At 31.6% G+C, this 144,179-nt stretch overlaps 6 protein-coding genes and 1 long non-coding RNA gene across 9 annotated transcripts; 6 read left to right on the top strand and 1 right to left on the bottom strand.

The window, feature by feature from the left end:
• Positions 1–254: 254 nt before the first annotated feature.
• On the top strand, positions 255–1,597 carry LOC143062379 (acetylcholine receptor subunit alpha-type unc-38-like). Its single transcript, XM_076234087.1, has one exon. It carries the CDS (start codon positions 362–364, stop codon positions 1,517–1,519), a length of 1,158 nt encoding a protein of 385 aa, XP_076090202.1. The 5' UTR covers positions 255–361; the 3' UTR covers positions 1,520–1,597.
• A 6,106-nt stretch (positions 1,598–7,703) lies between these two features.
• LOC143062378 (uncharacterized) lies at positions 7,704–12,027 on the top strand. The gene is made up of 3 exons (XR_012974721.1): positions 7,704–7,862; positions 11,230–11,337; positions 11,911–12,027. It is a non-coding gene; the product is annotated as an uncharacterized LOC143062378 (long non-coding RNA).
• A 9,434-nt stretch (positions 12,028–21,461) lies between these two features.
• Positions 21,462–23,604, top strand: LOC143062377 (uncharacterized). The gene is made up of 3 exons (XM_076234086.1): positions 21,462–21,554; positions 21,912–22,046; positions 22,669–23,604. The coding sequence occupies exons 2-3, from the start codon at positions 21,969–21,971 to the stop codon at positions 22,951–22,953; spliced, it is 363 nt and encodes a 120-aa protein (XP_076090201.1). The 5' UTR covers positions 21,462–21,554; positions 21,912–21,968; the 3' UTR covers positions 22,954–23,604.
• Positions 23,605–33,908: 10,304 nt separating this feature from the next.
• LOC143062376 (temptin-like) lies at positions 33,909–41,623 on the top strand. Its single transcript, XM_076234085.1, has 4 exons — positions 33,909–33,953; positions 39,104–39,298; positions 40,548–40,698; positions 41,506–41,623. The coding sequence occupies exons 2-4, from the start codon at positions 39,104–39,106 to the stop codon at positions 41,580–41,582; spliced, it is 423 nt and encodes a 140-aa protein (XP_076090200.1). The 5' UTR covers positions 33,909–33,953; the 3' UTR covers positions 41,583–41,623.
• Positions 41,624–47,740: 6,117 nt separating this feature from the next.
• LOC143064199 (endoglucanase A-like) lies at positions 47,741–61,143 on the top strand. Its single transcript, XM_076236853.1, has 12 exons — positions 47,741–47,857; positions 48,028–48,208; positions 52,675–52,951; positions 53,852–54,034; positions 55,424–55,611; positions 55,926–56,085; positions 56,634–56,745; positions 57,220–57,370; positions 57,761–57,905; positions 59,788–59,959; positions 60,534–60,670; positions 61,022–61,143. The coding sequence occupies exons 2-12, from the start codon at positions 48,029–48,031 to the stop codon at positions 61,078–61,080; spliced, it is 1,764 nt and encodes a 587-aa protein (XP_076092968.1). The 5' UTR covers positions 47,741–47,857; position 48,028; the 3' UTR covers positions 61,081–61,143.
• Positions 61,144–76,366: 15,223 nt separating this feature from the next.
• On the bottom strand, positions 76,367–106,967 carry LOC143064197 (uncharacterized). 3 transcript variants are annotated; one of them, XM_076236851.1, is made up of 22 exons: positions 106,914–106,967; positions 106,303–106,320; positions 102,986–103,077; positions 99,925–99,998; positions 99,349–99,446; positions 97,379–97,540; positions 96,734–96,836; positions 89,463–89,583; positions 88,908–88,970; positions 87,087–87,216; positions 86,273–86,342; positions 85,452–85,522; positions 84,687–84,778; positions 83,690–83,828; positions 82,860–83,021; positions 82,398–82,474; positions 81,271–81,381; positions 80,155–80,355; positions 79,374–79,495; positions 78,573–78,706; positions 77,491–77,627; positions 76,367–76,612 (listed from the first exon to the last, which is right to left on the bottom strand). In XM_076236851.1, the coding sequence occupies exons 3-21, from the start codon at positions 103,073–103,075 to the stop codon at positions 77,587–77,589; spliced, it is 2,061 nt and encodes a 686-aa protein (XP_076092966.1). In that variant the 5' UTR covers positions 103,076–103,077; positions 106,303–106,320; positions 106,914–106,967; the 3' UTR covers positions 76,367–76,612; positions 77,491–77,586. The 3 variants fall into 3 exon arrangements, with proteins under 3 accessions (XP_076092966.1, XP_076092964.1, XP_076092965.1); XM_076236849.1 differs by lacking the exon at positions 77,491–77,627; XM_076236850.1 differs by lacking the exons at positions 77,491–77,627; positions 106,914–106,967 and having other exon boundaries at positions 106,292–106,310.
• Positions 106,968–107,002: 35 nt separating this feature from the next.
• On the top strand, positions 107,003–127,522 carry LOC143064196 (EEIG family member 2-like). Its single transcript, XM_076236848.1, has 8 exons — positions 107,003–107,429; positions 113,804–113,924; positions 122,724–122,914; positions 124,030–124,169; positions 125,253–125,406; positions 125,848–125,896; positions 126,674–126,791; positions 127,284–127,522. Exons 1-8 carry the CDS (start codon positions 107,281–107,283, stop codon positions 127,334–127,336), a joined length of 975 nt encoding a protein of 324 aa, XP_076092963.1. The 5' UTR covers positions 107,003–107,280; the 3' UTR covers positions 127,337–127,522.
• The last annotated feature ends 16,657 nt before the right edge of the window (positions 127,523–144,179 follow it).

The following is a 144,179-nucleotide window of genomic DNA, read 5'->3' as shown; positions in this document are numbered from 1 at the left end:
TTTCGAGTGTTTCTCCTAAGAATTATCATGCATTTTTAGTGTCTGGTGCACATGGCAGTCGGCATTCAAGCAACACCAATCTGTGTCCACACTTGTTGATCAAATTAAATTCATATTGTGATTATTCCATTTAATAATTAGATTTCATCAAAGTTAAACCTTTTCTCAAACAATATAACTGAACTAAATAAGTACTTATATTAATAGTTGTAAGCCGTAATGTAAGTATTCTAAAACTATTATTTGTAGAAAAAGCATTAAGGTAATTTAATTTGAAATGAGTCATAATAAGAGTGGTAACAATTAAATACTTTTAGGAAGTGATAGTAACTGAAGTTCATTATTAAGTGGCTGTTTCAAAATGAAACTGTTTTTTCTTTTCGTTTCTATGTTGTTTTGCCTTGTGCATGGTCAAACAATTTCTGATGTTAATACGTTGTTCAAAGATTTGATGACAGATTATTCAAAAGGAGTGATGCCTACCCCACCTACAGAGACATTAAACATAAGTATTGAGGTTTACATTGTATCAATCAATTACTTTCGAGAAGTTGAAGAAAGTATTTCTGTCACCTGCTCATTTATAGTCGATTGGACTGACACTAGACTTGCGTGGAATCCGTCAACATATAATAATGTTAATGTGTTACTTATTGATATGGAAAACATTTGGGTACCTAATATAGTGTTACTTAATAGAGTTGACAAAATAGAACCGATAGGAAATGGAGTAAAATTCTCTGGAGCTCTTACTAGCACTGGTAGAGTATACTACGCTCCTGGACTCGTCGCTGATGTAAAATGTGTTACAGATATTTCTAAATTTCCATTTGACAGTCAAACATGTACTCTTCACATATTTCCATGGGGAACAAATCTGCCGTACGCTATTTTCAAGAACTTATTCAATAGTACTTGTAATTTAGATTACTTCTCTGTGAACTCAGATTGGACATTAGAAGAGTGCAGTCTACGAATAGATAATTCAAATATATATACGGAATTATTTGTCACATTGAAAATCAAACGTTCGTCATTGTATTTTGCCATTATGGTAGTCTTTCCAACGTTGCTGCTTGGTTTTTTGAACCCACTGGTATTTATTCTTCCAGTTGAAACGGGTAACCGTATAGGCTTATCTGTAACACTGCTTCTGTCATATGCAATTTTTCTCACACTCGCTTCAGCATCCGTACCGGCAACATCTAATCCAATGTGTACTTTACTTATCATAATGGTTGTCATTATAACCATCAGTGGGGTTATTGTTTATGGTACAGTTATAACTATAAAATACCATCATACAGAGAGTATGGACGCAATTTGGTCTCCCTTCATTAAATTAGCCAGAGTGAGAGTAAGGAGAAAGTTAACCTCGATAGAACCAATTGATCCTAAAAAGGAAATATCAGTTACAAAGAAAGATGTCATTGATTTATTGGACTTTCTGTTTTTCTATGGATCCTATATAATTCTGCTTGCTGTTGGAATTGGATACTTTATACACGTTTTGATTTAATGTGTTTTTTTAAATTTTTATTTGTAAAGAGACAAATGTAAGTAAAAATGTCTTTGGAAATAAAATTTAAAAAAAATACGTTTCGTTGCAGACTGCATTAGTACACGAATTTTCACAACTGTATACTACATAATAATGATCGAAGAATAAAAGAGAGGATAACGGGACATTAAAACTCATAGGTCAAAAATAAATGAACAAGGCCAAGGCTAAAAAAAGACGAACAGACAAACAACAGTACACAAAAACACAACATTGAAAACTAAAGACCGAGCAACATGAACCTCACCAACATTTGGCATATAGATATTTCAGTTGAATGTCACCTGCATTCACAGAGTACATACATTACATGAATTGTTCAAATTTCAAAAATCAAGCAAAACTTGTCATTATTTTATTTTCGTTTTCAATGCTTAAGAAATTCGACTTTGAACCAAACACCCTTGTATAATTCAAAAATTCTAAAGTTCACACAAAGTTATTTTCTACAACAGAGACTGCGTATTGGTATATGAAACTAAAATGTGCACAATTACAAATTAGAAATTATTTACCAAAGGTTAGACATTTAAATAAATATTTTGTCTTGTATTCATAGTTTGTTTTTACAGTCTTACTTATATTAATTTAATTTGAAAATAGTAAAAGAAAGGAGAGGTTGAGTCAATAACAACCTTATAAGATGAAAATCAATCTCGCCTCTACTGTCAAATTATTAATGTTTTACGTATAAATACTGAAATACTAGTAGTCCTTCTAAATCCTTCTTTCACTTGGTTTATATTAGAAGGATTTAGAAGGACTACTAGTTTTTCAGTATCAGATTGATTTGGAAACATAGGATTATCTATTGCCATGTCATTAAAAAATTATACGTAAAACATAGATATGTGTGTGTTCAACTCAGTTATTTTATTGTTGTTGTTACTTTTGTTTATGTCACAAGTATAATGTTACTTACATGACAAATAATGATTAGTATTATAATAATAATTTCAATAGTAGATACGAACAGGAGTACTCAAGCTGATATCGTTGCTGCTCCAGCAAGAAACTTTATTTATTTATCTTTTCTATAGTCATTGGTCTCCTGTACGGCCAAACAATATCAATATGAAATTGAAAAATTGTCTAAAAGAAATAAGTCAAAATACTTTTCAATTATAAAAATCATAACATGCACTTAAATGTTTCACTTCGGCATACCAAGCGGCATATTTTTTTAATAGTGAACAAAAAGGTAAAACATGTTACACAAAGGAGCAAGTAATCAGTATGCCAGAGTTTCTTATTTTCATAGAATCACGGCCGACACTCGGCTAACCGAGAGATTGGTCGGTTAATCTATATTGAGTATGCGGCTATATCGGCGGTTGGTCTGTTAATCGGGTTGACTAAAGTCTGTTAATCAGGTGTTATCGAGAAAATCATTGAAAGTTCAGCATGTTTCATTGTATAACTTTCTTCATATATTTTCATCATAAAAAGTATTCATGTCTAACAAAACAGTTCAATGTACTGAATTCAGTGGTGTAATTATTATTTTTCTAGCTTCGATGTACGATCTATAAAATGAAAAGGCGGGTTACTCATCAATAAATTTATACACATTTTACAAACATAAAATGTACACAAAATGACACATTGGTTAAATTTACTTGCATTTAATATTTTGAACATCGAAAAAAGAAAGGCATTATGTTTGTTAACCATATTAATACCATAGTGTGAAAAATCTACACGAAAATCTGTATTTTGGTGACATAAATCAATCTTTATTTAAAACCTGGTCTGTTAATGGGTCGGATGTGTAATTCCGGTCTGTTAATTGGTCTGTTAAGAGTTATGAATGGCAATAAAAGTATAATTTTATTGCTATATTGGATGTTATCGGATCAAAGGATTAGGCTTACGACGAGCGGCTAAAATGTACGAAAACAACATATGAGCAATGAAACACAACATATACGGAAACAACACATGAAATTGAAAATTGAAAAAAATGGTTTCAAAAAGTGTAATATTAAAGTAATATTAATTTCATCCAAGAATGGTCGCATATATCATGATGATTCTGTTTAATTGTCATGAATGACACAAATTTGTCATCTACATTGGTAACCAGTATATAAATCAGAGATAATAAAATTAACGGTACCAATTTTCTTGCACTAGATGCGCATTTCGACAATACATGTCTCTTCAGTGATGCTCGTGGCCAAAATATTTGAAATCCAAAGCTTATGTATAGGATGAAGAGCTATAATCCAAAAGGTCCAAAAATTATAGCCAAATCCGTGAAAGGAATCAGAGCTTTGCATGAGGGAGATACATTCCTTAATTTATAATAATTTCTATCATTTTGTAACAGAAAATTTTAATATCACAAATAATCCGTATTTTCATGCCAGTACCGAAGTACTGGCTACTGGGCTGGTGATACCCTCGGGGACTAATAGTCCACCAGCAGAGGCATCGACCCAGTGGTAGTAATAAAATTAACGGTACCAAGATAATCAGTAAGTAAAATATATTGGGATGACAAAATATGAAAAATAAAGAAAGAATAATGAGTTAGATATATAAATGTAGAAAAAAATTACATAACAATTTAAAGAATACAGAAATAAACAATACCCCCAATCCGGACCCTCATTGTATACACGAGAATCTTGATGGAAACGCAGAATATAAAATAATATATAAGGACAGTAGAGAGTGATACATTGCTAAAAACGAGAGAAAAATAATACTTAATTAAGAATACACACATGAAATACCGTTGGCTGTTGAAAAAGTAACGGACTGCGATGTACTTATAATGGTGACAAATTCTAGAAGTTTACATGATGAAAATTATGGTGGCAGGTTAATGCCATTTTGCGTTTTAGCGCTTCAGCGTTTTTGCCTTACATATTCTTTCTGGCGAAAAAGCGAAATTGCGAAGTCGAAAATGCGAAAACGCAAAACCGATTTCTCGTTTTCGACTTCGCGATTTCGCGTTTTCGCCCTATAGAATATGAAAGGTGAAATCGCGAAAACGCGAAATTGACTTCACCGGCCACCATAGACAACTGTAGTTCTCCTCTAGATCTGCACTTATGTAGAAAGGAACTAAACGGATTAAAATGAATTGAAACTTAAAATAACCAAATGTAGCTGCATTCGCTCCTTTCCGTTTACTTCTTCAGAGTGATTTGTAAACAACATATGATTAAGTAATAGAAGAAAAGAACCAACTGGATGATGCTGACGAATTAGGGCTTAACGTCCAGTGACAAATATCATGTTCATATGTGAACGAGAACACGTTATATGTACCCTGTGTTGTATTAGAAAGACACTTTCAGTCGGAATTGAGAACGTGCTACTTCGAACAGACACAAAAATTAAGGCTGATTGAAAACGTCAATAAAAATTTCATGCATATTCCAGAGACCAATCCATATCACGCTATATTGAAGTGACACACCCTTCAATACAATGCAAAGAAAGTCAAAATAAAAATGCTCTTTCTAGGATACTGTATTGTCATTTTTGTTTACTCAGGAACCGTCTCATTCGTAAATTTTTCAAGGGGAAAATATAAAGGTAGCAAAATTATTGTCGTGGCTAAATAACTCTTAACTGACACAATTTCAATTGTTTAACCCATTAACAGACTTTATTCTCATAATTTTCACTAAAACGTGGTATTATTCACATTATTTTACAATTATGAAATATTTACTAATGTCAATTTATTTTTTAGAACCACAGTACTATTTCTTGTCCTTAAAATGATATCTAAATTTGTTTGTTTCGCCTTTTATTAAAAAAATTGCTATGCGTATAAGCATAAATACTACATACTTGCGCGAAGCCTTTAAGTTTTACTGAAAACTGCGCAGACTAAGAAATGTTTTTACAAGTGCAAAATGTTCTATGATAGACATCATTTTGTCAGACACTTTTCTTTTTTTGATTTGGTTCTTATAACATGCCAAAAATCTGTATATTTAATAGAGTTTAACATTAAATTAAGCGTTTTACTCTTAACAGACGTATAACCAACCCGATTAACAGACCAATCGCCCATATCGCCGCATACTCAATATAGATTAACCGACTAATCTCTCGGTTAGCCGAGTGTCGGCCGTGAGAATGGTGTTGGTCTAACTCCCTTCGTATAATTTATCATAAAATCGTTGTATTTTAAACACGTTTCAATTTCATTTTGGGAATGGTGGTATATAGGGTTCAAAACCAGAAGTTCTTTGGGGTTAATGGTTTATACTACTACGCGAGTAAACAGTTTCACAATTTTTTTTTCATTGTGGGTGGATACTTTTTGTGAGTGGGCAATATAAAGTTCTTAATTCAGACTTGTGCATTAGAAAAATGGAGAAAAATATAGATAATTCAAGAGAATATACCCCATCATATGTAAAATTGAAGAAAAAAAACAGCGTTCACCATTTTTTTATACAATGATTTTTGTTTTTCCTATAACGCTTTTGATAAACCCAATTTCCGTTCCGTTTTAAGTTGCCGGGATCATCATCTTTGGCATAAGATCACATTTCATAGCATCAACGTTGTCGTCCTACCATACGCTTACAAAATTGGTTTTTTTTGTTTTTTTTTTGTAAGCATTTTTTTTATGTTGATATTTATATATTTGATAAGGCAATGCTAAATCGTATAGGTTTTTTAAAAGTCCACATTCATAAGAATTTGAATAAAACACTTATAAAATGACAATTAATAATCAATTGTGTGTATATTATTAGTATAGTACGTCAATAATACCTTACAGGAAAAAAATAATAAACTGATGACATAGAGTTATGTCTCGCCTGTCCATATAAAATTCAGAAAAAAAGACAAGCTCCTGGATTGGGACCGACACATTTAGAACATGGTGGGGTTAAACATGCTTGCGAGCGCCCAATCCTCCACCAACCGTGGTCACTGGTACAAAGTGTAACTGTTTGCTTGATTTACACGAAACTCGCTTCAATAGTTATTCCGTTTAGTACGATACTGCTGGAATATTTCCATTGGATTAACTATCAATTTCAGCTTGTTTGCCCGAACCCATCATTTATTGTTATATTTTTTTTTTAAACTTTGTACTTGCATATTTCTTTTTAGCCAATAATAAAAAAGGTATCACTTATATTATAACGACTAAATAGGTGGCACACAAATAATCATATGGGTTAGGAGAACATGTTTTATAAAAGTTGATGAGGGTAAACAATATTTCATATGATCACGTTAGTATACATAGTTATGACTATCGTAAACCAAAAGTTTATTTCTTCAAATTTATGTACAGAGAAGGGGCGGGGTTTAGTGATTGCAATAAAATATTGATAGGAAATTGATATTTGAACTGAATATGAAAAAGAGGATATGGTATGATTGCAAATGAGACAACTCTCCACAAGAAACCAAATGGTACAGAAATTAACAAGTATAGGTCACCATACGGCCTTCAACAATGAGCAAAGCCCATACCGCATGGTCAGCAATAGAAGGCCCCGAAATGCCAAATGTACAACAATTCAAACAAGAAAACTAATGGACTAATTTATGTACAAAAAATGAACGAAAAAAAATATGTTACACAGCAACAAACGACAACCACTGAATTACAGGCTCCTGACTTGGGAAAGGCACAGTCATATATACAGAATATGGCGGGTTAAACATGTTAGCAAGATTCAAACCCTCCCCCTAAACTGGAACAGTGGCGTAACAGTACAACATAGGAACGAATTATAAAAAAGGCTTAAGTCATCAGATGAATAAAAATACAAATAATACACAGAGAGGATCTTGTCGGGTACTTAATATATATCCCAACAAAAAAGACATTATTTACAAATCTGAGAGTACAAACAAACAAACAAAAAACATAAAAACACACAAAAAAAACAACAACAACAAAAGCTTAAACTATACTACTACGCTTTTGATTAATTTATACAAACAACGTGTGTATCGGCAATGGTATCATGCCTGATCAGTAGAACTTTCATATACAACAAACAGTCCTTTGTGAGAGAACGTCACTATCAGCTCTACTTAACGACCCCTTTAGCGACGTTTCACTTTTCGTAAATTCGTCGATGTTAAAAGTCGAAAAATGTCTCTCAGCGAAAGTTTCAATAATCCAAGAAATCAGAGAACAATAAGCTCCATTTTTCGAGAACTGCATGCGGATGTTGATCTGTCTGATGGTGACTATGATTCTAATTGTAGTGTTGGGGTTGTAATTAACAGCAGTGAAGATGAGTTTTGTTATTCAAGTGATTTTTCAGAAGAAGCAGAAGACTTTGAAGAATTATGTGTAAGTAAAAGAGGGACGAAAGATACCAGAGGGACAGTCAAACTAATAAATCGAAAATTAACTGACAACACCATGGCTAAAAATGAAAAAAAAGACAAACAGACAAACAATAGTACACATGACACAACATAGAAAACTAAAGAATAAGCAACACGAACCCCTAATTTATACTTCCCCTACATTCTATTTGCTTATACAGTGAAAATGGACTTTACATTCGCTCATCTTCATACCCATATGCTTTTAAATAATATATTCATTGTTAGCATAAACGTAATAAGACTACTCATTTCTGGAAGGTTTTGTTGATCATATGTTAATTACATTAATAGTTATTGAAAAACTAGTTATTATCGTGATACACTGGACTGCACACAGGACAGTGGTATTAACTAAGACTGTGATAATGACTGAGTCGTAATCGATGTCATTATCGCTGTCACAGTCCTGTGGGCAGTCCATGTATCACGATAATAGCCAGTTCCTTAATAACTATTATGTTTATTTCATTCAAGAACCATGTTTTTTGTTTTATAAATTCTCATAAATTCAAATGTTCAGAGCAAACTCGAGTTAATGGTACGATTTCTATACCAAAATGTGAAGACCAGTCGTAGTAATACATGTAGCTACTAGTATATGTCACTGCCATTCATTTAAGTGCAATTTGTTAGTATATGAATACTGAATAAAGTTTTTTTTCTAATTTTATCATTTCAAAACACATGCGGTAACCAATTCAACAACTTAAATATAAAATTGAAAAAAAAGAAAATGTTTTATTAAAGGGACACCTCCCTAAACAGAGAAACACGCCCCATCGGTCATTAACAGAGATTTTAACGACCGGTATAAAGAATATCATGTGGCCCTTTTTATCTCAAAAGAGATGATTAACCGAAATGAAATAATAGTTATATTACAGGGCCTTTTACAGCTGACTATATGGTGTTAGTTATTCTCATTGTTGCAGACATTTTATTGCTTTTTGATTATCTTGATCTCTGAAGGAGAGCTGTCTTATAGGCAATTATATCATATCTTCTCAGTTTTGAATGTACTGATTTTGTCATGGATGGATTTCCCCCCTTTTTTTATATATTAAACTTGATTTGTTTCGGGTTTTCTCTGTAGAAAGTCTTTAATTATTTACAAAGACAAATCTAAATTTTCATATTTTTAACCTTTATTAACAAAAGTAAACATTATACCTAGATTAACACACATGTCCTATTTTTTTAACGAATAGCCTTTTCTTTCGGACCCTTTATTGTTAGGGTCATTAGAATTCGTACAATGATTTCTAACAGAGGACTATCTCGGTCATTTAAAAAAAATATCGAAATTTGAAAAATTTATTGAAAAGTTACTTATTCAAACAACCCTCTACATAAGCAAATCAAAACAAACAGTACTTTAATAACAACATATTAAGACACATTTTTGATCGGTGGTACAATATTTTGTCTGCCCTGTTACCATTTTCAAAAGAAATTTTGGGTTATTAAGAAAAGGTTTAGATAAAATGTTAAGCTTGTTTTACGTAGCCAATTAGATAGTTTTCAAGAGAATAAACTTCTATATATATTCATTCTGCAAAATAATAAATTATTTGCCAATTTTCCAGGTTGTACTGAAAAATGCCTCTAAAAATTAGTTTTCAAAGGTTGTAAAAATTACCACCAATAATGAAAGTCTAAGATTGCAAATTATATTGTTCGGAATTTTTTCACCCTTTCAAATAAACCCAACATCAAGTAAATCCCTCATAAGTTCATTTACTATTCTCTTTATTTCGTTGGTAACAGGAACGTACGTTTCTGATATATCACTATATAATTACATTAGATGTATGTTTCATTATAATACTTTATTCTGAATGGCTAACTGCACATCAGTGTTATTCCTTAATCAATTGCATCACTCAATAAAACTTATTATTCATGATAACACGTGGTCCCACAATAAAGTGCACATGTGAATTAAATAAATCGTGTTTTCATGATCATAGCTAAAAAATGTAATCATAAGTATTGAATGCTTCTTTTTGTAACTTCATAGGGTTGTAAAAGCGTTGACCATGTGCACATTTTTAAAATGAAGCGCTTCCGCTCTTCATACAAAATGTAATTCGGTCAATGCTTTTACACCCCAATAAAGTTACAAAAAGAAGCATTCAATTCTTAAATAAAAGTCTATCCTGTTACCGATACCAGTATTGTACCTGCAAATGCTTAATTGGGAAGATTAAGACGTTATAACCTTAAGATGAGTTCAAACAACGAAATATTTCATTCGTTTTGCACCTATATGTTAAGATAAAAAGTTTAACGACGTTTTTGTCTTCAATTGTCTATCCTGTTACTGTAACCATAGCAACCATAGTAACAGGATATACATAATAGGATAGACTAATTTCTTTTTTTTTTTGATTGCTGTTGTGAAATAATTACTCCCTGTGGTGAAGTGATTATGGTTCTCTATTGTGAATTTGGTTTCCAACACGTTATTGCACTTTTTACAAGCATACTGTTGGTGTAATTAATCAAAATTGTTGGTAACAGCATAGACATAAAAAAAAGTACACTTTATTTTTTCACTTAATGTCTTGAAATTTCTTTTCTGTACACTTTCGTTGAAGAAACGAGGCGTTTTAAATGTAAAGATTACTTTGCACTGTTGAAATCAACACTGACTAATTCAATATTCATAGGAAGAATAATTTAACGGCTGGTTTAAGAAGCGGTAACAGGATGGACATGAACCTCCCGTACGCTGATTGAATTTAGTTTGTAGATAATATGTTACATACAATGATAAAGAAGCTACGATTTTTCGTTAGAGTAATAATTAACGTTCTTAAAAAGTTCTTTTGCAGATATCAAGGCGATCAGAAAATCGGAAAAAATCATTTGAAATGTGTTTTTCTGACAAATACCCCCAAAATCGGACTTAAATGCAGTTTAATCTTATCTAAATAGATGTAAGGTGTGTTTATTATTAATGTTCTGAATCACAAATCCGACAAGCTTTCATTTAAACCATTACAAATGAAATTTCCATTAGAAACAAAAAATTAAGCATGGGTGTACTGAAAATTCGACATTTTTTTTAAAATGACCCATCTGATTTACCGAACTTATTTAGAGCACAGTTAAAAAAAACTCGGCCAACACTGTGATTGTAAGACAAACTTAGTTTACGAATCTCTCTCGTCAAAATTAATTTACTTTACCATTATATGGTAAAACACATATGACATTAACTCGGGTTACAATATTCCAGCTAGTCTCATACTGGATGCGCACGAAATATTTGCCACTGGATATTATGGAATCTATTAGCAACCAAAGTTTTACTGTTTTAGGTCGTTGGAAGTCAGATGCCCATTGAAAAGATTGATAGTAAAACAAATTTAGAGCAGTTGAATACCAACAAGATCTTCACTAAACCTGTCACCAAGAACAGCAAGAAGGTAAATGTTGGTAGTTTATATACACATACTTTTTTTTTTATAATTTGTTATTTTTGACATTTATTTTATTTTTCACACTGCATAACGTTTTCGTTGTGTATAGATACTTTAATCATATTATTTCTTCAAACCAAAAAAAATAGATACTTTAATCATATTATTTCTTCAAACCAAAAAAAATAGATACTTTAATTATATTATTTCTTCAAACCAAAAAAAAGTTATCAAGTCGCTATACTTAATGTCAAGTTATAATGTAAAATGTTGCAGGCGCATGTGCCGTAACTATTTTGACACAATTCCTGCTGTTTCTGGATAAACAAAAACATAATCCAGCCTACTACGAAATGTTCTGCATTTTTGAAAGATCTGATAAATTTAGACTTTTCTTCCTCTCTAAATTCAGTGTACACTTTTTAGCTCAATTTTGCCGTTTTCGTTTATTTCTGAGGAATTCATTTTTATTTTAAATCCTATTTTAAAGCTACATACTTATTTCGCTATTACACTTAATAAAAACTAGTTGGAGCTTACAAGCACATGCGGTTTACTATTATCATTTGTTTCTTACAGGAGGCATGTGAAGAAGCCATGACAACAACTGAGATTAACAGACTAGTACACGAAGAAATGGTACGAGCTAATCTAATAGAAGAGCCATTTCTGGAAAAAAAACTGAAACAAAATAAGGTAAAATGTTTTAATTTTTTATTGGTTTTTAGATTTAAGCTTATCTTGGATTTCAGATTGAAGGTTTACACCCATTATAATATCGTCTTTGCAGAATTAGTACCAATTGTTCTGCCATTGATATTTACATTTTGCTACTCAGGGTATTTTTTTTTAAGTTAAGGTATTAAATCCTTTCTATTTAGATTGTGGAGTCACTTATTGGTCCTTGTGGACAATAATTGTAGGAACAGGCATATCTGCCAACATTCACTATTTTTGGGGGACTTCCCCCATGAAATCTCCCAAATGGAAATTTTGCAAGAACAATTTATTTAGAATTTTAAACAAAACAGTTAATTTTACAATTGCTTTAGAATTTTTAGTATGAAAAAGCCAAAAAAAAAAAAACAACCCGCACACTTCTAAAATGCATTTAAATGCCCCCTTCAAAGGTTTTTTAAAACTATAAGAGCAATCTTGCATGCAAAACTTCCAAGGGCATTTTGAAAAGTTGGCAGGTATGAACAGGGATTAAATGTACCTATAATTCATATCAGTTCACCAAAAAGTTGACAAAAATATTATTTTATTTTAAATATACTTGTAAACTAAATAAAATTGAGAATGGAAATGGGAAATGTGTCAAAGAGACAACAACCCGACCAAATAAAAAACAACAGCAGAGGGTCACCAACAGGTCTTCAATGTAGCGAGAAATTCTCGCACCCGGAGGCGTCCATCAGCTGGCCCCTTAACAAATATATACTAGTCCAGTGATAATGAACGCCATACTAATTTCCAAATTGAACACAAGAAACTAAAATTAAAATAATACAAGACTAACAAAGGCCAGAGGCTCCTGACTTGGGACAGGCGCAAAAATGCGGCGGGGTTAAACATGTTTGTGAGATTTCAACCCTCCCCCTATACCTCTAACCAATGTAGTAAAGTAAACGCATAACAATACGCACATTAAAATTCAGTTCAAGAGAAATCCGAGTCCTGACTTGTGACAGGCGCAAAAATGCGGCGGAGTTGAACATGTTTATGAGATCTCAACCCTCCCCCTGTTACTATAGCCAATGTAGAAAAGTAAATGCATAACAATACACACATTAAAATTCAGTTCAAGAGAAGTCCGAGTCTGATGTCAGAAGATGTAACCAAAGAAAATAAACAAAATGACAATAATACACAATCCTTCCCGTTAGGGGTGTAGTATCATACTTCATAACATATATGAGAAGAACATAACCCGTGTCATGTTAACAACTGGTTTTTAAATAAATGTGTTTAGTTCCGATGCAAAGACCCTATAAGTGAATCAATATTAACGCCAAAATATGCAATCTTTAATGACCTGACAACAGTATCGTAACTGTATCCCTTCTTAATAAGTCTATTTAAAGGTTTTGTTAGCTTCTAAGGTTAATACTGACATTTTTGTGCTTTATAAAGAATATACTTTAAAAAATTGGATGTGAAAAACCTAAACGTATAAGAAGTCTACATGTTGAGCTATTTTTACGAATGATGTCCTTATACCGATGATAAAATTTAGTAAATGTTTTGACTAGTTTATGATATCGAAAACCCTGCTGTAATAATTTTTCGGTAATACATAAATTTCTCTCGTTAAAATCTAAAACATTGTTACATACACGAGCGAATCGTACAAGTTGAGATATATAAACACCGTAAGATGGTGACAATGGAACGTCACCATCTAAAAATGGATAATTAACGATAGGAAATGAAAAATCATTTCTTATATCATAAATTTTAGTATTAAGCTTTCCGTTAATGATATAGATATCAAGACCGAGGGAAGGACAGTTGTCATTGTTAGTATTAACTTTATTTAAAGTAAGTTACATTTCTTTAGTATACATACTGAAGTCGTCATTATTGAGAGCCAAAATATCATCCAAATATCTAAAAGTATTATTAAATTTGTGTATCAGATGTTGTTTCGATGGGTCTTTGCTGATTTTTATCATACATTTTAACTCATAGCAATACAAAAACAGGTCCGCAATAAGTGGTGCACAGTTAGTTCCCATTGGAATTCCGATAACCTGACGATATACGGAATCTCTAAAGCGAACAAAAATGTTATCTAGTAAAAACTCAAGGGCAGATATAGTATCAAAGCATGTCCAATTGACATATTTTTTTGTTTATTGCTACTAAAAAATGACCTAAAAGAGTTTGAACATATATATTCACATTCTGACTTTTTAAAAATGCCCATTTAATTAGGTCTGTGAATTTTTTCTTAATGAAAATGTGAGGTAATATGGTATATAAGGTAGAAAAATCAAAATTTGAACAGATTCAAAATCACTAATATATATAAGCATGCAATTTATCAAGTACTTCCAACGAGTTCTTGACACTCCAAAGTAGTAATTATTCCACTATTTTCGAAGGCCTTATTTGAACAATTTATTATCAGTTTTTGATTATACCAAGTGTACTGGTAAGAAGAATAGACAATTTAGTAGTGGAACAATAAATCTATATTTGTAAGGTGTTTTGTGTAGCTTCGGAAGTCAATACATATAAAAAAAGAAGATGTGGTATGATTGCCATTGAGACAACTGTCCACAAGAGACCAAAATGACACAGACATTAACAACTATAGGTCACCGTACGGCCTTCAACAATGAACAAAGCCCATACCGCATAGTAAGCTATAAAAGGCCCCGATATGACAATGTAAAACAATTCAACCGAGAAAACTAATGGCCTTATTTATATAAAAAAAAGAACGATAAACAAATATGTAACACATAAACAAACGACAACCACTGAATTACAGGCTCCTGACTTGGGACAGGCACATACTTAAATAATGTGGCGGGGTTAAACGTGTAAGCGGGATCCCAACCCTTCCCCTAACCTGGGACAGTAGTATAACAGTCCAACATAAGAACGAACTATAAAAACCAGTTGAAAAAGGCTTAACTCATCAGACGGACGAAAATGCAAGTGGACGTGGCCGGGTTCTTGTACATCCCGACAACAAAAAGACACTAGGAACAGATCTGAGAGTACTCGCAGTTATCTGACAGACTAGTTCAAAGCCACTAACAACTAATACAAAAAAATCATGCATCTAAGACTAAACTATCAATCCGTACACATCCAAAGTTCAATGGATTTAGTATAACATACTAGTTATATTTAGTTTGATTTTAATTTACTGATAACAAAATCAATATTTATACCAAAAAAAGCAATATTCAATGATCTTATTACAGTGTTGGGACTTTCATTGTATTTGGTTCTGCTTGTAAAGCGGTAGCTTCATTGTACTTAGAATATGGATGAACAAAATATCAAATCAATGATCTTATTACATGTGAATAAACATGTATTTGAGGCCATAAATAAGTCATTCTAAAGATGTGTAAGAACTTTAATGATTTTATTTTGTTTTAATCAATCTTTCAAAAATTCTACATCGAAGATATGGATTGAGTACCCATCTTTGTAATTTACGCCATATTGGTTCTTTTTACCGGAAGTGTTAATTTTGTATTTAAACATATAAAGCTGACTAGAATTAGTGGTTTTGAGGATGACTTCAAGCCAAAATTTTATTGACCAGCTAAAAAAATCATTTTATATACATTTTGAAAAAAGTTGAATATTAAAATGAAAAATATCAATATTTCTATGTTCGCCATATTAGATATCACCGGAAGTAAGGGTTTTAAAGACAAATGTCTTATACATTTTATTCATTAGAAGGACATAAAAAAGGTTACTGCACAATATGATGATAGTAGCAATACTTTAAAACACATTTCAATTACACTCCCTAAAAATAAGCTTATTCTACTACTATATCCGCCATGTTGGATTTTACCGGAAGTAGGGTTTTTGAAGACATCTTATCTATATCATATATCCACAAGCAGTTCAAAACAAAGGTTTGTAATAAATATTATGATAGTAGCATGTTTATAACACCTTTTCACATACTAGCCTTCGATATTGGGCTAATTTAAGTGTGATGTCCGCCATTTTGAATTTTACAGGAAGTGAGACATTTTTTTTCAAATGCCTCCCTATCTGAAATAAAAGAGAATTGGTTGAGGAAGGTCTATGCCAAATGTCATGATTGTAGCAGGATGTGCACAATTTTTCACAAAGCCGCCGTACTAACAGTGTTGGGACTTTCATTGTATTTGGTTCTGCTTGTAAAGCGGTAGCTTCATTGTACTTAGAATATGGATGAACAAAATATCAAACAGTGAAATAAATCAATAAATATCTCTGTATAAGTGACTGAATATAAAAGGAACATATTTTTGTTGTTTTTGAAATCATGGAAATGACAGCTTTCAAAGGAGTAGGTCCGGTAAGGGCCGATTTTGGCCCCAAATTTCAGTTTCATCTAATGAGATATTTAGGACACTTTTTAAACACTTAAGTGTCTATTTCAATTGATTCGATTAGTTTATGTAAAAGATTTTAACTGATTGAGTCATTAAAAACGCTCCGATTGAAGCTTAAATATGAAAAATCTATCAAATATGCCAAAAAACGTCACTTTTCAGATGGTTTTCGTCAAAAATGAAAGTGGCCGCATCCGTGTTCATCCTCAACCTTTATATATATTACGTATTATCATCAAATACAACTAACATTTCAATATTATGAATGAACACGAATGCGGCCACTTTTATTTAAGACGGAAACCGTCTAAAATTTAACTAAAATGCTATTATAGTGAAGATTTCAGTAATTAAGCATGACTTTATGATGCTAGTACACGATATATGTACATTGTATTGTCAAAAACAGCACATATTTATGTAGCAGAAGCATTCTACTTTCCAAAAAATAGCTAAAAGATTACATTTTCACAATTTTGCAAAACTGCTTAATTTATGGGCCAAAAAGCGGTCTTACTGAACCTACTCCTTTTAAGTCCATACTTTTATACATGTAATTTAAAAGATGCTAGTCCATTTGATATTTAACACGACGTATTTCTGCCCACGGCGACGTCACTGACAGTACGACGTCGACAATGGACAAGTAAAATAGTACGGTCGTCAAGGTCTGTTTTTAAAAATAAATTCCTGTACAGATCATTATTATTCGTGTAACTTCCAGTGGATATGAATTGATTTGCCCATGATCACTGATACTAGTAACGTGTCGTATTTTTTCTGTGTCTAAAACAAAGCTTGCAAAGCTTGCAATCCCTGACATAACCTTCCATCTTGTCGTAAAAACTTTGTTAGATAGTATGCTGATTTTAGACGTTATTTTTTCTAAGAAATAAATTATTCCTTGCATGTATGCATTGCTACTTTGTCGTATCTTTCATTCAACACATTTCGTCGTTATTAAAATTGTAAGGGCGAAACACAGTAACCTGACAGTAAGTGACAGGTTTAGATGTACAGCGGACTATTAGTCAGTTTTATGAGTCGGTTTCACAAAAAAACTTACGACTAAGATTGATCGTAAGTCATGAAAAATTCAGTGTACTTACGATCCATCTAAGTCGAACGTTGTTTTGTGAAACGGCCTCCAGAATGTTTGCAATTTTGAAATTTGCCTGAAAGTTAGAAGCTTAAGTAATGGTAGGCGGTTACTTTGATTACTAGCAACCGATCATGTACTTTGTTGAGTTTTGAATGTGTGACTGGCTTGAACAAACAGGTTTCAAAAGGACTGTGCCGAGTGTGGCTTGGATAATTTCTGCGTTTGGACAATCAATATAGTTTTTTGGAGTTAAGGGGGTAGGCCTTGGTAACACCAAATTCTTCCTCTCGTTTAATTTTTCTTACAGTAACATCATTAAAAAGGTAGGGGTTCATGCATCATCTGCCAAAGTCTTAATGAAATTCACCGTTTCATTCTATGTTAAGGCTGGGACTACGTACCCCACAAAACGGTTGAAAACACTACTTGGTAAAATCATTGAGTGTTTTTGCACATGTTGTCATTAGAAATACCCCTGACTGTTAAACTGCATAGAGGAAACATGTTTCAAAGTAAATCTGAAATATCATAGTAATACAAATAGCCTGAATGCAACAAAATGGTTTTTAATAAATGATACAGAAAAAAGTCTGGCAAGCTCAGATAACACTTTTATTTTCAAATTTGGCCAGAAAAAAACCTTGTCATTTTATTCCTGCAAAAAATTGTTTAAACATTTATTGGTTATTGAACTTGAAAATCACAAACTTTTATCGAATTTGATGGTTTGAAATTTTCAAAATCTTTAAATGCAACAAGGCACAAGAAAAAAGTAGAGTTTTGAGACAAAATTCATTTCCCCTTTCAAAACCTCCTACAGGCTGCCTTTGTATTCTTTTTTATGTGTAATAGACAAAGATGTACTGTCCCACTAATAATTGTAATAAATTGTATAAGGAAAAACAGTAATATTCAGTATGGGACGAGTATCTTTGGGGAGAGTTGATATAATTTTTTATCACAATTATTTGTTGGTTTCTCTTCCTAGACTACAAAATGCCCCTGAACATTAGGCAGCAACCTTTTTCTTTCAATTTTAGCATTACATATAGTGGCAGCTGAGGGTGAAACAAACAATTTTTTTTTTTCTCAGAATCAAAAACAAATTATTTTTTTCTCCAAAAACTGGAAACAAACTTTTTTTTCCCCAAAAAACCCATAGCCCCATCCCCCCCACCCCCCCCCCCCCCAGAAAATCAAATTGTTGCTGCCTTATCAATAGCAGACGCTATCAGAATTCATTGTTTTGACAGTCTGTCACTATCTAAGTACTATCTTTGTGTTAATGTAGATTATCTATTAGCATAAGCTTGTACTAGGATTGATGTTCAGATCATATCTTCTAGAATAGACTAGTACCTTTTAAATTTGAAAAAATACCAAAACCAAACACAAACAGTATTAAAGTACAAACTGTTTCTGTTAATGTGGGGTTTACTATCCATACCCGTACGAAAAATCACGTTATTTTCGTATGGGTATGGATAGTAAACCCCACATTGATAGAAACAAGTGCCTGTGGTACAAACTTTGCAATTCTAGAATTTTTACCGTTATTCGTCAAGAAGGTACCGCCATTACCACCCTCCTTAAGGTGTGAGTTGTAGAATGATGGAATTACTCAATCTCACGAATCTATAGAATGAACTTACGTACATGCTGAATATTCCACATCAGGCATATATTACCTTAGCTGTATTTGGCAACACTTTTAGGAATTTTGGATCACAATGCTCTTCAACTTCGTACTTTATTTGGCTTTTTTCTTTTCTTTTTTTTTAAAAACTTTTTTGGATTGGATTCGTGCTTCACTGATGCGTCTTTTGTAGACGAAACGCACGTCTGGCGTATATATAGAATTTAGTCCTGGTATCTATGATGAGTTTATTCATTCCATATTCACCGAATATTTATCATCTGAACTAATAATTTTAATTTCCAAAAATTTTAGTTCTCATAGCTGAAAAATTTGTTTAAACATGTTTGTTTTCGCTCAAGTATCCGAGCGTGACAATGAATTCTTCTTTGTGCAAATTGTATGCTCCTTTGCTTCATATAATCTGCAGAATAGTCTGGTAACAGCGCTGTTGTTTCCTTAACTTAGATGATTTTAAGATCCATGGGTCAAGGCACCATGAATATAGATAATAGTTTGATCATATGAATATGTATAAAGACAACTGCTCAGCCATTACATTTCATATACAACTAATATGCTTCCGCCCACGGCTACGTCACTGATAATACAACTTCGACAATGAATCTCCTTTTTTATAAGTAGGCTACAATAGTACTGTGACGTTTTTGACAGATAACAGTGCCTAAATTTTTATTGATATTGTCTACATAGTTTTGGCTAAAGTTCTTCCAACCCTACTTTGTATTATTTTATTAAAGCAGTAAATGTGTGTATTTTATTTCATTATTACCTATTCGTGGTTTAATCGTTTTAATATTGTATGTTCCAGAACGATAGAAAACGTGTGTTTTCTTACGGAAAGCTTTTGATTAATTGTACGTTACTTTCACTTTCGTTTTTACCGGAAGTCACGAGTATTATTATAAATATAGTGACAATAGAAATCGCATAATTTGTAGACTGTCCTGAACATGTTGAAGTTATATTTTTGTATGTTTTTCAAAATAGGGATAAATGTTAGAGTATTTTATGTAAGGTTTATGTAGAATAGAGTTTTATTCTGATTATTGTAATAATTTCTTATGAACCGTATTTTTGCACCGACGTTGCGCATCATTTCACAGTAATAGGGCTGTAATGACGTCATTTGATCAGACGTTTAGTGCAAAGATATGTACCTTATAAGGAAGTTTCCTCATTAGGTCTTTGATTTCACCCATATTTGGAATTTCTCTCACGCGAAATAACAACACTAGCGTAAGATTCATAGTATTTTACGTCAGTTCCAGCTTGTCCCTACCGCCGGCTAGCAGCTTTATTTACGTGTCTCATAAATTTCAAGGTACAGTTTTTCTAAAGCAGCAGTTTAAGTTCCAGAATATTGCAATATATATGCAAGCAGTTCATTTAATTGTTCCAGTTTCAAGTTTTTAACGGATGCAGAAATTTAATAGTTTTCTTGTTTTCTAAATATTATAATTTTTGAGAATAAAGTTTGATAATGAATTTCAACTTTGAATAGGAGAAAGGTGCGTAAAGTCGGCAAAAGTGTCCGTTGGTTTTAAATATTCAGGTTGCTGTTAATATATTTTTATGATATAGAAAGAGACTTATTTATTTGTGTAGTATTTTACATGTATTTATTTGGAGAGTTGCTGATAGAATCTGTGTTTCTTGAATGTTGATTTTCGGTGAAGCTGTTTTAGAGTATTATTATCTGTTTGTCTAGTCTATACTTAATATTGTTAATTGCTGATTGTTGTTTTAAGAGATTTATTTCTGTTAATCCGTGTTCCAGTTGTTTTAAATATAATGTCTGGTGAATAAAAGTTATTATACACTTGAAACGATTTTGTGTTTGCATTCAGAGCATCAACGTAAAGGCGGATCTGCTACCTTATTACATTACATATAAAAGTAAAATCCGTCTCACACACACACACACATAAAAAGGAGACTGCGCTGACCTAGAAACTATATTTGTGTGATATGCAGTATGCAGTAGCAGTATTAGTAATTATTTCATGTATTCTGAGCCTTCATATTTCCTGTTAAATTCTTTTGGTTCGTTGTTGGTGTCTGTCTGGTCTGGTGGTTGGTTTGGTTGGTTAGAAAGGTTCTCATCGGTTTGCGAACACGTTACAGTACAATCTCAACAACTTTCAACAAAATCCTTATCGTGTCGTCAGCTATACAAATCACCTACACAAACATAAAAAAATGTATCGAACATAAAAAAAAACGCCATTTAGATGGACTTTAATGATTTTAAGACAATTTCATTATTTGTATTCTAAAGGTTGTAGTCAAACCAAAAGTGCCAAATAACAAACCGAATTTGAAAGTAACAAGGATCAATGTCAGACCAGTACAACCCACTCTGTCAGACCCCAAGGTAAGGTTTATGTTACAGAATCTTAAACTATTGCATTTTTATAGACAAAACTAGCTTTTCTTGCCAAAAAATGTTTGAAGACCTATTGGTGACCTTATGCTGTTGTCTGTTCTATGGTAGGGTTGTTGTCACTTTGACACATTCCCCATTTCCATTCTCAAGTACCATTATTTTGTTTAAAATTGAGAATTGAGAATTTGTAATTAGCCAAATGAATTCGAATTGACGGCCATAAGACTTTGGATAGATCAAAGAGAAGGAACATGCATTATTAATAGTTGAATGAATATGAAAGAAAAAAAGGGCAACAAAATACAACAAAACAAAATGATGTAATATTGTTTATTTCTATTGAAGATACCAGTAATCAACAGTACTAAGTCAGCTAAATTACATGAGGATAAACGAGTTGCTATGATGTTCAACAATTTTCTGGCAGATCCCAGAATTGAACAAATGATAGTCTACGACACTATTGACTTAGGAATAGTGGTAAATATCTTTATCTCTTTAATTTAGTCAGATATTTGTAATAATAAACCAATTTTTTGAGACGTTTCGGCCTTTGACATTCTTCAGTTCTTTATTTTAGAGTTCTTTATTTTCTCTCAAGTGGTTGAATTGTGAGCTATTTCTTTTAATCTTTATAGTTTATTATGTTACATTTTAGGTATTAATCATGAGCGATAAACGAAGATTTAACAATATATGAAAGTACTTTCTTCAATGTCATTTATAAGTCATATACTAATCGAAATATCTGAAATTTAGAGTGTTGATTGATATCTGATAAAGATTGTTTCAACACATAAGGGATTAGTGGCTCTCTAGTTAGGTTAAATGAAGAACCTATATATTACACGCTGATAAATATGCCTTTTTGTTCATGCACCTGGAAGATGAAGGATGTTGCTAAATCTCATCATTTACATTATTGCATAAAGAATTAAAATACTGGAGTCGATTTCACAAAAAAAACCTTACGACTAAGATTTATCGCTAGCACATGTATACTGATTTGTTTTTGTGAAATCGACTCCTGAACTGTAAATATCCATTTTACTTGCTTAGTTATGTACTACAGGTACAGAGATATAAAATATTCTATTTTCAGTCCGAACAAGTAGTTCTACCACCAGCACATGCTCTGCCACCAGCACGTCCTCTGCCACCACTACGTCCTCTGCCACCACTACGTCCTCTGCCACCAGCACGTCCTCTGCCACCAACACGTCCTCTGCCACAAGCACGACCTCTGCCACATCCTATTAGAACCGCATTGCAGGAGCCAAGAGGAAATATATTCCGTTTAATTAGAAAGCATGCCAGAAGATTTGGACGCTTCGTGACAGATCGGTTCAATTCCATTTCATGCACATCAGGTTCTTGCACTTCATGAAGCTTTAAGATTTTAAAAAGACAATTTTGTCTATCATACAACTTTGCATTTATATATATTCATGTATGTCACATGGTCGTATATCATCACTTGGCATCCATCAGAAGATTATTATAGTCACGACCAAACTACAAACGAACTTATATATTCTGGGATCTCATGGCAAGCCTTCGTGTTGATGGTTATCTATTACACACTGAAGGTGTTGTTCTTCAAATGATTCATTGTATTGACATTGTGTATAATAAATTCATGGGAATGTAAATTGATTAATACGTATGAAAGATATCGCCTTCTGGTGATTTTTTACTCTCATTAGGGCAATGTGTATCAATATTAACCTACCACAAGGTAAGAACTGCCACCCGTAAAATAGAAGCACGAAATTCTCGTACCATGACATTTTGGCGTTACGGAAGAAATTATCAGTGATGTCGCGATGTGAGAATCTATTCTCTACGATTTTTAACGTGCATTAATCAATACGTACCAAAATGGTTTTTGCTACATATTGATTATTGCACGTCATCAGTCATGTTATTCAAAGTTCACAATGAACTAGTAACCACGACATTATAAGGCTTGGGCTAGCCATGATTTCCCAGATTGTTTATAATTGTTTAAAATTTCTTGTTACTTTAATAAGAATGATAATCATGTCATACAACAATATTTTTATATGAAATTAGAGTATTCTGAATACGTATACTTCATTATTTGTATAGATACATTTATAAAGTAAGAACAAGTGTGTGCATTATTTCATAAATACATTTATATATGTATGCATTGTTTTACAGGATGTTGAATATGGTTTATTGGGCACAATAGATTTCTTTTCATATTATTAGATTTCTTTAAAACACTTGCGATTGATTTAACTAGGTATAAAATAGTTTAAGAATTTCAGAATAATAATAGGATACTTAAAGTTAAAGAAAAAAAACTTGTATCAGAATGCCTTTCCTTCTGAAATAGCAGACAAATCTTCAGCATGAATAATTCTTCCAACAAGGTGCGAGGTAACCGTTCATTTTCTTTAACGCGATGATTCTCGGACGTTTTCATCTAGATATCGTCAGTTGTAAACGGAGACATCCGAAACTAAAAAAATATTATTACAGTAAATAACAGTATGGAAACAGTAACATATGGAAATTGACTGCTATATGCCAGTCTTCACGGATTTAGATATCAGCAACTCTTTGATCCGTCCACTATTCGAACCACAGAATTGTTAATACTTTGAAGATTTGATTTTTTATTCCGGAGTATAAATGTCGTACTTACCAGTATTTATATTTGTCACTTCCAAGATAACTTTAAAGCTTTCATTTTGTAATTTATCCTTTTTCCATTGTGCATTCATAATTTATCATTTTTCCATTGTGCATTCATAATTTATCATTTTTCCATTGTGCATTCATAATTTATCATTTTTCCATTGTGCATTCATAATCTAGTCCATTATATGCCTATGGTTATACCACACAATGTTGGATGCTTTAATAGAAGATAATAGAAACTGGATCTTATCATACATGCCTGTTGTTTAACATTTGTACAGTGGGAGGAGGAAGAAAGGGAGGATATATAAAGGATATTTTTAGGGATAGAATGAACTGGGGTTTATTATTGAAAATCATCGGAAAATTTTTAGAGGCTGTTGATTATGGGTTTTCAGCAGTATTATTGGTCTGGTACTCTCCAAACCAACTGGTTAAGGTAAAGTTAGGGAACCCTTGAGATGAAAGCGACAGTTTATGGCATGCTATCGATTGATTGATTGATTGAGCGATCTATTTATTGATTGATTGATTGATTTAGCGATTGGTTGATTGAGCGATTGGTTGATTGAGCGATAGATTGATTGGTTGATTGATGACAATATACATATATAAGTGGATAGATATATCGATTGTTTGATTTCATCATTTATTGATTGATTGGTTGATTGATAGCTGACTGGCTGGATAGATAAATATAAAGATTAATTGATTGATTGGTATTTGGAAAAACAAATATACAAACGAAGATACTTTGATTGATTGATTGGTTGGTTGATTCCCTGATTGATAGATGGATGGATGAATAAGTATATTGATTAGTTATTAGATTGATTGGTCGGTTGATTGATTGATCGATTGATTGATAAATAGATAAATCGGTTGGTTGGTTAGTTGATTTACTGATTGATGGATAGATGGATCTATAAATATATATATTTATATACAGCACAAACAACATTTTCTAAAAGACCAAAAAAAGTGAAGAAGTATATTTAAACAAAACGCATTTGACTAACAGGTCGAACAACTGATGTTCTTTAACCCTGCTGACTGCCATTGGCGATTGCCAAATAAAATTGATCACAAGAAGTAACAAAAGGGATCTTAATATAAATTTAATACTAAACAGAAAACAATTAACTTGTGGCCACGATGTTATGCCACAAACATTAACACCTTATTTTGTTTTATGATATTTACATGAGCAATTTTTACTTAAATTTTAATTTTACACTTGTACATTATTAACATATCATATTCTACACTATTTATTGACATATACTTTTTTGTTTGTTTTAATAACATGTGTTTATATAATGAGAGTATAATGTACCAATGAGACAGTTTATCTACTAAAGACCATGGTGGATCTATAAACTATAGGGCATTATACCGCCTTTAACTATGAAGTTTTGATTTTTAATTTTTTATAACTTTTATTTATGATATTTACATGAGCAATTTTTACTTTATTTTTACATTAATTAGATAGTATATTCCTATACATTATTTTTTACATGTTTGTTTTGTTTTCTGAATCACATGTGTTTATATAGAGAGGGTATGTGCCAATGAGACAGTGTATATACCAAAGACTATGGGGGATCTATTATACAACTTGAGGGCAATGTGCGCTTTAACACTGAAGTTTTTATTTGTTTATTTGTTTTAATAATTTATTTTTAATATGGTATATGTATTTTATACTTTTGTACATATCTTTTTTATGATATTTACATGAGCAATTTTTACTTTTACTTCATTTTAACTTGAAACTTTTACATTTATTTGATAGTATATTTTTTTACATCATTTTCTACATTTACTTTTTTGTTTTGTAAATTACATGTGTTTATATAGAGAGAGTATGTGGCAACGAGACAGTGCATCTACCAAAGACCATGGGGGATCTATTATACAACTATGGGGAACTGTACGGCCTTTAACACTGAAGTTTTGATAATTTTTTTTATGTTTTTCATAACTTTTTAATGTGATATATGTATGTTATATTTTTGTGCAATATATGTTTTTGTTAAATATTTTTACAAGAGCAAATTTTACTTTATTTTTACTTTACACTATCACATTGATTAGATATATTTTTTGCATTTACTTTTTTGTTTTGTGATTTACATGTGTTTATATAGAGAGGGTATGTGCCAATGAGACAATGTATCTACCTAAGACCATGAGGGATCTTTTATACAACTTTAGGGCAATGTACGGCCTTTAACAATGAAGTTATTCATTTTTTTTTTCATAATTATTTTAATATAAAATATGTAATTTTTACTTTTGTGCATTTTTTTTTTATGATATTTACATGAGCAATTTTTACTTTATTTTTACTTTACACTATCTATATTTTATACATTTACATGTATTTTGTGAATGACAAGTTTTTATATAGAGAGAATATCTGCCAATGAGACAGTGTATCTACCAAAGACCATGGCGGATCTATTATACAACTATGCGGCCTTTGACAATAGAGTATTATTTTTTTTTATTCTTTGTATCTTTTTTAATATAATATATTTAATTTATACTTTTGTGCATATTTTTTTTTTATGATATTTACTTTTTACTTAATTTCTAATTTATTTTTACTTTACACTTTCACAATAATTTGATAGTATATTTTTAAACATAATTTATTTACATTTGCTTTTTTTTGTTTTGTGAATTACATGTGTTAATAGAGAGAGGAACAGAGTATGTGCCAATGAGACAGTGTACCTACCAAAGATCATGTAGCTATTAAACAATTATATGGTTCTGTACGGCCTTTTAAAATGAAGTTTTATTTTTTTTATTTTTTATATAATTTTTTAAATATAATAAACGTATGTTATACTTTTTTGTTCATATTTTTTTACGATATTTACATGAGCAATTTTTTTTTGTATACTTTTTTGTTTTTTAAACTTTTAAATTAATTAGATAGTATATTCCTATACATTATTTTTTACATTTACTTGTTTGGTTTGTGAGTTACATGTTTTTATGCAGAGAGAGTATGTGCTAATGAGACAGTATGTCTACGAAAGACCACGAGGGAGCTATAAAACAACTTTAGAGTTATGCACGGTCTTTGACAATGAATTTTTTTTTAATTATTTTTCATATGATATTTTATACTTTTGTACAATATATATATATATATTTTTGATAATTTTTACATGAGCAATTTTTACATTATTTTTAACTTTACACTTTAACTTTATTAGATAGTATACTTTTTACATTTACTTTTTTGTTTCATGAATCACATGTGTTCATATATAGAGAGTATGTGCCAATGAGACAATGTATCTACCAAAGACCATGGGGGATCTATTATACAACTATAGGGCACTGTACGGCCTTTAACAATGAAGTATTTTTTTATTTATTTTTTTATAACTTTTTTAATATAATTTATGTGTTTTATACTCTTGTGAAATATAATTTTTATACGCCCGTCAAAATTTTGACGGGATGTATTATGGTATACAAATGTCCGGTGTCCGTCCGTCTGTCTGTCTGTCTGTCCGGCGTAAACATGTCGCACCGTAACTTGAGAACGACTTATCCAAATTTCATGAAACTTAATATAGTTGTTTCTTATGATATTCAAATGATCTGTATACTTTTTGGTGAAAATAAGATTAAAACTTTTTGAGTTACGGCACTTTGTAACTAAAACAGGGGTGTGTTTTTTTCACATGTCGCACCGTATCTCAAAAACGATTCTTGATTATGGCTTAAAACTTTAAACACTTCTTAGTTATATTAATCTTAATATCTGTATACTTTTTGGTGATGATTCAAAATTTCATTTTTGAGTTATTGAGTATTTTGTAAAAAAGGGGGAGGGTTTTTAACCGGATTTTTGTGACAAAAATGTCGGTTATTGATTTGGGGATGTACGGCGGGCGGTCGGGCGGGCGGGCGGGCGGGCGGCAATCAAATGTTGTCCGTGCATTAACTCATGAACCGTTCACCCAAAGCTTTTAAAATTTTAATATGTTATTACTGACAACTATACAAAGGTCAAGTTCAATAATGGCGATTTTGACTTTTACCGTTCAGGAGTTATGGTTCTTGAAAGATTGAAAAATGGAGTTGTCCGTGCATTTACGCATGAACTGTTCTACCAAAGCTTCCCAAATTTTAATATGTTGTTACTAATGAAAGAATGGAGGTCAAGTTCAATAATGACGAATTTGACTTTTACCGTTCAGGAGTTATGGTTCTTGAAAGATTGAAAAATGGAGTTTCCAGTCGTGTCCGTGCATTTATGCATGAACTGTTCTACCAAAGCTTCCGAAATTTTAATATGCTGTTACTGATGACAAAATGGAGGTCAAGTTCAATAATGACGATTTTGACTTTTACCGTTCAGGAGTTATGGTTCTTGAAAGATTGAAAAATGGTTTTTCCCGTCGTGTCCGTGCATTTTCTCATGAACCATTCAACCAAAGCTTTTGAAATTTTAATATGTTGTTACTGATGACAAAATAGAGGTCAAGTTCAATAATGACGATTTTGACTTTTACCGTTCAGGAGTTATGGTTCTTGAAAGATCGTAAAATGGCGTTTCCATTCAGGTTGTTGCATTTACTCATGAACCATTCAATCTAAGCTTTTCAAATTTTAATATGTTGATACTGATGACAAAATGGAGGTCAAATTTGATATTGACGATTTTCACTTTCACCATTCATCAGTAATGGTTTTTGTGATATAGCCAGGACACAAATAAATGTTAATAAATCCGGTTTGCTGTCGTTGTGACAGCCTCTTGTTTTTACATGTCGCGCCATATCTCAAAAACGATTTATGATTATTGCTTAAAACTTTACACATGTCTTTGTTATATTAATCTAAAGATCTGTATACTTTTTGGTGATGATTCAAAATTTCATTTTTAAGTTATAGAGTATTTTGTAAAAAAGGGGGAGTTTTTTTTTACATGTTGTGCTGTATCTCAAAAACAATTTATGATTATTGCTTAAAACTTTACACACTTCTTTGTTATATTAATCTTAAGATCTGTAAACTTTTTGGTGATGATTCATAATTTTATTTTGGAGAAACAGGGGAGGTTTTTTTTACATGTCGCGCTGTATCTCAAAAATAATTTATTATTATTGCTTAAAACTTTACACACTTTTTTGTTATATTAATCTAAAGATCTGTATACTTTTTGGTTTTGATTCAAAATTTTATTTTAGTGATATTTAGTTTTTTGTAAAAAAAAGGGGGTGGGGGGTTTCACATGTCCCGCCGTGTCTCAAAAACAATATATGGTTATTGCTTAAAACTTTCTCAGAAACTTTTATGATTATTGCATAAAACTTCCACACAAGACGTAGGGCGTATCATGCGCTCATGGCGCAGCTGTTTATTTTTATGATTTTTACATATTAAAGTAATTTTTATCAATTATTTATTCTTAATTTACATTCACATTATTTAAATATGATATTCATTTACATATACTTTGCAAAGAGAAAATCCCTCTCAAAATGGACAAAATACATCCCAGCCTGTTACTATAGAGATATTAATTGAGTATTTTTACAATCATGCAATGCACTAACAAAGTTAAAACTTTTGTTGCACTCCCTTGTTATCTCTATATTGTTTAAGTAAAGGTTGTCATCTCTTTGCAAAGAAAAAAAATTCGAAAATGGAGGGATACTGTATATGTGTAATTATTGCGATATTTGCCAGTTTAAATCAAAATACTTTTTCGTCCCGAGCATATTCCCTTTGTTGTGTTTCTCCTGTTTGAGCTATATATGCTTTGAAAGTTAAATAATTCGAGATATAAGTGTCGCATATCTTTTAGTAATTTTCGAAACAATCAATAGTGGACGGGATAATGAGTTGCTGATAGAAAATCGACACAAGCAAATAGAAAAGGAGAATCCAATGATACAGGCAACGTTGTCCAAGACATTTTGATTTACAAATATTCATTTTTCAGTTTTATAAAATGAAGATAGATTTTATATTAAACTCGATTGCGCAGCATTGCTAATTTTGAAAATTCGGACGTTTTCGACGACTATTGCGATATAAATAGGCTTGTGTTGAAAGATGATGCCCTAAAATAAAAGAGTTCTTCTTTGCGTCTCAAATGAAAAAGAACAGTTGTGATGCCTTGTTGAAAAGAATTTCGCTGTTAAATTATAAATGTTATTTTTAAGAAGAAATAGAAAATTCAAACTTGATAGCAATACAAGCTGCCGATACATTTCTGTTCATTATATCTCAAGTAATTATGCATGTTTACCCCAAAAAGTAACTAAACAACAAAAAAAGGAATGGAACGTAAGGTTTTCTCACAAAATCTCCAATATTGAAAGTTCAAAGATACAGCAGCTGTCATAGAAAACGACAGTATTCATTCAAATTTTGATTTTCGTAATCCGAAATTGAAAAAAAAAATCTAAATACTAATTTGAAATTGATATTGTATACTTTGAAATTTCAATACAATTTCATTTGAAATCAAATCAAAATATTGTGTCCTAAGTCCTTATATACAAAATCAGTGAAGCATGCGTATTAGATAAAAAGATAAATAAACCACTTTCCTCGGTTTCTGTAAAAACTCATGAAGCAAAATCTATTTCGGTCTGAACACATCTATTTCAGTCTGAACAATCACTCGAGACGATTGCTTCATGGATAATAAGTTGATTTTCTATCAAATATCTATAAAGGTATATTATGAAATAATGCACACATTTGAAGGGTTTCAAATTAGTATGTCAACGATACATATCAGATAATGTTTTGAGTATTTATTACTGTTTTAAGGAGGAGGTTTGGTTGCTGCCTTTTAATAGTTTTAAAATATTTAAATACAGCTTTAGGCAAAGTAAAATTTACTAAGGCGTTAAAAACACTAGAGGTTATCCAATTGAACATTTAAGATTTTATAATTTACATCAATCACGTTTTTACTTATTGTTAACATTAATCGTTGAAATATTAGAAGAATTGTGATACACGTATATCTAATGATTTATTTTAACAGCTGATAATTTATACTCCTAAATTCAATTCGAAAGGCTGTATACCTCATTATACCTTATCCTTTACTGAGTTAATTATATATGTATCATACTTTCAAATTTCAGTGTTTTGTAATTTGATGATTTCCATATCATCGTCTTAAAGTGTTGTTTTAAATAGTCTGAGAGATCATGTATGATAATATTTACATTTTGTTATCACCTTATTTTTATGTTTCTTTATAAAAAAAAGTTCTAATTATATACATCAAAATTGGAAAATATCAAACAGGTTTTTTTAAACGTTGGTCATTCATAATAATCTCTTTAAAACTTTCTCTTGGTATTCATCTTTGGCAAAGAAGTAAAACATATTGTGTGAGATACCAAAAACTAACCAGTGTTTAAATAGCTGATCATTTATACTCTTAAATTCATTTCATTTTGTATCGTTTTTCAAAATGTTGATTATATTTTAATTTCATATTCATAGTTTGTATTTCAATTTCCTCTTTTTGGTAATTTGCATTTCACAGTATTAAATTGTTGCTATAGATAGAGATCATGTCTGAAACCAATTAAAAAAATCTTTCACGTCAATATTTTTCTGTATATAAAATATTATTTATTAAGTTCTTATTATGTACACATCTGTCTGTATTATGTTTTATAACTGATTTTTTTTAACTTGCTCCACGAACTCTGTCAAATAATAAATATACAGAAATGCATTAAAAGTGTATTGTTTTTCTATAGACTCGTGATCATATACATTGTCTCCGTCCGTGTACATTTACGACAAACATTTTTTTATTTTAAAATGAAAAATAGATTTTGCAAATGGCTCTGCCACTTTGAAAGTAAATTGGTTTGAAAAATGTAGCAAAAATCTTTTGAAGTCACTTTATAAAAATCATTTTTTTAGTGAGATTTGAAATTTGTAATTTTCATGAGATTACATTTTTTGATTTCACGAGAATATTAAAAAAAATGATAAGTGGGTGTTAATAAACAGTTTGCATAATAGGCGGAAAACAAACTGACAATGATGAAAACGTCGAAAAGAAAAGCAACGATACACAAGACACAACACAGAAAACAAAAAACTTACAAACCCAACTAAAAAAACGAGGATCTCACTTATTCCTGAAGGATAGGCAGATCCTTCTCCACGTTTGGCACACGTCGTGTTGCTCGAATAAGTATTCAGTCAGTGATTAGTCTCATATTCGAGAAGAAAACGGGACTGTGGTAACAACAATTTGATCATATTCGTCTAACTGTGAAACAAAATTTTCATTACGATCAACCAAAATTTGGGAAAGTTGGTCTTGATTTAGAATGCAACATGGCCGTCACTTCGAGATATTGATTTACTTTGATATCTAAAAAAAAACTAAACTTGATGGGGTTTAACGACCATGACTGGCTATGCACAGTCGGTTCAAAGATAAGATATCATAGACTTATCATAGTAGGAAAATGTTTGTTTTGCTTCACATTCCGCATCAGACACTAAGATAGTGAGAAGGTCAAATCAAATATAAAATGGGACAACATTGAAAACAAAAAGGTTTTAAAAGCTGCAATAGAGGTGAAATAAACAAAAGAGATTTTCAAACTAATAAGCGGAAAACAAACTGACAATGGCATGGCAAATGAAAACGTCGAAAAGAAAAGCAACGATACACAAGACACACACAGAAAACAAAAGACTTACGAACCCAACTTAAAAAAACGAGGATCTCACTTATTCCTGAAGAATAGGCAGATCCTGCTCCACGTTTGGCACACGTCGTGTTGCTCGTATAACTATTCAGTCCGTGATTAGTCCCATATTTGAGAAGAAAACGGGACTGTGGTAACAACATTTGATCATATTCGTCTAACTGTGAAACAAATATTTCATTACGATCAACCAACTCTTGATTGGGTAAAATGTTTGAAGTGAAAGGATAATTACAACTTTACAATTTAGAACTACTTGTAAACATCAATCGTCCATCAAGGAAATGATAATAGGAAATGAAAGCTCTTGAATATTGTATCAACTTGGAGATGTATACTTCATATACAGGGGCTTGCGGAATGTTGCTACATAGAAATGGGAAGGGTATTTGAAATCATCTCTCTTTTCGTAAAATTTTGTTCTCAATCGACACTCATTGTCGAGATATGAGCCAGGCGTAACGTAACTGGATCTGTTGTATTTTTTTATTTCAAGTTTGGTTGGATAGATGCATTCAGCATTATCACTAAACTTTGAATTACCTAATGAGATGACATCATCTTTATAAAGGAATGTGAAGTAAGGGGATAATTATTCCTCCTTTTCGTTCTTCCTCAGACACTACCGTATGCACACGGAAAATATAATGTAAAATGCACAAGGAAGCACTGCATTTTACACATGAAAATAGTTGAAAGACCCATTTTTCACTAGTCTTCAACGTTTACACATGATGTCTGTAAGATCTGTATTGTCCTTAACTAAGCTAAAGAATAACTACACAATGACGTTATGTTCAATTATATGTTATGCATACATTACAAAGAGATGTTTGCTGTTTTTTGTTGTTGTTTATATACTTAATCATTTGAAAAAAAAACTTACGTAATTAGTTTCCAAATTAAATTAATATTAGTTTACCTGACAGTTTAGTTTTCTATTACACTCCATACAAGTGCACACAAGGTAAGTAGTAACGATTTCATATTGTGCATGCGACTTTTGTGTTATTTTGCACCTTATAATTTCGAAAGTGAACTGTAAAATGGAAAAGGGTACGCACAACACAAAACGATAATAATTAGCATAATGCTGAATTTTTAAGCTTTTAAACCTGAGGAGTGGTAAGCATATTTTGGAGGTATATCGATTTTTTTAAATGAAATAATGTATGCATTTTGTACGCTTCAAGATTCAGAATCTAATATTTGAAGCATTTAAACGGCCTGACATACAAACCAATAGACAACTTTCGAGTTCGGTGCAGTCCATCAAAAACTTTGTTTTTAGTGGACATCTTTCGTGCGTTTAGGGGCGTCTTCACCTCCGTTCCAATGTTGAGCAAGTGGTTGGATGATGCTATATTGTACGAAGTATTGGCTAATTGAATTCTCATAATTGACCATCATCACTGCTGTCATTAGGGAATTGTGATTAAGTATCTATGGAACTAACATTATTTCTAGTTTATCCTTCACAATGACGATCACTAAGACGCTTGATGAACATTAATAGTGCAAAGATACAGGCGATCCCCTCTTTCTGGTAAATGACGTTATAAAGGCGCGCATAATGGACGATTTTTTCCGGTGAAGGACAAACCCGAAGTGGTCTTTTGAAATTTGATGCGTTATTTGCCATTTTGTTTTATTTATTTCCGCGAGTCTAGTATTCCCTTCAGAACAATGTAGAACTATTTTTAAATCTAGGCCGAGAATTATTAAATTGACCAAGACCACAATTATTGCCCTAGTATTTAAAATGTATTTATTTTCAGATGTTTTACGGCTAATATAAGTTATTTAAAGATGTTATGTCATTAGCTCTTCAAAAAGCAAGGACAATATTTTTAATGATCAGAAGTGATTTGGTCAAGTCGAAAAAACATAGCAACATTGATGCTGTCAAATATAATGCAAATTAATATAGATCTATTTCAGATTTCAGTAATATTCTATAGATTTTGAAATCAACACCGCGTGTGCGGTCGACTACAATATTTTAGTATTGACAAACACTGTTATTTCCCTGTCTATGTTGGTGATTCTTTCTGCGCAAAAAAAGTAAAATCACAAAAATACTGAACCCAGCGGATAATTAAAAAGGGAAAATCCATAATCAAATTGTAAAACTAAAAACACAAACACATCTAACGAATGAAAAACTACGGCCATGTTCCTGACTTGGTACTGACATTTTCTTGTGTGGTAAATTTGGACTATCATATTAGTGAGAGGTTAAGCTAGCTATAAAGCAAGGTTTAATCCACAATTTTCTTCAGTTTTGGTCAATTCTAAAAGATTGTAGCCGACCTGACAAACGGTGTTCAAATTCAAGAACTCAGTATTGATCAGATAGCTAAAGTGAGCGTACCCAAAATTGCACCTATTATGACAGTTTATTTGAGATACGTTTATTTCTGCTCCAGACAAAAGTGTCCATTTTGTGTTTGCTATGTAGGTATCACCTCAACTAACCTTTCCTCATCATGCCGGCCCTGATACATATTTTTACTATTTTACACGACTTTTAGCTGCTGTTCTTGCTGTGGCCCTGCTGTTCCATCCGAGTGATTTTGCTATGTCTTTATATTTTGTTTCAATGTGGTTTTATGACGCCCAACTTTCCTTTTTCTTCCATGTCAGTGCAACCTTATTAGTACATGGCCAATCCATCTCCAAAGCCCTTCTATCAATCACCACTTAGCTCCTTTGTTCACGCTCTAATGTGGAGGTGTTCCGTTGATAGTGTATTGGGTGATCTTATATTCTTATTTACCAATTTTAATATGAATCCATACTGAAGCATAGAAAAATGGGTTTGAATTTACCTCCAAACAATCCATGAATCTGAAATGTACAGTACCCAAATTACTGAAATTCACATCTGAAAAAAGCGAGCAACGGAAGTTTGGTTCGTAAAGTTTACGCATGAGACGATTCCGCAGATTTTAATTTTCCCCGTGAATGCTTCTTTATCTGTTTATTTATACTTTAAACGTTTTTGAATATTTGAATGTATTTTTTGCTAAATAGTTCTGGTACTTGGTGCAATTTGGCTACTGTGACGTAAGTGGTATTTTTCGATAACAAATCATATTTTGTAAACAGTAAGTGACTGTTAGTGTAAATATACACATTTCAGTAATATTTCATGCGTATAACAAAAACGTTGTAATTACTAGGCTGTTGAAACCATCGGGAACAAAACGTCCACCGGCAATGACTTCTACAAAAAGGTTGTCAATTTAATAAAAAGAAATATACCACCATTACCATTCTACACAAAATATCCCATTTCTGAACCATTTAGAGCCGAAATGTAAGTTGCGATGCGATATCACTTAATTAGACTACATAAATATGTTGAATTTGACATATGTTATATTTGACGACAGGTGCCAGCAGGATCTGCTTACCCTTCCGGAGCATCTGAGATCACCCCCGGTTTTGTGGGTTTTCCATATTTTGTCTTGTGGACTATTATTTGTCTGTTTGTCTTTTTGTGTTTTTAGCCACGGCATTGTCAGTTTATTTTCAATATATGAGTTTGACTGTCTCTCTGGTATCTTTCGACCTCCTTTGTTAACACATAGCTCCTCTTCTTGCAAAATTAGATCTGCTCCGAGGCCATCTTATCCACATTGATAACTTTTCATCAGACATCTAAAAGTATTTTTGTGGCTATTTTACCAGTTCTTTTAAGGTTTTAATTAGATGAGAGAAATTTGAATCCGTAGAGCAAATCTATAAAACACTTTTCAAAATAAAAATTATGATATCTTACAAATTACTGATTTCTTAATGAGACATTTTATTCTGTACGTTAAACATAGATACCTGGTCCGCTATTTTAGACTGTAGTGTATGTATAAATTGTATATAAATATTTGATTAATTTTCACTTCCTTTTCTTTTTATGTTTTGTATTTATTTACTGGTGTTATTATTTATTATTCATGTTTGACATTTCTTTTACTTTAGCCTTTTGTGAATAAAAGTACATTGTCAATTTATATCTAGTATCTAATTAATTTACTTATATCATTAAACCACACAAATGACATAATAGTCATACAAATTTGTTTCAACGCTTGGTGATGCCGTGTACCGCAAGTCATTTTCACTAGGTAATTATAAAATAAACAAGAAGTTATTCGGTGTGACATGTAATTACCAACAAAATTGCTCAGAAATACAAAAAAAAAAAAATGATAATGATGAAAAAACTTTTTCGTGACTTAAATTTAAATAAATAAACGTGTCCTTGCTAACACATGACTATTTGTCTTGCGCTGTGACCGACGCGCTAGACCATTCGACCACCTAGGCTCTACAAAAATCTAGCTTTCGATGGCCGTGTGTAATCTTTCCTAGTCAGCTTTAATATCGCGTCGAAACACAGTACATGATATATAAAACATGACGATAGAATTTTCACCGATCAGCTTAACTGTTTATTGTAAAAGAGGGACGAAAGATACCAAAGGGACAGTCAAACTCATACATCGGAAATAAACTGACAACGCCATGACTAAAAATGAGAAAGACAAAAAAGACAAACAATAGTACACATGACACAACATAGAAAACTGAAGAATAAACAACACGAACCCCACCAAAAAACTAGGGGTGATATCAGGTGCTCCGGAAGGGTAAGCAGATCCTGCTCCACATGTGGAACCCGTGGTGTTGCTTATGTGATAACAAATCCGGTAAATAGTTTAATTCGGTAGGTCACATTCATGAAAGGGAAGGGGATTGTAGTTACGACGTAAGGAACATATCCGATATCATTTGTGAAACGGTTATTCCATAACGGTCAACCAACTCGTGATGTCGTCCGTAAAATTTATGAAGCGATGATTTCAACTTCACCATTTGGAACTCTTGGTTTAATAGCTTCCTTGTGAGCAGCAACCCTCTATCAAAAAAATCATAATAGGACATGCAAGCACGGGAATATCGTATCAATTGGGAGATATATACCCAGTATGCAGGTGCTGCTGGAATGTTGCTACTTATAAATGGAAAGTTCACAATTGGAAAGCTGAAATCATCTCTTTTGTCGTAAAGTTTTGTTTTCAACCGACCCTCATTGTTAGTTTTTAGATGTAGGTCAAGATATGAGGCCGACTTAACTGTATCTGTAGTATCCTTTATCTCTAGTTCGATGGGATAGATGCGTTCTACATAGTCATCAAATTTTGAAAGGATCCTTCAAATTAATGAGAGACGCAGTCACAGAAATAATTATATTATGAGTACATCTGAACCAGTGACGACTCTGAGACAGATTTTATCCATCGGATCCCAAGTGAATGTGATATAAGCATGAACCACATTCTGCATATACCATTCGTCTAAATAACAGCCTGACAACGTAAGATTTGTAAATTTTCGGGAACAAATTGTTTGTTCTTCCCTGGCCCTTATATATATATAAAATGACTGAATACTAATAATAGAGCGAGAAATATTACGGGGCGATGAATCATAGAATTATGATAGAGTACACTACAAAATATAATTAAACAAATCTAAAGGGTAAGAACATGACAAAAAAATAATGAAATGAACAAATGTAACTAATATCCCTTATTAGTATGATTTTGATGTAAAATAATTCAAATCAATCTTTTCCGAAAGCAAATTTATAGATCAAACATTGTTGGTCTTATGTTAAGACGAGTTGTATATACAGAATTTACAGAGCCATGTATCACTATCACTGCTGGTGATCCGATGAATCATATGTTATAGAGTTGTCACTGAAGTCCGAAATATGACAGTTGTTGTCCATTCGTTTTTTATGTGTTTTGTCATTTGATTTTGCCATGTGATTAGGGACTTTCCGATTTGATTTTCCTCTGAGTTCAGTATTTTTGTGATTTTACTTTTTACTACTTCAAATGGGTCGTCCAAAGTATACTGTCCGTTCATTCAGATATAGTCCTGAAATGTAAAATCTGTACAAACAAATCATCGGAATGATCACCACGAAAAATACTTTTTCGTAGAATTCAGAATTATTTTTTTATGAGCGGGATAAAAGAATAATTTGCTTTTTATATTTTCTTGTTCTACAAAAACTTAAAAGGTGTTATGTATTTTCAGATGACGTTTGTAGTCCAAATATTGACGCTTTGTATTGTAATTGTTAATGTATACTGTCATGAAGAATATCAGAAAAGAATACCTAATGGAAATCGTGTTCCAAATCCATGTACTGAAATTCAGAAGAGTATTTGGAAAGCAGTAGGACATTTTAACAACACTCATGGAGGTGTAGAAATAAGTTCCTTTGGAAAGGTATCTTTCATCTAAAGAAAATTATTATTTAATTCTTTTTACATACAAATGTCTCTAATTACCGTTATAACTTACCGTTTCTATTATTGTTCTTTTTGTGTTGTCAGTTATTCTGTATGGATTATCCTCGTCCAGAATATCTTAGCAAATATTAAATACCTAAAATAATGCAGTATACAAGTAACAATATGTATTGACTCCTAACTGATTTTTACAATTTTCTGTACCGCTACAGAATGTTGTATTGTACAAATGTATAGATTTTTTTCGATAACAGCTGTCATAAATAATGCATGAACAAGTGATTTAACAGTGTATCTTAGTGGACAGTATAAAATAAAATTCAAGTTTTTGTTACCATCTTCTGCGATGGTTCACTTCACCCAAAAGAAAACAGCACCTTAGGTAAAATATTTTTCGTGGTTCAGGTAGCAAGCAAGCAAGCTAACCAAAGATATTAACTTTACCTTTACACTCAAACCAATGTGCTGTAACATCCAGAAAAGACCACCGGCTGCACCTACATAACAAGTGTTATTTTTTTTTTCAAGCGCTGGATTTTTGCTTCTGTTAGTAAACTGCTAGTCCCAAAGATATGGACGTCTTGCGGTATATTGAGAAATTTATCGTAAAATATTAACTATTGGTTGTCAAGTATTGCGGATCGCATCGTGAAAGATCTTGTATCGGATAGTACAATTAAATGTAGTTCTACTTCAAAATCTGTGAAAAAAATTTGCTGTATCGGTCAAAAAGATCCAACTTCCTTCGTAATGCTGTGCGCTTAGTTTTAAAGAAAATCAGTTCGTTTAAAGAAAACACTAACGGAGACAAACTACCCTATCATAATAATGAAGAAAAAAAAATCATGATTTGTATTTATGATGACCATATTCCAATGTATCATGACATATTTGAAACTTTATCTTTAGTGTTTTAGATATTCCAGTAAAAAAAGTATATTATAACTTGAAGCACTCTTATCATCCTCTGTCTTAAACTAGTAATATAAGATAAAATTGATAAATACTTTGATTTTTTTGTTTTTATATTGTACCATGACCCTGAGTTAGATATCCAAAATTAAAAACTTCAATATTTTCAAAGGAGTAAATCAAAAAAGAGCTCTAGTAATAGTTTGTCTTACTCAGCTATTCACGTTCACATTTGAAAATTTTTAATCTGAATTTTGAACTTCAGATTTTAATTCATGAAAGATTCCATAGAATATAGAGAGAATTTATTTCAGGATTTTAAGAATTCTAACAAGACATGGACAATTGAATTATGCAATCTTGATTCGGATGGTGATGGTAAAACAAATGGAGAAGAGCTAGGAGATCCAAGCTGTGTTTGGACGCCAGGAAAAGAACCCAAAGTACCAGCAAAAAATCATCCAGGTACAAATATTTTTTATACTGCTATTTTTAAAATTTTTTTTTGAACATATGGTATAGTAAACAGCTTAAAAAAATATGTGGTATGATTTCAAATCAGACAAATCCCCACCAGAGACATAAAAGTTAATGACGCCTATACGTCACCGTACGATCTTTAAAAAGAGCAAAATTTATACCACATTATCAGTTATTAAAGGACCCCATAATGAAAAATGTAAACCAATTCAAACGAGAAAACTAACAACCTGATTTATGTACAAAGCAATGAACAAAAAAACACAATATGATATACAACAAACGACTAAGAAGCCTGATATATGTACACACAATTGAACGAAGATAACATATGATATACAGCAACAAACGACTGACAGCCTGATCAATATATATACAAAACAATGACCAAAGAACAAATATAATGTTTAGCAACAAACGACTAATAGCCTGATTTATGTACAAAACAATGAACGAAGAATAGATATGATATACAGCAACAAACGACAGCCACTGAATTACAGGATAAAAATCAGTAAAGATCTGGGAGTTCACACAGGCAATGACAGTTAGTTTCAAACCATAAACACCTGATAAAAAATCATGTATCTGATACTTTAAATGAAAAATGAACATAGAGAGAAAACGTATCATTATGTTTGAATTAAAACAAAAAACTGTTACATTATCATGGAATCAGTTTCAGTTATATTTCAGTTACAAAAAAAAATGTTGTTTTAATACATGACTCTATTATATTTAATGATTTATCAGTTTAAGTTTATAACATTATCATTCGTGTCTTCATTGTAGGTATTTGTGAACCGGTTGACAGCGTGAGATGCAAACGACAGAACCAAGGATTTAATCAGTGTCCGCAGTTAAACTGAATATGTAGTCTTTGTTGCTTATTAAAATTATTTGTTCAAAGCATTTTCTTTCAGGAAAATTCCCGTGCTTGATATTGAAATTCTTCGCCGAATTTATTCCCTTAAATTTATATAATCTTCAAACTAAATATTCTTGCCTTGGATTATTTTAAATTGTTGTGTTATAACTTCAATTTCAAACTAAATGTTTTTAAAATATCAAGGGCGAAGTGAGACGCTTCGGACCAGACCAGTTATTTATGATAATGCATGTGACATGTTTTATCTATGTGTGTTCATTTAAAAGCCATGGTATATTGAATAAAATAATTTTAAACTTAAAGGCAGCGGACTGGTGGTATTATATGTCAATGAGAGAGATTTCCAACGATAGAAAATCCAAAAAACAGTCATCTTTTGATAAGTTAAGACATAACTCCCTTAAATGTTATATATTTCAATATACCTTGCAAATTTAAAAAGTTCATTTTTTTCACCTTCAAATATGATGATGATGTCCCGTCAATAACCTTTATAAAAATAAGTGCTTATATCTTAGTTATTCCAATAAACTTCATATTAGTGATTCTTCCGAAAGTATAAGGTCTGTTCCATAAGTTCATCTTAACACAGATAGACTACTACAAACTAGAACAGTTGTATACCGGTTTTCAAAAGTCATAAATCGATTGAGAGAAAACAAATCAGGGTTACAAACTAAACCCAAGAAAAACACATCAACAATAAGCGGAAAACAAAGGAACAACAGGCACACTGAAGTGCAACAAAAATATACACCAACATGCATAGAAACGAACTATTTGAAAACAACTGCCGTAATGCTGACTTGGTACAGTACATTTTCAGAAAAAAATGATGGGTTGATTCTAGTTTTATGGTTAGTCGAACCTTCCGCTTATATGACAGTGTTAAACAGTATCGCTAAAATGACAACACTACGTGCCAGAAATACAGCACAAACACGAGATGAAAAAAATCATCACAGCGAACGCAAGAAAACAAACAATATAATAGACGACACAACATGCAAACCGCAGAAGAACAACGAACATCTTCCATCAACGACGAATTTATACAAAAATTTTCACAATACCAGTCCAAACAATTTTCGTGACAATGATGGTATTGAAAGGAAATTTTATTTATATGTCGTGTACATGTTGTTATTTTGTACAGGTTAGGACTTGTACAAACATTTTATACAAGTAATTACTTGTATGAGGCCATTATACAAGTTATTACCTGTACAAATACAATTGTACAAGTAATTACTCGTACAATTTTTACTGAGAAAAGTTAATAACTTGTACAAATCATTATTCTACATTGGCCTATTTTATGATCTCAACAAATTACTCGTTTTCCTTTAAACAAATAATACAAATAACGTATGACTAAGGTCAAAAGATATAAACTTTCAACATATGTGTACTTTTTGTATAACAAATACATAAGCACAATTTCAAAAAAAAAGTCAAAACTAAGGTGTAAAGTTGCAAAACAGTGTACAGTAGAAAAAATATAATATGATAACATAATTAACTTGTGGTATTACAGTAAATCTTCTAACAATTCAGTACTCACACACGTAAGATACAGAGATACAGAGAGAAAATTGGTAATATATAGGAAGCCAAATTAAGCACTTTGAAAATATTTCTTACGGCTGTATGGTGTTTTGAATGTAGCAGAAAAACTCATTCACAAAGGGTCCGAAATTTTGTATTCTTGTACAGTTGATGAACCTTACCCTTCGGTAATAACAGCACATTTCAAAAGATGATTAAACGATTAAGAAATTGGAGACAATTTTATAATACCAGTGCAAAGAGTAGACAGAGGTCCGATGGACGTAGGAATATCAAAGGAGTTGTGCTGAATATTGCTGAAAATTGATATAAAATAGGAATAAAAGTTGAAATCATGATTGGCTTAATGAGTTGAATTCTAAACAAATATATACTAGTTCAGTGATAATGAACGCCATACTAAACTCCAAATTGTACACAAGAAACTAAAATTAAAAATAATACAAGACTAACAAAGGCCAGAGGCTCCTGACTTGGGACAGGCGCAAAAATGCGGCGGGTTTAAACATGTTTATGAGATCTCAACTCCCCCTATACCTCTAGCCAATGTATAAAAGAAAACGCATAACAATACGCACATGAAAATTCAGTTCAAGAAAAGTCCGAGTCTGATGTCAGAAGATGTAACAAAAGAAAATAAACAAATGTAAAATGACAATAATACATAAATAACAACAGACTACTAGCAGTCAACTGACATGCCAGCTCCAGACTTAAATTAAACTGATTGAAAGATTATGTCTTCATCATATGTATATCAGGCACAATCCTTCCCATAAGGGGTTTAGTATCATATCATCATAACATATATGAGAACATATATAACCCGTGTCATGCCAACAACTGTTTTTTTTTAAATTAATGTGTTTAGTTCCGATGCAAAGACCCTATAAGTGAATCAATATTAACACCAAAATATGCAATCTTTAATGACCTGACAACAGTATCGTAACTATATCCCTTCTTATAAGTCTATCTAAAAGTTTTGTTAGCTTCTGAGGTGAATTTACATTTACTTACATTTTTGTGCTTTATAAAGAATATTTCCATAAAAAAATCACTTTGTCATTTTGCACCAGTGACAAAAAAAAATGAATTTTTGAATGTAGCAGAAAAAAATGACTTTGTCACTTTGCACCAGTAGTCCATATTTTTTGGCAACAAGCTGAATATGATCAAGGTGTCATGTTATCTTATGTTGTTACTTTGGTCCGTCTTTTGTTTGTAATCTTCTTACATTTGAAAAATAATACTAATACACACTTAGAAAAGAAAAAAAAAACAAAGTTTACATTTCAAAAATACATACACTGAATAATGTACACAACATATATATGGATTACAAACGATAAGACATAACACATTATCCAACAGAAACCTTAACAGAAACATCAAAAATAAATACAGAGACACATCAAATAGCAATGCAAATTCACACTCGGTATTATAGTCATATTCGGGAAAAGGTCAAAGGAGTAGGTTCAGTAAGACCCCTTTTTGGCCCAAAAACATAGCAGTTTTACAAAATTGTGAAATTGTAATCTTTTCGATATGTATTGGAAAGTAGAATGCTTCTGCTACATAAATATAGGCTCATTTTGACAATACAATGTACATATATCGGGTACAAGCTTCATTAAGTCATGCTAAATTACTGAAATATTCACAATTTTAGCATTTTAGTTAAATTTTTGACGGTTTTCGTCTTAAATGAAAGTGGCCGCATTCGTGTTCATTCAAAATATTGAAATGCAAGTTGTATTTGATAATACATAACATATATAAAGGTTTAGGATGAACACGGATGCGGCCACTTTCATTTTTGACAAAAACCATCTGAAAAGTGACTTTTTGGCATATTTGATAGATTTTTCATATTTAAGCTTGAATCGGAGCGTTTTTAAGGACTAAATCAGTTACCATTGTTCACGAAAAGTAATCAAATCAATTAAAATAGACACTTAAGTGTTTAAAAAGTGTTCAAAATCTTTCGTTAGATGAATCTGAAATTTGAGGCCAATATCGACCCTTACCAGATATATATATAAGGTAAATATATCATAAGTTAGATTAGATAAAGATAAAGCAGTTACTGATACGGAAAAAGAATATTCGATATTCTTGAAATAAAAAAAAAACTGAAACTAATGTTGAAAAGAAACTGACAATGCAATGAAAAAACAATAAAATCAACGAAAAGGCAAACAACAGTATACAAAAACAAGATAGAAATCTAAATACAGAGCAATAAGAACCCGATTAAAAAATAGGATGATCTGAGGTTCTCCGGAAAAGAAAGCAGGTAAGTAGAATTCTGGTGAAAGGTCCCGCCATGGTAGTCATAACAATTGGAACATATCCGTCGTGATCTGTGAAACAGATATTTAATAACGACCAAACAACACGTGATGACATCCGTAAAATTTTCATGATTCCAACTTAACCACTAGGAAATTTTGGTTCAGTAGCTATCTTCTTGTGTACCACAGCCCACTATTAACTGGGAGATATATATAATCCATATACAAGCGCTGATGAATTCTATTACTTAGAAATGGAAAGTTCACAATTGAGTTTAATGACTTTTTTCCCCCTGATCGACATTCAATGTCAATTTCTAGATGTAAGTCAAAATATAAGGCAGACTAAACTGTATCTGTAGTATCCATTATTTCAAGTTCGATTTAATAGATGAGTTCAACATAGATACAAGTATTTGGCTTTTAAAGTGTCAGGCAATCATCTGTATAGCGGAATGGGTAGTTAGAGCTAGCTTCTTTTCATTTTTTCTAAGAATCTCCTTTGCTTCTTTTAATATATTATTTTAGGCTTTGCTTCTGTATGAATAAGGGGTATGTAATACACAGCTATCACCCAGAAGTGTCAGATAGATTGGAGGCAGCATTTAATTTAAGAGACACTTTTTGTCTTCCATGATGTCCATTGTTACCGTTTTATCAGGATTGTGGTACTTCATTGTCTCTTGCAATTACTTTTCTGGGGAAAAAAACGATCAATAAGATACAAATTAAGATAACAAAACTGAGGAAGGTGAACGAACTCCAAAAGTAACTAGACAGAATAAGGGTTTCCTGCCCATGAATACACGCTCAAACTTTAAATGAAAAGCAAGTAAGATGCTATTACAATGTATATGAAGAGAGACTACTTTCTGCTCTGAAAACCTATTAACTTTTCACACTTATATTTGGTAGCATTCATTGGTAAGTGAATACGCAAGAATCGATGGTTTATTGGTTTGTCAATAACTTAGGGTAGACAAGAGCTATTTACTTACCCTCAATTTCAGTTTTGTTTTGCAGCACTGGTTCGATACCGCTAATGGATGACTATCAGTCATAGAGGATATTTTCATTTCAATGGTCTACAATAATTGTTCGATATACTTTTAAAGATTACCACCCTCTAACGACAAGTTTACCTTAAAAGGATAAGAATATCATTTTTTTATGTTATTATTGGTCAAGTAGCTGTTCAACTGCCTCTGTTCTTATACAGCACTGGCTTTCAAATATTTGGATTTGGGTGTTCCTGATGAATCTAAATCAAGAAAAGAGCTTCGGACGCATGTTTTCAGCGTTGCTAACATTTTCCCACTGATTATTTCCCATTACCAAAAAATAAAGATACTCAAGAACAGCCTGACAACTCCTCAGATTTGATGTTGTTTTGTGAAGTTTTAGTTTTCTGTTTAATGTTTTATGGTCTGCTGTTTGTCGTTTTTGTCGATAAGTTAACGTTTCATTTTACAACTGAACTTGAATAAAGGAAAAGTTTTAAGAACATCTTAGAAAATTTAGTTTTTGTTTTTGGGTTACGTTTTTCTTATAACGGTATGAATCAAAACGATTCTATCTTTTAACATATATTTCGTTTTCAATCTTTTGGTTCAAGCGTTTCGATAAAAAGAAATTCAAGTAATAGCGCTTCTGAAGCACAAAATTTATAAAATGTTATTTTCAATTTAAAACCTACACAAATGTACTTTCTGAACAAGGCGTTATATTGAAATAAACAATGAACAAAGACTGATGGGAAATTTATTAAATTAATGTACTGAGGAAGGATTTCCCGTCACAAGTTTGTTCTTCTCTACTCGGGATACCTGATCAATTCAGTTTTTTTTTCTATGAGAGCACACAAGCTGGAGAGCATGTCACAATATGGTATTTGTCAATCTGAGACTAGGAAATGTGTAACATTTTGGCATAGCAACAGAAAAAAACTCGAAACAGCTTTCTAGACCTGACATCATTCTCATAACACATGAAGGAATGTTCGTGCCAATTTTTTAAATTTTATATTTATTCTTCTGGTTGAAAAGCTACATGTTTGTTTCACTCGAGATATACAAGTCATTGCAGGACTAAAGGGTATTAAAGTCATTTTCTTTAAAGATTCATACAATTTTGATGACTTGATTTTCCAAAACAATAATGCTGATTTCTTGTTCTAGTATATAATAAACTGATTCTTAGAGTACCTGAACCCGTGCATGTTTTCTATCTTTCTGAAACAAACATATTATTATATACCAGCATAGATTCTATCTTGACACGCGTCTTAAATTATCAAACTCTTATATGTCGACGTATAAACTGATAAGAATATTTGATCGTAGTTCATTAACCCATACTGGTGTGTTGCGGCATATTGGTGGATCCGGTAAATATCTTAAATCATATACATATAAATTATATAATAATAAATATAATTCTAAGTGTGATTTTTAACGACAGCGTCCGCATTTCCACACTATTTTAAATTATATCAATACATATTCTGACAATGATTTTATTATTTAGATAAAGATAGATAGTCTTTTCTTATTTCAGAATGATTACTTTTACACTGCTCTTGGCTATTGCGTCTGTTGCCAATGGCGCAACACAAGGAGTTAAAATCACACAAACTTGGAATGGTGGTTTCCATGGGACTTTTACAATTGTTCCAGATCACACGGTGAATGGATGGAGAGCACATTTCAAATGCGACAGGGGCCTTGACAAGTTTGAGGTGAATACCTTTTAATTTGGTTTCTCCTTATCTAAAATGGGTGCATTCAATATTGTATATTTTAAGTGATTGACTTTTATTATTTTTTCTTTCTGATGCTAAAAGTAACAAGTAAGTCACTGTTCTTGTCGAATGTAAAATCACAAAAATACTGAACTCCGAGGAAAATTCAAAAGGGAAAGTCCCTAACTTAACGGCAAAACAAAAGCTCAAACACATCAAACGAATGGATAACAACCGTCATATTCCTGACTTAAAACAGGAATTTTTCTGATGTAGAAAATGGAGGACTTAAGCTGGTTTTAAACCTAGCTAACCCTCTCACTTGTATGACAGTCGCATTAAATTCCATTATATAGACAACGATGCGTGAACAAAACAAAGCGACATAATATGTAAAAATATCAAAAATAGATGTACAGCAGTCAACTTTGTGTTATAATCTTTATCACTATAAAAACAAACAAATATGTAACAAAGAAGGAAAATATACCATGCTGCTGTTGTATCTGTATGTCACGTCTAGTAATAGTTCAAATAATTAGTTCCCCAGGAACAGTATTTAATCCGCGGTATCTTGAGATTTTTGAATTATTAATTCGCTTAACCCTCTTGCTGCCGATCGTTTTTCAAGGTTGCATTTCATATGCCGGAAAATACGACAGCTCAACGTCTGTGACGTAACATGCCAAACAACAACGTCATTCGATATATGACGTCACGACAAAATGACCACTACATTTGGGACCAATTGGAGAAAAACATAACCCTGTTTATTCTTCCGTATTTTAATTGAAAGAGATACAGCATTGATAAGAAGCTCGCATAAATTTATCCATGGACATATGTGTCCCTCCGGCACTGCCGGTTTGGACATATGTGTCCCTCCGGCAGCAAGAGGGTTAAACACCTTTACTGATGATCAGATTTATGCTATAGCCAAGGATAGAAATAAGTTCTACGAATATCAAAGAATATGTCTAGAGTTTAATCACATTTGAAAATTAATCATAGACTGCGATCAGAGATTCAGTTCATGGACTGTCACAGTACTCAACATTAGTTGCTAGTTTTGGTTTTCTATCAAGGGTGAAACATCAATTAAAAACAGAAGTGTATGTAGTGTTTTTATATTAAGATTCATTGCCTTACCTGACCAAGACGCGCTCAAAAACATTATGACCTCAACCAGAACTTTTTTCATTTAACACTGATAAACATGATTGTATTGTAATAAACGACTAAAACTCGATACTTTGTGTTGTGTTACTTTTATGCTCAAAATCTATATCAAAGGCGCCCATACAAAGGTACAAAGTAACGTCATAAACATAAGACGTAACTACGGGAAACATAACGTTAACATTTGCATTATATTCTCAACATATTAAGGGGGGCCACAAAAGTATATCTTTGCATAAAATTGAAATATTTCTTTAACTGTCCATATATGAAACGGAAAAATATGAGGGCAATTATTTATCTTCTATAAAATCCCATCTATTGATGCCTCTTGGAATCACTATGATAAAATTAAAAATTAACAGTCTCTATAAAGATTTTCAAATCGAACACAAAATTAATGTCTAGAAGAATTTGTCCAAGTTTTAAGATGTCTTTCTCATTGGCACTATTCTTCTGGTATCAACTTCATTCGTCTCATCTGCTGTATTTGGTAGGTCCTCTTTGCTGATCTTTAGCGGATAAAGTTTGACGATCTGGGAAAATTGCTTTTTTCCACCGAGTTCGTGGTTTTTCTTCACGAACTTGCCCAATAACTCCGAAACGGATGTTGATTGTGTTGTCTCTACCCTTTTTATGTAACTCTCTAACGTTATCAGTTCTCTGTTTTGTAATTACTTTTTTGGGTAAGGTATCGTGATCATGTTTCCAGGGCAACTTTGGTACGTATCTATTTTCATGAAATTCTACTGATGTGTTTTGGTACATATTTTCTTCATCATGTTGTGTATCGACTTCTCCTAGTGACTCTACTTAAAACTCTTCCGGTTTCTGATTTGCCAAAATGCTGGCCATTCCTACTGTTCCCGATTTACGATTCACATCTGGTGATGTCGGACCAGACAACAGGTAACCAAGTTTAGATTTAACAGCTGTCGGACCTTTTCCTCTAATAATGGTATCTTCTATAAAATCCCAGTAAAACTCAGCACCTATCAGTAAAGATATACTAAAATTGTTGTCGTTCGTGATCGGGTTTGCTAATCTTAATTCTTCTAGATGTTTGCAATCTCGTGTTTTATTTGCACTATAATTTGTGATCGGACTTGCTATAGTAGGAACTACTAAAACTTCAATGGGTATTTTCTCTCCTTCTATTGGTTCAACATATATAATTGCTTTCGGTAAGTGTTGAACTTAAGTGCTTGTATTTCCAAATGTCGAAAGATTAATTACTTCGGTACCTTCTGTCTTAATATCTAGTGTTGAAGCTAATTCCTCGGTAACGAAAGAACGCTGTGCTCCTTCATCGAACAATATATTCGTATTCATTCCTTGATGTTCACTCCAAACGGGTGCTACGGCAGTTTTCAGTAATATGCTAGAACGGGATTGCATCGTGGACGAATAAAAACTTGTGGCAGTGGCAACAATTTCATTGTTGACTATGGCGTTAACTGACGTATCATATCTACTTACATTAGCGGTTTTATCAAAGTACGATCTGTCGGTATTTTGGGTACATATACTAGTATGGTGATTCTTGTTACAGAATCTGCAACGAAATTGAGATCTACATTCACATGCACGGTACGATCACAAGCAATTAAAGCATAAGTGCTTGTGTTTAATAATTGTTATCCGGTGTTCATAATCTGGAACTTTTAAGCATTTTGCGGGGTCGTGCATATCGTTGCAAAAATACAAGGTTTCTGACGAATGTTTGTGCTTTGGCGGTAATCTAATCTATCTTGTGTTCACGGATAATCTCTCGTATCGGCGCTTGTAAATAATGACGCTATAGACGGTAAATTTTCATTTACTTCATCGGTTTCAAATCTATCTTGTATTTGCGTGTAATCTCTATTATTGGCGATAGTCAAAAATGACGCTGTAGACGGTAAGGTGCCAATAAATACATCGGTGCGTTTCTCTCCGGCTTCTAAAATTGTGATTTCTTTCAATATCCCATATCTTAATCCTTTTAATTTCCAATTATCGGTTCCGTTTTCTCTGGCTAAGTTTTGTCTTACAGCTGACGGTAGCTTATTCAAGATGATTGGGATGAGCAGTGCGCCATATGAATCTCCCGATCTGCCTAACGATTCTAGGCCTCTTATATATGCTTCTTGTTTGTCGTAATAATTACGGAGGCTAATAAGGTTGTATTGTGGTGCGGGAAGGTCTAACAGGGCTTGCATGTAGGCATTCGTGATTTTGTGTGGCTGACCAAAACGTTCTTTTAACAATTTTATAGCTTCCGTATAATTATTATTTGTGAGCGGTAGTCCATCAATACATCGAGCGGCTTCATTACTAAGTTGCGATTTCAAATATGTGAACTTCTGTATGTCGGTGAGTGTGAGATTATAGTGTACAGATGATTCGAACGAGTCCCAAAAAGTTTGCCACATGTGTGTTTCTCCTGTAAATGTAGGTAAGGTGAGCTTCGAAAGTTGGTGATTTTGCGTAACGTTGGGCGGAACATGGTACATTTGTTGTTGAACAGAGCTAAACGTATTTTCTACTGAACTATGCTGATTCGTATTTTCCGTTGATTGATTAGGCAAGGTGGTTATATTCGAAGTTGGTGAATTTGAGTATGTTTTACGTATGTGTCTAATTTTAGTATTCAGAAAGAATTTATACTCATCTGTCTGTAGTATTTCATCTTCAACATCCTCATCCTTTGTTAAATTAAGAATTTCTTCATCCAAAGCACTAATAATCTTCTGTTTTTGCGAACGTGTTTCTAATAATTCTGTACTTTCTTCTATCTCCAAATCTGCTCTTCTTCCGTTTTTCTCAAAAGTCTTGTTACAGCACTTTTATGGCCTGCTCTCGCCGCTTTCAGTTTACTTTCCATGGCGTCACGGCACCAAAATGTATTGTAATAAACGACTAAAACTCGATACTTTGTGTTGTGTTACTTTTATGCTCAAAATCTATATCGAAGGCGCCCATACAAAGGTACAAAGTAACTTCATAAACATAAGACGTAACTACGGGAAACATAACGTTAACATTTGCATTATATTCTCAACAATGATCGTGTATTTCTATATAAAAAAAAAACCAACAACATTGGTACACATTAAGTAAAAACAACAAAGATTTGATATACGAAACTGTTGGTATTTGTAAACAAAATCAAAACCAGAGAGAACATTTTATATAGACATCAAAATAAAGCTTAATGGTTGTAGTGATCACCAACAAATACTCGATTATATTACTAAACAATTTTTTTATCTTTCTACAAGTATATTTATTTTTTTTCACAGACGTGGAATGCGAACATAGTAAGCAAACTAAACGGTAATACAGATTTTGTCCTTACCAACAATGCTGGTAATGCACACATTCAGGGAGGGCAAAGTGTGGATTTCGCATTCAATGGATTTGTCGCAGGGAATCCCCCAACCTGTACGATTAGTTTGGAAGGACAAACACCATCTGGTGGAAATGGAGGAACTGTTAGTCATACAACACAAAGTCCAAATAATCCTGCAGTGTCATCAGGTCCATTGAATCCAGTAACACCTGCTCCAAGTCATCAGGGTAAGAAGAAAAAAAATAGAACCTTTATATCGGATGTGAATTTGATAAATAAAAATAAATATATATATATATATATATATATATATATATAAAGTCATATGAAACGAGTGACTGGTGAAAAATAATGTTTATCCAATTCTTGAACCAATAAATGTATATATCAAAAACTAAGTCTTCTGTGCACGATTTTATCATTTTTTGTGCAAAAATATCGTATACGGCAATTTGTTTTCTCTCTATCTGTTATAATGTGAAAATATGGCAGCTCATTAATTGTCGTGTTTTAAGCCGTATTTTACCGATTGTCACTTTTGTTTTTGTAAACAATCAACAAAAAAGCATGGATATTGAGCACGTGTATAGCATGTACAATCAGGTAATAGTTTATGCCAGTGACTGATCCATGCGTATTGCGATCATATGACTTAAACTTCTTCTATATGTCGTAAATTAAATGATTTTCTTCCAAAAAAAGTTATATGTACATAAGTTTAATAATAAAAACAATCCATTCTGTTATAAAAATATGTGCATGATTTTCTTTTTAATTTGAGGTTTCATATGACTTTAATTTTACACTTTTTTTTACTTTTGCCCTGTTGTCCTTATTTTTCTAATTCATGTTAAACTAAATCGACAAATACGCCTTTGTTAATATTGTAAAAAATATTATTATTATTACAAGCAATTCTACATGTTTTTTCTTGAGAATTTATTATAACCTAGAAGCATTATATTTGAAAAAAACATTTCTATGCAAAGAGACGAATACTTATAATAGTCTTTAAAAAATAGAAATCTATGTTGATTCTACTTCTACTTAATGTTGATCTTATATCACAACAACAAATACGGCACTGAAAACTATTTTGAAATTAAAGGAAATTGTTACCTTTCTAGGAGGAGCCCATGGTGCGCACATGAAGCACGATTACGGAGAAGCGCTTAAATTGTCAATGCTGTTTTACTATGCACAACGATCTGGTCGGATATCTGGCACTTTCAATCCAGTTCCATGGCGAGGTGACTCGGCAGTAAATGATGGCGATTCAGGCCATGATTTATCGGGAGGGTGGTATGACGGTAAGTATTAAATACGGTACACATGTGTCGGACTTAAGTTGTGATGATAGGTTTTCGAATGCATTCGCATGCAATATGTTTTCGATGGAATGTTTTGATGATATGTATCACATTGGATGAACAATGCAAACTATGTCTGGAGGATGTTACGACTATATGTATTTAAGTAGTTCCACAATACATGTTTTTAAGGAGGATTATATGATTTTAGCTATATATACAGGTATCAAAGTAAGTTCACAAGTCATAATTTGTGGGTAGGATGGTATGACAAATTTGTACATATGACATGACTTGTCAATTGGTTGATTGTCAAAAATTATTAAAGTGATTTCACAGCACATGAATAGAAGATGGTGATATCAAATTGGGAATATGACATGAATTATCAGGATGTGGTTTGTCGACAGTTATGTAAGTGGATACCCAGATTATAATAATAAAAAAGCAGTGAAAGATACATAATGGACATTCAAACTCATAAATAGAAAAAAACAACACCATGGCAAAAAAAAAAGAAAAAAAAAAAGACAAACAACCGTACACAACACACAACATGGAAGACTTAAGAATAAGCTACCAAAATATTTGGAAATTCCAAACTTAAAGTTTTTAAAGCCGATAAACCAGGACAAAAGTAATACCAAAATCGGACATTTAGTAATCATAGCTTTGCATGTGAGAGATGTGTTTCTAAATTTAAAACAATTTCCAAATTTTTGTGTTCAGAAACACATTATCTGTTGATAAGATCGAAATATATCGTATGAGAATATCAACAACAGAAATTGGCCTTCGCAGAACAAACAAATAGACCTTTTTCATCAATTGGTCATATTATATTATATATTTTTATTATTACAAATTGCCTACTTCATTTGCTTTAATATTTTATATCAAAATCAATCATATTATGTACTTTGTTAAACCTATTTTTAATTTACTTTACATTATGTTGAAAATTACATTGTAATTACTCTGCTCATTTTGGGCGCCGTGATTGGCAATTAAAGTATTTTTTTTGTTTGTTGTTTGTTCAGAATATGACAATTGCTATTAATTATAGAAATCGTGTATGTGTAAAGGCACTGGCTTCTGTTTTCAACATAGTATCGCGTTAATTAAATCATTGAACCGAAGGGCATATAGGGGTAAATTTCTTATAGGCAGTATTAAAAAAAAGTTAAATCACAAAACATGATTACACATTTATTAGAACATACTCACCCCTTCTCGTCCATTGAAAAGTCAATTTCCCCCCTCTAATTTTCATAGAACATGGTTTTCCATTTTTTCCGCCGTAAAATTGAATCATTCTAATATGAATTACAATGCGCAATTTATTAACGTCCTTTTGCCAAGTTCATGTTAACAAACGTTTTCTTTCAGCGGGGGATCATGTTAAATTCAATTTACCGTTGTCACAGTCTGTCCATGCCCTAGTATACGGATTTGAACGGTTTATGGATGGATATGACGCACTTGGAAAGAAAGATGAGATGTTTGACATGTTAAAATGGCCACTCGATTACTTCATGAAATGTTGGATTCCAGATCAACAAATTTATTACTTTCAGGTAGTTATGCCACCCATTAGTGATACTCTAAAATGACATTTTGTTCTATTATTTTATTGTTAACCTACACATTAACGGAAGAGGTGAATAAGTAAAGCAATAAAACAATATTTTCAAATGGAGAAAGGGAATAGTGGATAACATTGATAGTTTCATGTAAAAATATGTGCGCGTTTGCAATCAATTTGACACATCTCAGTCATTGATGTACGTTGGAAAGCTTCCTAATTGATTATGATTTTTATTTACTAGTCTTTAAGTTTTATAGTTTAGCATCTTCAAATTCATTTTTTTAATCTGTTCTTATATTTAAGGTTGGCGATGGTCACCAGGATCATGCTTATTGGGGACCACCAGAAAATATGCATATGTGGAGACCAGCACTGAAGCTCGATGCAGGTCATGGTGGAAGTGACGTTGCCGGTGGAACTGTCGCAGCGCTTGCATCAGCCGCCGTCATATGGAAGCAAAAAGGTACACATTTATTATTTCATTTTTTTTTCTTCCAATTGTATAATTCATTTGGTGATTGCTTTACTCCACATCAGCACCAAAAAATGCGGCGATTTAATGACGTATAAAGGTGAATAAACAATACGTTATTTTGATTGTAAGATTTATGTTTGTTTTGTTTACAAGAACAGAAGAGTGCTAAATGTTGAAGCCTTAATTGCAACGGCAGAACAAAGCAGAAGCTTGCAGTATTATATATATATACAGAGAAGAAATGAATCTATCAATAGTTATAGTATAGCGGGTTTTATTTTCGCGGGTGTAATATTTCACGATTTTCATTAAAAAAGGCATACGAACTATTTTGTCGGTTATTATTTTGGTGGATTCAAAACTTAATACCTTTGCATGTACAACTTCAAAATTTGTTTTGACGATTTTGTTCCATCCTAAAAAATAAGCTAAAATTTATACCCCGCGAAAATAACCCGCTATATGGTATGTTATTCTTCAATACACTTCCATAGCTATCTTAAATCTAAAATAAATGATTATATTGATCATAACAGATGCCGGATACAGTACCAGACTCCTGTCAGCAGCGAAGTCGTTATATGAGTTTGCTAACACTCATCGCGGTGTGTATACACAAACTGTACCTGCAAGTAAAGACTTCTATGGGTAAGATTACTGTAAGATTATCAGCTTCAGAGTCCTATTAATTATGAGTTTATAAAAACTTGCAAATTAGTACTAAGTTTCAATTAGAAAAACCATCCATTTAAAGTCACATAATTTAAAACTGATTTAATTTCACTCAAAGTTTTAGATAATTCAACGAGCGAAACAAAGTTACTAGTTAAGATACGAGACATAAGACTACGCGGGAAAGGAAATCAATTTAACGATTCATATGAGATATCTTGTTTGTAGCAGTGTTGAGAAGCCATGATTGTTTTGAAGCATCTGGTTAATATATATGCAAGAAAAATAATTCATGCACAATCAGTTCGTAAAAAAGTTGTAAGTTCCTGTCTTCCGATAACTACTTTATGTTGTCTCATCGATTTCTTTTGTAGCATTGTCAATTTTTAAATATTATTGTCAGTTTTATTAGTGAATCAATACTGAATTTGTCCTTCGTTTGTTTTATAGATCTGACAATTATCGTGATGAAATGTGCACGGCTGCTGCAGAATTGTACAGAGCAACAAAGGACGCTAAATACCTGAATGACGCCAAAGGATTCTACCAGGCCGACGTGCCATGGAGTTACAACTGGGGAGATAAAACAGTCATGTGTCAGGTAAATATCTTTCTCTACAGATCTTTGACGAAACACCTGATATTACTTCGAGTTCAAAGGCCTGTCATATATAAAATGTAAATTTTAATTTGCAATATGGTTCAATTGTTTTCTTTTTTTTTCATTTTGTTCTTTCGTGTCTTTTTGCTTTTCATTTTGAGGTGGGTTTTTTTCTTTTTTCATCCGACAAATATTTTTTTGTTGACCCTTCGTATCATAACTATCTTCTCAGCATTCGTATTTAACATCGAGTTATTTTAATATTATAGAAATCATGTAGCAAAATTGTATATACATCTTAGTATGTATTTTTTTTTCTCTTTTTTTTATTGTAAATAAAAAGAATCGTTGGGTTTTAATTTTTGCTTTTATTAAATCTTCATTCTACAGTTACTTTTGTTTGAAATAACTAAAGAAGCAAAATACAGACAAAATGTAGAAGCTTTTGTGACGTCATGGTTGCCGGGTAATGGCGTACCATACACACCTTGTGGACTTGTATTCAGAAACGAATGGGGAGCAAACAGATATGCAGGTAAAGACTCACCAAATAATTTTGTTTATAGTTCTATCTTAGTCATTGAAATTAAGTATAAGTTGATACATGTAGTCTTATGTCAATGGGCTTCACAAAAATATGTCTCTAATTTGGTGAAAGGGTATATTTTGTGTTTGAAGTATTTTTTCTTCCTTTTCTCATAAAATCTTGTTTGGGCAAAATCTATCTTTTGACATTGACTACTGTCATTTGGCATGAAGGTGTATCACCATACAAATGTGCTTTCGTTTTGATCATGACCTTATTATGACCTCGTTCTTTCATTAAAATATCGAATAATTAGTTTGAGGGTCATTTTCTTGTCCGGATAATATTGTTAATTCTTTTATATTGACATACTTTTCATGTAATGCACATGTTTTTTCAACAAACAATCGGTATTCCCATCGGAACCAACTGTGCTGCTCTTCTTACAAACTTGTTCCATTATTTAAATAAGCCTTACTTGAGAATATAAAAAGAAGCGACCGTTATCCTTTTACTTCAAGTTTCAAAGTTTGGTGACTATGTTGAGAATTCTATCACATCGACTTGATATAAGAGATATAATAGACATAGTTAAGTATGCTTCATATCTTGAAATCAATATAGAATTTGACCATGGAAGTATGTTTAGAACAAAACTGTACGACAAGAGACGATTTCCAGCAGCGCTGGAGAACTTATCTCCAAGTTGATACAATATTCCAGAGCTTAAATTTCTAATATTCGTGCACTTGATAGAAGGTTGCTACTTAAAACGACCGATGCCACATGTACAGCATTATCTGCTTACCATTGGTTTTTTTTTCTTGTGTACTGTTATTTGTCTGTTTGTCCTTTTCTTTTTGGCCATGGCGTTGTCAGTTTATTTTTGATCTATGATTTTGACTGTCCTCTGGTATCTTTCGCCCCTCTCTTGATTTAATACCTTACTTGTGTGTAGCAACCATCTATCAAAGAAATCATGATAGGAAAAACAAGTCCGGGAAAATTGTATCAATTGGGAGATATATACCCGTATGAAGGCGCTGCTGGAATGTTGTTACATAGATTTAGAAAGTTCACAATTGGGAAGCCGAAATCATCTCTTGTGTCGTAATTTATTTTTTAAACCGACCTTCATTGTCAATTTCTAGACGTAATTCAGACTTAACTGTATCTGTTGTGTCCTTTATCTCTAGTTAGATGAGATGGATGCGTTCAACACAGTCACCAAACTTTGAATTATTTAGTGAGAGAACATCATCTTTATTGCGGTAAAAAGAGGAACACAATTGGTTCCCATTGGAATGCCGACAGTCTGTTGAAAAACACGTCCTCCAAACTTTACAAATATGTTGTCAATAAAAAAAACAAGCATCTTGCTTGATAAGATTAGTTTCAGAATTTTTTTTGTTTGAATCAGAGTGATTCTTTACAATAGTTATCAAAGGTACCATACTTAAGATGTAATACGCCAGTACAAAGTAGGATGTATCCCTCCCCAAGAAAAGATACTTGTATCTACGTCTGCCATTCTTTTTTTATTAAACAAAGCATTACCAAATCTTTCAATTTGTCTTTCAATTTGGAATTGGGAATACTTGTGTAAAGTGTAGAAAAGTCAAATGTTTTAATACTATTGCAAGATGAAATAGTTTTAGATTGTATGTACTCTAAAAGATATTTACATTTTTTAAATACCCACATCTGATTCACGTCCGCTAAAATAGGCTGTTATACAATTACTTCGAAGCCCGGTTTTGATTGCTGATAAAATAGATGTTTATAATTTAGAAAGAGGTTTTGTAATTGATATTCGGATTTGTGGAGTACTTTCAAATCATAGCTTCACAAGAATGTCACAATTTTAATGAGTTTTATGTTTATTAATTAGGCAATGGTGCATTTATTGCTGTTGCCGCAGCAGTGGCTGGTATAGGTGGCGATAGTTATCTGAAGTGGGCTATGACACAAATGAATTACATGCTGGGTGACAATAATTACCACATGAGTTATGAAATAGGGTTTGGTAACAATTATCCACGCCATCCACATCACAGAGGAGCGTAAGATATGAATACATATATATTATCATACAGATATTTACAAAGTGGTAGTAAAAAAAGAGGTGAAAATCCCTCATATGACATACTATCCTAACCAAACCTGTCATAGTCCGTGCAATAAAATTTCTACAGTGCTACAAATGAGTACGATTTTTACAAATTAAAGGTTATATAAAAATCATTTTCTATTTTTTTTTTCATAAAGACTATTCTTAAACCCTTGTAATATAGAAGTAAAACAAAACATTTTATCGTAGTATATACGGGGCGCCGAATGGGACTCTTGTGGTTTTGTACAAAATTCAATTCTGTCATAACAAAATCATTTTTGTCTTACAAAACTATGTGATACAGACTTGTTTTATGAGTCCCGTTCGGCGCCCCGTAGTATAGTTTACCGTAATTAATATATCTTCTGTGTTTTAAATTTTAAGAAATGCTGTTTGATGGCCAATGAGAGAACTATATGATTCATTAAAGACAAGAAACCAGAGATGATAACAATTACAGGTTTGACCTACATCAATGAAAGTAATTATATGTTTTAACATCATTTATATTACCAATTTTATAGTTCTTTTGGGCATGAGTTAAAAGGTGGATTAGTTGGTGGACCAGGTCAGCATGATGATTATGTGGATAAACAAGACGATTATGTGAAAAACGAGGTGGCTTGTGATTATAATGCTGGTTTCCATTCCGCTGCAGCAGGTAGATATTCGAAACATTTTTCGCTTGTTTGAAAGTAATTGTTTTGTAGTTAAATATATTGATAAGATTCGTTTTTTTTTTATTTCCATTATAAGTTTTTGATTTAATTAAATTGTTATAATTCGAGCCGAAGCCGTTGTCTTTATTTGATATTTCTACTTAAATTTGAATGATTGAACCATGATTATTATTGAAACATGATTATTATTGAAACATAATTATTATTGAAACAAGATTATTATTGAAACATAATTATTATTGAAACATGATTATTATTGAAAAATAATTATTATTGAAACATGATTATTATTGAAACATGATTATTATTGAAACATGATTATTATTTTTCAGGTTTATATCATTTTTACGTAAACAACAGACTTCCTCCATCACCACCATCCAAATGTTAGTGATAGAAACCATAAGGACATTTGTTTTAATTCAGTATGAATAAATATGTATGAAGATACAAATCCAGTGATACTATAATTGATACTGCGGTTTCACAAATTTTCGTGGATTTAGGAAAACTTGCATATTCGTGGATATATCATTTAGTGGTTTTGGCAAAGTCTGCATACTATCCATTCCTCAACAAAATTTGTTATTCGTTGAACTTTTAAATTCGTGGTTCCCTTGTACCATTAAATCCTCGAAAGTTGGTATGCAACGAATATTAATTAATCCACAGTAGTCTAAATATAAACAAGGTCTCACAAATAAGTTGATTAGTAATGAAACAATTTTTGATACACGTAATCCAGTAAAATCTTAACTGAAGCTTGCTAAAACCATGGTAATAACATTTCTACATTTGTATTGTTTTCATAGTTTACAAGTAGTTCTTTCAAATAATATTGGTGAATGTTTCGTCTTTGTCCCATACATGTCAGGGAAACAGAATGTTACATTATGTTTCATTTGTATTGGTGCAATAGGTTTGACTTTTGGAGGTGCTTTCTGTGATGGTTGTAATTGTATTGAATGGATACTCTGATCAATCCAATGTGAGTTATAATAGTTACATACAACTTGCCGTTCTACAATATGACTTTTATTACTGCATTTCAAACAAGCATAATAGTATGGACATAGTAATCGCGTGCACATAGGATTTTAATTTAATGCATTACATTAGAGATATTTAGGACTCGGTCTTAATCACAGGTCATGTTGGCTGAATGTATACCATAAATCTAGACAAGTCCAGTACAGTAAGGAAGCCTGAGTTACAGGAAAGAAGTCATGGTAAGAAAATGAGTGATGGTAGGGAAAATGAGTGACTTGTTCTATGTTTGTTCGGCCCTTGACCATCATTGTGGTCTATGATAGTGATTGTAAGGTTTTTGCTATCAGCTTGGGCTTAAATGAAAAACAGCGAATGAGTAACTCATTTTTCTACCATCACTTGTTTCCCGTAACTTCCGTACTGGACTCTTACAGTTTTTAGAAATTTGTTCCTCCTCCCAAACATCTATATTGAAAAATTTTACAAGCTTATTGATAATTTACATTATTATCAAGATCATTATTTCAGCTTCACTAACATATGTCAAGATAAGATTCATTTTACATCTAACTGATGAAGGATACTAGTTTTCATTTGTTCATTATTTCATTTTTTTCTGGTGATGGTGTACCCTTTAGACTTGTTAAATACAAGTTAAAAGTGAAACAACGTTCAAATTTATGCGTTGGATGAAAACGTTATTTTTGTACGAGTGCATGAAAAACATAATTTCTTGGAAGAGGGGTCTAAATACAGCACAGTATATACATATAATTCATCTTTCACATGACATGAATCAATGTTCTAAGACATCAGTGTTCAAAACAATAAACGCATAACAAATATAAAAGCTGCCAACGACATTCACTACATTACAGGCTCCTAACTTAGGACAGGCACATACAGACTATGGCCGATTCAAACACCTTTGAGAATGGGGGAACAGTAAAAAAGTAATGAATGAAATCAGTGTTGAAAAGATTTTACTCTTCAGATGGATACAAAGAACAAACAAAAGTAACAAAGGTAAAAGTTATAACAAAAAAATATTTGTTTCATCTATTTGGCGGCAGATATTTTGACCCATGTAGATATGCCCTTGACGGTGTCAATGTATACTTTTTCGGTTGCAGTTAACTATTTTCAACATCACCACTCGAGCATTCGTTTGTAAAAAAATAAAATCACAAAAATACTGAACTCCGAGGAGTTTCTGGTTTTACCGTCAATTTAACACACTTCGATTTATCAACCACCTAGTGATGATAATGAATTAAGCAACTTAGATAATTATCTTGAAGTTTGTACCCGATATAGTATCTTATATACTTTTTAAGCGATATGAATAACTCTTGATTTGTAGCCAGATAAGCCGTACTCGTTGGAACTAATCCTAAGGAACAAGTCAACCGCTTATCATACACAGTTAATAATATTGTTAACCGATAAGCTGATATGGCCCGTCATTATTACGAGATGTGTTTTAATTTGCCAACAGATGTATCCTTCAAATGGAGTTGACAAAATTTAGCATAAATGTTTTCAATGCCAACAAAAAACAATAAGCGCCATAATGTTGCATTTAGTTAAATGTTTGTATTAACATGTATTAAATACAATATAATCATAATAAGCTCAATTTGCTACAAGTTTTTGAGTCAACATAATGTCATGAAACCTCATTTTGACTGATCCGTTTAGCCCTTTGCCGGCAATACCGACCTTTGCATACGGATCATTTCCTATTTTCATTTCAACGTATCTTCCACATGGACCAATATAGTTCATCAGTTCTTCTTGTGTCTCTGTATCTGTAACTTGAATGAGACAATCGTGCTTGTAAGACCAACGCGGTAGGAAATGGAGGGATAACCATTCCTTTTTGTAAGGCAATGGCGCCTTCCATATTTTCCTCCAGGAATAGGAACCAGTAGGAGAATCACATAATTCAAAATTATTTTTAGACCTTCTCTTACAGGAGACCAGAGATGAATATTCCGGTTATATAAAGCTTCTTGTGTCATAGCTCAGAATGAGTAAGACCTGATCACCTTATCTTTGAGAATCATTGGGGGCCTTCCTCCATTGTAATAAATCAAATCGCCTCTCCCCATAAAAATGCCTACGTAACAGGGTCCAAATTTTGAACAATAGGAAATGAACTGTTCTGTTGTCAGATAGTGTGTTGTAGATCAATCATTGGTTACTTCCACTGGCAAATTTAATCACGGACGCTCCACCTCTTGCTGCATTTTCTGGTATCTCGTAAAAGTCCTTCATATTCATAATCACATGCAGTTCCTCCTCGGAATAATCTGTATTCTTTTGTTGACGTAAATATTTGGAACATTCAGGTGGAGAACAGTAAACTTTTCCATTGGTCCAATATCACCGGTACGACAAGGAGTAATTTCCACCCTAGTGGTCTAAAGTGGAGTTTTGCTAAAATTAAAATAGATTTAAATAAGCATTCAGGATGAACATCTTCAAAATTTAAAAACATATTCAGCATGGATAATATATCACATTACGTATACACTAGGTGCATTAGTAAACTCTCACTCCATATACCGTGTTATTTTTATTTGACGTGGGGTGCTAATTTTCGAGGATTTCATTGGTTTTGTGGTAAAGAACAAATTCACATATTCAACAAACAACAACTTTTCAACAGGCCTGTATTTTCTACATTGGCATAACAACGGAATTAAACTTTCACTTATATGTTTTTCCCTTAATCAAAGCGACCCAAGAAAATAAATGAATCCACAGTTTGTTGTGCAACTCTGTTTTTACTTAAAAAGCACCCATTCGATATAAGATAGGAAAAATCTATAGGTTAAAATGTCAAAAATAGGGGTACAGCAGTCAACATTGTGTTATAATCTTGTTCACTATAAAAAAAAATTATGTAACAAAGAAGCACAAAAAGGCATATGTGTCAATACCCCAAATGCGTCTCAAAATGAGAAGCTCAGAAGTTGTGGGTAAACAAAAAATCTCTGTGTCGTGATTTTTGACATGTTTCTATTGTTAACAAGTGACTGAGCTTTACCACGTGTGTTGTTTTGGAACGAAGGGGAACATATTATAAATGTATAAAACTTTGGAGCTATTCAATGTTTTCATAGTATCAAATTGTCAAAGAACTTATTGTGTTAAAAAAGGGATCATTCATTGCTTATCTATTATACGATTTTCAGTACTGAGACCGAATCCTTACCCTGACATGCACATGGTTAGGTTAACATTAACCTTGACGTAGAATCGCGTGTTTGACGTACATTATTTGATCAGCATGAAAGCGTCACATAGGTTTACATAAATAATTTTGTCGTTCAAAGTATGAACAGAATATAGTCTATACATAGTTCTTTTAGGCATATCCTCTGTAGAAACTAAATTTCAAGTTTCACTTGTCCTTCTTGTCGCTTGTAGTCATGTCATTGTAAATCTGTGCATAAAATTCAGATGTACTATTTTAACAGAAGAACTGAACATAAAACAATACAAGCAATAAGGTAAAAGTTTAACTTTATATTACATTCCCTCGAAGAGTTCAGTGATCATATATTTAACCAGATGGTAAAAATATGAATATTACTGTATTATAATCTTTAAGCAACAAGGTTCCGGTGCAAATTGTAGCAATGGTGCATTCTGTAGCCAAGCACGAAATACAATGCCATGTAAATCAGGACATTATTATGTAACATAACCTTAAAGGAGGGCCGAAAGATACCAGAGGGACAATCAATCTCATAAACCGAAGGTAAACTGACATCGCCATGGCTTAAAACGAAAAAGAATATACAAACAAAAAACATAACATAGAAAAACTCAAGACTAAGCAACACAAACCTCTTTATTTCAAATAGATTTTTATGTATATTAACGCATCATAGATAACAGGATTAAAATTATGTACGACATTACCGCGTTTCGTCTCTAAAAGACTTATCAGTAACGCTCGAATAAAAAAAAAGTAAAACATGTCAATAAAAGTACGAGGTTGTAAATCATTAATGACCCAACATTCCCAAATGGCTTTGCCAAATACTGCTACCGTTATCTATTTCTGGTTTAGATTTTTAATAAGTATTTCGATAAATTTCGAATGTTTTGTAATCAGCTGATTTATAATTATTCAAAAACGGCATCGAACAGTGGTTGTAAGTTAACTCATCATAGATACCATATTAAAATTGTGCATGCAAGACGTGCGTTTAGTCTTTAAATACACTTCAGTAACGCTCGATCAAAAAAGATAAAAAGTCCAAATAAAGTACTAAGTTGAAGAGCATTAAAAACCCATGATGGAAGATTTATTTTTAAAATTATAAACAATCAAAGCAATTATAAACAATACCGTTCCAAACAATATACGCAAAATAAAGTAGTTAGGGGCCTGCTAACATGCGAGCATGAAAACATATCATAAACAAGTAATCCTGTGTTAGGATGCTAACACAAAAGTCACCAAAACGGCCCCCAAATCATTGTTCTGCGTTTTCTATGTTTCATTCTATTAAAAGCATTTTGCATTTTTGTCATTTTTTGCAGTTGTCATGGTTACAGCTGCCATTTTGGAAATTCCAATGTGAAAAATCATGTCTCCATATATTAGGCAACATTAGTTTTAAGTTTCATTAATTTCTAAGCATTTTTAAGTTTTTCAAATTTTTGCGGTTTCCATGGTAACGGCGGCCATTTTGGAAATTCCAATTTCAAAAGTCAGGTCTAGATAAGCTAGGCAACATTTGTTTTAAGTTTCATTAAATTTGAAGCATTTTGAAGTTTTTCATATTTTGATGTTTCCATGGTAATGGTGGCCATTTTGGAAATTCCAACTTCAAAAGTCAGGTCTAAATAAGCTAGGCAACATTTGTTATAAGTTTTATTAATTGAAGCATTTGGAAGTTTTTCATATTTTTGATGTTTCCATGGTAACGGCGGCCATTTTGAAAATTCCAAAGTCAAACTGCTGCTGCAAATTGTTCTCTCCACAATCATATACCATCATATACCATTTAATGGCTCTAGAATAAATTTAACATGGATGTTCTGGAATGTTCCATGAAAATTCACCCTCGTAAAATTATGCCAAGGAGACCCCCTACTGAAATAAAAAAAGTTTCATGTTGAAGCAGACATGTGTCTCTTAATATTCATATAAAGAATTCAACTAGTTACAGCTACAAAATACACAAAACTTATGGCAAGGAACCAAGACATGATAGTTGTAAACTGTGGTTGGTCTTAACCGATTTTTATAGTGAGCGAATGGTCACTGCACGTGGTAAATTTTAGGTAATATATGCCATTGGCATTGTAACGAAAAGATCTTTTGGTTAAATCTTAATTAAACTCATTTTACTATTATTTTTATTTTTCCTATAATTTCAAAATTCGAATAATAGAAAAATAACCTTGATACAGTACAAAGTAAAAAGAACGTACACAATTTTAAGATATTCAAATTGCAAGTAATTTGATGGTACTCTATAATTTATTGATATTATAGTGTTTTGTGGACATGCCTTCCACTGGCTTCTTTCATCTTTGATTTCAAAATTCCATTCAAAGCAGACCAGTTTAGAGGATACATTACGCTATGAGTGCCCTTTGATCCAAACTAACAAATGTGTGATCAGTAAATCTCTTTCAGTATGATTAATAAAGAAATTTAAGGGTCAGCATAATGCCATCTGTAAATGAAAGGATACCTTAAACATAAAAAAGTCAAATAAACAAAAATACCGAACTCCGAGGAAAATTTAAAACAGAAATTCCCGAACTAAATTGCAAAAAGATACCAGGATATTTTGTGTATGTACATCCAAAATCATTCTCAAAGTATCCTCTAACAGACTAGATCAACGAATATCAATATATATATTTCTTTGCAGACATAAGGATTTCTCAATAGAACAACATTAACTATAATTGTAATTAACTTTATATTAGAAGTATATGTTCAAATATAAAACAAGCTCGTGTCAAATAAAAAAAAACCGTATGTACATGAATATATGTGACCATGCATGTAAGGTCAAATCTATGTATGCTAATGAATATTAAATAAGGACAACAGTACTTTGCCGCTGTTAAAACTCATAAATCGATTGAGAGAAAGAAATAAAACCCAAATTTAAATAATTCTCTGTTTATTTACATTGTATATTTGGTATAATTATATTTGGTACCAAATATTATATATAATTTAACAGAGAATTATTTTAATTGGGGGTTTTAATCAATACTCCTGGTACAGGTATTTTCTTATGTGAAAAATGGTGGATTAAATCTGGTTTTATAGCTAGCAAAACCTCTCACTTGTATGATATAGTCGCATAAAAATACGCGTCTGGCGTATCAAATTATAAGCCTTAGATAACTAATTACCGATGTTCAGAAAATTTAAAATCAATACTTTTGATTTGAACAAACAGGGAAAATTTATCTTTTCATAAAAATCTTATACTTCATGCTTTAAGATGCTTTTGTGCTTTTTGTAAATGATTAAATGAGATTGTATCCCAGTGATGACTGCTGTACCCATATTTTGACTAGTTTACCTATTATGTCTGTAACGCATCGTTGTAAATATAACGGAATGTCATGCGACTTTCATACAAGTGAGAGGTTTAGCGCTATAAAACCAGGTTCAATCCACCATTTTCTACATTTGAAAATGCCTGTATCAAGTCAGGAGTATGGCAGTTAAGTATTTAATACCTTGCCACGCAACTACACATTTTACACATACCCCTTTCCCACGCGATTACACATTTTTACACATACCCCTTTGCCCCGCAATTACACATTTCTACACATCACAGTAAAATCGGTATTACTCTAATTTAAAGGCGAAAATAATGAAATTGTAAAAAGAAACGAGTTGCTGAAAACTTCCCCTTTGTTTTTAATAAAATTTTATGATCGAAAAACGTTCAGTGTACGATATTTTTGGAGCAGACGACAGCTGTAGCAGATATTTCGGAAACAAAATGTCCGCCGTTTTTCACTGACGCTGACATGTCTGAGCAAAACAGCTTATACTCTGATGAGGGCAGTGACGACAATGAATTATCAAGTGGGGATGAATGGCTGGAGAATTATAATGCTGAAGTCGATCATGGTTCCCCTGACAATACACCCGTGGTATCAGATGAAGAGGCCAATGACGAGGACGATGCAGCTCCCGAAAATGCAGAACTTGTTTGGAGAGAAACATACGAAGAACTTGACATAGACCCCTTTATTCAGATCACTGGTCCATCACACAATCTGAACCCTAATGCCAGTGAGCTTGAGTATTTCAAGCTTTTCTTCGACGATAATATGCTTGAGAAAATTGTGAGCCAAACAAATCAATATGCAGCTCAAAATGGCCCCGACCCACTCTGGAGTGATACCACCCGGGATGAGATTTCGGCTTTTATAGGTGCTTTTTTCATAAGTTAATATTATTCAAAATAATTAAAACTATATTCCACACCTTTCAGAGTTAAAATTTACCAGAAAATCCTGTTTGCCAGATATATATCTGGTTAAATATTTGCACATACTATGTACATAAAAACACAGGCAAAAATTCCAAATTCACTTCAATTTGCCATCATAAACCTTTGCAAAGTTGAATAGACTTACCATAATTAAAGAAGAATATATACATTCCAAAGATAATAAACTAGCGAAATATAAAAATCATTTACATGCGGTTTTTAATGCAATTACACTAAAACAACGTCAACATGTACACGTTAGAAAAACAAAACAAAAATGTCAAGGACGTAAAATGACGTCAAAAAAATGTGTGTCACATGACGGGCACCTGTCAATACCAAAACAAAATTCCTAAAATAAGAAAGGTCACATAGTGGAGGGGGAGGACAGGGGTAAGGGAGACAGGGAGAAAGGGGGTAGGAGAAAGGGGGTAGGAGAAAGGAGAAAGGGGGTGGGAGAAAGGAGAAAGGGGGTAGGAGAAAGGAGAGGAAGGCTGGGAGAAAGGAGAAAAAGTTAGAGAAAGGAGAAAAAATAAAATATCTCTCCTTTTAAATTTTTTTCTAATATTTCAAGAAAAAAATATCTCAAAAGGAGATGTTTTATTCTAATGGGAGAAAGGAGAACGGGGGTAGTTTATTCGCAAAGGGGTCAGGAATATGACAGTTGTTTTCCATGCGTTTGATGTGTTTGAGCTTTAGACATTGCCATTTGGTGTAGATCTTTCCATTATGAATTTTCCTTGGAGTTCGGTATTTTTTTTACGGTTTTACATTTTACTTTAGTTTTTTAAGCAATGCGAGCTCAGAACATGTGATACTTATGCTGGATTGCTTTACAGCTTATTTCGGTATGTTGATGTACATGGATTGAAATAACAATATAATTGGTACAATGTCATCTTTTAATTTGTTTTTATTTATGTATTGACAATTTACTTTCAGGAAATGTTGGTTAATTTTGATAGTATGTACTTTGGGGGACCCAAAACACAAGTCACTGAAGAGACAAGTTTCCAAAGAAACTGTGTGGCCTGCTTTTGACTGATGCGGGGATGAATGACCATACAAGGGGGAAATAATCAACTGTTATGGATGTAATGTTAAAAACTTTGGTTTTACAAAGCAGGGACAGTATATTCTAGTATAGATTGTCCCTGTACAAAGGTATTCATACATCGTCATACTGTACTGTTCCACTTCCTGGACAGAGGGAAAAGCTAAACATGTGTTTGTAACTATTAAAAAAAATTACGAGCGGAGGAGCTATTCACCACAAAAATATATTTACCCTTTTTCCAAGACAACAACATTAAATTGATTCTTTTTTAAATAAAAAAAACCTTTATGAGCATGCTCAAATTCCCCAAACATCACATTGTCACTGGGCAAACAAAATCTTACCAGATGCCCAAGTTCAAAGAATCGTAGCTCCTGCAAAAAGTTAACAGATTAACATTTTGTGTGGTTATTCACATCTATATATTTTGTCTTCATTGTCACAACAAAGTTTCATGAAATTATGTTGAGGGGTTTCAGAGGAATAGCCCTGTCAAAATGTATCGGAACTTCCTGTCGACCATCTTCGCTAGCCAAGGGTTACGATCCACTCCCGCTCTCTTCACCCTTGGCGGATTGAGATAAAATTTCGGAGACACAGGGTAAGGATTTTTATTGGTTGCAGTCGAAACTCGCTGCATCCAATCAAAAAGCGCCTTTAACATGATCACGTGTAAATGTAGAAAGTGTTTGTAAACAATTGCCACGTGTTTATTGTGCAACAAGTCTTTACATCCCTAAACATACGACTATATTTAGTGACAACTTGAATGTTTTTAATCAACTTATAGAAGTTCCTGTGTATGTTTCATGCACAAATGCATGAATGTTGGCGTATATTTTCGTTTCCGGCTTTATCAAGTGTGTAGAATCTAGACACTACCGTGATTTTACCTCCAAATTGAAGAGTTCAAGTGCTACCATTGGTCAAGAATAATGTATTCGGAATGGGCGTGACTTAAATCTTCCGACAGATGGCGCAACATTGTTTTCACAGATGTTGGCTCAATCCGCCAAGGGTGAAGAGAGCGGGAGTGGATCGTAACCCTTGGCTAGCGAAGATGCCTGTCGACTTGCACATCTTAGTATCTTCAACATTTTATCAAATTCTGTATTTTTATTTCAGAAATTAATTGAAAAGTAACTTTTCATTTTGGGATGCTGCAATATGCCCATAGACATGAAATACAATTTATATGTCTCTGAGATAAAACTGAATTTTGAGATCTTGGTGCATGACATAACTTTATATATTTGATACTGTCTGTGACCTTGAACTTGCAGACATATCTTCAAACATTTATTTGTGATATACTTTTTGGTGTTGTGCAACAATAATACCTAATATCATTAATATTTTTCAAGGGATCCAAAAACTGTTAACAAGACTTCACTGGCAAAAACATATATAGTGAATCCTTTCTATCCTCACGGAATTTCATTGCATGAGGTATAACACTGACATCAACTGAATTGCAAACTGACACTTTAGTAAAGGAATAGTAAAAGGTCACTTCATGTTTCTTACTGTTTCTCAACAAGGTATTTCTGTAAGCTAAATGTAAAGAGGTAATCTATAATTCGATTTTATTTATTATAAGCGTTGCAACAAGTAAATAACTATCATTTGCTGGCGTCAATGTGTTCTATGCTGCACCCTTTGAAAATGTTCAATCTTGAACACTAATTATACCCTTTAGTTAGTTTCTGATGTACTTGTTTACCGTTGGTGATAATCTGTTGATCACAAATTTTAACCAAGAAAATTATCACAGATCATTGATTTAAATTAAGATACCAGTTCACAACAGTTTAGAGTCAAAACCAATAAATAATGCACAGGATATTCTGTATGTATCAAATGGCTATAAAGAATTTGATTGGTTAAAACGTCACTGTTTTCTTTGTAATAAGAAACATGTAATAAATCACCTTTTTGTGGGTAGAATATTTTAACATCAAGACTCGTCTCAATAACCTGTTGTTAGAACTCTGATAATCAGGATAATTCAGCCAAAAACAAAAAGCAGGTAAAAACTGACCGACTGTTATGGGATGGTGTTATAATCGTCGCAATGCATCCCCACCACATTATATGATTGAAACTATCTAAGTATTGAGTTCATTATAACATATCATTCGATCAATATAAGTATAAAACATGGACTTCCAATTTAGTGTTCTTTTTATGGAATACAGCTACTCCCTAGATGCATCGATACACATACCTAACTTCATTTACCCCAAAGAGTGACTTGGAAAAAATATGTGTCAGAATAACAACGTTTAATCTGATGTCTCATGCACAGTAAGAGTCACACTCTCTGCAAGTTTAGACCCCTTTCAACAACTCTTTGGGGCAAAATTTGTCCCTTATCCACTTAACTCACATTTTCAAGAGGCAGTCAAAATTTCCCCCAACCTTGAAAAAATTAAGAAACAAAAAAAGTAGTTCTGAGTGAATTACAATAGGCTACTAAGTTAATAGTATTTGATTTTCAGTTCTTTATAATATATGTCTTATATTTTATAAGTCTATGTGAGAATTAAATTATTGGTAAGTTAATTGTTTTTATGGGAATGCCTGGCTGCTATACTTGTGTCCTTGTATGCAGCTATATGATTGAAGATGACTAACTATCTGAATTCTGAAACCTAGGCATGTGACACTCTTTTTTACATTTGAAACTGTTTGTGACATTGTACTTGCAGATACATTAAAACATTTATTCTAGACACACTTTTTGGTGTTTTACAACAATAATACCAATTATCATTAATATGCTTGAATGGATTAAAACAAGAATGTGTCCAAAGTACACGGATGCCCCACTCGTACTATCATTTTCCATGTTCAATGGACCATGAAATTGGATAAAAAATATAATTAGGCATTAAAATTAGAAAGATAATGTCATAGGAAACATGTGTACTAAGTTTCAAGTTGATTGGACTTCAACTTCATCAAAAACTACCTTGACCAAAAACTTTAACCTGAAAAACTTTAACCTGAAACATGCACTTTCATTTTCTATGTTTAGTGGACCGTGAAATTGGGGTCAAAAGTTTAATGTGGCTTTAAAATTAGAAAGATCATATCATAAGGAACATGTTTACTAAGTTTCAAGTTGATTGGACTTCAACTTCATCAAAAACTACCTTGACCAAAAACTTTAACCTGAAAAACTTTAACCTGAAACATGCACTTTCATTTTCTATGTTCAGTGGACCGTGAAATTGGGGTCAAAAGTTTAATTTGGCTTTAAAATTAGAAAGATCATAGCATAAGGGACATGTGTACTAAGTTTCAAGTTGATTGGACTTCAACTTCATCAAAAACTACCTTGACCAAAAACTTTAACCTGAAAAACTTTAACCTGAAACATGCACTTTCATTTTCTATGTTCAGTGGACCGTGAAATTTGGGTCAAAAGTTTAATTTGGCTTTAAAATTAGAAAGATCATATCATAAGGAACATATGTACTAAGTTTCAAGTTGATTGGACTTCAGCTTCATCAAAAACTACCTTGACCAAAAACTTTAACCTGAAGCGGGACAGACGGACGGACGGACAGACGGACGAACGAACGGACGCACAGACCAGAAAACATAATGCCCCTCTACTATCGTAGGTGGGGCATAAAAATTCTAGTAGACTTTACTGGTATAGACAAACATTGTGATTCTTGTATATTCCCATAGCATTTTAAAGCAGAGGTTATAACAAGGACACTTTAGCGCATGAACTTAATTGCAAAAGGACACATTTGCCATGTGATTAGGGACTTTCCGATGTGATTTTCCTCTATTTTTGTGATTTTACTTTTTATATACATGTACTGGTAAATGAATAGTAAAAAGGCACTTTATGTTTCCTTTTGCTGTTTCTAAGCGGTCTATTTCTGTAGGCTAAGAAATGAATCTATAGTTCATTTCTATACAAGGTAATACCTGCCATCTATGGGCATCAATGTGTTCTATGCTGCCAAAAAAGATAGATGGTAGGTAAACAGTTACCTACTTTTATGTGAGGCTGCAATAATCCTTACATTGCATCCCTGCCACATTATATGATTTAAGATATCTGACAATTGATTTCAATATAGCGTACAGTTTATTATGACCAGTAAAGAAAACACTGAATACCAATATTATCCCTAATCCAATTTGCCCTCATTTTCGAGTGGTAGTCCTAATTTCCAGCATGAATATGTTGGTTAGTTTTTAATGGCTTTGAACTAGCTTTCAGTTACTGCCAGTACTCTCAGATCTGAACTTAGTGTCTTTTTGTTGCTGGGATATACAAGTACCCTGCCACGTCCACTTGTATTTGTACTTTTATCCATCTGATGAGTTAAGCATTTTTCAACTGATTTTTATAGTTCGGTCTTGTGTTGTACTGTTACACCACTGTCCCAGGTTAGGGGAGGATGGATACCACTAACATGATTAACCAGCGTTCAGTATGTATATTCGCTTGTTTATGTGTTACATATTTGTTTTTCATTATTTTTATGCCCAACCTACGATAGTAGAGGGGCATTATATTTTCTGGTCTGTGCCTCCGTTCGTTCGTCCGTCTGTCTGTGCATCCGTCTGTGCGTCCGTCTGTGCGTCCGTTCGCTTCAGGTTAAAGTTTTTGGTCAAGGTAGTTTTTGAAGAAGTTGAAGTCCAATCAACTTGAAACTTAGTACACATGTTCCCCATGATATGATCTTTCTAATTTTAATGCCAAATTATAGTTTTGACCCCAATTTCGTGGTCCACTGAACATAGAAAATGATAGTGCAAAGTTCAGGTTAAAGTTTTTGGTCAAGGTAGTTTTTGATGAAGTTAAAGTTACATCAACTTGAAACTTAGTACACATGTTCCCTATTATATGATTTTTCTAATTTTAATTTCAAATTAAAGGTTTAACCCCAATTTTCACCGTCCACTGAACATAGAAAATGATAGTGCGAGTGGTGCATCCGTGTACTATGGACACATTCTTGTTTTGTACATAAATTAGGCCATTAATTTTTCTCCTTTGAATTGCCTTGCATTGTCATTTCAGGGCCTTTTATAGCTGACTATGCAGTGAGCTTTGCTTGTTGTTGAAGGCTGTACGGTGACTTATAGTTGTTAATTTCTGTGTCATTTGGTCTCTTGTGGAGAGTTGTCTCATTGGCAATGATACCACAGGGACTAAACTTAACTGTTTTTGTCCAAGGGCCAGCTGGGCCCCTAAGATATTTTTTTCAGGGGCCCAGTTGAAATTTTAGGAGCCCAACCAATCTTTATACAAAAAGACTAAATGAAAATAAAACTGAAAATAACTTTTTATATGCTTACTAACAGTGTTCCAGCTTGAATCTCAGGGCAGAAGGGTGCTAGTGCTCCTAAGTAAGGAGTTTTATAAATAAAACAGGTGAGATGGGAGAGGATTATATGGCTGGTTTTTTTTTTTAAATAAATACTATTTCAATCCAAGCCATCCTCTAATAGTGTTGATCAAAATATATTTTGCAATAAGTTTAAATTGAAGATTGGATATTAAACTTAATATTGGGATATTTATTTACGAGACTTTGCGTTTCGTTTTTACATTAAGTATTTTTTGTAAATAGCGATTCAGGGACAAGTTACCGTCTAATACAGGCTTGTAATGACTCCCAGGACAATTAGAAAACATCCCTTTCGCGACTGGGTTTATGTTATTAGAGAGAACCTACTGGTTTTCGGAAATATTTTATATTACTATATCGCTTTGAAAAGACAAAACAGGTTTCCTTTTGGGAACAGTCTTTGTTAATATCGCGGGGGAAAGGATACAAATGGGATTTACTTCAAATTTTTAACAGTTGCCAGCTGGGCGATCAGGATGACTAAATATATTCGCCCAGCCGAAAATCTGGTCGCCATGGGCGACTGAGCGAGCGTTAAGTTTAGTCCCTGTACCACACCTTCCTTTTTTTATATGTATGTAATATTTGCCACAGGATGTTAAGCAAGTAACAATCAATCAATCTAGAACCATTTAAAAACTTCCTGCAGATATAGCAATGAAAAACAGGACTGAAGATTTGGTGATACTAAAGGATAGGAAAAATCTAAAAAGAACATAAAATATAAAAATTCAAAAAAATCATAAACCTATACTGAACTTAAGATTATTTCATTAAAAAATATACAAGAATTGTTAGGTTTGATAAGAATATATTGTAGACCTGCTAAACTTGTTAAAAATAATCTTAAACAACAAGTCAATAGTATGAAGAGAGAGAGACACAATGCCTTCAAAAGCTAACATCACAAATCTGTACAAGTTCTTAAGGATGTTTCCAGTAAAGCTGTATATCTTGGATGAACATGAGTTCCATCAAATTCTAAAAAAAAAAAGAGAAAAAATATGTATCAAATTACCTATAGGGCTATATCTATTATGAATGAACAAAAAATTCCTAATGATGAATTTTCAGTAGTTTTGTATAGAGTCATAGAATATACCCTATTTGTATTTTGACCACATGTGGAGTAGGATTTTTAATGTGAAAGTTAACAAGATAATAGTTCACAGGAAATCATGCCACCTAACCCAGTCACATTATTCTGACTGCTAGTTGACCAGTCTTTGCTTTAACTCCTAAATCCCATGTGCTTAGCAGGGAAGCAGCAAATACCAATGTGTATGTCTTTGATTATACTTGCCGGGATTCAAACCAACAAACTGCCCATTCTTGAGGTTAGCATGCTACCACACAATAACCAAGGTGGTTAAGAGCACTCAAACCATCCAATTTTAATCATTATTTAAACAATCCTATTCATATTTTAGCATGTTAATCTATTTTAATAAAAATTCATAATATCTAATAAAATTTGTAGATTTAGCTAACAAAGTCCTTACATTTGTATAAAGTAACATTTGTTTATAGTGGAAAATTGTTTTAATGTTAAATAAGCTACAATTAAAAATTGCTTGCTAGTCCCTCTCTGTGATTAATATTAGATAACTCTGGTTCATTTCCCAATCAATCTATCATGAAGGAGATAAATAATTCCGCTTTCATTTATAGTCTTTTTCAAAAATGATGAATGGTTCTTTATATGTAATCATTTTAAACATTTCAAATTTATGAAATTATATTCGTTCATCAATGTCTTTGATACACCAATAAAAAAAACTGAAATATATTGAACTAATATATTTTGTAATTATTCAAAATTAAATCAGAAACATATACTTAATTATAAAATAATGAACCTGTTAAAGGGAGACAATACTCGCATAACTTTTTTTCGAATCGGCATGTAATACAAAGGAATGTCATTCTTGCATACAAATGGCACATCAATGTAATTAATTAACTGTGCATTCGTGCTCCACCTTCAATGAAGATTCTGAATTATAAATATAATCAAAAGTTGTTAATCTACAGGATAGTGAAGACTAATGAAAGCTAACCCACTGTAAAAAATATTTCTTTGAAATTTTTTAAAACTTACTCAGAAAAATGCTCAAGCCACTTGACTTTCATAGCTCATAATTAACGTTTTTACACAATATTTTAATAAAGTAGTTAAAGATTATTTGCTTCTCAAAGTGTAAGGCGCAATACAAATCGTATGCTTGCATCATTTTATCCAAATACAGATTTAATTAAGTCCTGAACATTTCAACATTTTTTTGTTTATTTTTATCAATACCAGTTTGTAAACAAATCACAAGTACATGTTAAGATCCGACTAAACACCTATATCCCGATACCGTCAGGTAAATATGCTACATATTTAATATGAAGTTTTAACAATATGCTCATATTTGCAGTGATATTTAATACTTTATTGAACATAACTGCACCAGCACTTACAAATCACTTCTCTAGGCATACCTTTCCAAAATTAAATCAAATTTCCTTTAGACTGTACAACTATAACATATATGTGATATAATTCTTCTTATAGTTTCCTGCTAATTATTTCCTGGTAGGATATTTTTTTGGTGATGTGGTATGATTGTCAATGAGAAAACTGTCCCTTAAGATCAAAGGATCAAGATGTAAACAATAGAAGTCACTGTACAGCTTTCAATTACGAAAAAAAATTATACTTTATTGTAAATCATAAAGACCCTTGATAATAAAATGTTAAAAGAAATCAAAAGAGAAAAAAAACTGTTTTTTAAGATGATTGATAATGACAATTGATTTCTTAAATTTCATTAAGACCTGGTAGTGACTTGTGGTTGTTTGACATTTTTTTGCTCTGCTGATTTTTTTTTTTATTTTGATTTTTTCCCCCAACATCTGTCCATATCTTTTTTTCTTTTTTTTAGCATATACTCACTATAGCAGTCTTTTAAAACTAAGCTGTTATCTTCATTAGTATATAATAACTCATCCACAAATTGTAGCCACTTTATTGTCGACTCTTTCTTTATTCTTTTTTTAAGTCTTAAATTAAACTGCATTACAAGCGATCTAAAATCAGAGAGAAAGAATATACAGATTTTCCAAGAAGCTCTCTTGAATGATTTTCTTTTAGATCTAAACTATTCATTCAAATACAGATGTAATATAAATATCATGTTACATTTATACCACTTCAAACCCCAAAATTCAGTAAACCTATATTTTTGAAATTTGGGAAAGAGGATTCCAGAAACAAACCAGGAAAAGTAACATGAGTGTCCTGCATGTTAAACCCTTTTGGTCTTGAAGAGAGACATAAATAAGAGGTCTATAAGTACTTAGCAAACAAATCAACCAAATATGGTATATTTCAATTCTATTGTATATCACTTAAATGTATTTATTGTGAGTCTTGCTTGCAAATGTGCAATTACGTTATTGTTTATGTATAACTGTTATCTTCTTGTAGTACCACACCTGTGCCTAATTTTGACTAACATTTCATATTTTCTTATTTGTGAACACTAAAATGTCTCACAAAATGAAACATTCACATTATCAACCTGCAAAAAAACTCTTTCATAAAAACTTTTAAAAACGAATTAAGCTAAAAATAAAAGAAAAAAGGGGGAATACATTGTTAGCAAGCACACACAAAGTTTGTAGCATACACATCATTTGATATTGGAATCTTCGAATGTATTAGAAGATATGATTTGAAAGGCAGGTGAAATACCTTGTGATATCCAATACTGGCATTACAGGGTGTATATAGATGTTCCAATTATATTTCTTGTATAAATCTTTGATAACTTCTATATATATATCTATAACTTTATCAATAGCCTCTTCTATACTCTATAAATATAAAAATTAATATTCAGTGTTAATAACTTTAATTATGTACAACAACAAATGTTTGACAGTTTTAAAAATGCTAAACAAAAAAAGAGCTGTCAATGAAGCACTCAATGTCATTTTTTTAATATTTTACAAACATTCTACATTTAACTGGTAACTCTGAAATTCTTCAGACTTAACAGTACGCTAAGACTTTTCAGAATAAAAAATCTGCATATGGCAACATTTATATATAACATTAGAAATTGTGTGCCATTTTTTTTTCTTCACAATACGGGAGATTATTAATTAAGTGGTCAGAATATGATAATTCAATCAACCAATCAAATCTAGTAAACCTGTAAAAAAGAGCCAGAAATTTTAAGCAAGCATTCCGACGAAGTTTGCAAGCAAGTCAACCAAACTTCTGATAAAGATGCAATTGTATAATACCTCTTAACAAGTATGTCACCTTGACCTTCATATCAAAGATTACAATACCATCTGAAGCATTAGGGAACATTTTGACTTTTGAGCATTTTATTTTTTATTTTTCTTGTTATTTAAGTTTGGATTATTGATACACCAATATATATGGATGATCCTACTACCTAATGAATCCAGATGGAGGTCCTCTAAAAAAAATAAAAGTTTAAAAAGATATATTAAGTACTCACATCATATTTAGCTTTCTCAACACATAGTAACAAGGCTTCTCTGCAATCGATTTCACCAAAACATAGCATAACAGCTGCATTATCAGGAATAACTTTAATTTCATTATAAAAGTTTATCTTTGGATAAAATTGGCTCTCTTCCCTTAAATGCCATATTTTAGTCCCTGTTGATAATACTGGATGTATGGTAACTGTTTCTTCCTAAAAACAAAGTCAAGATAAAACATGAATTTATATTCCTTTTTTTCATTTTCCAGAAAGTTTTTATAACCTAAAATTACAAAACAAAAATCAACTTTTTAATGTCCCTTTAGAATCACACACCTCTCTTTCATAGGCATCCTTAAATTCAAGCTAACTGTAAAATGTAAGACTGTTATTAATTTTAAATAGCTGCTTGTTTTACACAGTTACAATCATCAAAGATTATTCACTCATTGTTATGGTTCAAGAATTCAATTCAGTAAGGTTTTCAGTTTAAATAAGGTTTCGCTTTCAATTCTTGTTAGCAGGACCTTTTCAATTTTATGGAGCATAAGCTTCTGAAAGGTGATTATAATTTAAGGTAGAGTATTTTTTGTGTGTATTTTCCCATAAATTTACCATTCCAGTTGATCAATTTAATGAGATATCAATGTTAAATAAAGGATATCATCCTACCTTATCTGTTATACAATTGACTGTACTGTGGATTCATTTATTTTCTTGGGTACCGATTTTCTTAGATATTTTAATTCATGGTTTTAGCCAATTCTGCACAGAAGCCTTAAGATTTGTTCATTGTTGAACATTTAATTTCTTGGTTCACTCTATTCCACGAAAATTGGTATACCACAGTTAATAATGGATCAACAGTTTGCCATTTTTGGTAAGTATATTTTTTATTACAATGAACTGACATCGTACATGTTACTATTTACTAACAATGAGATAACAAAAAATTACCAGTTGATCAGTTAAAGAGATAATATAAAACTGCAACTTAGCATTGTGAAAGGGCAAAAGATTTGAACAATGATAGGAATAGAAAATATTTACATGCCAAAAGACATAAAATAGACACTGTTTAAGTAAATTATCAAATAGGCATTTATTGCTCTGCATATATAGGTATACCTTGAATTTTATATGTTGCCATGCAGACGTTATACAGTGACTATCACCAACCAAATATATAAACTTTTCTTTCTCTAGATCAAACTGTAAATTATGTTTGGTTTTCATCACCTGAAAAATAAATCATAATGCGGTATGTGTCTTAGACAAAGTGATGTAAATAATGATAATTACATGATACATTCGTTACTTTTATTTAATTTGTGGCTGCTAACTTAAATTTCTTGGCACAATTAGTTCAAGTACATGCTGGAAAATGAAACTTGATTATAAAAATTAATTTTGTATATATAACATTATATACAAAAGTGGAAATTATAAAAGATTTAGGAATGTATTGAACATTTATAAAAAGAATGCAATATGAAAGCTTCTCTAACATCTTTTCTTGCATAAAATTGAAAAACTTCAAACAAACAAACCGGCCATGTCCTCCCTGTGATTTTTCAGATTTATTTCTATTTGTATCCATCTGATTTTTATAGTTTGTTAGTTTTGTTCTTATGTTGTGCTGTTACATGACTGTCCCAGGCTAGGGAGGGTTGGGATCCCACTGACATATTTAACCCCGCCACATTCTGTATGTATGTGTTTGTCCCAAGTCAGGAGTCTGTAATTCAGAGGTTGTTGTTTGTAGGTGTTTTACATATTTGTTTCTCGTACACAAATTAGACTGTTCTCTTTTGAATTGTTTTACATTTGTCATTTCCGGCCTTTTATAGCTGACTCTGCAGTTGCTGAAGGCCATACAGTGACCTATTGTTGTTAATTTCTGTGTCATTTGTTCTCTTGTGAAAAGTTGTCTCAATGGCAATCATACCACATCTTCTATTATTCTAAAATCCTTTAGTAGGAAATTTTATTAATGAAATACATGTCATTTGGTCTCGTGTGAAAAGTCTCATTGGCAATCATACCCCATCTTCTATTATTCTAAAACCTTTAGTAGGAAATTTTATTCATGAAATAAAAACTATAAAAACTTTTTGAAAGATTGAAAATATACAAATTTACCTATAAAAAAATCACAAGTTAAATTCTCTTGCAACTTAAAAGGTGTATCAACATTTTTGACAGGTTTTAAAAGGTACATATTGAACCTAAAGATACCTAATGTACATACATACTTTACTGATACATGTGAAATAAGCTGCTTCATTCCTAATATTTGTTAGGTGCAGATCTTTGTTGACTGATATTGGATCTGAAAATATTGAGAGAACGTATATAGCTACAATTTGCAAAAGTAAATAGCTTTTAGCCCTTACCAACCATGTTAATCATAACAGCAACGGAATTGAACAATTAAAAGTACATGTTTTACAATATATTTATTTGGTAAATGGTCTAAATAAATTTAAATTTCTCCCTTGATTTAAAACAAACTGAAGTACAAATGTGGATTTTAAGGTTTGATAGTTTGAGGTTTCATTATCCAAATATCAAGAATAATAAGAATTGTACTAATCAGCAATGTTATTTTGGGTGGGAGGCTTAATTTTTCAATAGTGCAGAAGAAATAATTTATCATGCAAATGAACATTTCATTTTTGTTTAACATATACATTGTATCATATATATATCTTTACCAAGTATATCTGTAATGACAGGTAACACATCGAGATAACCCTTCACAAACAGGATTTTAACAAATGTATGTAGTAATGCTAGGAGGTACAGCTGATCAGGAGTAAAAGTAAAGGTATCTTCTTGTTGTGTGGTAGATTCTACCACTAATTCTTTATCCAAAGCTAAAAAATAAATTCATATATCTTAATATTGACAAGCCTTCCATGATTTGGTGCTAAAAATTAATTTAAAATAAAAAGACATTTATAATGTTTATAACAAAATAAACACAACTGACATTTTGGACTAAAGAATCTAAGAATCCATAAAGAGTCTATTTCTATTGGGATTCTGGGATTGGCACCCTAATGCAAACACTTTTGCACTGTGACTCAAACCCTTATTCTTATATGACATTTATTTTCTGAAAGTCTATATTCCCCTGTAATGGAACTGGCAAATAATTATATATTCATATAAAATCATTTTCATGTGTAGTATAAATAAATTGTTACCAACCCTACAACTCAAAATGTCCTAATATTAATTTTTTCAAACCAGGATTATTTTTCTAAAGTTAGATAATTTAGTGGGTAGCCATGGTTAGCCATGTTTAATATATAAAGTGTTTTGAACCTTTATAATTTGAAGTAAAGATAGTAAATGTATCATTTCTATGAAGATAACAATTTATCCTATTCAAGATTTTCAGAATACTTTTTATGTTATTTTCAATTTTTAAGTAATGATGAGGCCATATTTAATTTGGGGAACAAATCTTTATAGGTCAGACATAGTGGCATTGTAAACAGATGAATAGTATTTAAATTACTATTTGATTGAAACATACCTGCAGAAAACTTTTCAGTAGACAAGAACTTGGTAAAATTGTGTAAATTCCTGCATGTAAAATTACCAATAGCCATATCAGGGAAGTCTTCAATGTACTTCTTTATAAGCTGTATTCCAATGTATTGTTTACCTATCAGCTAAAATATGTGAATCTCCATTTTGTAAATGAAAAATGTTATTTTACTAGAAATTATCAATCAAAGAAACATCTCTGATTGTTGTATAAAACTAAAACAAATTCATCTGTCTAACTATATACTTTACAAAAATGATGATTTTTAGCAAAAACAGACAGAATATTGGGAGGTTTTTATCAAAGCAAATAATTATATATAATATGATGGTGTGAGTATTGCAAAAATAGAACTCACTCTCTGAGATCTATAACATATAGCTGATTAGCTGTAACAGTTTTCCTGACATTGCAATAAATAATCTCATATTTTGGTCCATTCTTCATGAATTACAAAAGTGCCCAATAATTACTGAATCTACAAAATATTTAAAGGTATTTTTTCACTTTAGTCACTTCAACATAGCTTAAAACTAATTTTCTGCTTGTAAGGTGTAAGTGAATTATAAATCAATTGTAGAGAACCTTCCAGCATTTATATATGTTCTACCAAATCATCCCTTGATTAACGGTCATCTATTTTATGAACAAAAATTTTCAATGAACATATTGGCATAAAAAATGCACATCTCATTTCAGTTGTACAATGGTCCATTAACTTTTTTTTCTGAATTATATTAAGTCTTTTTTTAAATGTTTGGTAACCTTAGTTGAAAGATGTTACTTCAAACCAGTTTAATGATTTATATGCATATAAATTTTTGAGGCATCATTGTGTTCAATGCTCATCGGGAATTTTGTCATCCTATCTTACCAAGCATTCATGGGTTTGATGAAAGCAAACGAAATAAATGACTAAAAGTACAGACAGAAGTTTGAAGCTTGATTTAAAAAAAACAACTCATCAAATGACTATAAATACCTCCAGCATGTGTACATATGTCAACAGAGTGTGTGGGTCACTCTTCTTCAAATCATAGGCATGTTCCATGATAGAGATAGCCTCATCAACACCTAAAATTATATTGTTTTATTTACCAATACACAGTTAAACTCTACAATACAATCAATATGTTATAAACAATTTCTAATCAATTCACAATTGTCTAACTATTAAATAACCCACAGAAAATATGAATTCAAAATACATAAAAACAGCAGGTTTTTATTAATTGTAGGTAAGATAGTCCTTTCAAAATTAAAGTGGTCTCCAATTCTAGAAAAAAAAACTGTTTCTGTCTGTTCTGATCATTATGGCATTCTTAAATTTTTACCAATTATTAATTGCATATTCTATTACTTCATCCTATACTTTTTTAGTATAGACTTATCTGATCATTTTTATAAGATATCCACTATAAAACATGTTATGACCAAAACTAACAATTTATTTTCACAGGGCAATCATGTGATCTCAAGTTTATTTATTTTCATAATACATAACTGTATTAACAAAAAAATATAAATGAACAGCTGTGGAATGATTGCCAACAAGGAAAATATCCGATAAAATTCTATAAATTAGAAGCAAATGCATTTAAAGGTTTGAGACAGTTTCCCAAAACAGAAAATATTTTGTTTCTTCATGAAACCACAATTTATACTTTTATAACATTATCCATTAGGAAACCATTTTATTAGAATCTCTGCTTTTACATTTGAATTATAAAAATATTTGTTTAAGTACCTCCACATTCTCTGACAGATGTAGCCATGAACACCAAAGAAGCTATGTCGGACCATGCTTTCCCTGCCACACTAAAAATACAAGATTTACATAAATATATGTGTGTGAACTCATAAAAGGAACACACCTCACAATACTATCAGTATATTGAATATCTAAATTCTAAATTACTTACTGTTACATGTAAAAATAAGGATATGGAACAATAATATTTAAAAGTATTTAAGGAGAAGAAAAATATATTTATAATTAAAAAAAAATAATCCACCAGATGTTATAAACTTTAATTCGGATAAATGGGCAAATTTTCCAAAAAAGAATAAACCGCAATTTCTGTTAAAATCCTCCAGAGAAATTTATCATTATTGTTTCTTACATTATTCTAGGTTTGCCAAAGTCATGAAAATTTAATTTGTATATAAAATCATGTTTTTATGCCCCACCTACAATAGTAGAGGGGCATTATGTTTTCTGGTCTGTGTGTCTGTTTGTCCCTTCGTTCGTCCGTCTCTTCGTTCGTGTGTCCGTCCGTCTGTCCTGCTTCAGGTTAAAGTTTTTGGTCAAGGTAGTTTTTGATGAAGTGTCCAATCGACTTCAAACTAAGTACACATGTTCCCTATGATATGATCTTTCTAATTTTAATGCCAAATTAGAGTTTTTACCCCAATTTGACGGTCCACTGAACATAGAAAATGATAAAGCGAGTGGGGCATTCGTGTACTGAGGACACATTCTTGTTTTAATATAGTTAGTTTCCATTGCATCATTGTAATACCTGTATCACTTACTGCAACTTTCTTTGCAGGCGAGACAAAACAAACCTCTTTAAGATCTTAAGACCATCTGGTTGTTGAACAGCCCATGTGAATTTCTCTCTAATGTAACTATTGTCTGAAACAAATTAAAGAAGCTGTTGATAAGCCAGTTATAATAAAAGATAACCTAAACAGATTATATGAGATAATATAAATATTTGTATGACACATTTTGTAAAACATATACAATTCTGTTGCTGAGAACTTGCCTCCACTACTCTGTAGACAAGACAAAAAATCATTCTGCAAGTCATCATTATACATGTCACAAAAATATAGACTAATTTCTGCATGGAAAATAAATGAAAAGAAAAAAGAAAATAGTTTGATTTTTTATCAAATGAATAACAGAAGTACAGACATAGATTACATTATATGCCCTTATATTTGAAAATGGTATTTTCACATAAGAAAATGACATGTAATCTGTAACTTAATATCGATACACTTCTGCTGTATGCATAATATTTATTTTTAATTTTCAACACTACAAAAAAAATCTAAAACAATAAAGATGAATATTTCATTCAGTTTGGCCATATCTGCCAGCTGTCACTATTTTGGGGGGATTTCCCCCATGGAGGCTCCCAAATGGAAATTTTGAAGAAGCAATTTTGTCCACAATTTAAAACAGAACAATTAATTTTACAATGGCTATAGGCTTGTAAAAGTATAAAGAAGCCAAAAAACAAAATCAAAAGACATTACAAGGCCCCCCCCCATGAAGGTTTTGAAGAACTATTAGAGTCATCTTGCACGTAAAACCCCCATGGGTATTTTGAAAAGTTGGCAGGTATGAGTTTGGCAGTATATAATTTACCTTTATCATTTGCTAGTAAAGTTAACAAAATTGTCATTGCTTCTTCACTCTGAGCTGGGCCTAGAGGGTACAAAAGGGGTGCATATTCTACCAAAGCATCAACAAAAGTTTTATCCTGTCTCAATATTCCCTGAAATGTACAAAGCATATGACTTAGATGGGGTTTCATATCTTACAAGCAATTTAGATGAACTTGTGCTTTTGCAATAGTAGTCTAAAAAGACCATATTTCAATTACCGGTTTTTAACACTTCTGCAATGTTACAAAGTTCTAAGTATGATTATTATCACAATGAACACCAATATCATAGAAATGTAAACCATGCATTTAGGAGATAGCCAAGTTTGTAACAATTTTTAAAAATTAATTGATAGATTTTCATCCCTGCCCACCCCTCTGAAATCGTCCTGCCCCAATTTTTTTTATTTAAAAAAATACGAATCGATTTCCGGATTTTGTTCACGTCGGTTACTGGGAACCATCGATTATTTCGTTTCATTCAAAACTTCCTGTTTCAAATTTCGGTTTTGTATTTCTTCAAGTTATCTAACGAAAATAATTAAATCGACATATTGTGCTGCTCTATGATGACAACATGATCTACAAGAAAAGAGATGGATTACGAGAAGGGCATGAAATATTCGAGTTACGAGTAAAACGATGTGTCCAAGAACGCAAATTGCGGTATGTCACTAATGATTCAGTAGAAAACTGTTTTTTTTTATTTATAGTATAAAACAATGACTGTGAGTGATCCAAAGTGCAAGAATTGTGGAACAAATTGGTACAAAAAACATGACTGCATTAAAGAAATTGACACAAGCACAAACTTGTCAGATTTATGACCGTATATTGAGCCAAAAAAGTCGACAAACATACACATTTATTATAGCATGCCCTTAGATTTACCCATGGCTGTCGTTGTTTGTTGACAAACAGCAAACACCCTCTGTCCCAACAGGGACTTTCTATACTTAAGACTTCGTATACTAAAGTAGTATAGAATTTCCCTGGTCCCAATACCCTCAATGTAGTCATTTAACAACAACTTCTTTTTGGTGAAGTTCATGTTTTACATCATAATTACTTTCAACACTGAGTTTTCATTTTATTTTGTACTCATAATACTTGTGTTGCATACAATTGTACCAATACATTGTCTTAATTTAATTTTAAACCATCGCTAAGAAAGCAAAATAAATTTGGTGTAGGTATAGTCCAACTGAAGAGAGCATTTCTTTTCATTTTTTATGTTAACTATAAATAGGTTTTTTAAAGGGGCAATTACATGTACATGTATAGCAGTGGTTGCCAATCAGAGATATTTATTTAAGAGTTTAAAAAATTATATATAATTTCTTATATGGCATGTTATATACATGATATAAGCTTATTTTACACTTGCTTATACCCCCGCGGTATGAAGAACTCGTGACAAAAGTTTCATATGAAATAAAATTAAAAAAATAAAAACCTCCTACCCACCCCATTTTTTTTCAAAAATTTAGATGAAAATCTACTAATTAATTTTAGTTGGCCCTAAACAACAAAGGTAATCATTCTTATCTAACAATAATGTAATTTGTCAACCATAACTCATTTTACAGTAGGTGGTCTGTTATTCATTCAGGGTTTGATACAAACTTTTTTGTGTTATAGTTATGCAAATGGTAATAGAACAGCTAAAATGACAAGCTAGAACATACAAATGCAAATAGACCTTAAATTTTTTTTTGCATTGTACAAATATTAGATTAAATTCTTCAAAATAATATATTTGTACTGTCTAGTTGAAAAGATTGGATAAAAGGAAAAATTACCTGCAATAAAACTATGGCCATATCCTTTTCTCCTTTAACTAGATAGGCCTTCGCTAATAAAACCTGAAAAATAATAATAATATGATTTCATTGTTGTCTTAGGTGAAACCCTCTGACCAGTACATCCTGAGTAATGAGATAAGAACTAACGGGGAAAAAATCTTCAAAAAATGACTGCTACAATTCTTTCATCTTTCAGTTGTCAGTAAAATTTCATATCTTCTCAATAGTATTTTTTATAAACTGTTGGATAATGAAACAAACATTAAGTTGTAAGAAGATGTGGTATGAGTGCCAATGAAACAACTCTCCATACAAGTCACAATATGAAAAAAGAAAACTGTTATTACCTTCAACATGGAGCCTTGGCTCACACTGAACAGCAAGCTATAAAGGGCCCCAAAAATTACTAGTGTAAAACCATTCAAACAGGAAAACCAACAATCTATAATCTATATAAAAAACAAAAACGAGAAACACTTATAAACCGCATCAACAAACAACAACCACTGAACATTATGTTCAGAGATTGCCTAGAAATTTGGTGCTACATACCTGAACCTGGTGTTTATGTTGTGTGTCTGTACCTCCACTCTTCTTTAAATCAATACAATACTTTTGGAGAAAATCAATGGCCTTATCTGCTTCACTTAATTTCAAATAACATTGTGCAAATCTGAAAGAAATAACTATGGTATGTTTGATATATCCACCTGTTTGTCAATTTACTTATCCAATAGGCAATAAAATATTGCATTTTTTTTAATCATCTATTAAAGAAATCAAAATAATCGATCTATATTGTTTAAATTTAGCTTCTTTCTTTGCTCTAATCATAAATCTGATTTTCTAAATCTTAACAAAAATAAAGTAATATAGTAGTACATCTGTTTGTAGTCTAAATACAAACAAATGTAAAATGCTTTTTCAAAATAAACTAGAGGCTCCAAAGAGCCTGTGTCGCTCACCTGAATTTACTGATGCTTTAGAAATCAAATAAAATAAGGTTAAAATCATAATTTATAGTTTAAGATATCATTAGATACTAGAATAATATCTAAGATAATAGCAAAAACCTGCAATATTTCTATAAAATAACTAACTGAGGGGCAGCAACCCAACAACTGGTTGTAAAAGATTACAAAAATTTAAGAAAAATTGGTAAAATTGACTATAAAGGGCAATAATTCATGAAGGGGTCAACTGACCATTTTGGTCATTTGACTTATTTGTAGATGTTACTTTGCTGACTTTTTATGAAACTGTTACTTTGCTGAATATTATTGCTGTTTACAGTTTATCTCTATCTATAATAATATTCAAGATAATAACCAAAAACAGCAAAATTTCCTTAAAATTACCAATTAAGGGGTAGCAACCCAACAACTGGTTGTCAGATTCATCTGAAAATTTCAGGGCAGATAGATCTTGACTTGATAAACAATTTTACCCACTGTCAGATTTGCTCTAAATGCTTTGGTTTTAGAGTCATAAACCAAAATCTATATTTTACCCCTATGTTCTATTTTTAGCCATGGCGGACATCTTGGTTGGTTGGCTGGGTCACAAATAAAGCAATAGAGCCCAAACAGATATATTGAACCACAAATTTTTTTGTGCTTTTCTACTGGGTTACAAAATACAAAATGTGCTGTTGAGCCAAAGTACCACTTATTAAGCATATTTTTAACTTAAAGTTGGTAATTGCCACTATGACATCACTTCAAAGGAGAAACAATTAGAACGATTATCAAGACTAGAATAATACTTACATTTTGGTTAAGGTTCATGTTTCAACCAGGTGCTCCGCAGGGAACAGCTTTATATGAATGCAGATGTCAAACCCTGAACAATTTTGGCAAGTATGAACACATCATTCAACCTTGATACAACTCTGAATTAAGATTGTGATCAACTTTTTGACATAATATGAATTTCTGACACAATACAAATCTATTGTGCAATATTGTGCAATTAAAGATTTCCTCTTCAAACTTTTCAAAAACTTGGAATATGAGAAATTTGGAAAAAAACTAGAGGCTCTAAAGAGTCTGTGTCGCTCACCTTGGTCAACAAAGGACACAGATGGATTCATGACAAAATTGTGTTTTGGTAATGGTGATGTGTTTTTAGATTTTACTTTACTTAACATTCTTGCTGCTTACAATTATCTCTATCTATAATGAACTTGGCTCAGTAGTTTCAGTGGAAAATGTTTGTGAAAATCTACAAATTTTATGAAAATTGTTAAAAATTGACTATGAAGGGCAATAACTCCTTAGGGGGTCAATTGACCATTTTGGTCCTGCTGCCTTATTTTTAGGTCTTACTTCGCTGAACATTATAGCTGTTTACAGTTTATCTCAATCTATTATAGTATTCAAGGTAATAACCAACCAGGTGCTCCACAGGGCACAGCTTTATACGACCGCAGAGGTCGAACCCTGAACAGTTGGGGCAAGTATGGACAAAACATTCAAGGGTGATACAGCTCTGAATTTGGATTGTGATCAAATTTTTGACATTATATGGGTTTTTTTTACACAAAACAAATGTCAAGATTTTACAAATCAATTAAAGATTTCTTCTTCCAACTTATTTAAATCTAAAATAAAATAGTTGACACAGCATAGGTTTCTGACACAAAATGAATGTGGTCTAATGAAAATTTTTTTTTTTTTTGCCTTTGAGCAATTCACTATGCTGTTGAATATTAATCCTCTCAAAAAAATGTTTGAAGAAATTTTTATTTATGAAATCTGAAATGAGAAAAATTTAACCCTCCCCTTTTTTTTCACATCCTCCTTTCCCTTTTTCCAAAACTGATATCAATTTAAATTTCTAATGGAGTTTGCAACAATAACTACTCTTTTAAATACATCATAAAATATTAAAATGTAAAATAAAGTGCTTGTTATCACTGAATGGTATGGTAGTAAAAGTGAATATACATTGTATATTGTATACTACAATGATTTAAGTTGCTTCAACTACTATTTTGAACAAAGAAAGATAACTCCAATTGAAAATTTCTTGCTATTGCACAATATTGTGCAATTAGATATTTCTTGCTATTGCGCAATACTGTGCAATTGAAAATATTTGCTATTGCACAATACTGTGCAATTGAAGATTTCTTGCTATTGCGCAATACTGTGCAATTGAAAATTTCTTGCTATTGCACAATACTGTGCAATTGAAGATTTCTTGCTTATTGCTGAATACTGTGCAATTGAAAATTTCTTGCTATTGCACAATACTTAATATAATAATTTTGGATCCTGATTTGAACCAACTTGAAAACTGGGTCCCTAATCAAAAATCTAAGTACATGTTTAGATTCAGCATATCAAAAAAGCCCAAGAATTCTTTTTTGTTAAAATCAAACTTAGTTTAATTTTGGACCCTTTGGACTTTAATGTAGACCAATTTGAAAACGGGACCAAAAATTAAGAATCTACATACAGAGTTAGATTTGGCATATCAAAGAACCCCAATTATTCAATTTTTGATGAAATCAAACAAAGTTTAATTTGGGACCCCGATTTGGACCAACTTGAAAACTGGACCAATAATCAAAAATCTAAGTACATTTTATTCAGTATATCAAAGAACCCATAGGATTCAATTTTTGTTAAAATCAAACTAAGTTTAATTTTGGACCCTTTGGACCTTAATGTAGACCAATTTGAAAACGGGACCAAAACTTAAGAATCTACATACACAATTAGATTCGGCATATCAAAGAACCCCAAATATTCAATTTTTGATGAAATCAAACAAAGTTCAATTTTGGACCCTTTGGGCCCCTTATTCCTAAACTGTTGGGACCAAAACTCCCAAAATCAAACCCAACCTTCCTTTTATGGTCATAAACCTTGTGTTGAAATTTCATAGATTTCTATTTACTTATACTAAAGTTATGATGCGAAAACCAAGAATAATGCTTATTTGGGCCCCTTTTTGGCCCCTAATTCCTAAACTGTTGGGACCTCAACTCCCAAAATCAATCCCAACCTTCCTTTTGTGGTCATAAACCTTGTATTTACATTTCATTGATTTCTATTTACTTATACTAAAGTTATTGTGCGAAAACCAAGAATAATGCTTATTTGGGCCCTTTTTTGGCCCCTATTTCCTAAACTGTTGAAACCAAACATCCCAAAATCAATCCCAACCTTCCTTTTGTGGTCATAAACCTTGTTCCAAATTTCATAGATTTCTATTTACTTAAACTAAAGTTATAGTGCGAAAACCAAGAAAATGCTTATTTGGGCCCTTTTTGGCCCCTAATTCCTAAAATATTGGGACCAAAACTCCCAAAATCAATCCCAACCTTCCTTTTGTGGTCATGAACCTTGTGTTAAAATTTCATAGATTTCTATTCACTTTTACTAAAGTTAGAGTGCGAAAACTAAAAGTATTCGGACAACAACGACGCTGACGACGAAGCCAACATCATACCAATATACGACCAAAAAATTTTCAATTTTTGTGGTCGTATAAAAACAGCAAAATTTCCTTAAAATTACCAATTCAGGGGCAGCAACCTAACAACAGTTGTCCGATTCATCTGAAAATTTCAGGGCTGATAGATCTTGACCTGATAAACAATTTTACCCCACATCAGATTTGCTCTAAATGCTTTGGTTTTTGAGTTATAAGCCAACAAGAATGTGTCCTCAGTACACAAATGCCCCACTCGCACTATCATTTTCTATGTTCAATGGACCGTGAAATTGGGGTAAAATCTCTAATTTGGCATTAAAATTAGAAAGATCATATCATAGGGAACATGTGTACCAAGTTTGAAGTCGATTGGACTTCAACTTCATCAAAAACTACCTCGACCAAAAACTTTAACCTGAAGCGGGACAGACGGACAAACGGACAAACGGACGAACGAACAGACTATCGTAGGTGGTGCATAAAAACTGCATTTTACCCCTATGTTCTATTTTTAGCCATGGTGGCCATCTTTGTTGGTTGGCCGAGTTACCGGACACATTTTTAAAACTAGATACCCCAATGAGGATTGTGGCCAAGTTTGGTTAAATTTGGCCCAGTAGTTTCAGAGGAGAAGATTTTTGTAAAAGTTAAACGGATAGTAGCTAAGATTTTCATTAAAATTACTTTTTTAATCTATATGCCGGATTTTGTACAAAAAGTAAAATAATTATGATTAAAACAATAACTGGTTACGTTCCATTAAGCATTTAGAAGCTTTTTAACGTTTAACACCTACATTTATTTATTGTCTATAGATAATAATTCGATGTTAAGCCCAACCCTTATTCATATGACCTTTACTCTTCAGTTCCCAATGCGCAATCGCACATTGTGCCTCGAAGGGAAAATGTCGAACAGGGGAATGTTATCGCGGAAATGGTACGCGAATTTACAGTTTCAGCGAGAAAAGAAAAAAAAAAGAGGTGCAGACAAGTAATTGTAAATCAAAAATACTGAAAAGCGTCGATGAGATCGGTCAATAAAATCACTCAAAACACCTGCGACTCAGGCAAAGTCAAACAGAAGTAGCCGACGGTTTGCGTAATGTTTACATTTCTTAAATTTTCCAGATCACATGAAAAAAAATCTCAACGTGTTCATAATTGTCAAAAATATGTTTATAAATTTAGGGGCAGTAATCTCCCACCTTAGAAGAAATTAGAAATCAACTTCCTAAACTTTAGTATTATTCTTCAAGTGTATCCTTCATGGAGGCCCCGATTTAACACACAAACACGTGTATACATTATCGGGAAGGTTTGGTCATACAAATGTAATAACAAGTGTATAATATCGCCATTTTTCGAGAATCTTGGGTTGGAATAATATGCCGGTATTTATTATATTTTTTATTTACATAATTTGATAAATGGTGTCAAATATGTACGTTTAATAAAGAGTAATTATCAAATATGTAAGAAAACAAAAAGCACGTGTTCGTATCTATATATATCTTGGTTAGCTCACTCGCTATGTCGGCAAAGTTCGGGAAGTAAACCCGATGCATAATTAATGAGGTGAATAGGCACACAACACGATATGAATTATCAATTATTTAACACTTCTGTAGTTTATTAAAACATTTTAGCGATCTTATTGCTTATATTTAGTACATATCTTTGATTTTAGCAGCTTTAAAACTTGTTCATAATTTTGTCAAAATCGTAGCTACTATCCCTTTAACAACGACGACAGACGACGGACGCAAAGTGATGGGAAAAGCTCACTTGGCCCTTTGGGCCAGGTGAGCTAAAAATTGAAAACTACTACCACCCCCCTTTTTTTGCAATTAGTCCAAAACCTGACATTCCTTTAAACATTATTTACAAGTAGTGTAAGGGAGGTATATCGGAACATACCCAACATTGTATGTGAAATTTTTTGAATTACCTCCCTTACACTGCTTTTAAATTGTCTTAATTGTCCATTGACCAGAAAAACCTATTTTTTTCCCCCTTTTTTTGCCCCTAATTCTAAAACATTTTGAGCCATAATCCCCAAAGTCAATACTAACCATCACTTCATGGTATGGAAACTTGTGGTATAATTTCAGAGAGATTCATACACTTTAACACAAGATATTGTTTGAAAACTGCAAAAACGCTCATTTTGGGCCCCCTTTTTGGACCCCAATTATTGGGACCACAACATCAAAAATTAATCCCAACCTTCCTTTAGTGGTATTGAACCTTTTTGGTAAAAATTTTATAGAGATCCATTCATTAAAACTAAAGATATTGTCTGGAAATTAAATGCGTCTTCGGACGACAACAACATGATACCATTATATGACGCCAAAAAAATTTTTGCGGTCGTATAAAAATGTATGCAATGCGCATGAATGGCGTTATTCATGTTTTTTAATTTTTGGTTAATTTAAAGAGCCAAAAAAGCTTCTCCTTTATTGATGAAAAGAAATACATATAATTATATCAAATGTTTTTATCTTATTTTACCTGATTCAGTGCTTTGAAAAAGTCTATAAAAAATTTCAGTAATGAAAATAAACAACTGCACTATAAGCGCATGATACGCCCGTTTCAAAAACTGGAAAAATCATCCTTTTTTAAGTATAAAAATTCATAACTGGAAAATGTAAAATCTGAAATCTATAAAAATTAAAAGGTGGCTTAAGTCAACAGATATAAACAATTCACCAAAGTTTCATAAAATTTTATGAAAATGTTTATGAGTGATTGTCCGAAAACTGGAAAATCCCCCCTTTTTTTAGCATAAAAATTCATAATACGGAAACGTAAATTCTGAAATTTATAAAAATCGAAAGGGAGCATACATCAATAGATATAAAGAATTCACCACAGTTTCATTTAAGTTGATGGAAGCATTTTTGAGTATTGTCTGAAAACTGGAAAATCCCCCTTTTTTCAAGGATAAAACTTCATAACACTGAAACGAAAAATCAAAAATTTATAAAAATCGAAAGGGAGCTTACGTCAATAGATATAAACAATTCAACAAAGTTTCATAAAAGTTGCTGGAAGCCTTTTTTAGTAATTGTCCGAAGTGTGGACGACAGACAGACAGGCGGGAAGACAGACAGATGGACGGACAATGGTATACAATATTACATCTTGTCTTAGACAGGCCTATAAAAATTAAGATATTTATGTAAACTAATATTGCTATAACTTTCTTACTTGCCTATGATTATCTTCAAACAAAATTTGAACAAATTCTAGACTCAGTCTTGACTCAGGGCAAATATCAAAGCCACAAAAATGATAGTACAAATAGTTTATTGTATCATTTTTCCCCCAGTTAAAGATTTCTCTCATCAAGAATATACAAATGCATACCTAAATAAAACCTGGCTGGTTGTATCTGTTATCTGTAATTTCTGTAGCTTTCCGAGATAAAATAAAGCTTTCTGTGGTCGTTTTGCTTGCAAATAACAGTCAACTAAAGAAACATAAAATATGAATAACAGTCACCTTTAAAACATAAAAGAATGTGTATTAAACTGTTCAGACATTAAAATTAATGTTTCAGATGCTTTATCCTGGCCAGATCAACAAAGAATTCGAAAACGGCAAAGGTTTATTTTTTTTAGTTTTAAACATGCATTTATTTATAGGAAGTTTCAATTTTTTTATCTTTTTTTTCACATCAAAGTAAAAGACAGATATGTATGAATAACAGAATAAGTAATTTGTCATGAACACATTAGAAACTAAATTGTGATTTTGGAACTTCTTTAGCTTCAACATTTAAGAATAATTTCTATTTTCAGTATGATATTGTTAATTTTTGGAAATGTGCTACTCTTAATCCTGAAAAAAATGTGAGAACTGGCACAAATCTGATGGAAAACAAAAGCAGGACTTTTCAACTAAAATTGGGGATAGCAGGGAAAACATTAAGCACAATATATCTTGTGTTATTTCAGCTTTTGGTTCATAAAAAGACTTGTTCTATAATAATGTTTTCTCAACACAATTTACCTAGTCCTGTGAAAGCTGCACTGCATTTGGGGTCAATGTCAAGAACCTCTTCATATAACAATATAGCAGTTCTTGCTCTGTGTTTTTCCATCAGATTTTTAGCCTTTAAGATATAATCCTTGATGATATCTGTGGATTTCTTTACCTGCTGGCATCTCTGATCTACAATAAATGTGAAATTTTTAATCATCTATAAAATTTTCGGTATCAAAGAAAAGCCAGTTTGTTAATAATTTTCTATTAAACAACATTAATGGTACATACATATCATATACTTCTGTTAGAAAGATAAGATTAAATTACCATATAAGTATGATGTCAAACACAATAAAACTAGAGGCTCTCAAGAGCCTGTGTCGCTCACCTGTTACTGTATTTACTGATGTGGGCCATCTTGGTTGGCAGGCAGGGTCATTAGACACTTTTTTAAAATAGATACCCTAGTAATGATTGTGGCCAAGTTTGGTTAAATTTGGCCCATAGTTTTAGAAAAGAAGATTTTTGTACAAGTTACAAAAATGACGAAAAGTTGTTCAATATTGACTATAAAGGACAATAACTCCTTAAGGAGTTCTCTTACAATTTTGGTCATGTTGACTTATTTGTAGATCTTACTTTGCTGAACATTATTGCTGTTTACAGTTTATCTCTATCTATAATAGTATTCAAGATAATAACCAAAAACTGCAAAATTTCCTTAAAATTACCAATTCAGGGGCAGCAACCCCACAACCAGTTGTCCGATCCATCTGAAAATTTCAGGGCAGATAGATCTTGACCTGATCAACAATTAAATTCTGTTAGATTTGCTCTAAATGCTTTGGTTTTTGAGTTATAAGCCAAAAACTGCATTTTACCCCTATGTTCTATTTTTAGCCGTGGCGGCCATCTTGGTTGGATGGCCAGGTCATCGGACACATTTTTTTAACTAGATACCCCAAAGAAGATTTTTGCCAAGTTTGGTTGAATTTGGCCATGTAGTTTCAGAGGAGAAGATTTTTGTAAAAGATTACTAAGATTTATGAAAAATGGTTAAAAATTTACTATAAAGGGCAATAACTCCTAAAGGGGTCAACTGACCATTTCAGTCATGTTGACTTATTTGTAAATCTTACTTTGCTGAACATTATTGCTGTTTACAGTTTATCTCTATCTAAAATAATATTCAAGACAATAACCAAAAACAGCAAAATTTCCTTAAAATTACCAATTCAGGGGCAGCAACCCAACAACGGGTTGTCCGATTCATCTGAAAATTTCAGGGTAGATAGATCTTGAGCTGATAAAAAATTTTACCCACATCAGATTTGCTCTAAATGCTTTGGTTTTTGAGTTATAAGCCAAAAACTGCATTTTACCCCTACGTTCTATTTTTAGCCATGGTGGCCATCTTGGTTGGTTGGCCGGGTCACCGGACACATTTTTTAAACTACATACCCCAATGATGATTGTGGCCAAGTTTGGTTTAATTTGGCCCAGTAGTTTCAGAGAAGATTTTTGTAAAAGTTAACGACGACGGACGACAGGCGGCGGACGCAAAGTGATGGGAAAAGCTCACTTGGCCCTTTGGGCCAGGTGAGCTAAAAATCAGTTACTTCAACAGTTTGATGTACAATTATTATACACTGATTAATTGTATTTTACTTGATAGGTGTAAACCTATACATCCGATATAGACAACATTAGAATTTCCAGTGCCGATTATTTGAAATTGAATTGAAGACAAAAATATATATGTTAATTTTTTACCCATAACATGATAACCTGTGAAGTTTCATAACAATCTTTTCTATGTACAAGTCAGACCACTAAGTGTAATACTAACAAGTTTCTTATTTAAGACAAATGATGCATGGATAATATAATATAAATATTGTAATAAGAACAGAGTAAAGGATACAGAAACATACCATAAATTAATCAAAACATTATTTCAAGCTACATGTATTCATGATTTTTTACATACAAACCTTCATTAGAAGTTTTCAAGACTTTCAAGAGAACATCCACATCGTCCATATTTTTTATTTTCTTAGTCACAGCATCGTCATTGGATAATATTTTCCCTCTGTAAATACACATCTAATGAACCATTAATCAGAAAATTTCTTGTGTATTATTAATTTTTTACCTAGCATCCTTGATTTTACTTGAAGTTATTAGTTAATTAATTGTTGTACCCTTGTCTTTTTATCATCCATTTCATTCCAATTCATTTTTTCACTATATATATCTTCATAGATCTATCTCTTTTAACAATGTTATTTTATGAATTACTCTTATAGTTTTTTTTATCAAACAATGAATAATATGCTTGATAAGTAGACATAAATATAGAAGAATACTGTTAAGATAAATATAAACATATACATTTTATGAGCAGGCTACAAAATCTCTAGAATTAAGCCCAGCAGTTTATCGTACTGTATTGACATGATTGAGCTGTGTATACATGTAGTATGCATTTTTGAATAATATGAATCCCTTCAAACATTGATACTTTTACAGAGCAAGTGTGCCCATAATACATTCCATGATATACAGACCTTATTTTAAAGACTAGCTGCATCTTTTCATTCATAATATTGTAAATCTTTTTCTTTAAACTTTCAGTAACAATCTAAAACAAAAATGGAAGACAGTTCTTCTAAGTATTACTGTAAAACTAATCATTATCAAGAAGAGATGTAAGCTACAAATCAGTTAAGATACCTCTGCTCTAAGTTTTCAGTGATCAGGAATTTGAAAAGAACATTAAAATGCATTACCAGTACATGTTAACTAAAGCATGTTCACATAATTCCTGGTGTTTATAAACAAAAGCATTCATTAAATAGGAAGTTGAAGAGAGTTGAATCTGAAAACATCTTGCATGGTGAGTAGCAAATATCAGAAACTCTTATTGAAATTATCTAGAAAACTGCAACAAACATTTCCTTATATCTAATTTGATACATGGCCATTTTGTTTTGAATATATGTTTAAGACCGAATGAGTATTTGGAGCGTACGTGTACGGTCTGGACTGTAATTAGCGTACTTTTTCAAAATGCTCATACGGTCGGAACGTACACGGTCCAAATACTCAAGTCATATGGTCTGGAACATATCTATATATAAAAGTTTCAGTAAACAGAGAGTTGACGAGCAAGGATTCTGAAACTGTGCCACACTAAGGCATGCTTAAATGAAGCCATATAATAAATTTTAGGCAGAGAATTGTACCCTGTTTGTTATTGATACATACTAATGTATTAGTATTAAACATTCACAGAAACAACCAGATGCTCCGCAGGGCGCAGCTTTATACAACCGCATAGGTTGAACCCTGAACGGTTGGGGCAAGTATGGACACAACATTCAAGCTGGATTCAGCTCTAAATTTGGATTGTGATTAAATAGTTGATACAGCATAGGTTTTGGACACAGAATGAATGTGGTCTAATGAACTTAAAATAATTTTTTTGTCTTTGAGCAATCACTATGCTGTTGAATATTAATCCTCTCAAAAAAATGTTTGAAGAAATTTTCTTTTTATTTATGAAATCTGAAATGAGAAAAATTAACCCCCCCCCCCCCCCCCACCATTTTTTTTTTCACATCCCCCTTTCCCTTTTTTCAAAACTGATCTCAATTCAAATTTCTAATGGAGTTTGCAACAATAACTACTCATTTAAATACATCATAAAATATTAAAATGTAACAAAAAGTGCTTGTTATCACTGAATGGTAAAGAGTGTTTTAATTTATCAGTTGGTAGTAAAAGTGAATATACATTGTGCATTGTATAAAACAATGATTTAAGTTGATTCAACTACTATTCTGGACAAAGAAAGATAACTCCAATCAATTGAAAATTTCTTGCTATTGCACAATATTGTGCAATTAGATATTTCTTGCTATTGCGCAATACTGTGCAATTGAAAATATTTGCTATTGCACAATACTGTGCAATTGAAGATTTCTTGCTATTGCACAATACTGTGCAATTGAACATTTTTTGCTATTGCACAATACTGTGCAATTGAAGATTTCTTGCTATTGGTGCTGAATACTGTGCAATTGAAAATTTCTTGCTATTGCACAATACTTAATATAATAATTTTGGATCCTGATTTGAACCAACTTGAAAACTGAGCCCATAATCAAAAATCTAAGTACATGATTAAATTCAGCATATCAAAAAAGCCAAAGAATTCAATTTTTATTAAAATCAAACTTAGTTTAATTTTGGACCCTTTGGTATTTAATGTAGACCAATTTGAAAACGGGACTAAAAATTAAGAATCTACATACACAGTTAGATTTGGCATATCAAAGAACCCCAATTATTAAATTTTTGATGAAATCAAACAAAGTTTAATTTTGGACCCCGATTTGGACCAACTTGAAAACTGGGCCAATAATCAAAAATCTAAGTACATTTTTAGATTCAGCATACATGTATCAAAGAACCCCAAGGATTCAATTTTTGTTAAAATCAAACTAAGTTTAATTTTGGACCCTTTGGACCTTAATGTAGACCAATTGGAAAACGGGACCAAAAATTAAGAATCTACATACACAGTTAGATCCGGCATATCCAAGAACCCCAATTATTCAATTTTTGATGAAATCAAACAAAGTTCAATTTTAGACCCTTTGGGCCCCTTATTCCTAAAAACCTGTTGGGACCAAAACTCCCAAAATCAAACCCAACCTTCCTTTTATGGTCATAAACCTTGTGTTTAAATTTCAAAGATTTCTATTTACTTATACTAAAGTTATGGTGCGAAAACCAAGAATAATGCTTACTTGGGCCCCTTTTTGGCCCCTAATTCCTAAACTGTTCAGACCTCAACTCCCAAAATCAATCCCAACCTTCCTTTTGTGGTCATAAACCTTGTGTTTAAATCTTATTGATTTCTATTTACTTATACTAAAGTTATTGTGCGAAAACCAAGAATAATGCTTATTTGGGCCCTTTTTTGGCCCCTAATTCCTAAACTGTTTGAACTAAAACTCCCAAAATCAATCCCAACCTTCCTTTTGTGGTCATAAACCTTGTGTCAAATTTCATAGATTTCTATTTACTTAAACTAAAGTTATAGTGCGAAAACCAAGAAAATGCTTATTTGGGCCCTTTTTGGCCCCTAATTCCTAAAATTTTGGGACCAAAACTCCCAAAATCAATCCCAACCTTCCTTTTGTGGTTATAAACCTTGTGTTAAAATTTCATAGATTTCTATTCACTTTTACTAAAGTTAGAGTGCGAAAACTAAAAGTATTCGGACGACGACGACGCCAACGTGATAGCAATATACGACGAAAAATTAAAATTTTTGCGGTCGTATAAAAACTTACAGAAAAATGTAGGACTTCTCAACCACCTGACATAATTTGATTGACTGATTACTATATATCCCTTAAAATATAAATTTGGTTTTCTTTAATTTTATATATATATATGTTTAAAACATAAAACCTTGACTTTTGTTCCTAAACCATGGTAAATGTCAAAGTGTCAATATCAATTAATCAATAAGAATTCCTTATAAATTTCTTATTCCCTCTAACATGTCTTATGTTAGAAACCGTTAAAAATAATATATTCCTGTTATCTCTTTACCTCTGATAAATCACTTATTGTTCCAGTTGGTTTGTCCCATTTAATAACAAGCGTAATTTCTGGATCTTCACTGTGCACATAAAACTTCATATCTGAAAAATATACAAAATACTATGGTGAACCCTAATATTTATCAACTATTGCTATAGGAATATCTGAGAAGGGGTTGTTTCAACTCTTTTAAAATAATCATGTAATGAAGGACCATCTTGACCTTGTTTTACGGTATTAATGATTCTTTTATTGTTGGAGACCCTCCAGCAACTATCAAGATGAAGAACAGGAATAATAACTTTGACCATTGATCATTTGTATGTTTTCTATGCATTGACTTTGTGTGAGATTATGTCCTGTGCACGTTTAATTTACTCCAAATCTCTTTATTTTCTGTTAAAGGGTCTGTACACGACTTACAAAACGTAATGCAAGTTTAACCCTTCAGTGCAAAAGGTCATATGGCAATATATTGATGTTTTTTTTTATAGATTATTTGATACCGGTGGTCTTATTCTAATCTAAACCATGTCAGCTATCTAGTTTAACCACACAAAAAAGAGCCAGTTTTGTATTCTTTGATATCGAGTTCAATTCTCCATGCAGAAACGACAATTTTTTTCTGTGTCCAGTAGCATTGTATATTCTAAAATAAATTCGCGCACAATGTCTGGACATCGGTGGACATGCAACATTGCTCTTTCAAAATTTCAATTTGGGAGCCTCCATGGGGGAAATCCCCCGCAAATAGTGACAGTTGGCAGGTACAAATGTATGTAAGTACAATCCATGGACCATCAACTCTGAAAACTGATTACAATCATGACAACTTAATGAAAATTTATATCCTATTTCAGCTGTTATATCCCAAATTTGTATGACCAGTTATGACGGAAGGAATGCCCTTTACTATCAGGCGTCAAACGGTCATTTTTCGACTTCCATAAACGTCAAATTGGTTAAAATTTTACAATGATTTGCCAAAATATCCTTTTCAGGAACTTTCACAGGTCTCATATGATGAGTGCTACCGTTTCTTTTTGGGGAAAAAAAACGTTATTCGTCGAATTTAGTAGATTATTTTGATCGTCTAAAAGAAAAAGACAGTGACAGTGTACACTTTAGCATCATGTAACAAAATTACAGATAGTATCATTTAGGAAAAATTTTTACCCTTGTCTGTGAAGAAAATACCCAAATAATTTACGACTTTCATATATGACCCTTTAGACATTGCCACATTGGCAAATTTGCCATGATGATGTTTGTTGGCATAATTAATTTGCCATTGCCATTGGGTTACACTAAAGACCTGAAAGTGGACCTGAAAAGACCTGAAAAGACCTGAAAAGACCTGAAAATATACGACTAAAATTATTCAAATTGCAATAGCTTTTTTATTATTGGATGGAATTTCTTCAAGTTAGAATTTTATTAATTGTAAATATTCATATTTCATTAAAATTTAAATGTTTTAAATTAAAAACAATTTTTTGATGCCAAAAGTTGGACCTGAACGGAGAAATGAAAAGACCTGAAGGGACCTGAAAATCTATGTCGGACTAATTCTAACTACTATAACTTTTTTCATATTCAATGGATATCTTTCAACTTTAGATTTTGTGAAACTAAAAGTTAGTTATAATGATAAAATTAAAAAAAAATATATGAAAAATATTGTTGGGGTGTCAAAACTCGGACCTGAACGGAAAATAAAAAATCTGAATGAGCCTAAAATTCCACATTTTTTTAAAACGAAAATAATAAACATAGACGAAAAATATGGTTGATAACTTTTCATGTTCGATGTCATTTGGTCTCTTGTAGAGACCTGTCTCATTGGTATCATACCACATCTTTCTACTTTTTTACGGAAAATACTAATATGATACGCAAAACTGATACAAGTAAAAAAAACCCGGAAAATACCAAAAAATAATAAAAACTCGGATGTCAAAACTTATAAGTCAAAGAGACTTAATATACCATAGAAATAAATAATTCAGAAAAAGGTTTTGTGTCTGTAAACTACGATAACCCCGTCACAAATGTTTCAAAAAGTGTGGTGTCCCAAGTCAGGAACCTGCACTTGGTGACCGTGTGCACAATGTTTAGTTCGTGTAACAAGATATAGTGATAATCCAATTAAAAGATTAAAGTGAAATGTTTATTAGACTAATGATCCAATTATCAGCGAATATCAATACAAGGTGTGAATTACAACCGGCACACGTTCATGTAATTAAAACATTCCAATCGACGAACTCTTTAAATTACATATGGTTTATGGGGAAGCAATACTAATACTTTCATTTTATAAATAAAACAGTTTACGACCTGCTTTAATATATATTAATGTAGTTTAAGCAAGTTGTATTAGTTTGGATAATTTCAACGGACAATATTCCTTTTTTTTCTTTAGGTTCAGGATTCATCAATAACAAAATAACAATGTACTTTGTTTTCAAATATGTTCCTGTATAAATATAAAGTCATTCGTTCTCTTCATTAGACTTTTGTCTAAAATAGAAACAAATAGGAAAACAATGTTTTGCGAGTTTAAATACAACTACCCCTATAATCCATTCATGTCTTTTATTTCACCGACAAGGTCCGAATTGAACGGTAACTCAACCATTATAAATGTAGTTTCGATGAAATCCTTTATAATTTCAATGATATATTATACCTTTCCTATAACAAAATTCATATTTCAAGGAGAATGATTGAAAACAGTTAAAGATATTGAATAAATCTGACCGCAGTCTTTTCGTCTTTTCAAGCAAATTTATGCCATTTTGGTTACTTAATTTTCCGTTCAGTTTCGAGTTTTTATACCGAAATGGTATTTTTCATATATATTTTTTTTTAATTTTATCATTATAAATAACTTTTAGTTTCACAAAATCTAAAGTTGAAAGATATCCATTGAATATGAAAAAAGTTATTGTAGTTAGAATTAGTCCGACATAGATTTTCAGGTCCCTTCAGGTCTTTTCATTTCTCCGTTCAGGTCCAACTTTTGGCATCAAAAAATTGTTTTTAATTTAAAACATTTAAATTTTAATGAATTATGAATATTTACATTTAATAAAATTCCAACTTGAAGAAATTCCATCCAATAATAAAAAAGCTATTGCAATTTGAATAATTTTAGTCGTATATTTTCAGGTCTTTTCAGGTCTTTTCAAGTCCACTTTCAGGTCTTTAGTGTAACCCATTGCCATTGGGAGATATCTGCAACCTGTTCATATTCATTTGATTTCACAGATAACAACAGTTGCATGTTGAAGAGAATTAAAAGTCGTTTACTTATATTCTACCTAAGTTCTAATTATTAAGGTTCATCATAACAAATGGACAAATATGGCCGTATTTTCACCTCAAAAACTACTCTGTGTACAGACTTACCTGTGCTGTTTGGAAAGTTTTAATGCCTAGCATCCACTAGATATATAAAAGTTAAATGCATTTTGTGTTTAAGAAAGATAAAATCTTTCTTGGTTTTTGATGGGCATTTTGTTTCCTTTCTGCTGAAGGTGCAAAAATAAACAAACACCTGAATTACTTTGATACTGTCCACTCACTGACTCAGATAAACTCTTTAACTCACCTATAGTTGTGAAGATACCTGGTGTCCATGTCAATTAAGGACAGTGAAAACAATACAAACCGGTTTTTTACCTGAGGGAGTATCTCATAGTTGTACCACAACTTAGTCAATTTTCACACCTTTTGCATGAAGGAAAAAAAATGCCCATCAAAATCCAAAAGAGATTTTATCTTTCTGAAACACAAAATGCATTTAACTTTATTATATCTAGTGGATGCTAGGCATTAAAACTTTTCAAACTTTACAGGTAAGTCTGTACTCAGAGTAATTTTTGGAATGTAAATAAAGCCATATTTGTCCGTTTGTTATGATGAACCTTAAATTGAATAGGTTTTTTGAATGACTGCAGACGCTTTTTATTTTCTTTTTACCGGAAACGGAAATCATATGTTGTCATGCGTACTAATATTAAAATCAAACAGGTTCCCGTTCAATCCGATTTACAATATTTACCAAAAAGATAAGGATTACATGAGTTTGTCCGGTTGAAACCACTTATATTGAGACCTTAAAAATACAGTTAACATTATCCATTATGTAATAGAATCTATATATCATAGAAAACATATGTATTGTTAAAGTTCAGGCAGATGTCACCGACATAGCAGCTGGGATGCTGACTAATTTGTATGATTGATTTCATATTTCTGTAGAAATTTGATCCCTGTAAAATGTGAATTGCTTTAAAATGATGTCCTTCATGACTAAAAAGAAGCGATTTAAGTTTCAAGTAGATTTCGGTTTACAAGAGTTATCATCAGTACCCTTTGTTAGTGGAATACTGTATGCTAAAGTGCGCTTAATTGATGGAGGAAGCTTTTTAACTCAATCTGAGAGGTAATTATGACAACCAATTTATAACAGTATTTGTAAGATATCCACACACAACACCAGAATGTCGTGAAATCTTTTTTTCTTTCATAACTCAAGTTCCAATCAGATGATCAAATTGTAGCAATTGTGGTTGGGCGTGTAGTGGAATTATTACCTGAATAACTAAGGTTCTTCTTGAATAGCTAAACTAATGTGGACACAACTTTGCAGTCTTTTGACGAAGGGGAAGTGTACACTTTGAAGCTTCAAGCTAAAGGTTTAATACCCCAACCATACATCTAATGGCTATTTGCCCTCCATCATGTGACATCACAAAGGTTCCAGAAATGTTTGCTGTCACAATAGAAAGTATCTGATGCAAGAATGGAAGAGTGGTTGTTGTACGATGTTAATAGTTCAAGCAGAGTAGATTTCCAAAAAGTGATGAGGTCAATATTTCACCATGATGACTTGAGTAGTTTCAGGCCTATTTTTCAGCAGTTTTCTTTGCATAGAGGGTTACTGTCTATCTTTTTTTTTTGTTTCATACTTATTTATTGTGTTTAGTTAAAATAGCTAAAGAATTCGGCTCAAAGCAGATAGCAACCTTATTAAATAGCTGTGAAGAGAGAGTTTTCCTCTGGGTTGAGGGCCTACAATTACATTAATTGTGATTTTGAGATAAAGACAAACAATTCAAATGTTGCTTCTTTTACTTGCATGTTTATTTGCTATGCATGCACATGTATTGACCTTTGCTATAATGGTATTGGCAGTTTTCCCCCAATTTAATTTAGTTGAAGTATATACATTGTACTTGTACATGCACAGTCAGAGCTCAGACATAAACAAGTCGATTTCTGTTTTTGACTTAAAGAAGTCAAAACATGTATTTATTATAAAAATGTGTTTTCAATTTTAGACTTATCTAAGTCACAAAATGACAGACTTGTTTAGGTCTATTTATGTTGATGAAAAAACTTAACTTGACTTGGTGGCCAAAGTACACCACCTATGACAGCAAAAACCTGTCTGAGTGTTCAGAAGGACTTGAGCTATCTATATTTAATTATCTAATTGAACATCCTTACTAAACACAGATGTTTTACCTCATTAAGTGTGGATCCAGGTGGTTGCATTGTAAGGTTAATTAACATGATTCCCCCATTTTTTAGCCTCTCATTCATATTTTTCTTTAGAAGACAAAGCATTGGCTTTCAATGTTGTCATTATTTGATTTAGATGCATGACCTTTTTATAAATATGCGTGGGTCTTGAAGTTGACCAATTTTGGTAACTTATCGACTTGTAGGAGTCGATATTTGCAACTTTTTGATTCTGGTCAATCATTTCTTGCTTAACAATATTTGACTTATAAAGGTCGTATTTTGTCTTGCATTAAAGGGAGACAAATCCTAAAACTTACCAATTTAGACCTCTATGAGTCAAAAGCAGATTCAGACCTATTTATGTCTGAGCTCTGACTGATGCATGTGTAAGTTTTAATAATAAAGTTGTTATAGTTTAAAACACAGTCTCCTTTAATTTCTAAGTCATTTTATATTGTGTACATACATGTCAGACTATGCGAAATACGTCGGACCGTCGGACAAATCCGGTGAATAATGGATCGGTCTGGTAAAATTTTGTTGAATTCCGGTCCGAATGTCCGGTGTTTTTTTTCATGGAACATTCTAGCAAAATTGCCAAACGATCTCAAATTCATTTTCATCTTTATTATTCACCACAGCGATGTTTATTTTGTTCAACCGCTAGCTTTATGCCGAACATCGACAACCAGTAATGTGTAAATCCGGGTAAAAACATATCTGACTGTCAAAAACAACAATGGATGCCATCATTGGCACAACCGGAAATGTAAATAAAACCGGATCAGATTCTGGGAACGGATAAGGATAATTCCGGGTTTGCCGATTTAAATACAATAAATGAATAAACATCCAAGCAGATCACAAAATTTAGCTATGAAATATAACCACAAGAATTGAAAACCAAAAGATATATGAAAAAGAAAGAAGAAACAGGAAATAATATTTTATACAGAAACTCTAGTAAATTATGTTTAGTTCACAAACATTGTCAAAATCCAATAAAATGGGACATTACTCTTCACTGAAATGCATTCAAGCAATTGTGCACAACTTTCATATCAATATCCCCTCTTGTTACATCATTTTGTTTTAATTTTTGCATTTCGGGGAGGAGTAGGGCACAACAAAGTCATATGTTTGTTGTTTTTTGTCGGATAATATACAATTAGATGTAAAAAAAAATTGGTCTGGTAAAATTTCATTCGGTCTGGTAAAGCTAGGATGCTTACCAGACCGAATGTCCTGTAAAAATAAAATTCATTCGCATAGTCTGACATGTATGATATCATATATATCATATACAACTGTATGTTATTTGATTGATTCCTTATAGGGTTTATTGGCCTTTAAAGTTGTACTCTGAAACTCTGATGGCAAATATATATGTTCAGTAAGACATACAAATACATGTACGTAAACAAATTGTCTGTTATACCCTTATACATGCATGTAGCCATTGTAGGGGTCATTACCCTGGAAAGACAATTTTATTTATTTTATTAAGTTTTTGAACATGTACAAATAATTCAACATGACTGAAACCATCAATTGATCCATTATAAGAGTTATTGCCCTTGAGAGATGTTTTTGACTGTTTTTGTGTCTTATCATACATGTACATTTGTTGTTCATGAAATTTTGACAAAAATTACTTCTTTAAATTGAAAGAGCTCAGATAATTTGTGAATAAGTGTTGTCACCTTTTGCCCCGCTCAAGTTGATGGGAAATTCATACTTGCAAGATATACATTATGTAGATATATTTGTGAGAAACTCTATAAACATTTATAAAAGTATTATCATGATTATGAACAAATTAGCTTTTTGGCCTTCGAGTTGAAGGCATTTTAATTTGTTCAATTGACTACAAAATACATATCCATTATAATACATGTATGTATGTTACAATTGTTGACAAGTGAAATGTTTACTTCCTATGATCAAAGTACAAATGCAGTGTTTTAATATTATATGAGTAATATACATTTGCATTTAAGTTAACACAAATACTGATTGTTTCAGTTTACGTCAGTAAATGTACATGTTTAATGTAACATCTCCTTGGTACATGCAACAGTATAAAGCACCCCCCATTTTGAGAATTTTCAATTATTCAAGAAATTGATATTTGTCAAATTATTTTCTCTAGGTTTTGTTTTTACTTTGAGCTAATATATGGTACAGGTGAGGTACATGTATATCATGTACGTGTATATACCGGTACTTTTATCTCCAAGTTGAGAAATTTACTACAAGTTAGCTCTCCATGAAACATAAATCCATGTTGCACAATAATTCTAAGTGGTTAACATGAAAATTAGATCATGAATATTGCAAATAGTTGTCCCATGTATTTTCTAATTTTCCTTATTTAAAAAATTATTCAATGTTTATTTTGGTTTTTAAATAATTTTACAAGCTACATGTACATTACCTGGAGGTCAGTATATTAATCATTGCTAATGACAGCTGAAACTTACCACACTCAATATAAAAATGTAGCAACTAATTTGTACAGTCAGGGGACTTACTTAAATGAGTGATTTTCTAAATCACTGATTCAAGTAACATTATTTCCATAAAGGTTGAAAGTAAGAGTTGTCTTTCTTTAATAATCACCTATTTAAGTAGTACAAAATAATCACTAGAAGAAGTAATTTAATTTTACTGTAGCTTTAAATATAGAATACTAATGATCCAGGGACTAATTATGTTTCTAAACTTATCAGAACCAACATCTGTGTTGCCTAGGATGACCAGGTCATTTCAGGTGATGACCTTGTACTGAATCTAGGATAATGACATAAAAATCACTTGTTTAAATATCATACCTCAATTTCCTTCCAAAGAATCACTTCTTTAAGTATCATTATTTTAATAACCCCCTCTAATTTCAACACCCCCAAACAGTGAAATTTTTATTGCGAACAGTAGAATTTTATTACATAATCTGAACGATGAAACCTTGAACTTTACAGGAAAAATACTCCAACTGCTGGGAAAAATCTGTTAAGAAAGTATCAGTTCATTATGTAAAGCCATTATTATAGCATTTTTTTCAACTAAAATAGAATTTGCAGCTAAATGATAGCATTAAAGGCATAAAACCTTGATACTTAAAAGAAACAAAAAATTCATTTTTTTTTTTCAATTTTACTAATGAAAAGATATATATGTTTTACACCGATGTGTTTAAAATTTTGGTAAAACTACAAAACACAATTTGTGACAAAACTTCAAAATTTGCTACTCAAATAAGTGATTTAAAAATCACTTATTTCAGTAAGTTCCCTGATGTACTTCTCTCTTTTCATTTCTGTTTTAATTATATATAAGATAATCTTGCTGTGGGAGACATAATAATCATTGTTTTTATGCCCTGCCAATAATTGTTACCTTTGACCGACCTCCCTTCTGTTCCATTTTCGTTTCCGCAATCATACTAAAGTTTTCTTGATCCAAATTTTATGAAACTCTTAAGCAATTCTACGAATTAAAACTTGCAGACAGAGTTCGAATTTAGGCTGTGAGTCACTTGCATGTACTGTTGTAAATTATGCCCTTTTATAACTTTTTTTTCGTTTCCATTCTAATTTTGTTTTTCTTATTCAAATTGTATGAAACTTGTATACACGTATGTATAAATATTTACACATGTATATAAAAACTTGATGCTAAGAACTAAAATTTCCATACAGAGTTTTAATATGGGCAGCGAGTCTAGAGTTAAAATGTTTGGCCCTTTATAACTTGAAAATTGCAATTTTTTTAAGTTCTGCACTCTAACTCATTTATAAAATTAGTTTGTCTTTTCCAAATTATTATGGAATTCATTATACACATTGCCTAGAACCACAACACATATACAGACAGAGGTCGAATTTGGGCTGTTGGTCTTTTGCTGTTGTAGAGTTGTGTCCCTTTTTATTTTGAAAAATTGCATAGCTTGAGCAAGGGCATTCGTGTCCTCTGGCACATTCTTATTTTATTTATTTTTTACAATTCTGTCAGTAGAAGATTTGATAGAATAAGAAGAATAAGAATTTTTTATTATTCCAATCAAGGGCCCTTGATGGGCAGCATAACATGTACACATAACACAATACATCATGATTTGTAACAGAAAAACATTGTTATAAACTAAAATGAAACATTTCAGTTCAGACAGATGTTATTATCTTCATTATATAAAATCATATACATTTAATTCCAGGCAGGATCAGAACCATAAAACCATTACAATAGACGATAGAAGATAAAACATGTTTATTTACAATATTTTACCTATCAAATTTTTATCAATACTATATGTTTATGAAGTAAGATAAGTGTGTTTATTTAAACTGTGAATGGCACAGTGATAACATTCTTGTAATTTGATTAATTGATGCATAAGCCATAATCTAAAACATGTAATGGGTAACAAGGATAAATATTATGGTCCGATACATTAGTAACAGCTTAATCATAATATGTAGGCCAGCATAGGGAATAAGTGGACCAGCAGTTACGTAGATAAGCACAGGGGATAAGTTGGCTAGCAGTATGGGACGTTTTAAGCTTTGCACCTGCATGTTTTTTTTATCGCTCAGAGAATCAGATTATGTCAATAATTTATCAGTCAGGGGTACTGCTTTAAACAAGTGATTTCAGAATCACTTCATTGAGTGATTTTGGCTGTGGAATATTAAAAATATTAAAAGTTTCTCAAAATATGTAAAATCAATGTAATTAGCTTTTGAAGATCAAAGGAAACACTAAAATTACTTAAATAGGTGATCACTGAATATAAAAAATCACTGAAATAGGTCATTGTAGGTGATAACGTAATACCCCTGACTGATTTATAAAAGTGAAGTAGCCTTCATCTTATATCAATGCATTATATTAGTATTGAGGTAATTAGTAATAGTTATCTACATTAAAAACCTTATCGCATTAAAAAAAATCACAAGAATTACTCTGCCAAGTTTTAACAGTCTCATGTACATCTATTCATTATTTATATTCATCTTTAACTTGTAAAAATGTGGAGAAAGGATCAATGAGACAGCAACACAAAAAAGCAAAATCTAAATTATCTCCCTTATTTATGCAGTAATTATATATAAAGGTCAAATTTTTAAAGTTTTTAATTAAATCTTAAAGCATACAGTACTTAACAATTTCTGTTAAATCTTGCATCATGATACATGGAAATGTATGTACTTACAATGATGTGAGAGGTTCTGGCAACTTCTGTGGAAAACCTTTTTGTAATTATATAAAATTTATTTATATTTGCAGGGAAGAAGTTAACAACCATAGTGTATTATGGAAATCCAAATTTAATTTCCAGTGTAAAATTACAGCCAATGCCAACACAGGGTATTTAGACCCATGTATGTGTAGAATATCTGTTAGAAGGGTAGGTAATACATAAACAGAACAATGATGCATTTAAAATTGGTGTTGACTACTGTGGGTTCATTTATTTTTGTGGGTACCAATTTTCGTGGTTTGAGGAAAACTTATATACATTTATTCATGGATATTTAATTTCGTGGTTTTGGCAAAGTGTACACTAATTCCCTTAGAAAATGTGTAATCCGTTGATCATTTGAATATGTGGTTCTCCTGTACCCACTGAATCCACGAAAAATTGGTATCCATATTCTATCCAACGAATATTAATGAATCCACAGTATGTGTACTTTTATGCCTATTCAAACATAACTGACATTGTTTACTTTTTAATGGAAGTACTGATCTATAGCTATTGAAACTTCTAAATTCCATATACATGTATATGCATTAGGTCATTTCCTTAATCATGTTAATCCAATGATAGAGATAATATCTATTGTTATAGCTATAGTTTGTTAAGGATGCATTCTAAGCATGCTATTCTGGTCATTTTGAATGGAGGGAAATTTTGGGACTTTTACAGCTTATTTGACAGTTTGGGTTTGGTTATTGTTAAAGGCTGTATGGTAACCTATAGTTGTTCATCTCTGCGTCATTTGGTCTTTGGTTGATACATGTGTCATTGGCAATCATACAGCATTTCTTTATTTCTACATGGCAGTATACTTACATGTATACCCAATTCTGTACATAAATGTACCATACAGTGTTGGTTGACCCGCTTTTGATGTACCTCCTTTTTGTCAAGAGCTACTTTGGTAAAATACTTGAGTAGTATATCGGAAACCTAAAACCTCATTCATTTCAAGTATGCCGTATATTACATGTATGTTATGATAAGACATACTTAATTGCCATTCATGAATATCTTATATAGCCAATATATTCAATTATATATAGAGTACCATGGGACATCTAAAAATATCTGGTAATTGAATGATAAAAACTATTTTTGTAATACGTACAACACAAAGATCATAGAATGTCAATTAAATCTACATAATTGATATGTAAGCTGGTAGGGAGAACAGTATTAACATGTAAATAAAGGACCTTTGACCAATATGTTTCCTGATTAGGAAATGTTAAATCTGTCTTTGTTGTTAGCAGAGCCTTCTTTCTTATTTTCTTTACCATTTATTTGCATATATGCATGAAGATTTGTGCTGTTCACTTGTACATGTATCTGTGTATTAGTTTGAATCTTTTATTTTTAAGTTCTTAAGTGCTAAATGTTATCTATATCTTTATTCTGATATATAGATGTAAGATAGCCACTATTTCTGAATAAAATTATTAATACATATACCATTATTGTTGACAAAGTGCAAAAAAAGATATTGTTTCAAGTTTGTGAATTTTCCGGTATACATGTGTGACTGTGTGTAGCAATCATGAATACTGTGGATTCATTTATTTTCGTGGGTATCAATTTTCGTGTATTGCTGAAAACTTGCATATTCATGGATATTTGATTTCGTGGTTTTGCCAATCTCTGTAAACAAAACCTTTTGAAATTATAAATTCGTTGAAGATTTGAATTCATGGTTCACTTGTTCCCATGAAACCCATGAAAATTGGTATCCAACAAATAATAATGAATCCACAGTAATAAAAAGGGTTGAAATGTGCCAACTCTTTGGACTGTACACCTCTGACAATATACGATTTGTTTTCCTGTCTGCCACAGTCGCATCCACCCTTAAGCTCATGCCTACTGTGTTTCTACATTAGCAGCTAGCTTCTGGAATGAATCTATGTAAACAAGTTTAGTTTTTCAAATATGGCTGTATTTTGAAGAAATATCCCTTCCAATAATTAGATAAAAAAAAAATACCATGGATGTCTACAGATAGATTAAGTTAGTATTGTATTACATGTACATGCATGTATTGTGTATTATACAGTTAGAACTGATTCTATTGTTCTTGGTTAAATTATTCAATTCCATCTATAAATATTTGTACATATGTACTTCAAATGAGGACTTTTTTTTTCTTTTTTTCTTAAGTTTATAAAATTGATTTATTTAAACATACATGTACCTCAAAATAAAGGTCAGGAAACCATCATATTTATCATGTTTATCAGTCATTACTGATTTAAAAATACATTTGATTGAATTGATTTTTTTTCTAATCATCATCATGATCTTGTTTTTTAATCTTGTTTTTTTTTTAAATCTTGTTTATATGTCATCTAATAATTACATGTAGATGAAAGTGGCAAAACATAGCATTCATCAATATGATCAATGTAGGATGTATGATATCAGTAAGTAGAAGATTAGGGGTGATAATAATGATCAAATAATAAAATATGTCAAAATTATATATAATTTGATTTAATTCAACATGTTCAAAGAGAAAAAAAGAAACAATTACACTTAATTGAAATAATTTGATTATTAGGGCAACACAACAAATGTTGCAGCTGATAATTATCCCTTTTTATACGACCGCAAAAATTGAAAATTTTTTGGTCGTATATTGGTATCACGTTGTCGTCCGTATACTTTTAGTTTTTGCACCCTAACTTTAGTAAAAGTGAATAGAAATCTATGAAATTTAAAACAAGGTTTATGACCACAAAAGGAAGGTTGGGATTGATTTTGGGAGTTGAGGTTCCAACAGTTTAGGAATTAGGGGCCAAAAAGGGGCCCAAATAAGCATTATTTTTGGTTTTCGCACCATAACTTTAGTATAAGTAAATAGAAATCTTATGAAATTTAAACACAATGTTTATGACCAAAAAAGGAAGGTTGTGTTTGATTTTGGGAGTTTTGGTCCTAACAGTTTAGGAATAAGGGGCCCAAAGGGTCCTAAATTGAACTTTGTTTGATTTCATCAAAAATTGAATAATTGGGGTTCTTTGATATGCCGAATCTAACTGTGTATGTAGATTCTTAATTTTTGGTCCCGTTTTCAAATTGGTCTACATTAAGGTCCAAAGGGTCCAAAATTAAACTTAGTTTGATTTTAACAAAAATTGAATCCTTGGGGTTCTTTGATATGCTGAATCTAAAAATGTACTTAGAATTTTGATTATTGGCCCAGTTTTCAAGTTGGTCCAAATCGGGGTCCAAAATTAAACTTTGTTTGATTTCATCAAAAATTGAATAATTGGGGTTCTTTGATATGCCAAATCTAACTGTGTATGTAGATTCTTAATTTTTGGTCCCGTTTTCAAATTGGTCTACATTAAAGTCCAAAGGGTCCAAAATTAAACTAAGTTTGAATTTAACAAAAATTGAATTCTTGGGCTTCTTTGATATGCTGAATCTAAACATATACTTAGATTTTTGATTATTGGCCCAGTTTTCAATTTGGTTCAAATCAGGATCCAAAATTATTATATTAAGTATTGTGCAATAGCAAGAAATTTTCAATTGCACAGTATTCAGCAATAGCAAGAAATCTTCAATTGCACAGTATTGTGCAATAGCAAGAAATTTTCAACTGCACAGTATTGTGCAATAGTAAGAAATCTTCAATTGCACAGTATTGTGCAATAGCAAATATTTTCAATTGCACAGTATTGCGCAATAGCAAGAAATATCTAATTGCACAATATTGTGCAATAGCAAGAAATTTTCAATTGGAGTTATCTTTCTTTGTCCAGAATAGTAGTTGAGTCAACTTAAATCATTGGTTTATACACACTTTTACTTTCAACTGATAAATTAAAACAATCTTTACCATTCAGTGATAACAAGCACTTTATTTTACATTTTAATATTTTATGATATATTTAAATGAGTAGTAATGGTTGCAAACTCCATTAGAAATTTGAATTGAGATCAGTTTTGGGAAAAGGGAAAGGGGGAAGTGAAATAAAAATGGGGGGGGGGGGGTGTTAAACATATACTTAGATTTTTGATTATTGGCCCAGTTTTCAATTTGGTTCAAATCAGGATCCAAAATTATTATATTAAGTATTGTGCAATAGCAAGAAATTTTCAATTGCACAGTATTCAGCAATAGCAAGAAATCTTCAATTGCACAGTATTGTGCAATAGCAAGAAATTTTCAACTGCACAGTATTGTGCAATAGTAAGAAATCTTCAATTGCACAGTATTGTGCAATAGCAAATATTTTCAATTGCACAGTATTGCGCAATAGCAAGAAATATCTAATTGCACAATATTGTGCAATAGCAAGAAATTTTCAATTGGAGTTATCTTTCTTTGTCCAGAATAGTAGTTGAGTCAACTTAAATCATTGGTTTATACACACTTTTACTTTCAACTGATAAATTAAAACAATCTTTACCATTCAGTGATAACAAGCACTTTATTTTACATTTTAATATTTTATGATATATTTAAATGAGTAGTAATGGTTGCAAACTCCATTAGAAATTTGAATTGAGATCAGTTTTGGGAAAAGGGAAAGGGGGAAGTGAAATAAAAATGGGGGGGGGGGGGTTAAATTTTTCTGATTTCAGATTTCATAAATAAAAAGAAAATTTCTTCAAACATTTTTTTGAGAGGATTAATATTCAACAGCATAGTGAATTGCTCAAAGGCAAAAAAATATTTTAAGTTCATTAGACCACATTCATTCTGTGTCAGAAACCTATGCTGTGTCAACTATTTAATCACAATCCAAATTTAGAGCTGAATCCAGCTTGAATTGTTGTGTCCATACTTGCCCCAACCGTTTAGGGTTCAACCTCTGCGGTCGTATAAAGCTGCACCCTGCGGAGCATCTGGTTCTTTATTGATTCCTTCATATTTATATTGGAATGGTGTTTGTTGCTTTGGCTTTTTTATTTTGTTTTATTTAGGAAGTATATACATTTTTTTAAAAGAGGTAACCAAAATTTTATAATTTACACACCTAAATTTAAGGGCTACTATTATCATGGTTATTGCAAAAACATTCAGAACATCCTAATTACCAATACATTTGTGTTCCATTATATTCTTTTTAAACATGTAAATCAATAATAAACCTTGATAATCAATCAATTCAGATTCACTGTAACGAATAGACGGATGTTAATATTTTTTTAATTTTCCATGCGTTTCCATCAGATCTGTTTATTAACTTTTTTACATCAGTTGTTTAATGACTTGGTTTATTTTTTTTTTTGCTTTCAGAATCAATAAACAAAATCTATCTTCCATTACATGTTTGTTTACCTTTTCTTTCATCAAAGTTTTTCCCCAGTACTTACGCTGTTCAGTTGCTGAAACTTTAATAAGAGATCTTGTGGTTAATGTCGCTGCATACAGAAAAGCTGTCGACCAAATAGAGTAAGAGAGGACAATACTTCAAAAGCTGTACATTCTGAAGTTTCCAATAATTTTATAAGAAAGTCCATGTACATGTACACTTGTTTTGTAGTAAAACTTAAGCTTAGTCATTCAAGTATATAAAACATAATTAAAATTTTTATAAATTTTAATTTTAATAAGTATTATGACTTTTGTGTTAAGCCAAAGTTAATTGCATGTGATGATTACTATGGATACTGTCACGAGTCCATCATTTTATTTTACAGCTGTTTTTGTTGTCACACTTTTGGTAATTATCAACTCCTCTTAGAGATAGACAGAAACATACTAACATCTACCGGTACTTTTTAACTTACAACAACTCTTCTACAGCAAATGATGTTATTCACTCCTGTTTCATTTGAAATCACATTGAATTACTTTTACATTAAATACAGGCTTTTTGTTTAGTTCACAGGGTTAAGCATTTTCCAAACTTCTAGATAAAACAAAAACTGTGAAAACTGACTACAGGAAATGTTGTACTACACAAGGCTCAAGATATTGGGCAGTTAGTGTAAACATGGTAAAGGAAGTAGCTTTTCTGTCTTATATAACTTTTCTTGACCACTATTACATGGGTTCTAATAGTGGCTTTGTCATCAATATTGCAAGTTGTTATGAAGACAATTTCAGATTCTTTAAGAAAGGAATTGAAATTTTGACTATAAAGTAGACTGAATGTATGTTATATAATTATTTCAAAGAAAACATAAAAATTGTAATTTGCTTTCCATGGATCAAACGTAATTAACTAACATGACTAAAACCTGTATTACAACATTAACAAACCCATGCTAATCTCAGCTGACAGTGAAACATTGAAGACAAAAGGGGGGAAAATCTGTATTCAACATTAACAAACCCATGCTAATCTCAGCTGACAGTGAAACATTGAAGACAAAAGGGGGGAAAATCTGTATTCAACATTAACAAACCCATGCTAATCTCAGCTGACAGTGAAACATTGAAGACAAAAGGGGGGAAAATCTGTATTCAACATTAACAAACCCATGCTAATCTCAGCTGACAGTGAAACATTGAAGACAAAAGGGGGGAAAATCTGTATTCAACATTAACAAACCCATGCTAATCTCAGCTGACAGTGAAACATTGAAGACAAAAGGGGGAAAATCTGTATTCAACATTAACAAACCCATGCTAATCTCAGCTGACAGTGAAACATTGAAGACAAAAGGGGGGAAAATCTGTATTCAACATTAACAAACCCATGCTAATCTCAGCTGACAGTGAAACATTGAAGACAAAAGGGGGAAAATCTGTATTCAACATTAACAAACCCATGCTAATCTCAGCTGACAGTGAAACATTGAAGACAAAAGGGGGAAAATCTGTATTCAACATTAACAAACCCATGCTAATCTCAGCTGACAGTGAAACATTGAAGACAAAAGGGGGGAAAATCTGTATTCAACATTAACAAACCCATGCTAATCTCAGCTGACAGTGAAACATTGAAGACAAAAGGGGGGAAAATCTGTATTCAACATTAACAAACCCATGCTAATCTCAGCTGACAGTGAAACATTGAAGACAAAAGGGGGGAAAATCTGTATTCAACATTAACAAACCCATGCTAATCTCAGCTGACAGTGAAACATTGAAGACAAAAGGGGGAAAATCTGTATTCAACATTAACAAACCCATGCTAATCTCAGCTGACAGTGAAACATTGAAGACAAAAGGGGGGAAAATCTGTATTCAACATTAACAAACCCATGCTAATCTCAGCTGACAGTGAAACATTGAAGACAAAAGGGGGGAAAATCTGTATTCAACATTAACAAACCCATGCTAATCTCAGCTGACAGTGAAACATTGAAGACAAAAGGGGGAAAATCTGTATTCAACATTAACAAACCCATGCTAATCTCAGCTGACAGTGAAACATTGAAGACAAAAGGGGGAAAATCTGTATTCAACATTAACAAACCCATGCTAATCTCAGCTGACAGTGAAACATTGAAGACAAAAGGGGGGAAAATCTGTATTCAACATTAACAAACCCATGCTAATCTCAGCTGACAGTGAAACATTGAAGACAAAAGGGGGGAAAATCTGTATTCAACATTAACAAACCCATGCTAATCTCAGCTGACAGTGAAACATTGAAGACAAAAGGGGGGAAAATCTGTATTCAACATTAACAAACCCATGCTAATCTCAGCTGACAGTGAAACATTGAAGACAAAAGGGGGGAAAATCTGTATTCAACATTAACAAACCCATGCTAATCTCAGCTGACAGTGAAACATTGAAGACAAAAGGGGGGAAAATCTGTATTCAACATTAACAAACCCATGCTAATCTCAGCTGACAGTGAAACATTGAAGACAAAAGGGGGAAAATCTGTATTCAACATTAACAAACCCATGCTAATCTCAGCTGACAGTGAAACATTGAAGACAAAAGGGGGGGAAATCTGTATTCAACATTAACAAACCCATGCTAATCTCAGCTGACAGTGAAACATTGAAGACAAAAGGGGGGAAAATCTGTATTCAACATTAACAAACCCATGCTAATCTCAGCTGACAGTGAAACATTGAAGACAAAAGGGGGAAAATCTGTATTCAACATTAACAAACCCATGCTAATCTCAGCTGACAGTGAAACATTGAAGACAAAAGGGGGAAAATCTGTATTCAACATTAACAAACCCATGCTAATCTCAGCTGACAGTGAAACATTGAAGACAAAAGGGGGGAAAATCTGTATTCAACATTAACAAACCCATGCTAATCTCAGCTGACAGTGAAACATTGAAGACAAAAGGGGGGAAAATCTGTATTCAACATTAACAAACCCATGCTAATCTCAGCTGACAGTGAAACATTGAAGACAAAAGGGGGGAAAATCTGTATTCAACATTAACAAACCCATGCTAATCTCAGCTGACAGTGAAACATTGAAGACAAAAGGGGGGAAAATCTGTATTCAACATTCAATAATTTAATGATTACCCTAGTTAGAAATATATGAATCATATGTTTATGCTAATCACTTATGTCAATTCAACAATTTAAGTTGCAGAACTACAATGTTTTTAGTTTTTTTATGAAAAAAACAATGAATATCTTAAACAACTGAGATGTTATTTGTTCAGTACAAAAAATAATTAAATATAATGTAGGATGCAGATAGCAAGGTATATCATTGTTACAACCAAACAATGGAGCCACAAGCATACAAGCACATTTCTGTTTAGCCTCACCACTTCTCCTGATCAGATTTAAAAAAAATAGTTACTTCTACCTATCATTCTGAAGTAGGGTGAGCCCTGATTCACCACTGGATACATATATTTGAAATAGTTCTTTATAGAATCTTATACTTGTGTTCTAACAAGCAGTTTAAATATGGATTAAAAAAGAGCCACACACTTGTATTTAAACATAACTGTGACAATGCATATGGTTATACAGTATTGTAATTGTATTTCCTTATTCACACATATATTTGGGATGTAAAAGTTGATGTTTCCTTTTTACTTACAGGAACTCAAAGGAGGGAAAGCATCTCATAAATTAGGTTTTGTAGATATAAATCTATCTGAGTTTGCTGGATCAGGGAAACAGTCACGGAAATTCTTGTTGGAAGGTTATGACACCAAACATCGACAAGACAACTCTACTGTGGAAATAATGATAGATATGAGATTGGTATCAGGAGATCCAATATATAAAGTGTAAGTATTGCCATGAATAAGGTAAATGATAGATATGACATTGGTATCAGGAGATCTAATATATAAAGTGTAAATATTGCCATGAATAAGGTAAAGGATAGATATGAGATTGGTATCAGGAGATTCAATAAATAAAGTGTAAATATTGCAATGATTAAGGTAAATGATAGATATGAGATTGATATCAGGAGATTCAATATATAAAGTGTAAGTATTGCCATGAATAAGGTAAATGATAGATATGAGATTGGTATCAGGAGATTCAATATATAAAGTGTAAATATTGCAATGAATAAGGTAAATGATAGATATGAGATTGGTATCAGGAGATTCAATAAATAAAGTGTAAATATTGCAAAGAATAAGGTAAATGATAGATATGAGATTGGTATCAGGAGATCCAATATATAAAGTGTAAGTATTGCAATGAATAAGGTAAATGATAGATATGAGATTGGTATCAGGAGATTCAATATATAAAGTGTAAATATTGCAATGAATAAGGTAAATGATAGATATGAGATTGGTATCAGGAGATTCAATAAATAAAGTGTAAATATTGCAATGAATAAGGTAAATGATAGATATGACATTGATATCAGGAGATTCAATATATAAAGTGTAAATATTGCCATGAATAAGGTAAATGATAGATATGAGATTGGTATCAGGAGATCCAATATATAAAGTGTAAGTATTGCAATGAATAAGGTAAATGATAGATATGACATTGGTATCAGGAGATCCAATATATAAAGTGTAAATATTGCAATGAATAAGGTAAATGATAGATATGAGATTGGTATCAGGAGATCCAATATATAAAGTGTAACGAAATATTGTATAAAAATGAATTTAATCAGAGGCATGCAAGTTGAAATTAAACACAAGAGCAAAAATAAATATATACAATAAAATACATGGCAGTCAAAATTAAAAAAAAAAGATGTATTGCTTCTAAAATCTTTAAAAACAACGAAAAATAGACCTATATATATATTTGAATGAATAGTATGTCAAAATGATACAAAAAATATTCAATATTAAAATGTTTAACTGCAATTTGTAAAAGTATGTGAGAGGTATTTTTTAACAACATATTATTAACATTTCAGTCCTACAAAACCACACACCGTGCCAGGGGATGTAACTGCAGCAGATTACCCTGAACCACACCCGGCAGGACCTCTAGATGATCATAGTGAATCCTCTAGTGGGTTTGGAAGTCTAACACGCAAAGAAAAGACAACTACAGGTATCTACACCTTTGGAAGTCTGTTTGTCTGTCCATTAGAATATATATGCCTTATTGGGGTTTTGGTTTAGACTTTAAGGCTCACTGATCATGGAAATGTGCACTTTTGAGTGGACATGGTGTCCTGTACATGAGGGCATATATTCTTGTTTTCGAAAGATTTTACAATATATTTTATCCTTTTAATGCTCCTGCTTGTATGAATATTTCTACTTTGACACTTCAGGGAAGCAGTTAGTGAGATTTAAAAACAAAATTATTTTAGGCAGTTGTACTAATAGAAACAATTGGACAATTAACATAACTTCTACTTTACTTTAAAGTATCACCCTATCAGAAAATCTTATAAAACATTTGTAATGGGAAATTGCCATCCTATAGAGTTTTCTCCTATTACATGGGAAATAATCCAGCTTGAACCATTTCTTTTTTATATGCAGAGTTGGTGTGATACATAAGTGTATATAATACAGAAATGATTTCTCATTTATTTTTCCTTAACATTTTGATGCACTATCAAGATATACCTTCACGTCTTACTTTTCACAACATTTCCATTTGATTTTGTCCTGTTTGAGGTATAAAACATAAATTTTCATATTTCCATACTTTGCTGGAATAAAAAGTTTTAAAACTTTTGGTGTTAAATCATATGCAATAAATGTTGATCAAAAGCCTCAGACAGCATTCCTGCTTAGATGAGAGATGTACAATGTATACAAAACAAGAAAGTGATTTTTTAAAACATGAATGACATGTAAACCAACTGATTTTTCCAGAGCAATTTTTTTCTAGAAGAAAAATAACGTGAATATAAATCACCTTGAATTCATAAAACTTAGATCTTTTCTTTTTAACTACATTGAATACATTTGAAAATTGTTGAAATTAAATAGCTGTGATGTGGACTAAAAGGGGCAATAAAGTATCAAGTTGGTTTACAGTATACTGTTAAAGCTTGTGATGGTAAGAGCAATTTAGAGCATTGGAGAAAATAAACCATGCAAATTAAAAAAAAGACACTACAATGGTTTAGCTTCCTTGACTTGACATTTTAAAACAATTCTTGCTTTACTTTTTCAGACAATTTAGAATTAGAGCATGGTCCAGAACTAATTAAAGGCCATTCTCGGAATGATAGCTATGCAAGTCAGCATTCTCGTGGGTCAACAGGGTATTCCTCACAACAGCATAGTAGACAGTCAAGTATAGGAAATGATAATCCTACACATACTAGGTAATGAACATATTTAGGCTATTGAAAAACTAATGTTATTTTACAAAAATGAACACACATTTATTCAAGTTATAAAAAAAATGTTATACCTAATAACTAACATATGTAGTTTAAAAAAATAATGTCAGTCTCCAAACAAAATGGAAAAGCTATGATAGGAATGTTTAAATATTCGTTTAGTTTGAATGAAAGAAAAATGAAAATAGGAAGAAAAAAAATTTGTTGCTTAGTAATGATGTTCCTCTTTGAAGACAAGTGACATATATTTTTTATGTAGTTTCTTGCTTGCTTACAACCTGGAAGTGCAGAAGAGATATTTTTGTTTCCATCCTTAAACCAGATTTATTCTTTTTTGTGTTGCTAGATCTTCAATGTACTCCTTGATGTATGTTGTGATACTAAATTGTTATTTGAACTTGTATATTTAATTTATATTAACAGAAGTCCCAGTGCTGGTTCAGCTCTACAGTATGATCTCAAGAGGGGAAAGGTATTGGATTTGTTTGTTATTGTTTTGGTGATGTTTGTCACAATTACCTGATTACAGCTAAAAATAAATGGAAATTATTTTAAACAGGATTTCCCTGACCTTGACCATGTTGACATCTTTAATCGATTTGAAGTTTTAAGAATACATGTATCAAGAAAAACTTAAATTTCCTCATATTTTCCAGTTATAATCAAATAAGTAAATAAGACATTTCAACTTGTCTACCATTGTAGATTGATTTCCTCCAAAGACTTGAATCTCTTAAGGAGAGAAACTTGTACAAATTATTATCAGAAATGATCAATCAAAAACCTGAAGGGGAGACAACACCATGACCTTTGAAAAAACCTTAAAGGGGAGACAACACCATGACCTTTGAAAAAACCTGAAGGGGAGACAACACCATGACCTTAGAAAAAAAACCCAACATAAAACAAAGAACAGTTTATGGATCACTTCACAGATATATATCTGATAATGCTCAATACAATTACTGGTAGCCTAAAATCAACAAAACTGGAAACGATAAGGGATCATTATGCTCAAAACTCCTTTTAGTATAATAAAGTTTTCCAGATATGTTCTAAATAATACAACACTCCTTCTCCATCAGTCTATGTGATGTGTTAACTGCATATTCTATGCCAATATCTTTATAAAGAGACATGCTAGAAAGAAGTAATAGTAAGAGGATTTATAATGTACGGTAATATAAATTATTATAAAGGAATAAAGACTATACTTTAAGTATAACTTTAAAACATATGAATATTGTAGGTAAAGGATGATTCTATTAAAGTAAAGTTGAGAGTTGACGATACAAGGGTAGATGCAGAAGATCTAGTGAATGAACTTCTTAGTTCTGCTGATTTTGGTTTAAAAGATCCAAGTGAATGTAAGTTCTAAAGAATTACTATATAGATAAGTTTTATATTTCACTACATATTTTGTTCTTGTGACCATGCAAAATGACCATATTAGCTGAAACACTAGATATATGCACCTAGTTTACCTCTACAAAATGTGAAATCATATTGTTTCCTTTGACAAAAATAAACTGAATCATTCCTTCTAATGTCTGTATTCCAATCATCTAAAGTAGCTGTTTTGTCTTTAATGTTACCCGCCAGCAAAGCAGGCCATCAATTCTATAAATACAATTAATTGTGTAAATTGTTTTTTATCACAAACAAAAATCGGTTTTAATGCCCCACCCTAGTCAATGGGTGCATTAATTGTTACCCTTTCACTGTTTTTCAAGTTATGTCCAGTTATTTTGGGACAAATTGCAGAACTTATGGTATATTTAAAAGTTGTGGCATCTGTGTCTCATGGATACATTCTTCATTTATTTTCTGATATGTTTACTTGTTTTTTCTGATTTCAGCTTCAGGGTTAGTACTTATAGTTGACAAAGATGGAACTACAGCACTTCGATAACAACAAAGACCTATTATGTTAAAACTTTGTCTCATAGAAATAATTGTGTTATATTAAACCAGTATCATACATGTCATATATTCCAATGTAACATCAACAAATTCTATATATCGGAACCATCAATTACTTGCCATTACTACAGTGACAATTTTCTCATCTGTAACATCACAGACTTCATACAAAAAAGGATATAAAAAATTATAGGAAAAAAATGAGGACTAATATTTTGTTTGTCCATACTTCTTGTCAAAATTACTGACAGAAAATTAGATTGATGTACAGACACTTTTGTAACAACATATATGTTTATATTAAATGCATGGGCTGTAACATTTTGAGAAAATAATGGACATTTTTCTTTTGAATATAAAATCGTTTATTCTATCATAGTAACAAATCTAACTTTGTAGATATGTGATATAAATAATATTGCTACTTACGACAAGACCTTTTAACAGATGCCAGTTAACTCTTACTTGTCTCATTTACTTATCATGACATTTGTATTAGTTTATTTACATTATTTAACCATGAAACACCAAGAAAATCTCACATTTTGTTGAGAAATGTATTTAAAAATCTGATCATGTCCCAAGACACCAATATTTCATTCTATAGGGCTTTGGTACTGTTTTGTGAGATTAATTCTAGTATGAGGTTTTACACTTAGTGGTATAGTTTGGAGTACATGATAGAACTCACCATTTAATGACAACCTTGTAATGGCAATTTTTTATTTTAAAGGCATTTATATGATGATAATAGAGTATTACTGTCTGAAATAGCAATTAAAAGATATCCATACTGATTAAAATTTTAAAACAAACTTATTTAATTCAGCTAGCCTGTAGGCACATTGTAAGCTTTTGCCCTCTGACATCTCTGAAGCTACATGGGCCAATTAGAATAAACTAGGCAATATTCAATTAATGTTTATGGTATTTAGATTTTGAAAAAAAATAAAAGTTTCATGAAAATTAAGTAGCACTTAAAATAAAATACTTGATTCTCTTTTAGAACTATTTCTCAAGACCCAGCCACAGGTCACTTACTTCAGATAATATTGTGACCAGTTAGGAGGGGTTCAAGTTTTAAAACTATAGGTTTTACTACCATCTTCATGCATGTAATAGAATTTGTCAGTGACTTATTAGTTTACATTTAGACATTCAAACACCTATTCTTTAAAGCTACTTATTGTTATATACATGCCTTTAAAATAAAATTATAATGGTTGTGTATTGACAGAAATTATGTCTCAGTACATAGGATGGTTACATTTTTTATTTATGTTTATGTATATAATTTATTTATTATAATAAGTGCTTATTGTTAAAAGATAGATGTATATAGTTAATAAAAAAGAGTTGTGAATTACATTATTGTATTTGCTCATTAACATTTTATCAATGTCCGTTCTGTACAAATTAAGTGAAGAAAACATTTAGCTACATATTTGGGTATTATGTAATAATAATAGTCTGTGATTTATTTATACTTTTCATTAATTATGTCATCTTCTGTCTTAAATAATATTTCTGAATCTTTCTGACTGATGAGTTGCCATAGAAACAGTAACCAAGTGAATTTATCAGTATTATATCTAAATGAGATTATAACATATAAATATTGTACTTTTATTAATCCTGTATTTTGTGAGAGTGATTAATTTATTATGAGGTTTGCTTCCATTACTTCTTCCTCTAGAATTATGTTACCTAGGTTACTGTTGTAATGTTTAAAATATGATCTCATATATGTGAGTACTTCCATTTCAAAAATAAATGTGCACTTATTCATGCAAATTTTGATAAGAATTTCATTTAATTTGAACCAAGGCATTTTAGTAAAGAAATGTATAATCTGCAACAATAAATATGTAGTTCTTTTTTAAATAGGAAAACAAGTTGATAGCATAAATAAGTCCTTACAGTTGGACTCATATCCTGAAAGCAATATCCCAAAATAATTATTTTTAGAATTTGCCTTCTGATTGATTCTCTTACACCAGAGAAACTACATATTATTTCTATTCATAATAAGTTAATTTTATAACAATAGTTTTTGTGTTATGTTGCTTGTTTATGTATTGTTAGTGTGAATTTGCTCAATAGTAATTGAGAGATTCAAGTCTATTGGGGCCTCTTATTATTATAACAAAAACAAAAAAAGAATTTTCTTAAAAATATATATCCTGTCAATTTAGGAAAACAGAAAATGCCCAATTTATTGTTTTAAATTGTGGAGAAAAAAATGCCCTACTTTTAATGAGTGATTGGTCATATCTTAAGTGTCAGAGTGCTGAATTATGTTTTAGAAGACCAGAATTAAGGTTAGTTCGGCCTAACTTAATGTACTTTTAGTGTATTTTTTATGCAGCTTTAAATTTGTTGTGCCTTGTTTACTTATTACTGCTGGATGCAGTTGTGTATGTCCAAAATGTAATTGTAGATAAGTTCAAGTTTGTCAATTTTGTTAAAACTTCCTCGAGTAGAAAGCTGAGATGAAAAGTAAAATTGGGCAATATAAAATGTATGTGGACCTCCAGATGGTTTTTTTATTCTCTGCAATTGGGTAGCTGTCTCATTGACAATAATTCCCTAACATTCCTCTTCATATTGAGAATTTGAATACAATTTATTGAGAGGACACTTTTTCAAAATCATACATAATTGTCTTTTATCTTGTACCATAGCATAGGTCTATAGTTGAGATCAAATATTTGTCAGTTATTCAGATAAGATTGTTTTTTAATATAATAAATACATATCTTTGATTAGAAATGAGATCATGTGAGCTTCTTCTTCATGCACTTAAGTAAATTAAGGTGCAGGGCCTGAGCTTTATTCTTACTGTCTCATGGTTTTCTATCATTAAACTATATTCCATTGTCTGTAGAGATTTGGGCCTAGTTTATATTTTTCACTAGTTGTGTTTTGAGGTTTCCATTAGAGCCATAAATATAAGTTTGAGAAGAAAAAACAGGTTTACTTTATGTAAAAAAGAAAATGTCTTACTTTATTGAAGTGTATTGGAAAAAATTATGTACCAGAATAATAATTTTTAGGATTTAAAACATTGATTTTAGTAACTGCATGTCACACAAGTCATATGATTATCACCAGATGGATAATTTAATCGTTTTTGATTTACTAACAAAAGTTTTGTAGCTTTAGTTAATATGATTTAATAGCATTAATAGTTCATTGTCATAAATTATCATTTCCATGATAAAATACCAGTCATGTTATAATTTTAAAAGATATACGATTTTTTTTTATAAAGTGTTATATACCCATATCTTGCCATGTTTGTGACCTCAAACATCATGTGGGTCAAGTCCTCAATAACTTACGCAGCAGGGGCTCTTTTCACCAAAAAATCTTCAACAATAACTTATCATAAGTCATACAGACATGTTCAAGACTTACAAGTATTTTTTCTAGTAAGAAATTTTGTGAAAAGAGTCACAGTTATTAACTTATATCCAAAAACATAAGATAGATGTTGTCTTGTTCTTCCTGTCTTATGTGATTTTAATTTGATTCATTGAAATGGAGGAGAGTTATGGTTACCCCTGGTGTGTATTACTATTTCTAAGTGAACTCAATTTACGTACTGTTGAAATTCTTTTTAGCAACTTCCAAAATGAGAAAAACTACATGTTTTATGTTTAGAACGCTATTGATTTTGTGTTTTATTATCTCTGTCTCATCTTGTATTCACTTTCATTTGAATTTCTTTCAAACTTAGTTTTCCAGCTTTATATTATTGATAGAAAATTAGGATTATTTTTTAATTTTTTTCTTTTTATAAAAAGAACTTACTTTTGTTGTCTTCCTAACGTTTCTTTAATTTGTTAATTCCAAATAATATCTGATTCAATTCTTGACTATCACATTGATTATATCCTTGGATGATACCTACTGGTGTATAATTTTGAACTGAATTGGTCTAAACTGTTGAAACTATGACATTTTGATCTTTGTATGGAGTTAACATAAATCTAACATTTCAATGCTAAAGGTTTTTGTACTTATTAATTGATAAAGGCAGCCTTTGATTTTTGATAATGTCTGCCATAATCTTATTGTGGTGTGATATTTCTTTTAAAAATATGTAGATTCTCTTATTATTGTGAATGTTACTGTTGAAAAAATTGATACTGAGGTAGCTTTACGTATCAACAGTTCTACTTATGTTAAATATCATCTATATATTTTCTTATAAAAGTCTGTAAAATTTGAAATACTAAGAATTTACATTGTTAAAAAAAACTGAAATTATGTTCACTTTTTACATTCTGCACAGTATAAACATATATTGTAAAGTTGTTTTCAGTATTTTTGTTAGCTCAGCTTGCCTGAATGACCATTGTTAGAAGTATTGCTTACTTAGTTTCAAATCTGCATCGAAGACCTAGACACAAATCTCACATGACTCTTAATGCAAAAACATTACAAAATATTTTGATCAGTAGACAAAAAATCATTTAACATTGAAAAAGCTTGAATTTACCTGTATTTAAAAGTTTTTAAAACAATATTTTGGGCAGGATATAACTATCTTGCATACAGATTTTCTATTTCTTATCCATGGAAGTTTTCTTATTTGAACAAAAAAAGTACTATATATAATGTTACCACATTTATAATTATAATAAATATAAAAAAAATAAAGAAAATCATGTGACATCTGAAGATAGGTCATGAATGGCACTTAACAAAGATTTTAAAATCCTAACTTGTTTAGTAAGGAGACTTTTCTACAGTATAAAACTAAGTGTACTTCTTTTCTTATATAATACTAAGTTATATAGTGATGTTTTGATAGTATTTATATAGAATATATGTATTGAAATGTTTTTTTTAAATAGAATAAATGAACAAAAAGAAATTAAAAGTGTTGCTTGTCTTTTCCTGTTTATAAATATACCGATATGCAAATAAGTCAGGAACCTTTTGTTCAGTAGTCCTTTGTTGTGTTTCATAAGTGGTTCTTGTTTCTCTTTTTTGTATAGATTAGACCGTTGGTTTTCCTGTTTAATTGTTTTTACACTAGTCATTTTGGGGCCATTTATAGCTTGCTGTTCGGTGTGAGCCAAGGCTACTTGTTGAAGGCAGTACTTTGAATTATAATTATTTACTTTACACATTGTGACTTGGATGGAGAGTTGTCTCATTGGCACTCATACCACATCTTCTTATTTCTGTATAAACCAATTCAGCAATAATGATGAAAGTTGATTATATATGAATAAAATGAAATAACACATAGTAGTATGCCCTGCTAAGGTTCAAATGGTATTTACAATTAAGAATACTGTTTGTGGCCTCCAATGTTGGTCGAAGCAGCCATTCCACATACCCCTCGATAGGCCTAGGAGCCATGTCATAAATTAACCATATCTCTCAGTGAACTCCTGCTTCAGACAGTCAGACCACTACCTCAATGAATTAAACTGCCTTGTAATTTAAAAAGATTGAACAGAATATCTGCTGGAATTATATTCAGCCAAAGAATTGGGAAGATTATGGATGAAGAAGCTTTCTGTCCTTTATACAGATGGTTTTAACAGAAAGAAATATCTGTTTATGCATGGATTCATCAGTGGTATTTTTTGCCTGTATTCCAGATTTAGTGTATGCATACTCAAATGATGACAAATAAAGCATGAAATGAGTTCAAGGTCAGATAAAGCCTAACTAAATATAGTTGATAAATGCTTAGAGCATGTGCACAAATCTTTCATTGTCTGGACCATTTCCAAAATACTCTTGAGTAATAAATCAACTATATTTGGTGTGTAGAATGGTTGTTAATTGAACAGGATATTGTTCAGATTTAGTTTTCCAGATTAGAACATATTTTTCTGACATTGCTTGTTTATAACAATTGTAAGTGTGCAGGTTTGTGTGGCAGGATTCATCTGACCTTGAACTCCTTTCCCTGGTTCTTTGAGATTTTCTGTTAAAATCTTATTCTAAAAATTGGTCAACTACTTTTTATCTCACCTTGAACGGAGTCAAAAAGCCAGACTTTGGTATTATGTTTTCAACAGGGGCGGCGTCAACAATATATTAGTTAGTTGACTCAGTCAGTTTATGGGAAACCAATAGTGGTAGATCAATGGTATTTAGTATTCAGTTGTATAAGAATCAGTACATATCATTTCCGTCAAAACTTTGGCCCTGTCCCTTCAGTCATTGTCTATTGATTTTAAAATATTTTATAACATTTGCTTACTTAGCATGTTTTAGTTTGTGATTAGATCAGCTTTAAGGGAACCACTACTGGAAGGTCTTTGATATTTGGTATGCAGTTGTATAAGCATTGTCACATCCCATTTCCATGGAGACACCACTACAACAGTCATATTTTATTGACTTTGAACTTTGCTTACTACATGATTAGTTTGAGATTAGGTTAATTTAAGAGGAACCACAAGTGGTAGGTCAATGATGTGGTATGCAAATCCATGATCATAAGCATTGATACATCATTTCCATGGAGATCATTTTTCTGCCTTCCACTAAGTTATGGTCTATTGACTTTGAACGTTTAATATAGTTTTAGTTTGTAATTGATCAGTTTCAAAGGAACCACAAACGTTTAGTTTTAGCATATGCATTTATTCTTTTCCATGGACATTATTTGGCTCCCTTGCCTATCAATGTTTATTGACTATGAAACTTTTAGCTTGTTAAGGGAACCACTTATGATAAGTTAATGGTATTACGTATGCTCATTTCCATACAGATTATTTGGTCCTGCCCCTTAGTCATAGTTCATTGACTTTGAATGTTTTTCATAGTTTATATGTTTAAATATTGCAATTTGGATTTAATAGTTGTATTATACTATAAAATTACAAGAAAGCCAGACATGTCTCTATTGTTTATAGAATGATTTTAAAGTGCACATGTCCATCTATCAGGGTTTATCTAACCTTCAACTATCATCAGAAGCGTCTGTTATCTATATTTAAAAGACCTTGATCCTAAAGACCTTTTGATCATTATCAGCTAAACAGGTGAGACATTTCATTTTTTGCGATCTTGTTACAGTTTTTTTTAAAGTTCTATCCAAGATTAAGGACAAAGTTTAAAATCTCCTGCTAATCCTTTTTTCTCATTGCTGAGGGCCTTATTTTAACCTGAATTTTTTTAATTTTTTGTCTGTTGATCTTCTTTGGACACTTGTCTTATTGGCAATAATACAAAATGTTCTTTCTAACATAGAGTAGAAATTTCCAATTTCCTCTTAAGGTTTATGATCCCTTCTGTAGCCATGTAATTACGAAATCTTAAAATGCAATAGTATGAAAATAGAAAAGATGATGAATAATAGAGGTAGGCCATTGTGTACATATACTATGTGGAAACTCATTGCAAAGCATTATTATTCATTGTTTCATTGTATTTAATAACAAGAATGTGTCCAAAGTACACGGATGCCCCACTCCCACTATCATTTTCCATGTTCAATGGACCGTGAAATTGGATAAAAAATATAATTAGGCATTAAAATTAGAAAGATAATATCATAGGGAACATTTGTACTAAGTTTCAAGTTGATTGGACTTCAACTTCATCAAAAACTACCTTGACCAAAAACTTTAACCTGAAACATGCACTTTCATTTTCTATGTTCAGTGGACCGTGAAATTGGGGTCAAAAGTTTAATTTGGCTTTAAAATTAGAAAAATCATATCATAAGGAACATGTGTACTAAGTTTCAAGTTGATTGGACTTCAACTTCATCAAAAACTACCTTGACCAAAAACTTTAACCTGAAACATGCACTTTCATTTTCTATGTTCAGTGGACCGTGAAATTGGGGTCAAAAGTTTAATTTGGCTTTAAAATTAGAAAGATCATATCATAAGGAACATGTGTACTAAGTTTCAAGTTGATTGGACTTCAACTTCATCAAAAACTACCTTGACCAAAAACTTTAACCTGAAGCGGGACAGACGGACGAACGAACAGACGAACGAACGAACGAACAGACGGACGGACGAACGAACGAACGAACGGACGGACGCACAGACCAGAAAACATAATGCCCCTCTACTATCGTAGGTGGGGCATAAAAAAATAGGATTTTGTGGCAAATAAAACCAAATTTTTGTAGAAAATCCACAGACTTTAATAAAGAGAATTTTGTTATAAAATTTAAAATATAGATTACTTACTTGTTTTTCTATGATGTGCAAGCATTTATTGTTGACAAAAAGTCTTAAATAACCATTTAATTCCAAAATACCTCATGCTAAGTCACGAAAGTCGAGCGCACCCCAAAAGGTGTACTTGAATTGGTCCATATTTATATTTGATTTCACCAATATCTAAATTTATAAACTTGTTTAAAGGAAATCATTGCTAGCACTGCATACAATAATCCTCTATCTACCAGGCACCGAATTGCAAAATATGAGAGTACAAGGGGAAAGGCTGTGAATTTTCTATAAAATTTCCATATGTTTAGCATTGAAGCAACACAAGGGTACACAATCCTTAAGTATCATTGATCTATTGTAGGCTTTCAAAGGACTATTCATTTATCAAGCAGTTCATACTTTGAAGCAACTACAAATAAAGTCTCGAGCCTTAAATGTCACAGTTCCATATTATTCAAAATTCTTAAAGTATGTCCATTTTACCATATGTCATCTCTCTTTTCCATGTCCTGTATCTTTGAAAATAAACCAAAGCACAATAAATCAGCAGACTCACTTAAAAATTCATATGACCACAGCATAATGATAAACAACCTTCGAACAAAACTGTAAACTGATATAAAACAGACTATGTAAAAACAGAGGAACAGACACACAGAAAAGAAAACATAATTGCAAATTATCTTATTCTATTGAAGGGTGGGCATAAAACATGTCACAATTCTAACCAGGTAAACATTTCATTGTGTGGGTGTACCATTATTTTACAATCCCCAACTAGTTGAGTAATGGTAAAATTTTGATTAGGCCAAAATATGAGCACTGTAATTTCTTTGTCCCTCCTATCTTAGTACCTTAATTTGTTAAACATAATTTGTGATTGTTTTTTTCGGCCATAAGTTATGACACCTTCAAGATATTGTATAAAGACAATAGTCCCTATTAGGGGGAGATAATTCAACATTGTTACTATCAACTAGATCATGATAAACACCGTAAAATATTGATCCTTGTTTCTTTTCTTTAAAATCATGTTAATTTAAGTTGGAAGGAAAGTCCTTTTAAAGTTATCCTAAATTGAAGTAATAAACACTAATTGTATATAATAAATAATTTAATAACAAGTAGTGTAGCCTACTACCTGGTAGTACTCACATTCCCCCTGGCAATGAATATTTATATATTTTTTATATAATTTCTATTAAAAAAAACATCTACATAGTTATTTTCCCTGGCAGTCTTCACACCTTCTATCATTTTTATCTTAAATCTCAATCTACATCACTTCTTCACAACCTTCCTGAAGAATAACTGAACTACATATCTTTATACATATCAATAATGTAATTATAAAATCTTCAACATATTTAAAATAGCATGAAAATCAAACTTCAACACATTAATAACTTGATAATCAAATCGTCAACATATTGACACAATATATACGGAACAAAGACAGTACATTTCAATGTTAACATTGTTGTCAATTCAACATTTTAGTAAAAAAAAGTTTTTAGTAATTTGACTGAATTGCCATTGAAAAAAATATTTATACAAGAGACAAACAATATCAATAAGGACTTATTTTTTGGAGGAAAATATCTGTTTTGGAAATGCATGTGAATTACTATTAGTACCCTTACAGTGTAAAAATTACAATTTTAATCAAGTGTTGACTGTTTTTCCCATCTCCTGGACAAACAAATTTAAAGGTATAATCCTAATGAAGAAAAAAAAAGTACAAATGATAAAATATATAAAAATTTGATCAATTTTGTACTGAAATTAAGGATTGGCAGTGATAAGGAGAAAATTTTAAAATAAGACCATTTTGACCCCACAAAAAAACAATCTCCATACAGCATTACAAATGGATATGTTATATAATTTTTTAAGATATATAAATACATATCAACTAAATATAGACAAATATCATAATCAAAGAGCTGATAGCTCTGAGGGGAAAGACGGCCCTTGTTTCTATTTAATTATTTTTTTTGGAAAGGGGAGGGGGGGGTATCTTTTGATAGTCTTCATATAAAGAATGAAAAAAAGAACAGCTAGAACATGTAGAAAGGTTGACGATATTGAAATCAATTGTTGTTTAATGTAATTTCGTTTCCTTAGTTTGGGATTCAATTTGGACCAATGGAAGAGATCTGCATCTTCTAAATCTAAACATATGATTAAAGTTGATAGTTTATTATCTAAATTTCAACTGAATTCTGTCATTTCACAACAACTACAATGTTTTTTGAAATCTTAATTGTGTACCACTGAACTGTGGGCTAGGGCCATTTTCCATTTTTTGTGACAGTACTCTTAGATTTTTAAGTTTTTTCTAAAGAAAGTTTGGACTGAAAAATCTATTCAGTTTTAACTTTCCATTGATAAAGTTCCCAGTTACAACTCTCATCACAGGGAAACAGGTACTAATAAAAAAAAACATATGATTGATGTAAACTGTGTGAAGCTTGTTTCCAAATCCTAAATTTGAAATATTTGTAAATTTCATGAATAAATAGGTTTAAACTACAAAATGCAACATTTCTTTTTTTTTTTTTTTACCATTACAATGATTTTGTTGGTACACAAAAATTTAGTTTTAATGGAAGACTACTAATCCAATGAAATGTCACATTTTAAGTGTTTAGATACATTAACTTTTATTTTAGTGGATAATTACTCAACAATTGAGGTGCTCCTGAATTGGAGGAAGATTCTCGAAACAGAATTTTTACAGAAAAAAAATGAATAAAATCGTTTCTCTCCCCAATCTCATGTATCCCCACGATCTTTGTTTACTTTGAAAGTTGTTCACCTACAAATTAAAGTATTGCATGTTGATGTTTGAATCATCTACAGCAAACATTATTATATTTAAATTTAACAAATACCAATGTGTAATTAGTGCACGATCTCTGAGAATGATTTAAATAACCAGTGAAGGATATCCCTGCTTCTGCGTAGTGTGGCATTCCAAGAATGACGTCACTATAAAATACAATGTAGGTTGGATATATTTAGAATATCTCGTCATACTGATTTTTCCAGATTGTAAAAGAAACATAAACAGTGTAAAGGAGAGCTCAAGATACGATAATTTCGCGAGAAACAGAAGGGAAATGTGTAAAAAAGTGTTTAAAGACAAACTATTCATTTCTGGGTCTCCTTCTCTTCAATCTTAGTAAGATTTGTTGGGGGGTTTTCCACACTATAAAAACAAAATAAATGATGTGAGGGAATGTCACTATGGTCAACCCCATAGGGGATTGACGGCTTGAAGCCGTCTTCCCCAAAAACTACACAAACATATTCAAGGATCATATCTTTGTTCTTTTTACTGTGGATTCAATATTATTTGTTGGATACCAATTTTCGTGGGTTTCGTGGGTACAGTTGAACCACGAATTCAAATTTTCAACAAATATCATAATTTCAATAGGCTTTGTATACAGAGATTGGCAAAATCACGAAATCAAATATCCACATATACATGTAAGTTTTCTGCAATCCACAAAAAATAATACCCACGAAAATAAATGAATCCACAGCATATGGAATAAGGGCAACCATGTGAAAGCAAAAACTTTTAAATCCAAAAAATCTAAAAATTCTAAATACAACAAACATCTCAAGTATAAGTCACTGGGAATAAATTTGAACACTTTCTTGACTAGATAAGGTAAAATCATGTGATAAAACTTCTGACAAACAGATACATTTGTATAAACAAACAATAAAACGTTACAAAATACAACACTATCATTTAAATTTATGGATGTCAAATCCATTTGCAATAAATTTATAAAGTAGCATGAGCTATTTTGAATTTCAACCATCTAAAATACAAGACTATTTATAATTCACTTAGGAATCTAATTTAATATGAAAATGAAAATGTGATTTCTAAAATTTCCGTTTTGAACTTAGATTTTTGCAAAATCAAAGATATGATCAAAAGCCTTCCTAAAAACTGAAACAAAAATACCCACAGTAAGATATATTACAGCAAAATATTTTTTGGTACATTTGTGGCCCCAAATCTCAATATTAATAACAAGGCTCTGTAATTAAATCAGATTGTGATAGATTAATTCACTTTTTTAATTTTATTTTCCAATTAAAGGGGCAAAAACAAGCATTTATCATACATTTTTCTTTTTGGAAAATATACAAATAAAACATTGAAGGTATGTATAACAATATGTCAATGTGTTGGCTGATTAAATCATTCATTCTAAAACATGAAATACTGGCAGTATGATGAATAATAACAAGAGATATACATATAGGAGATAAGTTTATAAAATGCTTTGAAAAGATGTAACAACCAACAGACGCTACATAAATTCCATTGTCTACATAATAATGTTTTGTTCTTTGTCTTTCATAAAGAATTTACAAATATTAAAAGTAATCAATTAATTGAGACAATAAAGAAATTACAAATGCACTCCAGTTTATACACTGACACAATCCCTGATCAGGATCAGTATAGAAAAACAAAATGTGTAATACACAACAAGGAGACAAAAACTCAATAACACAAAAAAAACAAAGGACATAACAGTAATATTTCAACATATTGTCTTCAACAATACACATTTTATCAAGAATCTTCCATGAACACAAATAATATAAATAACAAAAACATAAATAATTAACTGAAGACAACAACTCACAAATGCATAGCAACAGTAAAATACCAGAAAAGTAACAAATATTTTAAAATCTTAAACATTTATGCTTTAATATTATTACATTTTTTGCATTGCGTAGTAGATGTAACTCTTTCGCAAAAAATTTGAGGATCAAGAAATTTCATGATCACCTTCCATGGACTGATACAATATATCTTTTCGCGTTTTGCATTTGCGCCGATCTGCATTTCATTTGCGCCAATTTTTTCTTTCATTTGCGCCGATTTTTATTTTCATTTGTGCCGATTTTTTTAACAGGTGAATTACAGGTAAATTACAGGTGAATAGACTTTTTCCTTGGCCGTACCCGTAGTTCTTTAGCCTCTGTCTTTCGGTCAACTGCTACATGGTTGTGCTCATTCTGTGTTTTGACAATAGTCAGACCATCAGCTGAATCCGTGGTGACTCTGGCTTTAAACGATTTTATGGTACTTTGTAAGATATGTTGTTATGTTTCAGGGCACTGACCTTCCGATATGTATAGCCATCGATGATCAAAGAATTGACTCCTTGGCTCGTTTCGGTGTGCAATATGTCAATAATGTTACAACGAAGTTTCAGAACAATATGAATCAAAATTAACTTAAACAAAAGTGAACAACATTTATAACCAGATTTCACCAATGGTATAGTACACGTACAAGTATTAACTTACCTGTAAATCTAATAAGAAGCAAATATAAAATCGGCACAAATGAAAAAATGAAATCGGCGCAAATGAAAGAATGAACATTTTTAAAATCGGCGCAAATGTCATACGCCCACAAAATCATACATTTTTGTACATCTGAATAACAACTGTAAATTCAGAAATTATTTCATGCATTTATTATTTTGAAGAATGGACTGAAAAGTGCGATAAATTATTGCGATTTTATGAAAATCTGCATAAAATTGTATCTATTTATTGCAATACTCATTCAGTGGCATAATTTCCAAAGATAAAAAATCTTGCAATAATTTCTGAATTTACAGTACATTGAATGTCAACAAAAATGGTCATGGTAGATTAATGGAATAAAATCTACTTTTACCAGCAATCATTAAAAATCCACCAAAAGGGCTTGCAAATGTCCCATTCTTTATTAAAAATTCGTAGTCTCGCCTACTTTTGCTGTTAATCGCAGACTCAACAAAAATGAGGAAAAACATCAATAAAAATTTCCCTCTCGATACTGTCTTTTGATTGAAAGAAGCTTCCAAGTTTGGTAAAAAAATCCAGGATAGTTTATGAATCTAATAAATGTTTTATAAACTTTAACTGCAGACTGTATGTAATGTTAACTGGAAGAAAAACTAAGTCCATTTATAAGTAAAATACGGAAAAAGTGAATTTTTTTTTTACAAAATTTACTTCTGAATAATATATTATGATCAGAAACAAGCTTTTGTCTAAGTTTGGTAGAAATCAAGGATAGTTTAAGAACATTATAAAAATTTTAAAAACTTAAACCACAGAGTGAATGTTTTGTTTCTGGTAAAAAAACTAAGTCCATTTATAAGTAAAATACGGAAAAGCGGAAATTTATTTTTACAAAATTTTCTTCTTGATACTATCTTATGATCATAAACAAGCTTCTGTCCAAGTTTGGTACAAATCAAGGATAGTTTATGAAAGTTATTAAAATTTAAAAAACTTTAACCACAGAGTGAATGTAATGTTTCCTCGCAGAAAAACTAAGTCCATTTATAAGTAAAATACGGAAAAGTGGAAATTTATTTTTACAAAATTTTCTTCTTGATACTATCTTATGATCATAAACAAGCTTCTGTCCAAGTTTGGTACAAATCAAGGATAGTTTATGAAAGTTATTAAAATTTTAAAAACTTTAACCACAGAGTGAATGTAATGTTTCCTCGCAGAAAAACTAAGTCCATTTATAAGTAAAATACGGAAAAAATGGAATTTTATTTTTACAAAATTTACTTCTGGATACTTTCTTATGATCATAAACAAGCTTCTGTCCAAGTTTGGTAGAAATTCAGTATAGTTTAAGAAAGTTATTAAAATTTCAAAAACTTTAACCACAGAGTGAATATTTGTGGACGCCGCCGCCGACGACAACGACGACGGAATGTAGGATCGCTTAGTCTCGCTTTTTCGACTAAAGTCGAAGGCTCGACAAAAACTTCATATATGTATAGTCTAATGCCACAATCGAGAGGGAAAAAGAGATATTATTCTAGTGTTTTTCCCCCCTATTTAATGGTGTTATGAGACATGCAAAAGAGAGTCATCTGATCAACAACAAATACATGAAATGCTATTAACCAATTGAAACATAGTTATTCAATATCAAATATTACTTTTTGTTTAATATTAATGGTTTGCAAATGGTTTATCCAAAAACATGTTAAGTAGATTTATCTAATGTGTTAGTTTATACTTTGTTTAGACAAAACTTTTTACAATCTCAAGGGCAGATAACTCACTAATTATTTTCTATCAAAACAATCTTTTTCAATCAATGCTATTCCTTTTATAATTTATTGTACAATTAATGCAAGCAGCAAAGGTCCATCTTAAATGTCTTATTTGACCTTATTTCTGAATGTTTGCTATTTAATTTGTTGGCGAATAACTAAAACTTTATGTAAGACCTTGGAATAATTTGGTCAATGACAAACGAAACAAAACAACATATACCCAGGATAAAGTTTGTAAAATTTCAACAAGAGGACTATTAATAACAATATACCTGAGTGTATGGAATGGACAAAGTATAAACAACTTGAATAAAACATTAGTTTAGGTACTAAATGGTCTTGCCAGCTGCATTATCTAGTTACAAATATATATTATTGTCAATAATCCTGATAGATATAACATTCAAATATAATTATTCAACAGATATTATAATTAAACGGAATATCAAAGGATTTCATAACAGCTCATTGAGGTATTATTACATGTAGAATAAATAATTGTTTCTCAATATAAATATGTACATTTATACAACAATACAGCAATCAAACTTTTTAAGGTGACAACCGTAATTTTGAGTCATAGCATCAAGACAATTTTTGTTCGTGGGCTGATTATGGCTATATATATCGCTACATTTGAATTTAAAATGGGAAAAGTTATGTATGGTAGCAATGGCCATGGGTGTTTATATATCTGATCTATTTTCATAGTATGATTTTTTCTTCCATATCTAACCATTGTGTAAAATACATTTTTTTCACTCATTCAAATTCAAATTCATCTTTAGATCATCATGATTATGTTTTGGTACATCATTTGAATTTGTAATATGCATGCTTTTCAATGGAAATTGTATTACTCTAAAATCAAATGGTATAGGTATGTTGCTCATTGTTAAAGGCTGTACAGTGGCCTATAGTTGTTAATTTCTGTGTCATTTTGGTCTCTTGTGGACAGTTGTCTCATTGGCAATCATACCACATCTTCTTTTTTATATGTATATTGTCATATTACTTTAGGTCCCCTCATGTAATTATTTACATTAAATGCAAACTGTCCTATATCAATACCATCACCAAGACAAATATCTGACATACTACTTCATAACATTCATTCATATTAAAGAAAAAATATAATGAACATACAACCGTATACATTTAAACTGTTGTAAAAACATACATGGGACCCAGGGAGGGATCTTATCAAACGTTAACTCAACTACATGTGGGTGTCAACTATATTTTGTACAATGATATTTGAATGTGCCTTCCCTGGGTACCATGTATGTTTTAATAAGACAGCATTAAAATTCTAATAAAAGTTTTGACTAGATAGCAAATCAACATTAAAATCACATGTTTTCATGCCTGAGGTAGCTGGACGGAAAGTTCAATCAAGCTGAAGGAAGCTTTTGATTTTACTTAATTACAATGTATATACAATCAGCAATTAACTTAAAACTACTTTTTGGCTGCCGATTTTCACATGGATTTGAGACATTCGACAACCACATGCAAATCACTGATGATC

Source organism: Mytilus galloprovincialis, chromosome 2 (genome assembly GCF_965363235.1).
Source record: "Mytilus galloprovincialis chromosome 2, xbMytGall1.hap1.1, whole genome shotgun sequence".
In the NCBI taxonomy this organism is placed as follows: domain Eukaryota; kingdom Metazoa; phylum Mollusca; class Bivalvia; order Mytilida; family Mytilidae; genus Mytilus; species Mytilus galloprovincialis.
The sequence above is the reverse complement of the archived record's forward strand: the minus strand, read 5'-3'. Positions and strand labels throughout refer to the sequence as shown.

Excerpts from the sequence above, each read along its gene's own strand:
- LOC143064197 (XM_076236849.1), bottom strand. The coding sequence starts at position 103,075 with ATGAAGTTTTATGTGCACAGTGAAGATCCAGAAATTACGCTTGTTATT. Across the intron at positions 89,584-96,733 it reads ACCAGCCAGGTTTTATTTAG|ATTTGCACAATGTTATTTGA; the intron begins GTATGCATTTGT and ends TATTTCTTTCAG. Across the intron at positions 82,475-82,859 it reads TGTCATTACAGATATACTTG|ATCCAATATCAGTCAACAAA; the intron begins GTAAAGATATAT and ends CAATATTTTCAG.
- LOC143062379 (XM_076234087.1), top strand. The coding sequence starts at position 362 with ATGAAACTGTTTTTTCTTTTCGTTTCTATGTTGTTTTGCCTTGTGCAT.
- LOC143064199 (XM_076236853.1), top strand. The coding sequence starts at position 48,029 with ATGATTACTTTTACACTGCTCTTGGCTATTGCGTCTGTTGCCAATGGC. Across the intron at positions 56,086-56,633 it reads CGTCATATGGAAGCAAAAAG|ATGCCGGATACAGTACCAGA; the intron begins GTACACATTTAT and ends TGATCATAACAG. Across the intron at positions 57,906-59,787 it reads GGGAGCAAACAGATATGCAG|GCAATGGTGCATTTATTGCT; the intron begins GTAAAGACTCAC and ends TTTATTAATTAG.
- LOC143064196 (XM_076236848.1), top strand. The coding sequence starts at position 107,281 with ATGATGTCCTTCATGACTAAAAAGAAGCGATTTAAGTTTCAAGTAGAT. Across the intron at positions 122,915-124,029 it reads GGAGATCCAATATATAAAGT|TCCTACAAAACCACACACCG; the intron begins GTAAGTATTGCC and ends TTAACATTTCAG. Across the intron at positions 126,792-127,283 it reads TTTAAAAGATCCAAGTGAAT|CTTCAGGGTTAGTACTTATA; the intron begins GTAAGTTCTAAA and ends TTCTGATTTCAG.
- LOC143062376 (XM_076234085.1), top strand. The coding sequence starts at position 39,104 with ATGACGTTTGTAGTCCAAATATTGACGCTTTGTATTGTAATTGTTAAT. Across the intron at positions 39,299-40,547 it reads AAATAAGTTCCTTTGGAAAG|GATTTTAAGAATTCTAACAA; the intron begins GTATCTTTCATC and ends AATTTATTTCAG. Across the intron at positions 40,699-41,505 it reads ACCAGCAAAAAATCATCCAG|GTATTTGTGAACCGGTTGAC; the intron begins GTACAAATATTT and ends TCTTCATTGTAG.
- LOC143062377 (XM_076234086.1), top strand. The coding sequence starts at position 21,969 with ATGATGTTCAACAATTTTCTGGCAGATCCCAGAATTGAACAAATGATA. Across the intron at positions 22,047-22,668 it reads CTATTGACTTAGGAATAGTG|TCCGAACAAGTAGTTCTACC; the intron begins GTAAATATCTTT and ends TTCTATTTTCAG.